This window comes from Acomys minous (genome assembly GCF_964271855.1).
Source record: "Acomys minous genome assembly, chromosome: 6".
Classification (NCBI taxonomy): Eukaryota; Metazoa; Chordata; class Mammalia; order Rodentia; family Muridae; genus Acomys; species Acomys minous.
In genome coordinates this window covers 58,800,421-58,944,599 of record NC_140487.1, presented here as the reverse complement: position 1 = coordinate 58,944,599, position 144,179 = coordinate 58,800,421, and the positions used below count along the sequence as shown (strand labels likewise).

General features: G+C 41.9%; 1 protein-coding gene and 1 pseudogene across 9 annotated transcripts; one reads left to right on the top strand and one right to left on the bottom strand.

Annotated features, from left to right (window-relative positions):
- Positions 1-25,853: 25,853 nt before the first annotated feature.
- Positions 25,854-118,230, bottom strand: PALS2 (protein associated with LIN7 2, MAGUK p55 family member). Of its 8 annotated transcripts, none has more exons than XM_084787343.1 (13): positions 117,982-118,118; positions 75,622-75,740; positions 59,172-59,324; positions 56,362-56,514; positions 55,526-55,753; positions 44,901-44,942; positions 43,264-43,395; positions 41,541-41,640; positions 41,178-41,246; positions 38,483-38,644; positions 29,190-29,392; positions 27,460-27,588; positions 25,854-26,297 (listed from the first exon to the last, which is right to left on the bottom strand). In XM_084787343.1, the coding sequence occupies exons 2-13, from the start codon at positions 75,736-75,738 to the stop codon at positions 26,121-26,123; spliced, it is 1,665 nt and encodes a 554-aa protein (XP_084643469.1). In that variant the 5' UTR covers positions 75,739-75,740; positions 117,982-118,118; the 3' UTR covers positions 25,854-26,120. The 8 variants fall into 8 exon arrangements, with proteins under 8 accessions (XP_084643469.1, XP_084643467.1, XP_084643470.1 ...); XM_084787341.1 differs by having other exon boundaries at positions 117,972-118,105; XM_084787344.1 differs by lacking the exon at positions 117,982-118,118 and adding an exon at positions 117,563-117,585.
- Positions 61,866-70,931, top strand: LOC311599045 (tRNA N(3)-cytidine methyltransferase METTL6-like; annotated as a pseudogene). The gene is made up of 2 exons: positions 61,866-61,883; positions 69,950-70,931. The product of its transcript is annotated as a tRNA N(3)-cytidine methyltransferase METTL6-like (transcript).
- Positions 118,231-144,179: the final 25,949 nt, after the last annotated feature.

The window sequence follows — 144,179 nt, the reverse complement described above, 5'->3', positions numbered from 1 at the left end:
CTTCAAAGTATTTTTAAAGGAGAAATGTTTGATAGGATGTAAGTGAAAATGGACTTCCCATGAGGTAGAGTGGGCCATGGTGAAAGGTCTTGGTATTTGTGCACAAGTTGAAGAAATATCTTTCCCTAAGGGGTTTGGAGTTGGAGATGAAGAGGGATGGGACAAGGACACACACGGGGTCTCCGATGCTCTACAGAGAAGTCTGCACAGCGAGCTCAGGGTCACACAGAGGGTGAGCGACCCACACGATCTCTACCCGGCTCTTCTGTGGTTACCATGTTCCTAGAGACACTGGCTGGGAAGACTTCCTTCCGTTCAGAGACAGGCGTTTTGCACAAGTCCCTCGTGAATCTCACCCCTCCCTCCTCCATCTCACTTGCTGCCACATCTACAGCGTGCTTTCAGATCTTCCCAGATATTATGCACATTAACATTTTGATATTTATTTGCTTTTCCAGCCTTAAGCATCCTGATTCATTTTCATCTGCTACTGGCTCCATTTATGGCAGTCATCCGGTGACTTCATATCACAATTGCTGTGACAAGCCACCTAGGAGAGGTATGGGCACAGTCATGGTCACGGTGCTGGAACTTGCCTGAGTCACAGCTTGCATCATCAGCTGTGATCCAGTTTGTGATTCACAATATTATTTCCACTGCATCTTTCCTAACCCTGCCTAAGCTTTGACCATGGTGACAAATATGGAATGGCACTTGGGTTTAGTAGAAAACCTAGGTAACTTCCTGTAAGCCGCTACGAAATGTTCTGAAAACCTTAAACAATAATCTTTATCTGCATCGATAAAATCACTGTTTGTCCTGTTTTATAACTTGTTTAAAGGTATGCTTGGAGGGTTTATCAAATTGATTACTAAGTACTGATCTGAACAAAATTGTATTGGGTTTTTACAAGTTGGGAAAGGGTGTGGTTTATAGCATGGGGATCTGACCTGAGTGGCCACATGTAGCTTTAACCCATCAAGCGACACCTGGCCCTGGTACAATCATTGATTTCAAAGCGCACTCCAGGGGCTCGGGATATGCTCAGTGGTAGAATGTTGGCCTAGGATGTTTAAAGAACTGGGTTTGGTCCACCTACCCGAAAGCCCAGCAATAAGCAAAGTAAAAGCAAACGTACCTCTGCTTATCCACTTAAAGACTCTTAAAATTGGAACATGGTATCCATCCACACAGTTGAGGGTTACATTATGGTAATCTGATACATGTATGCAGTCCATAATAATCAAATAGAGCAAGCAGCAGTTTTGTCACGTTAAGCCAGACACAGGCAAGTATGGGATGCTTTCTCTTCTATATAGGGCCAGAGCTATGTACACGTGTACGTGTGCATATAAATAACTACTTATACAAGTGTATAAGACATGAAATTAGGGGTAGAAAGTGATCTTAAGGGAGAATGGAAAAGAGGCTGATACACCCCACACACATACAAAACACACACACACACACACACACACACACACACACACACACACGAAGAAAGAGAAGATAACCAGCCAGAGGGGGCGGGGCACTGGGTGGCGGATGTGACTGGGACTTCTATGAAGACATTGTACCTTACTTACACTGAACCTTCGACAAGGCTATTGAACACATTAGAACTGTAATGGTGGTGGAGGGGTTTGGAACGCTGCAGATTCACAGCCCAGTTACAATGTATCTGGGTTCTCTTCAGCCCCCTTAACAGCATTCCTGCCCACCTCTGTCTGAGTAACGTTCCCAGGGACTGCTGAGCAAAACCTTTTGGGATGTATTAACTTACCAGAGCCCTGACTTCCACCAAGCAAAGGCTGAGCATGCTGGACAGCTTCGGAGGCCTCTGCAGAGGCTTCCCTCCTTTGCTGGAGTCTGCTATTGAGGTATTGAAAATTGCTTTGAGTTATGGCTTTCTTTGTTCTGTCACTGTAAACAGATGTGTAGGAACCCTGAGTCTGTGCTCCTGCTCCGTGGCCACTCATGTTTGATTATAGAATAGACTATCTCTTATTCCCTTGTGTGTGTGTGTATGTGTGTGTGTATGAATGTGTGTCAACAGAAACAATGACAAGAAAGCATAATGACACATACGTATGAAAAGGCCACAATGATACCCATTTCTTTGTTTGCTAACCTATAAAAATAGCAAAAAAAATTGTAACTACATGTGATGGTTTGAATAAGTTTTCCCCCATAGACTTATGTTATTTGAATGCTTGGCCCACAGGGAGGGGCACTATTAGGAGGTGTGGCCTTGTTGGAGGAAGTGTGTCACTGTGGGGTGGGCTTTGAGGTCTCAGATGCTCAACTACACCCTGTGTGGCACCCAGTCCCCTCTGCTGCCTGCAGGTCAGGATGTAGATATCTAGATCCTTCTCCAGCACCATGTCCGCAACACACTCATGCTTGCTGCCATGACGATAACGGACTAAACTTCTGAACTGTAGGCCAGCTCCAGCTAAATGTTTTTCTTTATGATAGTTGCCCTGGTCATAGTGTGTAGGAACCAGGCCCGACTGGGCTGCCTGCCTGTTTTGCTGTTTCATGTTCTGTTTCTAGCAGCTTCCATGTCTGTGTTTATCTTGGTTAGCTAGTCAGGTTTACTGCTCTGAGAACGCACCCCTCCCTTCCTTGAGACTTGTCCTCCTGTGTGCAATCACCTCTTGAGGGATTTCACCAGGGAGGAGGATTCCTGTTTTGCTGCCTATAAGAAGGCTCTTTGGAACTCTGGGAGAGAGAATAATAAACCGGTGCTGCGGCTGCTGCTCTCTTAGCACGGAGGACCCGCTGTGTTATTGTGTGTGTGCGCGTGCGTGGGTGCATGAGTTAAATCCGCAGCCCCTCGCCCTCGACTTGGTACTGCAGTGGTGTGGGCACCACAAGTGGAGGTTCCAACGAGATCAGGGGAGGAAGGGAGGAAGCTGACGGATCGCCCAGGGAAGCTGGCCAGCGCCTCAGGGAGGTAGGAAATGGGTGTGTTGGAAATAGGGGCCGTAGGTTTGTCCACGGTTCTGGTGGGCTAGTGATTAAGGTACCGGGATTAAGCATGAGAGTGTTAAAGATTTCATAAAACAATAGAGTTGAGTAGTCCTTGGTTTATGGTATCAGGAGAGCTAAATATCCAAGATTGGGATCAGGTGAAGTCTGATCTCCACAGGACTTTACGAAGTGAAGGGTCCAACAGTGTTCCTATCGCTACCTTTTTGTTATGGCGTCTTGTTAGAGATGCGCTTAGGAGCGAGGATGAGAAAATAAGAGAGCAGCTAGGAAGTTTGGAACTTGCCCTAAATGATGTGCAGGAGGAGCAATCTGTAAAATCTTTGGCCCCATCTGAGATTGCCTCTGATATATCTTCTAATTCTGAGGAGGAAGAGGCAACTTTAACCTCTGAGATACGGGCCCTAAAGAAGTTGTTGAGGGAGTGTAAGATTGAAGGAAAGAAACTAGAGGAGAGCGGCCCCCGGTGTATAACCCAGATTATCAAAGTCAGTTATCTTTGGTAAAGCCTTCTGCACCCCCTCAGGGAGTAGTCTTTCCAGTAGTCGAAGTGCCTCACCCAACTAACCCAGGGCAAATGCAGAGACAGCATGAAGCTCTCCAGTTTAAAGACATAAACAGCTTAAGGAGGCAGTTATGGCCCATGGTCCACATGCCCCTTTTACGATTGCCATTTTTGAATCCTTCACAGACAATTCTTAATACCTAGCGATTGGCAACAAATGTGTAGAGCAGTCCTCAGTGGGGGTGATTATTTGCTTTGGTGCAGTGATTATCAAGAACAGTGTGTTCAGACCGCCGCAAGTAATACGGCAACTGGGGTTCCACAGAGAAACGTGGATATGCTAGCAGGCATGGGTTTGTATACTGAACTTAGTGCCCAGATACAATATGACCCAGCTGTGTATGCACAGATTGCAACTTGCACCACGAGGGCTTGGAAGTCCTTGCCTAATAAGGGGGCAGAACAGCTTTCTAAAGTGGTCCAGGGACCCTTGGAGCCCTTCCAGGAATTTGTTGATCGCCTTATGCAATTGGCAGGAAGGATTTTTGGAGTGGGGAAGGAGCCATGCCTATTATTAAACAATTGGCCTTTGAAAATGCTAATAAGTATTGTCAGGAAGCCCTTCGGCCTTGTAAATATAAAAGTGTGAATGACTATCTGAAAATTTGCCGAAGTATAGATACTACTCACATAATGGGACAAGTATCAGCTTCTGCTGTTCAGGGATGGTCACCTTCTGGGGGAGTCTGGCCGAAAACATGTTTCAGATGTGGCCAGATAGGACACCTTAAGAGGGAGTGTACTTGAAGGGAGACTGGACAAGCTCGAGATAGAGTTGATCATACTAAGCCAGGTTTATGTCCTTGTTGCCAACTGGGCTGCCTGCCTGTCTTGCTGTTTCATGTCCTGTTTCTAGCTGCTTCCATGTCTGTGTTTATCTTGGTTAGCTAGTCATGTTTACTGTTCTGAGAACGCGCCCCTCACTTCCTCGAGACTTTTTCTCCTGTGTGCAATCACCTCTTGAGGGATTTCACCTGGGAGGAAGATTCCTGTTTTGCTGCCTATAAGAGGGCTCTTTGGAACTCTGGGAGAGAGAATAATAAACCGCTGCCATGGGTGCTGCTGCGGCTGCTGCTCTCTTAGTATGAAGGACCCTCTGTGTTATTGTGTGTGCATGAGTTAAATCCACAGCCCCTTGCCCTCGACTTGGTACTGTGGTGGCGTGGGCGCCACAATAGTGTATCGTCACAGCATTGACATTTTTACTATAATATCTTTTGGTCCATTTTGGTTGAATTGGTCCTTTACGCATCTTACATCTAATGTGCATGTGTATTTGGAGTTCTAGAACATTCGAGTGTTAGTGCATGAAGATAGTCTCTCAGTGTCTTTTCACTTTTGCGTCTCCTCTGGAATTTCTGCAGTGAAAGTATCAGTTTGGTCCATGATGGTTCCTAAGTCTCTGGCTTCCTCCATCTTTCCTCTTCTCTTCCTTTAGTCTCACGCACTGATGACGTAAAAGGCTCAACTTCAGGCTCAGATTTTTTTTCTCTTTTTGCTGTAGTCTGTTTTGGAGACGTTCCTTTATACTTCCTATTTCATTCATTGTAGTTTAGCTCTAAGAATTCTGATTAATTTTTCAAAAAGATGACTTTTTGGGTGGGTTTCCCACTCATCTTTTGAATTGTTTTCATCGTTTTTTGTATTGTCTTTCTATATTCTCTTGTGTTTGTAGGGCCACTATTTTTTATTCTGTTTCAGAAATTTCATAGATTTCCTTCAAGTTTATCTCTTCATAGGGAATGATTGTTTTCCTTTGGGAGTGCCATAGTTCGTATGTCTTGTGTCCCTATATTGATGTCTACATAGTCTGTGCAACATTCAACTTTTACAATTTGGGGCAATAGCTTTGGTAGGAACAAGTTTTGTCATTGTTTACATAAGATATAGTGTCATTTAGGTAGGTGCTTTGGTTTTGGTTAAAGGGAAATTCAAAAGTGTAGTCTTTGATGCTTTCAAAAAACCTTTAATTGATGTCAGCAGTGTTTATAAGTCAGCAGTCTCAAGTGTCTAGACTGAGCTGGGTGTGGTGGCACATGCCTTTAATCCCAGCACTCAGGAGGCAGATATAGGCAGATCTCTGTGAGTTCAAGGCCAGCCTGGTCTACAAAGGGATTCCAGAACAGCTAAGGCTACACAGAGAAACCCTGTCTCTAAAAACAAACAAAAAACAAAACAAAACAACAACAACAAAAAAAACTGAACCAAACCAAACCAAACCAAAAAAAAAAAAGGAAAAAAAAAAAAAGAAAAAAAAAAGGATCTAGACTGTTGGGGTTCTTGACGATGGTCTATGAACTTTCAAAGATACATGCACTCAGGGTCCACAGAGTTCTGGATGGATGGCATTGGGGCTATGACAGCAGGTGCCATCACATTGGTAGAAGATAGTGTTTCCAGGTCTTTTAAGTCATACATAGTTGACGTCAAGTACCGGCAGTCAGGCTCTCTGAGCCACAGAGTGTGAGAAAACCTTCACTGGAACCCCCAGGATGGATGCTGCAGACCCCTGCACCAGTGGAACCAGAATCCGTAGTTCAGCAGCCACAGGGTGGATTCAGACCTTTTCATGAGCCCATGGATGAGCACAGGTGACACTCAATCTGTGATGTCATTAATTATGAACTCTTAAGATAGCATAATGTAGGAACAAACACAGAGATGGTTCTAGACTTTGGCTTTTGTTGACCCCTGGAAACCCCTCTCCCAGATCTGTGGTCTCCAGATGGTACCTTTCCAGTCTCCAGTGGTTCAAACAAGTGGAGCAAGGCTTTTGGCATCAGTAGTTGTTGGATCGCGGAGGAACCTTCCCCATGTCCCTCATGACACGTGCAGGTAGGACCTGCAATTATGGAGCTGAAATGACCACTCCAGGAGGTGGAGGACATGCAGACGTGGGAAGGGTCTTTGTATTGGGTGGTGCTGTGTCTTGTGTCTTTGGTACCCGACCTTGAGATTTTAAGATGTGGATGGGAATGTGCAGGGAAGAAAGTGCTGATGGTGCTGAAGCTTGCAGTGTTGGTGGTCACAGTCCTAGAGCTGTAGGATGCAATTGGGACTTTCTCTTCTCCTGATGCACAGGTATGAGTGAAACTGGTAGTTGTACTAGGAGCTACAGTTCCAGCTGTGGCTTGTGGATGCTACTTAGTTTCTAATGATCAGGGACAGGCATGACTCAGGCTTATGGCTGTGGGAGCCTTTGTTCCAGAAGCTGAAGGGTACGGGTATCTTTGGCATGGTGAGGCAATACTGGCCCAAAGGCTTCTGGTGACACAAGCTACCAGGCCCTAGAGAAATAACTTCTATCAGTGGATGTTGCTGCAGTTTAGATTCTTGGCTTTGGGAGTGGTACAGTAAGAATTCCTTTTGGCAGCAGAGTATCATTCTTAGACCAGAGAGTTTCCCAAAGTGGAGGTAAGGCCTGTGAGGAATTCGCCCAGGTACTGCTACTTGCATGGGGGTTCCTGGTGGCCTCTTCTCTTTGCTTTTCCTGACAGGATGGATCGCTGAGGGGGCTGGCAGACACCCCCTGTCTCGGCTGCCTTTCTGCTTCTCCATGCTGTCTCCCTTCACGGGCTGGTTGGCAGCATTCCTCCCAGCACTCTTGCTGGAGGTCAGCTTTGCTTGTTGCTCTGCTTTCTGTCTGTGGCAGAGTCAAGGACAGGGCACTCTGTTCAGATGTCTCTACCTAGTCTCCTGCCTTCCGCATGAGAGTGTCATGAAGTCCATAGATGCTCTCCATTTTCCAGTGAAGGCTACATAGAATTGAGTGTCACAGTATACAAGATGGGATGGATACCACGCTTTCCTTGCAGTGTCATCTAATTTTCACAAAAACTCAGAAATCTGTGACTGTTATTCATCTTTTACATGGAGAAAGAAGAGTGAGGCATGAGATACAAGATTCATGATTTATTTTTTTCTATGTATAAGTGCTTTGTCTCATTGGATGTGTGTGCAGCGCATACATCAGGCAAGAGGGCATCAAATCCTCTAGAACTGGAGTTAGAGATGGTTGTGAACCACCATGTATATGCTAGAAACTTGGGTCCTCTGCAAGAGCAGGAAGTGACCTTAACTGCAGAGCCATTTTTCCAGCCCTGAGATATGAAAATCTTGGCAGGGATTGCATTTGTTATGTTGGAAATTATGCACATAATTAAATGTATATATAAGAAATCCTCATTAGTGGCTTATAGTTGTAACTCTAGTTCCAGGGGATCTGACTTTCTTCATGGGCACTTGCGCACACACACACACACACACACACACACACACACACACACACACAGACATACACTTCTCAGACCTTGCTTACCACAATTAAAATATCTGCCATTTTTGTTGTTCCTAAGAGTTTTAGAAATTACTTCTCCTGAGATTAGCATCATAACTTTTGGACCCAATATGATCCATATCTCTAATCAATTCTTCTATCGGTGCTGATCTTACCTTTGAAGATCTACCCATTCTTTTGGGTTATGAACTAGCATTTTCAAAGGCCAAAATTTCTATTAGTATTTTTCTGATGTATGAATCTCATGTTACTCTATTTACAGCTGAAGTCAGTTTTTGAAAAAAAGAAAAAAAAGAAAAAAGAAAAAGAAAATCAATGAAGGCTTTTTTGAGTGGAGGGGTGCTTGTATAATGTTAGTAAATGATTCAGACCTCTTGTTTGATTCTTCAACCTTATCCCAAGCATTGAAAGCTACTAAATGACATAGTGCCAAGGTGTGATCATCAATTCAAGCTGCCTTTGTAAATCAGCATGTTAACCTTCACCTAGCAACTGATCCTGGGAAATATCAATACCTTTGGCCTGATTTCATTGTTCTGTGGCCATAGCTTACTCTTTCCACCATGTTTGTCAATGTAAGTAAGGACCAGCTTCTAATATTCGTATTACCAATTCTTTCCAGTCTTGGGAGATAATTCTGTTCTGAGTTGCCCATGAATTTATAATCTGCTGCACTAGGATAGATGCACATCATAGGAAATGATTGCTTCCTTAACTTTCTTCAAATATGTCTATAGGATTCCATTTAGTTTCTCTGTAATCTTGGCGTTACTTACTGTCTCCTGATATGTCTTGTATAGTAACCGGATAAACTGAACTTGGTTTTCTAACAACCTTACACCTCCTCCTTTTAGTTTAATTATATAGAGCCCTGATAGGCTTTTGTCTAAAATCCTCTATGTCTGAGAATTTTCTTTATTCTCATTTATAGGTCTTTCTAAGGTTTTTCTAAATTCATCTACCTGTGTATTTTTCCTCACTTTTATTTACAAATCTCTCTAATTTTCCTTCTAAGACTTGTATCTTATCAATCCACTTTTCATATTTTTTCTTTGTCCTGTGTCTATAGAACTTTATTCTTTGAGAGGGTACAGAAAGCCTTTATGCCTATCAAGGATAGAATACCAAAATGATAATAGTCATAATCAGTATTTGAGCCCATTTCAGTTAAGTTATTTAGCTTTCTGTTTTCTGATTCTTTTTGCAAGCCATCTAGAATAGCAATACACAGGGTCCTAATGCCTTCTTTTATGATATTTCTCATCATTAACTCTCTCCTTGAGGACTTTTCATATGACTTAACCAAATATGATGGCTTCTCAGTTTATTCACAGCTAGAGTGATCTCTGGCTGTGGGGTTGTGCCCCCACATTGGGCGCCAAAATGTTGTTGTAAACACAAAATCCCAATGGCTGATTTTAGCAATGGGGTGAAAACCTACTAGCTTAGAGAGGCAGAGAAAGCACTCAGATGATCTTCCTATTCAGCTGCCTTTCCACTCACATCTCATCCCAGAAACAAAAATACAAAAGCTCCTTCTCTATGCTGTCTTAAATAGAGTTCAACTCAATGTTTTCTCCCTTCTGTTTAATCTCAGTCAGATGGTTGCCTGCTCTGCCTCTTAACCTTTGGTCAACTTTATATAATTCTATTAACAAAAATCTCTTGTGTTAAAGGTGTGTGTTAGGGCTGTGCCACACCAAGAAACGGTCTTTTACAGTTCACAATCACAGGGGTCACAATGGGATCAATTATCCTGCAACACCCCGCTTAAAGATTAAAAAATATTTTAAAAGATAACTTATAGAGTAAGAATGGATGTTGAAGATCCTAGACTTCACAGATCTTCCTCCTGGAAAGCCTTCCATATGATGTTAGGCGAGGCTCATCTGTAGGAGAAACAAGACCAGAATTGCTTTCTAGGTGCTGTTTGTGTCCAAGCAGCATCTCTCAGAAGACATGAGTGGTTTAGAGTGAGCAAACCTCCTTTAAGCTTTCTTGGTTGAGAAACAAGTGCACAGTGAAGTGCAACTGCACTATTTCTGTATAAGGCTGTTTACTATTAGGATGAAAATGTAGAGTTTCCCCAAGTTTTGAAGTGGTCTGGAAGGCTCTGTATGCCACACAGATTGTCCCTATTTCAGCTCTCAGACATTCAGCTGTGTTGGCAAATGAGACACTTGCTATTTTTAGTTGTGAAGATGGTTTTCTTGAATCACTGGCATATTCACCATACATTCGAGAATATAAATGCTAATTCTGTGCATGTTTAATTTTCATAAAATTAAAATAGTGCACTTAGGAGATATGGTCCTTTTAATAAGAGTAGTTTGTATAAGTTAGTTTTTCGGACCAAAGCCATTGCTAGGCACATTTCTATAGAGCTAGTAAGTAAATTTAATGTGGAACACAGAATTTCTAGTTTTGGCTTAAGAGACTGAAGTGAGCCAATTAACTCCTGTACTAATTTAAGGGAAAGCAGGAACTGCAATTATGTTCATTAGATTTCTCTTTCACTCTCCGTTATCAGAGTTGAGTGAAAGGGAAGGGCAGAAGCATCATTACAATGCAAGGTTCTCACCCTGTGTTAACCACTTCTTCATGTTTGTTATAAACTTTTGAAAAGAGAAAAAAAATTAACAACATTTGAATGACTGATGGATGTAATTTTTTTTTAGTACAAGTTTTCAAATATGGTCCGGGAGAGATGGACTTGGTGGCTAAGCGCATGGCTGTTCTTTCAGAGGATCAGAGTTCAGTCCCCAGCACCTATTTTGAGCAGCTCACAACTTCCTGTAAATCCTGTTTCTGGGGACCTCATGCTCTCTTCTGGTCTTTGTTGGCATATGCACTTACACACACACACACACACACACACACACACACACACACACACAAAACACAAAAACAAATGTGTACCATAGTTACCATAGTCCTCACCGATACCATTGGGACTGTTGGCGGGTTTGTCTACATCACACGTATTTGTGTCTACGTACATGAAAACGTTGTCATCATGTAGCCTAGGAAATTAAGGGTTTCTACTTTTGTTACTGGAAAGCCACATCATCACTTTTTCCACATCATATTTATAGCAAGCTGTATCCTTTTTTAAATTCATTTTTCAAAGAAGTCACCAGTCTAATGTCTTATTCTAACATCGTATTCATATGTACCTGGAGGGAAAATAAATTTGTATGTATGTCTGCTCAGCTATGAGAGGATTTGGGGCACTAATGATTTGTGCCCTTTGTTAAAACAATCCAGCATCATGAGAGTGAAGAGCCTTGTTGGTATCGAGAAAGAAAACCAGGGACAACTGACCCCCCATGATGCAAGAAGCTGAGCCTTTGGAGACCATCATAGCCTAGAAGTAGAGAGTGAACTTCGGTAATGTTAGGCTTCTGACAGTCAACAAAGGAAGATCTGATCATTTATATATTGCATTAAAACTGACAAACAAGAGGTATTAAGTTATGCTAGACAGGTTTCCTTGTTGGTTTCTCATATATGAATGTATGTGTGTGTAATATGTTTGAACTATGTGTTTATGTGTAATGTGTTTTTACTGTGTGTAGTTGTGTATAGTGTGTATGTGTGTAGTGTGCATAGAGATGTATAGTGTGTTTGTATTGTGTGTGTAGTATATATATGTAGTATTGCATGTGTGTGTAGTATGTGTGTGTAGTGTTTGTGTGTATGTGTGTGTGTGTGTGTGTGTGTGTGTGTGTGTGTATCAGAAAACTGAGCACTCAGGAGCCTAAGGCAATAAGATTATCTCATTTATCAAGATGCATAAGTGATGTCTGCTCTACAGAGCTATCACCAGGTCATCCACGGCAAGACCCTCAAGAGAACCAACTGAACAAATACATACGCACTAGGTCACTCAGTGTCATACGTACTGTCTTTTTGTTTATTAGTCACTTTGGAAGATAGGAAAACACGTTTGAAGGAAATCCGCAAGAAGATATATATCCATGAAATGTAAATTTGCCTTGGTGAAAGTTGTTGCATTAAATAATAGGAAAAGAGTAAAAGGCTAAGATAGAATGTAAGGAGAGTCTAGTCTGTGTTATCATTAATATATTTATAAAGGTTGGGATGATATGATGGTCATACTTCACTCAGGAAGTTAAAAAATGAGCCAGGAAACGCTCTGTGTGTGTCTGTGTGTGTGTGTGTGTGTGTGTGTGTGTGTGTGTGTGTGTGTGTGTGTGTTGGGACTGAGGTTGGCTACCATAAGGTATAAAACTCAAAGCTAAAACAAAAGTTTCCATTCTCACATGACAATCTGATTGTGAATATCGTTTAGAGCTGCAGAGACGTTCCTGGTGTCAGGTCTTCAGGTTAGCTCAGGATTCTCAGTCATTTGTGGGCTGTGCTTACCTGTGCATTGCATGATGCTTAGTGACCCGATGGTCACAGCTGAGAAAAGGAGGAAGAAAGAAGACGTACATGTTTTTTTTTTGAGAGTGAGATTGAGTTCTTCTGAAAAATATTCATTTTATTACTTTCTTGAGAATTTCATAATGCATACAATGTATTTTGATCATAACCATCTCTACTTCTTCCCCTAATTTCTCCTATATCCATGACAATCCATCCACTTCCAACCCACCGAATAAAGTCTGTCCTGGGTATGAAGCTGTGTGGTCATACCTGGATTAAGCCATTTTTTTTTTAACCTGGATGTCCCATGTCTAGCTTAAGCAGAGCAAGAAATCAGATCCACATCAAATATATGGTTAATTGTGTTTAAAATTATCACAAGGCTCACTCCCTTCCCTCAGCATCTCACATGAAGGTAGGGAACATGGCATGGCGCCCTTACAGATAATGGTGGTCCTGGTGAAGGGTGAAGGGTGGCATCCTCTTGAAAAGCCAGGAAGGAAGTAGAAAGATGCCAGCCTGAGTCTTTACAAGAGAGTGCCCCAAAAGACCTTCACCTTCCTTCCCAGAATGTTTCAGAAGACATCCTAAAAATTGTACTTAGAAGTTAAGTGATGATTGGAAGAAAATTAAATTGATTTTGTAAACCGTAAAACACCAGGCATAACAAACCTCCAAAATGGCTATAATAAAAAAGGCAGGTGTTGAAAAGAACCCTCATGTTTTTGTTTTGCTTTGTTTTTGTGGTGAAAATGAAGATAAACAGTATTGGAAAATAGTCTGGCAGTGAAGCTACATGTCCAAGAGAAATTAAATAGCCATAGGGGGAAAGGTATATTAATGTTCACATCAGCACAAATCACAGTAGGTAAACAGTGGAAATCCCCAAGTATTCATCAATTGATTAACAAATAAATGTAGCATATCTATAAATAAGATTTAAGTTGGCTATAAAAAGAAATTAAAGGCCCATGCTTACAACAACATGGACTAATTTCGAAACTATGTTAACTGAAAGAACTGAATAATTCACTTTACATGACATATCTATGATACGGAGATCTACAGAGACAGGGAGTAGATTAGTGCTTTCCAGGAGCTCAGTGTGTCTCAGAGGGGTGGTGTAGAAGGGACTTTCTTTTGGAGTGGAAGAGAATCTTCTAGACCTGGTTGAGGTGGTGGCTTTATGACTCTAAATATGCTGAAAACCAGTAAGTCACAACTTTAATGGATAAGCTTTGTGAATTCATGTATTAAATTACATATAAAATTATTAAAATAACTAATGGTTCAACAATTTACAAAGATACGTGTTTTCACTAAGATAAAAAGTGCTTACAAAGAAAAACCATAGCCAGGTGTGGTGGTACACGCCTATAATCCCAGCACTCAGGAGGCAGGCAGGTGGATCGCTGTGAGTTTGAGGCCAGCCTGGTCTATAAAGTGAGTCCAGGACAACCAAAGCTACACAGAGAAACCATGTCTCAAAAAACAAACAAAAACAAAAACAAAAAAAGGAAAGAAAGACCCTGAGTGCTAGGGGTAGTTGGTCAAAGACAGTAATGAGCAAGGCATGCTGGGAAGAGAATGTATTAAAAGCCAAATTTTCAAAAGAGTAAATCATGATTTTCATGCAGCTATAATGAGTATGTAGTGAAGATGGTATTTAACATACACAGGGAGGGAAATTGGCAGATATTCTAAGAATTCGAAGAGTAGACATACTAACACATGTTCTGCATCAATTCAAGGATAATGATCAGAGCTGGAAATAGAGAGTGTGCCATATGCAGACAGTGCTTAGCAAGGAAAGGCGGGAATCAGATGGCGTTGGGGTATCCTCTAGACAGCACAGTGTTATATTGAATGTACAGTTTCCCTCAATGCAATTATTTGTCCTAAATAGCTCACGACATAGAAGCAGGTTAGGACAGAGCCAGGGTGAGAAGCAGGCACAGCAGAGGCTCATGAATATTCAGTATTTGTGCCCTTAGCCATAGACTTGACAGGAGTGATGAAGACAGAGCTGAGGGAGAGGAGATTTGTTCAGACAGGAGACCATAGCTGGAGGGGGCGAGGGGCAGGGAGGAAAGAGAAGGGCCACCTTGGTGGGCACGAGGGCAACTTAAATAGATGGACTTTGACACATCCTGACTTGAAGGATTCAGGCACAGAGGGAGTCCAATCAAGTTTCAGCTGTCACTCAAGGAGGCTTTCAAAACAATGTTACCAACTTGCCAATAACCAGTTCGCTCACATCCTTTTACCAAATTCACCAGTTTGTTTCAGTTCATCCTAACATTGGCAAATTGATCATGGAGTCAAACCACTTTGTAAAGAAAATCTTCATTTCCAGTTTCTGATTCCCTCAGCAAATAGGTTTGCCAAAGTTGAGTGCCTCTTTTTGTACATTCTACATTCACTAATTTACACGTTTGTTTCTTGCCACGTTTTCGTATTTCCTGTGTGTCTGGCCCTGTCCTGCAGCGGAAGCTTCTGCCAAGAGCAGTGGAAGAAAACGCGCTCGTCCATTTCATATAACACAATTGACAAAGACGCCTGTATTCGTAAGGATCTACCCAACATGGGAGTCTACAGGGTTAGTAGTAAGATAGCATGGTACTTTGAATGGCCTCATAGGCTCATATATTTGAATGCTTGGTCAGTAGGGAGTGGGGCTATTTAAGGGCTGTGGCTCTAATTGTTGGAGTAGCTGTGGCTCTAATTGTTGGAGGAAGTGTGTCCGTGGGGCGGGCTCTGAGGTTTCAGATGCTCGAGGCAGGTTCTTCTCTTCCTGCTGCGTGCAGATCTGCATGTACAACTCTCATCTACCTCTCCAGCACATGTCTGCCTGGGGGCCGCCATGCTACCCACCATGCCTCCCCCAGAATGACAACAGACTCAGCCTCTGAACTATAAGCCAGCCCCCAATTAAACTCCTTTTAAAATAAGTGGTAAAGGTGTCTCTTCACAGCAATAGAACACTGGCCAACATGACAGTTCACTGCATAGTAACAAGACACAGAGATGGGCTTAACGTCCAGCAAATATTTACCAAATCCTTCCTTTTAATTTGCACAATGTTCGGTGGGTTTTAAGATGTAGGAAAGGGCTAGCGGTGTTGCTAGAGCACCTGTGTAGCACGCGCAAGGCCGTAGGTTCAATCCTCAGCACTGCTAAAACCAGAAAAGGCATAGAGATCGCAGATTTATAAAAGGAAGAACCGATTGGATTTTACAGATGCTGACGTAAGATATTCAACACAGGTCACTTATCCCTGCAGAAATGGGGCTAAAGCAGGAGCTAGGTTCCTGGCTCAGTGCTCAGCAGTTTAATAGCAGTGTAGCTGTGAGTGCGGCAGGAGAAAGAATGTGCGTTCTGGTCTAAGAAACCGGGGCTGTTGGCATCCTTCAGGTCCGACTTTGGTTAGCTGTTGTCCTGGACACACAGCTGAAGCTCTCTGATCCTCAAATCTGACACGAGGAAATGAAAATGCCCACCCAAAAGATGGCTAATTCAGTGAGATGGTATGAAGCATCCTGCATCCCCACCTGCCTCTCACAGGCTGTATGTGTCCCATGATACCTATGATGTAGCTCTATGCACTTGTAGATCACAACAGCAGGTTGCAGCACCCAAAATTCCCAAGGTCTGTAGACATCAGGATTTCCTGGGGCCAGGGAACCGAGGCAGGAGGATTGTGAGTTCCAGGCTAGCCCGGGCTACAGAGTGAGACCCTGTTTCAAAGAACAAATCAGACCACTTTTGTTGTTACTTCTCTCTACCTTCCTGGAAAGAATAGAGCAAGTCTATGCTGCTGTTTCAGGACTCTGATCCCTCAGCCACCCCCCCCCCCACCCATGTTGTCATATAGTGAGTGGCACCCTCGGGGACATTTCACTTGCCTGAGGCCAGTCCTGTTATAGTAAATGGTCTTTGAGTTGCTTGTGTTTTTATAGTTTGGATGCATTGGAGGCTGACTGTAGTTTTTATTACATGTTAGGCATACATTTCTGGGGTGGGGAGTACCCAGGGATGCTACTCATTCAATTCAGTTGTAACCGACTTGTACCAGGCTCTGAGAACACGAGCCCTCTCCAAGGAGATGGAGGGTCTTTCTTGTTATAGAAACTCCTTTACCCACATAAGCGAAGTCATGTACGTTCTGAGGCCTCCCTCAGCAGACAGAGGACAAGAGCAAGGAAGGAGTACGCAGTAACTCAGGGTCACCACTTCAGTGTGTTGGCATTTTTTAACCTGGTTTTGAAGCTGTACGCGAGCATTGGGGCCCTCAGCACGCTTCCTCTGTGCAAACCAGAATGCTGCTGACAGCGTGGCTTACGGTGGGTTGAAAGCAAGGGGGGAAACAGTGACATGACAAGGGAATGGCTCAAGGGGAGAACTGGTTGCTGGTTGGAAATTCTTTGAGAGCCAAAGGGCATGTAACACACTAAAAGCATCCTTGTGCAGTGGATGGTAAGTACTACTAAACCGTAGAAGATGTCACTGAAGCCGTTTGTAATAGCAAAGTCCTTCAAACAATTTACTGTAACTGTTTAAGAGGACTGACTGGTAAACAATCACAAGAAAGCCATGCATTGAGAACTGTGGGCAGCTGAAAGGAGGAGACTATTCTTCCTGACTGACTTGGAGTGGGCTCACGTTACGTTGTGAAGGAAAATGAACTTAAGCTGCAGATGTGCACTTACGGGAAGATGACCAGGACCACATGCTATGTACACATGTGCTTCTGAGGAAGCTCTCTCCACCCCACCCCACCCCCGAGAACCAGGCAGCAGTGCTTGTAGTCAGGGAGGGGAGCTGAGAGGGGAAGAGTATGAGGAGATAGTTTTTCCTTTATATGCCTTTTACATCCTTATTATTTCCTCTCTATGGCCGCTCAAATAATAAATATTATTGAGAAATCTGGAAAAGATGAAAGAACTTAAGCTGTGGGCAGAGATCAATATCTTGGCTGAATGAGAAGGTGGGATTTTGTGGAGCAGTGTAGATGATCAATATGTAAATGTTTGCTCAGGCTTTCCCCTCAGGCTCTGTACAGTCACAGCCTGTTGGGTGCACACTCCTGTCACACCGAGAGCCATCATGGCCCAGGTGCTTCAGTCTATGTTTGTAGAGTAAGATGAAGTTGTCTCTGCAAAGTTTCTGGCTTCTGATGAAGCAGGTTCAGTTCAGTAGTAAGGAGGCGGACAGTGCTTCTACTCCCATCTTTTTACTCCTTGATTCACTCGGAGAATATCAAGAGGCTATCATCCCCACAACACCCTCTAAAGCACAAGGACTGAAAAAGTGAACAAAAACATTTCCTGGTCACACAGAGCTTATATTCTATTTGGGAAATAGGCAATACATGCATAATTTTAAACCAGAAATTTACATATACCATTAAGAGAATAAAGCAGGAAAGGAGGATGATGTTTGTCTTAGTGGGAGAGTTGGGAGCCATTTCCGGGTACCTAGAGAAGTCTTGAGGGCTAACAAAAGAGAAAAGACCTAAATCAGGACAAGGAGCAAACACGTGAAGGTCTTGGAGGGACAGTGTTCTAAGTAGGAGGAACACAGAGTGGTAACTGCTTGACCACATCACGGCCCAGCTAAGATGGCGCACACCTGACGTGAGACAACCGGGGACAAGCCTGGGGAGGAAGACAGAGGAGGCTTGTACGGATGCTTTTCAGCTTCCTTGTGTGCATCATCTTGAGTTCTTGGAAAGATGCAGATTCTGACTCACTAAATGTGTGGTGCCGCCTGAGAGGATGTCCTTCTAAGCAGCTCCCTACAACGCTGTCCTTACTATACTTTGTGTAGCAAGTGCGTAGATGAAGGAGCAGCCCCCGTGGTTACATAAAGAGGTTTAAATTTTATTCTCAGTGTGGCAGGGAGACATTGAAAAGTTTTAAATACAACAGTGACAAAATCTTGTCTGACTTCAAAGACTGAAAGGACTCTCCCCACAGAACCCCAACATCACTGGAGTTCTTATTGAAGGGGCCTCCAACCACTGCACCAGGGTCCACCCCTGGGAACGGTCTTGACACCCCAACCTGGTAACAGCACACCAGCGCCGCATGGTGCTCAAGCCACCACAGAAAACGCTGCCTGCCTTGTCTGGGCTGAGATGACCTCAGCCATGTCTAGCGTGGGGAACTCTTTGGATGTGTACATCATCCCACCAAGGCTCAGCAGACATCACTGAACAGGGGGTGGAAAGGATGTAAGAACCGAAGAAAGGAGTGGAGTGAGGTGGGATGCTGTCTCGGAGGCTTGGCAGAGCCGCTGCTTTCTTGACAGTACTTGGGCCTGTTTATTAGCATACCGTAGGTATGTCAGTATCCTGACATGGGGAGGGGCTGGGGCTGGCAATGGAGAAAGGGGCCCACGAGGCCTGGCCTCCTCCCTGAGACATTCTAAGTTGATAAGGGAAGCTAGGCAGGAAGGGCTTGTGAAGCCCCTCCCCTCCCTACCAATGGGCAGTTACTGGTTGCTAGGGAGGGAGAGACAAATTCTTTAACAGCATAACCATCCACAGAGGGCTTATGCCTTTGTACATAATCCCTCACCCAGGATTTTAGAAAAAACCGTAACAAAACACAATGGGGAGGGGTGTCCGGGGAGGTGGCTCAGTGGAAAAAGTACCTGCTATCCAAGTGTGAAGCCTCTCCAGAACCCACAGAAGTAAAAGTTGGGGAAATGTGGTGGCCACCTGGAGGTAGAGGCAAACGGAATCACTGGGGATAAGCTGGGACTAGCCAGGAATCGCCAAGCTCTGGGTTTGGGAGAGGGACCCTGCGTCAGTAAAAGCAGAGAACAACGGAGGACATCTGACATCGACTGTGAGCATCGCTGTAGGTATAAGTTATTGTGTAATCCAAACACTGATTTCTGTGCACCTCCCCCCCCCTGTTGAAAACCTTGTTCTAAGAATCTCCTGTCTCAATGGTATGTAAACGTGGCTCCCCCAAATGACACCTGATATGCCAGTTGCTGAGCAGGGGAGAGAATAGGGCTGGACTTCCTGCCAGCCAGGGGATTCAGCTACAGGAGAGATCCAGGAGCCATCAGAAGGAACTGGAGCAGGAAAGCCACAAAGCGCAAGAATCTCTGGGATGTTTGCTGGAGGAAACCTAATTAGCTTAGAGGGTTGAGAATAGAGTAATAACCGCTCAGTTATTGTGTTGTGAAGCTTGTTAAAATATAATAGACTCTGAATTACTTGTGGATAGTGGGTTAAGAGAGAAATTAAGGAAAAAACACTGTTTTGTAAAAATAATATTAACACGGCCCTGCACACATGTGAACATGAATACACTGGTGCACATATGCCTTACACACACACAAACACACACACAGACACACACCCACACCCTATTCATGGTTTAACTACAATAAAGACGATTTCCCAGACCCAGAAAGACACACATGGTATGCACTCACTTGTAAGTGGATGTTAGCTGTATAGCACAGTGTGACCATACAACAATTCACACATCTCCAAGAAGCGATGTAACAAGGGAGGATGCTCGGATCTCACTCAGAAGGGGAAACAGAACAGACAGTAGAAGCGAGGAGATGGAACAGGGTAGAGGGAATGCTGAGGAAATGAGTGTGGGGATCAGATGTGGGGGGAGAGTGGGAGGGAGGCTCAAGGTCTTGGAGAGAGAAATGGGCGGGAGAAAAAACAGCAACACAGAGACAAGCTGGAGACCTAGACAGGGTAGGCTCCTGGCAAGATTTCAAGACTCCTTCCTGTAGGGGGCATCATGGAGACTGGAGAGGCCACCTTCTAGCCAGACAGACCTGCTAGTGGAGGCAGGGGAACACTATCCCACCCACAATAATTTCAACCCAAAATTTACTCTGTCTGTAAGATGTGCAGGGATAAAGTTAGAGCAGAGATTGAGGGAATATGCAACCAATGCCTGGCCCAACCTGAGACCCACCCCATGGCAGAGAGCCAACCTGACACTATTAAGGATACTCTGCTATGCTTGCAGACAGGAGCCTAACATGGTTGTCCTCTGAGAGGCTTCACCCATCAGTAGGCTGAAACAGATGCTGAGCTGCACAGCTAACCATTAGGAGGAGCACAGGGAGCCTTGTGGGAAAGTAGGGGTAAGGACAGAAAGACCCAGGGAGGACAAGAACTCCACAAGGAGACCAACAGAGTTGACTAAGCAGGGCTGGGGTGGTGGGGGTAGTGTGCATAGGGCTGAAGCACCGGTCAAGGTCCATGCATGGCCTGGACACAGGCCCTCTACACAGATGCAGCCGATGGACAGCTTAGTCCTCATGTGGGTCCCCCAGTAAGCTGAGCAGGGCATTATCTCTGACATGGACACTGCTGCCCGCTTTTCGATCACTTCCTCTGGTGGAGCTGCCTTTCCCAGCCTCAGTGGAAGAGGATGCTCTCAGTCCTGATGCGAACTGATGTGCAGGGATGGGCTGTTGGGGGGTGGGCTCCCCTTTTCTGAGGAGGGGAAGAGGGAGGGAGGGTGGGACCAGGAGGAAAGGAGGGAAGAGGCTACTATTGGGATAATAATAATAATAATAATAACAACAACAACAACAACAACAATAATAAAGACAACTGTCTCTGGCTTCTGAAATGAAAGCTGGACTACTGCTCAGTAGTGGAGCATGCTGGGCATATGCAAAGACCTGGGCTTAAGCATCTATGCCCTGTGGTAGTAAGAATATTTATTTCAGGAGACTGAAAAAGCAGTAGTTTTATATATAAGAAATGGTCAGCTTCCAAGTTACAAGCCGAATTTTCCTAACTTCTGATGTGTTAATTCAGCTTGTGTCAGTGATTGAGAGACAGCCAAATAGGAAAACAAAAGCCATCCAGACCTGTGTCCTGAGGATGTCTGTTATCACAGCACCATGCTACCAATCACAAGCCAATAAACAATTAGAAAGAGAAAGAAGTATTGTTTGGATTTTGGAGGTACTAATTGTCCCTGTGAGTATTTTTTTAAAATAAAGATGTGGGTGCCTATAAAACCTCACAGTGTGTAAGAACCAGGCTGCAGTGCCAGCAGTAGGCACAAGGATCAAGTAGGGCAGCTTCAGAGTGCTAACATCAGTCTACACTGACGTGACCACGCCAGAGGATTTCAATTTCCTTTGATTAGCGAATGGCCTGCTTAGCAGCAAGGCGCTTGGAATGAGTTTCCAATGGGACTCCTGGGTTAGCAGTCCTGAAGGACAGAGCAGACCGTGTTCCAGATTCCAGCTGCACCATGGGGCTCTTTTAACTCTGGACATGTGCTCCTCGACAGCTTGCCACCTGCTCTTTCACCTTAGAATGAGGTACCTCTACCGGGACTGAAGGAGAAGCAAGCTCAGGTAAGAGAGAACATTTAATAAAGCATCTCACAGGCTCACCACACCACAGTTACGGTCACTCCTTAGAGGCTAAGACGAAGACCAGCATTGCCTTCGCCCTACTTAACATGTAGACGGTAAAGGGCCACTACATGTTATCCAGACCTCGCGCTCAGAAGTAGGGTCTTAGCCGTTAGAAGCAGCACAACTCTTTTTACTTTTATCACACGAGATTATTTTTTAAGACAATCTTGTAGTGTTTTGCCCAAGCGGTGCAAACCAACCGTGCTTACCTTAGAAAATAAAGAATTACCATCCTCTCACTTTTTAGTTCACTAAAGATGTGTGGTTCTTTGCATTTTTCCGAAGTCACTCCAGGATACAAAGTAACAAGATGAAATATGAGAAACAGTTTTAAAAGAATATAACTTTAAAAGCTAAAACAAAAGTACAATTTAAAAATAACCTTACCTTAAAAAACTAGAGGATTATCATCAGCTTCATGTGTATCACACATACTTACAAAAGAACAATCATGCTGAATTATTCATCAAATGTATTCTTAGAAATCTGCGTATATTCAGTTATATACAATAATCTCATTATTTAAAATACTGAATTTCTACCAAGAACTCCAAATACATTACAGATGTTGAAAGAATTCTCACAGCAAATCCCTTTGAACAGGAGGAGGGCAGGCACAATTTCATTGGAAAGTTTAAGTCAATATTTCCCAAGAGGTCTCCATGCAGAAATCTGTTGGTTTTTTTCTTAAGAAAATTAAATTCTAATAACAAATGACAATTTTCTGAGCTTAGTTTCTCTAATAAATTCGTCAGAAAGGGGATTAGTGTCAGCTCCAAGGTGGAGACTAAGCCTCTTTTAAGAGAACCTCAAAGAGGGTCAGAATGTCTAGGAATCTTAAAGTAATTAAAGATCTTAGAACACTAGCTGTAACATGTGGGTGAATATATTTAGCTTTATTATTCATGAATTTTGGGAGATTGTTACATATTATACACATAGCTTTGTGTGTGTATATGGATATATATATATATGTACATGTTTTTTTTAAAATGAACTATTTATGTACACAGATCTTCAGGATTGCCTTTTCTTTATTTAGTATAAAGATTAGTTACTATGGAGGTAGGGCCCTGCACTCTGTAATTCTGTATAATGGAGGACTATTTCAGTATGCATAAAAATAAGTAGATTGTTAATTTTTCATACTATTTTCAAACGTTTTACAAGTTGAGTTTGTCCGTTTAAAATAAATTGTAACTAATTTGTGACCTTGACAATCAACTTCAGTCACTGAGTCATGATACTTCTCTCCTCTCACACACACAAAAACATTGTTTTAGTCAATTTTTGAAGTTAGGATAATTTCTGTGGTGTTGTGGACCTCACACATGTTAGTTAGGCACACTCTCCACTAATTATAGCCCTGGGCCCTTTTTTGTTTTCTTTTGTATTTTATTGTTGTTGTTTTGTTCTGTTTTTGAGACAGGGTCTTGCTATCCACTCAGCCTGATTCCAGCATGCAGTCCTCCTACTTTGGCCTCCTAAGTGCTTGTATTACTAGGTCTGGCATAATCATCTTTTCCGGTCAGAGTAGAACCTGGCCATAATCACTGTCCTGCTACTGGACTTTACTGCTAACTTGAGCTATTTTCTAAATATGTATTAATAACCAATTAGCCATTTTAAAAGAAACTTTTTACAGTTCATGATAAATTACTCTACTAGGCTCCAGAATCTAGGGTTTAGTTCCAATTTGTTTTACGATAATTTCTATTTTAGAAAGCTATGGTCAGCAATTGTGTCGTCAGCCAAAACAGACACTCCTGCTGTATCCGACATCTGCTATTATCTAAAAAAACAGAAATGGAGACTGTACAATACAAGCACAGTAGTAATAAAGGTGAAAATTCTACTGTAGAGCATTAAATATATTCAACTAGCAATCAATGTTCAGAGACATTTCTACAGGCATTTGTACATTGGAAACAAAAAAACACATATAACCATTAGTTGTAAAGAAATAACCACATCCTGAATGCTGGATGCAGACACTCATCTCCTGTAGCACATTCATGAACATTAGTTTTCCCAAAGCATGTGTGTGTGCGCGTGTGTGTGTATTTTACCTATTACCAATTATTGAACAGCACTGTAAGCCTTCATCTTTGGAAAAACTATTATGTCTGTTATGTTAGACTCTTCCTATGAGAGAATTATACATTTCGGTGATCCTATTGCCTAGGAAGAATCCTCATGTGAGGCCTGATGGTTTCTACACACTCAGGTGGGCACTTGAGATTCAAGTTCAGTGATTCTTCACTGAGAAACAGTTGTATTTTCTTAATATTGGCATCTATATTATCGTGAACTAAACTATTATTTCATTGGAAAAAATCTAATGTGATTAAGTTATCAATCACGAGTACCATTAATAACAGAAACAATGGTAAATATAGATGATACTCCAGACAATGTCCATTTTATATCACATGAGGAGGATATAAATACATATGTCACTATTGTTTCTGTTGTACCAGGATGGTAGAAATACTGTGTGGATAGACTGCTGTGCCGATATAATTTTCCCAAAGCTGCTTAGAAAGGCTTCATGAGCAGTGTGAAGGTACACTGAGGAATACAGTACATTTCCTGAGAATGCAGAATTGAAATTCCTCTCCCAACTTACATTACAGTGTGTTGAGACAATAAGTCACAAAGTATCATAGTAAATACTGTGCTCATGTTGCTTTGAGAATCCATGATTTCAGCAAGTACATGTGGTTTAAAAGTTATTGAGTATATGATCCATTTTGGTAACAATTTTGTGTTCACCCCCCCCCCAATTGTATTTGGGCTATAATGTTCTAGAATTAAAATTGAAAAGTCCACAGATTCTTATTTTAACAATATGGTAACTTAGGTGTCTATTATGAAAATAATTTAAAGCAATGTACGAATGTTGCTTACTACCATAAATATGTACGTACATACGTATGTATGTATGTATGCATGTATGTGTATAGCTATATTAATCTTTATATAGATGGATATGTACCTTTAATGTACATATCAAAATCCGAAGTCAGGTGTCTGGATCCTGTCACCAACGATAATCATCAGTATTTAAGCACCAAACCCTTAAAGTGTAACTATTCTGGCTGCGAAAAGCTAGCAGCATATAACTAAGGGTAACTTAGTGATGAGCTGCATCACTAAACGCAAATGTTTATGGAAAATCTGTACCATTCAAGAATCCTAAAGGAGGATATCAGCCAAGGTGAATGTGGAAGCTGGTACACTCTGGCAATGCAGTTAAAAGACTTGATTCCCAATCATTAAATAACAACAAAAAAGTGTTTTTCCTAACATAAATCTAGAGTATAGAACATTATTTAGTATATATTATATAGTGGATATTATATGTGTACGTATGTATGAATACATGGCAATTATCTCCAAATTTTGTAAACTGCTCAATGGATTTGGTTTTCAACAGGACAGAGAACAAATACCCTAAACAAATCACTTCCTGTTTCAGAAATCACATTTGATGATTAACAAATAGCTTGCAGCTTAGAGACGTCTTTAAATATCACACGCATTTGCAGAGGCATGTTTTTGCTGACTATATCCTTTTAAAAACAAACTGACTGAAGTAAAAGGTTTGAAATTTTATATTAAAAACAGGACGCGTTCTCTAAGTTGAGTAAAGTTTTGCAGGATAAGGCACTCTCTGTCTGCATGACCTTGCTTTCAGCCCGAGCTCCTGTCATAACTAACATGCCACACTAGTCAGCATCAGCACGTCCCTGTGACGAGTGAGAAGAACATGCCCATACACAGTGCAAGCTGTTGCTCTTCACTGTACTCGCTAGACAGAGACGAGGGGGAAAGCGGGTTTTCCTGTGCAAATAAGGATGAGCAGCCATACTCTGGGATAAGAGGTGGCATTGAGAAGACTGGGTGTCAGGTTAATATAGTAGTGAACTAGTTGCAGCACTGATATTTAAATTCTGCTTCTCTAAGAAGTTTGATTAACAAGGTCAATAACTTCTATTTTTTTTTTCTAGTAAGAGAATAATTGACGCTTAAGAGAATGACAACTTTAGCTTTTACAAAACTATTTCAAGTATTCATTATCACAGTGAAAATGTGAGAGCAACGCTGGAGAGAATGATCTGGAAAGTCCTTGATGAAAAAGGTAAGGGCACTAAATCAAAACATACAAAATGCTTGAACGCATTTCTTTATGCGGTATGAATAGAAAGGTTTTATCCATAAAAAGTTAGAAAAATTAAGAGAAAGGATATATCAGTATACCTTCCCAACCACAGTCATATAAAACGTCCACCTAGTGCACGGTTACGTCAGCCTACACAATAGAAACACCTACATGTGGCAGGCGCCGTCTACCTCTGCACGTGTTCTCCCAGGAGAAGGTTTACTTTTTGAGTCACTTTTTAAGAGTTTTATTTAATTGTTAGCCTTATTGAATCGTCAGTACACCCAGCTAATGGGGACCCACTGTGGCTCCATTCTCAGCTTCTCAATGGCAGTTTGTAATTTCTCGAAGGCTTTGTCTAGATTGTCATTTACGATGATCAAGTCAAAGTAGTGGTTGTATGCTCTCTGGATCCGTGCACTTTCATCCACTGTTTTCTTCAAGTCAGAGTCCTGTGAATGTTAAAAAAAAAAAATAAAGTTTGCATGGTAATATGTACTGAGAGTTAAGAAATGAGGGTTGGGTATTTGCTGGAATTCAGATGATCTTCTCAAAATCTCCCCTCTCCAGTGCTGAAGAAGGTGTTGCCAGGGTCTGTTCACGCTGCAGTCTTCCCACCTACCTCCATGGTTTGTGAGCACTGTGTTGTGCACACTCTGTTCTGCCGGCATTAGAATGAAGTCCCTAACACCGTTAGGGTGAGTCTGAGATGATGCAAGAATTACTATAGGAGGTTGATTCCAGCTGACTTCTATATAATCCCTTCCAAAAGGGCATCATCTCATGGCCTGTGTAGACCTAGGAGCCCAGCTTGCAGTGGCTATTCAACTCAAAGCCAAAATGCTTCCTGTCACTTAGAAAGGCAGAGGATTTTAAAGGTGTGATGATTCCAAGCTACGCTAAAACACACAGCCATAGCCTTTAGCTTTATTTCTGTGAGACTGTTGTTTGCATCCATCAGGTCGCTGGGTGGTTTGGAACAACACAGGGAGAGGAGGGTCTGAGTAATGGGCTCTGCATGAGCAAGGAAAGCGTTCCATCAACTCCCACTACTTCATATGTAATTCTACAAATTTGGATCCTATTAATGTCTGTAAAGTTTTGGAATCAGTAGATAACAGTGAAACAGAAAAAGGTCTGGTGTTTTGGTAAAAAAAAAAAAAAAAAAAAAAAAAAAGGCAAATGAATGACAAACAGAAAAACTGCAACTTGTAAGTACTTTAGAAGACAGCACAGGTACAAAGACTTTTAAAAGACCTACTTTAGATAGTGATTAGAAGACTGAAAAAATGACACTTAAGGAAGCAAGAAAGCTCCAGGATCACACAGGATGTAGATGGGAAGATGTATGTATGTATGTAAGTATGTGTGTGTGTGTATATATATATTCCAATATGATCCAATTTAATTTTATAAGAGAAAACTTATTCTGTTTTAAAGGGACATGGAACAATATAATAGCAATATCATTTCAAGTCCTAATCTCATCAAGTTGCTTTTTATTCTATAGAACTTCACACAGTGCACAGCCTTCCTAAGTGTGAGTCAGTGGGATTAAACATTATGAAAAGAAAAGGGAAGACAAAAAAGGGTTAACTTGGAAAGAGCCCCTACCGTCAAAAGCTTGGTGGTGATTCCTGCATCCACTACAGCCTTGTGCATGGCACGTAAGGTCTCTAGCTCTGGAGCAGCAATAAATACCACGTAAGGCATGAACTCAGATGTCCTCAACACTTTCAGTGCCTGTACAAAGAGTGATTACAAACCAATTTATAGCATATTAGAACTTGGAATGTGCTGGCCGTTAGGATAAATCAAAGTCTATCTGCTTTTTTCTTAAGGTTAAGGACAACCTACTGCCTGTGCCCCGGGCATAACTCTATACAGCACTTCCCTAAAACGCCAACCCATTTACTTTGTTGTAAAATCAAGTGTTATTACTAGTCCTTTACTCTTAAAGGAAAGTATATAACTTAGTGATCCAGATACGTAATCTTTTGTTAATTGTAGAATTCTTCCAGTATTGAATATTCATCCATAGTACAAAATACTGTGCAACACCTACAAATAAAAAATAATTCAACAGAAAGTGATGACAAGATTTTAAGAAACATTAATAAAAAAGCTAAATCAACACACCATTAAATTGCTTTCTAGCTCTTTATAGATATACCAATAGATAAATGCCACTCGTGGCCTTAATCAGAGAAGCCTTTTTTCTAGTGAACAGTGGTGAATACGAAGTCATGGCTGTACAAGGTGCCGAGAATAAGTGATGGGTGAGTGTTCAGCCCTAACCGAGAGACTTATATACCAACTGCTCTGAGACTCAGGGAACACTGCAGAAGGAGGGGCAGAACGCCAGGACCAGAAGGTAAAGAGAAGGGCTTTGAAATGCATCTTCTGAGCAAGACGCAGCCACTGCACTCAGGCCGGGCTGGGTCCGCACAGGAATGGGCTCCGCAACAGGCAGGCATGGGTGGTGCGAGGGCTCAGGCGCTCATGCCTGAACTGCATCCTCCTGATAGATTAGGGAGAAGGGGAGCCATTGCCTTTAATTGTGCCCCTACTTGCTCCCACTGGACTCTAGTGAATAGTCCTAACCGTATGTTCATACAGATGGCCCATGTTAGACTAAAAGAGTTATAGAACCAAGGCAAAAGTCATGAACCTGGGAACGCTACTACTTGTGGGAATGAGGGGTGGGAAAGCTGGTGGGGATGGACGGAAAGAGAGGGTGCAGGAGAGAAGGTTAATCAATACATTATTCACATGTAGGAAACTGTCACAGAGCAAAATTAATCAATAAAAGCTCAAGAAGCTACATAAAACCATTTTACCTATGCTGAAAGCCACAAAAATAGAAACTTACATTATACACATGTGTACTTAAGGCATACTGACATGACTAAAAAGACATATACCAAATTATTACAACCTATCTCTGAGTAGAAAAGGGAAGTTGAAGTTGGGCTGAGTGTAAAGGATGGGAAGAGATGAGCAGAACAAAGTAAGAAGTGAGTGTAAAATGAATGTTTTGCTTCCATGCGTCTGGGGAAGTAAAGGGGGAATGACTTCATTGTGTTGTCATCTTGTAGCCTTGAGTTTTAAGTATAAAATTCCCAACATTGAGACTTGGACATCACTTTGCAGGTTCAAGCACACGGCTTTACCCAAGCCTTGGTTGTCTGGTTGACATTTACTTAAGTATCTAGCTATGGACTCGTAATTTAGTTAAGAACCACATTCTACCTTGATTAAACGCATTTCCTGCATCCTACATACACAGATAACTCTCTAGGAAAATAAAAATTAATAACAGCTTTGGAATTCATGCAACTCACTTGTGGATTGACATCCAGAATGCAAGTCCGTCCAGTCTGGACAACTTCGAGAATAGAGCCGATCTTCGTTCCATAGAGATTTCCTTCATACTCCCCGTGCTCCAGATACTTTCCAGCCTTAATGTCTGCTTCCATCTCTGACCGGGACACAAATTTATATGCCTGTCCATCCTTTTCATCTTCTCTTGGCTTCCGAGAAGTAACTAGAATGAAATAAGGTTGAAAACTTGCACAAAGGGGCGTGGTGGCACACGCCTTAATCCCAGCACTTGGGAGGCAGAGGCAGGCAGATCGCTGTGAGTTCAAGGCCAGCCTGGTCTACAAAGCGAGTCCAGGACAGCCAAGGCTACACAGAGAGAAACCTAGTCTCAAAAAACAAACAAAACCAACCAACCAACCTACCTACCTACCTACCTTGCACAAAGAAATTGTAAATTGTAAAAAATAGACTCAAAGACACAGGGATGAGTTTGCATGGTTCACTCATCCTGGCTTTGGGCCACAGCCATGTGTACTTGTTTATCCACTGTCCATGTTTCCTTTCCATTAAAATAGTAGCTACGACACAGACTGCATGGCCCTTGAACACATTTCTAATTTACAAGAACGTTTAAAGGGGTGGTTCCCAACATAAACTTTGTGTCAAAATGTGGTTTTTAATTCATCTGGAAACTTTAAACATACTTATTTAGAAGTTCTCCTTGTGTTGCCGTTTATGAATGGTGCACTCTTTTCTCTTGAAGATTCCATTACAGCCCGCCTTTCCAGCTAAACGTTTCTTTCTTCCTTTTCTGTTTTTGGTTTTTAGAGACAGGGTTTCTTTGTGTAACAGCCTTGGCTGTCCTAGAACTCAGAGATCTGCCTGCCTCTGCCTCCTGAGTGCTGGGAGTAAAGGCGTGCACTACCACTGTCTGGCCAACTAAATAGTTCTTAATTGGTTACCCAAAGGTGAGCAAAATTCACCCATTCTTAGTTAGTAATAACTATTTTCTGGAGCAATTCTACCTACAAATTAGGATATCTATTCTTTGTTTTTCCTCAAGAATTAAGCTTTCTTTTGGCTTCTTGCTTTCTGATATTCCCAAATGCCAAATATTTGATTTTTATAAGCAACATTAGGTCTCTATTCTGACCTATGGTTTCTAAATCAGAGTGAAAACCCCAATTCCAAATCCAGCGGTGGGCACCCCTTTTATGTGCACTCAGATCTATGGATGCTTTCATGCATGCCATGCTGACAACTCTGTCTGTGCTGGGCATGAATTCCACCTTTCAGGTCTCTACAAAGTCACTCTGCCAAACTGAACAGTAGCTTTGAGGAAGAGAAATAATTTTTGCAGTATTTCAGGTTAGCCTGAATCAAAGCTTGACTGAAGTCTACCTTTGTTAAGTAAATGGAGAATATCTGAGAAATCATTAACTATCTAAAATTACAATGAGGGACATAAATAAAAATGACAGAATTTTAAATTATGGATAATGAGCATAAGACACCAAAACAACTTTTAGAAGAAAATGAAAACAAACTTTAAACTCAAGGTAAAGATCTAATTTCCACTGAGGCCGTTATGTACATGCTGTCTTCTGCTGGTTTAACTAATTTCAAGAATCTTCAGGATGGTTTGATGATTTTCCACATTAAAAACTAAATCATGTTTCTGGAATTTCACCAAAGATCGATCTCATATGACAAAAGCTCCAAAAGAATTTTAAATCTCCCAGGTATGCACATACAAAGACCTGGTTAAGGATGTAACTCCAATTTAAAAGCCATGTTTTCTGGTGAAGCCCTGTTTCGAAACCATCAATCTGTTGCTTGAAATGAGTATGTAGACGCACGTACACACACACCACTTCCCAGTTCAGTCAGAGAATCCCAGTTCATAGCAAGATGCTTCCAAGTGATTTTGGACTATAACTCCACCCCCTACTGGACATGCCAAAAAGAAAAGAGAGAAAAAGGCAGGGAGGACTAGAAAACCTAGAGCCACTGCCACTCACGCGGTTCAACTCTTGTTTCCTTTTCAGGAGAAAGCGAGCAGAACAGCTGCACTAACTCTCCAGGCTTCTTACAGCGCAGCTGCACTGCCCGTGACTTCTCACGCTGCCCGTGACTTCTCACAAGTGAATCTTTTTCTTTCTTCTTTTTTTGGTTTTTCCTAGACAGGGCTTCTCTTGTATCCCTGGCTGTCCTGTACTCGCTTTGTAGACATGGCTGGCCTCGAACTAACAGAGATCTGCCTGCCTCTGTCTCCCAAATGCTGAGATTAAAGGTGTGTACCACCGTGCCTGGCACAAACGGAATTTTAAGACTGACAAAATTCTAAATTTCAGCAGTAAAGAGTCAACAAAGAAACACTTCATGTGTTAACCAAGCCAAAGGCCTCGATACTAAAAGCAAAATAAAGCAAAGCAAAACAAAGCAAAACAGGATTTATAGTTTATCTTCCTGACAACAGTTTTTCTATCTTGTTTCCATAATATACTTAAAAATTATAATAAATCACTACAATGCCATCAACCTCACCTGACAGTGTGCACTATAGTAGTGCCCAGGAACAACTATGTAATCTCACTCTGTGGCCGAGAGCCACTTTTACTGCCAGGTTCACTGCAGCCTCCCCCAAAGTCCCCAAGGTAGGGACAGAGCTTCAAGTGCCCATCACTGAGCAACAGATTTTTAAAATATGGAACTTTAATATATTTACATTCTATCTATATAAATAGAAACTACTGATCACATTAAAATTTTCATCATGGTAAACTCTCTACAAAAGTTATCATTTAGACATGTTGAAGTGTATCACTCAATAGCATGAAGTGCATCCACACTGCAACCAGTAACTCAGCACACTACCTACTTGCAGAGTTTTCCCATCATCCCAAATTCCGTGTTCCTTAAATAATTCCTCCTCCCCATTATAGTGCCCCCACCACCACCTGAATGGTTATGAACTGGTACATTGTGGTTTTAAATTTCTCCAGTGATTAATGATGTTCAGCATGTTTTCATGTGCTTGTTGTCCGTTTTGAATTGGGACTTTTGTTTAAGATTATGTTTATGCAGAAACTCTAAATGATCTGAGGGGATTCATTCATCGTTACATGTTTATTGGGCATCCTGTTACTACAGAAACCTGTTCTAGGTAGTAGGTCAGAGAACAGAAGACAAACAAGACCTGGTTCCTTGTGATGTACACTTCAAGAAGCAGACAGTGAGAACTGAGAAGCAACAACTCAGGTGCCGTGCCACAGCCACTAGGTAACTGGAGGAGCTACGGTAAACTGGATGGTCAGGTGGGGCGTCTGCGGGTTTCCGTGAATAAAAAGTCCACTTCAAACACATGAAAATACGAAAGGTGGGTATTCCAGCAGCTGGACAAGTGAAGGGCCAAAGGCATGAACAGTGAATTAGAGGATCATGAAGAAAGGACTAGTGCACTAAGCGGGAAGTGGCACGCAGAGTGATCTGGGATGCTGTAAGCACACAGTCAGTATTAGGAACTTTGAATGCTTTCCTTAAGCATGTAAATAGAGCACTGAATGGAATTTTAACTTGAGTCTCAGACTTCACCTGAATCCTAAACAGATGCTAACATACTAAGGATGTAGTCTATCTTTTGCAGTTTGCCAAAACATAGTCATCCTGGTCTTGGGGTCATCTACTAAACACTGCTGTCTTCTGTATATCCAAAAAGGAGTCAATGAGTCATCAATCATAGGTTTAAGGAGAAATGCATTGTTTTCTCTTTTCTTCCCACACAGTAAAATTATTTTCTCAGAATGCTCAAGGCCTATGGTGACATGTCACAGCAGTCAGGTGATCTGTATGCTAGGCTAATGCGTGTTTATATATGCATGTCCAAAAGAAAGCCCACCTTCCTGAATTGTTCTGAAGGTGCTCTGCACAAAAAGACAGTAAGAGGAAGCACACTAGCTGCCCCTCTGTATCATGAGCTCTATGCCTGTAGAGTCAGCTAACCACAGACGGGGCAACTCAGGAAAAACAAAACTCATCTGTACTGACTATAAACAAATTTTTATCCCTGTCACTGTTCCTTAAGCAATACAGCTTAACGGCTATTTATAAACCATTTAACATTTTATATATAGAAATCCTAATAATTCACATGACTTAAACATACTTAGAAGGCTTTGTGTGGGTTATATGCAAAATTCTATGGAACTTGCCATATTTATGGGTTTTAGTATTTTTGGGAGTAGAGTGGGGTGTGCGCGTGGTCTCCTGGAACCAGTTCAGGGATGATTGCAGAAGCTATGGTATAAAAGTTCGGGGCAAGGCTCCAAGGGAATAATTAGAAACTCAAATGCCCTTGGCCAGAACAACTTGTATATGGAAATCTCCAGCAACTCTAGAAAGTTCTCTGAAGATTCACTGTTTGACCAATCAAGACAAAGAACTCCAGCAAGCAAGATCGTATGCAACACTACTTTCTCTTTCCTTCTGGCACTCACTTCTAACAATACAGCCCACAAGGCACTAAAGCAGCAGAGGAGGATGCAAACCAAGTAATAAAACAAGCCACACCTCAACTTTCCCAGTGCAGCTCAAGAGAGTTGTGAGAAAGGTGGGAGTTGTGAACTAGAGTCATGGCTTCAGTTTTGATGGGGACTAGCCCTTTTTAATACCTAAAAATGAGATTTGTTTAGCAAAATGACACAATTATGAAAATGGAAGTAACTAGAAAGTTATGGACTCTCTGAGATGCCTGAAAGTAAAGAAGGGAAAAGGAACACAGAGCCCCGGAGGCTTGATAAAAACCTAGTTCTTTCCTTTCTGAGCTCAGTCATTCAACAAAGCAGTTTTTACCAGCTTGCAGAAATAACGTGAGTCAGGACACTAGGAAATAATGCTTAGCTGTGTACTCAAAGTGAGAGCAGTCAGATGTTCCTCCAAACTGAGGCAACGCTCATAAAGTGTTCAGTTAGGGGCAGAAGCTTAAATCATGGATGAAAGTTTGCTGAGAGCAGCTGCACTGTTTAAAAGTATCCCTCAACAGGCTGTTCAAGTTACACTACCGATTTGCAGTAGAAACATCTACTAAATGCCACAGTAACTAAATCAATGACCAACATTAGCATCAACAATAGGACACAAAGACAAGATGCATCTCTCCTGATGGATGCCTGAAGGACAAGAAACTGATTTATGTATTTCCAATAATGCAGATCTGAACTTGGGAGGAAACAATCAGGAAATTCACAGAGGGACATTTATAGTATTAGTAATTATATTAAGTGAATAAAACTCTAACTAAAAGGAAGAGATTAGCACAATAGATTTAAAAAGGTGATCGAACTATATGCCGTTTATGAAAGACATTTTATTCTTGAAGACACAGGTATGTTGGAAGTCAAGGATGGAAATGCGACCCAGAGACACAATCACACCAGACAAAACAAACATGGAGACAAAGGTACTGCTGCAGACAATGAAGAACACTTACAATGACCAAAGGATCAACTCATCCAGAAGTAAGATGTTTATAAGCATAGAAGCACCAGACAGTAGACTCTCCAAATACACGAAGAAAAACAGAGATGAAGGAAAAGTGAGAAACAGACAAGTCAGCGAAAGAGCAGGAGGCGTCAGGGCTTCAGTGATGGTGAAAACGAGCAGAAGGTCATAGAGGAAACAGAGACCTGAACAGCTGCACAGAACATATCGACATAGCGCCCCAGTCACCAAGAGAGTACAAGAGCAAGGGACACTCTCCAGGACAGATTATATCTGAGGCCACAGGAAATCCCAAGGAGTTTATGGGGAGTAAAAGTGATGCGTGTTCTCTGGACACAGTGAATGAAATTATCATCACTAACAGGGAAATCTGGGAAAACAAAAATGTGTGAGATTATATAATATAGGTCAAATAAGAAGTCACAAGTAAGATCAGCAAATACTTTGAAGTGAAGATGGAGCCGCTGGAGAGTAACAGTCACTGGTGGAGCCGAATCTGGGTGTGGGGACAGAATATTCTGGTCCCTGCCATCATAGCTGTGGAGGACTCTGAACCCCCCCTTAGAAAAGTGTCTCAGCAGGGAAAAACTGTGAGCACCGTGGTAAGCTTCAGAGGTAAAGATGCTGCCTGAAGCCTACTAACAGCTTCCATGGAAAGGCTTCTTAATAAGCCAGGTTGGGTGTGGTGGCGCACGCCTTTAATCCCAGCACTCTGGAAGCAGAGGCAGGCAGATTGCTGTGAGTTCAAGGCCAGCCTGGTCTACAAAGTGAGTCCAGGACAGCCAGGGCTACACAGAGAAACCCTGTCTCGAAAAACGAAAAACCAACCAAACAAAAAAACAAAACAAAACAAAACTGAGCCGAGGAAGCAGCAGAGAGAAGGCACCCAACTCCGTGGACTGCTTTTGCTCTTTCTCCTGTCACTTTCACTTTTGTCCAAAAAGGATAAGTTTCTAGCTCAGTCCAGAGACTGATTCCATGTATGCTCAGGAAGGAAGACAGTTTTAGATGTGGCTAGTTGACCTGTGTTGTATAACTGGAGCACCAGTGTGAAGAGAAAAAAACCATTTATCTGTGTCTAGAACTAAAAAACAAGTCTGAGATGAATGCAAACAAAAACATAGAACACAACAAAGTCACAAGCTGTAATAGAGCAACAATTAGTGAGAAATTTCTAACATAAATGTGTGTGTTAAAAGGAAATGTCCAGTGAATAACTTAATTTTCTGCCTAGGATAACTGGAGAAAAGAGCATCCTAATTCCAAGGAGCAGAAACAGAAAAGAGAAAGTAAGATTAAATTGAAATTGATAAAATGTATGACAGGAAAAAGCAGAAAATTAATACAGAAATATTTCTGTAAAGAGCATCCTATGGTTCACTGTTGGTGAGTGTGCAAACTGGTGCAACGATATGGAAATTAGTATGGAGGCTCTGTAAGAAGCTTAAGGGCAGGGAGATGGTTCAGTTGACACGGTGCTCATCAGACAAGTTTGGTTCCTTAGCACCCACAAAAGCTAAGAGCACTAGCCACTCCTCCAGAAGACCCGGGCTCAATTCCCAGCACCACATCATGCCTCATAACCATCCAGGGATGTCTCTAGTTCCAGGGAATCTGATACCCTCATCTCTTCTGGCCTCTGTGGGCACCAGGCAAGCATGTGGTACACAGACATACATAAACACAAGGGGAAAGGTGGGGCCTGTCCGGAGACATAGTGGGGGTGGGGTGTGAACCAGCTGGGTCTTTGCAGCTCACTGGCCTTCAGTCTGTTCAAACCATGAGCTGCAGGTGTGGTGAGTACCACCTCAAAAAGAATGGAAGGAGGACAATGGAAGAAGATGTGCACCATCAGCCTCTGTCCTCTGCATGGACACACACGTATATGAAGACACATGTCCCATACACACCACCACCACTAGTCTAAGAGCAGAACTGGCACGTGACCCAGGCACACCATGCACTCACAGGCATGTACCCAAAGGACTCTACCACTAATGCTTAGTGGTGTTCTATTCAAATTACAAGGAAATGGTATCAACTTGGCTATCCATCAACTGATGAATGGATGATGATACGCGCACTAGAATTTTATTTGGTTATACAGAAAAATGAAATTGTGAAATTTGTAAGAAACTGGATAGAGCTGGAAAAGCTAAATGAGGTAGCTCATCAGCAACACACTGCATGCTCCTTATCTGCAGATCCTACTTGTGTGGTTGTGTGCATGTGTATGCATAATTTCTGTGGAAATGTGTGAGGATAGAGGTTATTCAACTAGAAAGGGGACACTAATTTTTTTTAAAATAAAGGATGTAAAGCAGGAAATGGAGAGGGTGATAGAGCCCACATGGCAAGAGAGGAGAGAGAGCCCTGGGGAGAGGGGAGCGTGCAGAGCGGGGCGGGGGGCAGGGAGATGGGACAGGTGAAGGGGCAAGGCAACCCAAACCAAACGGATAGAATAATGCCAAAAGGAAGCCTGTTACTGAGTATAAAATAAAATGTTTAAGACTAAAATGAGGTTAGGGACTGGAGAGACGGCTCAGCAGTTAAGAGCACTTTCTGCTCTTCTGCAGGATCAGGGTTCGGTTCCCAGCACCCACACCAGGCAGCTCACAACTGTCTATAACTTCAGCAGGGGTGGGGGTGTGCGACACTGGTCCTCTGTCTTGGGTCTCTGTAGCACCTACACTCACATGCACACAGCCAATGCAGACACACTATTACACCCAATTAAAAATAATAGAAGAATATCTCTTAAAAAGCCAAAATAAACTATTCTAAAGAAAAGCAAGTACTAAGACACTAAGCCATAGCACATTAAAACTAGCTTTAGGCAACATGATTCTGTAGGACTAAAGAGGGCAGAAACCTAAGTTCTGAATATGAATTGTCCCTAACTGGGAAGTTTTAGGAACTGGGCCTTAGGAGAAAGCTGATGACTGGGGGCGTGCCTTGAAAGTCATTCCTGGTTCTGGAAACGCCCTCACTCTCTGCTTCCTGTCTACCACAAACCCCTCCCACACGCTGCTGCTACCATATTGTTCCATCCTGCTATGAGTTCAAATACAAATAAGTGGGTAAGCAGCTGCACAAGAAAATATCAAGAACATCTTGGACATCAGGAACATCTCGGAAAGACACGAACTAAAGTGAATCCCTTTCTTCCCTGACATTGTTCCATTTGCTCACGCTCTCAGAGGATTCAGGTGTGCGGCAGGCGTTATAACATCCGCGGTTATCTGAACTCTCCACCTACTCCATTTCTGACGTCACTGAAGGTTTCTATGTCGACATGCAGAAGATAGGGGAAATGAAGCCCACGAAGTGAATGTCTGGCCCTCAGTGACGCTCAGCAGCGTCACTCTACACATAGGCCCAGTGAGTCTCCTCAAGAGGGTCGCCCACAGAGGATCAGGCTTGATCCTGCAGGGGCCAGGGCTGGAACGTAAACCAGACCACCTAAACTCACAAAGTTACTGTTGTACTGAGTGTTTGAGCATCTTGTAGGCTTTCTCCTTTTAAATATACTACATGGGGCAAAAATACAAATAAAATGGACAGTTACACAAGAAAATACCAAACAATGTAATTTGTCACAACTCATAAATGTGTGCATCTGCCTTTAGCACGTTTCGGTACAAAGAGTGCACAGATGCAACTACTGCTGAGCAGCAAACAAGCTGGCAGGACCACCTACTCTTCCATGCTCATTGGCATAGCCAAATTTCATCTGGAATTAATGTTAATTAGTAATAATCCATTTATCCACACCCCCACTCTCTTTCTGGACAACAAATGGAAACAGACTTACACGGCACTGTGGTTCCAAATCTGGCGGGACTCAGTACTATGAACCTGTTCTTGAGGCTTCTTCTGCCCACACCCTGAGCTCCTATCAGCACTAAGGTTTTTCGCTGGAAGGGTGGCATTTTTGCTACTTCCTCATAGATCTGAATTTCATGACGATCAAACTCTAAATGCAAAAGGAATGGGACAACATTACCCTCAGTTATACTTCATACACACAGACACACTCCCTGGTACTCGTATGCTAATCCCTGGAATTACACAGGACTGACATAGGCTTGTATTTACAAATTTGGTAGGGCAGAAAAAAGTACTTTATATCTTGATTTAAATGCTTATTCATCTCATTTGCCCTCAGACATTCAATTAATGTGCTAGAAAACCCCCAAGTTTATGCGTATTTATCAATATTCTATATATTTTAAAGCGGTGTTTCTCAACCTTCCAAATGCTCATGACTCATGTGTCCCTCAATCACAAAATATATGAGACACAAGCTTAGCTGTTGTACTTGTGCAGATAAGAGTTTGCCACCTCCAGTGATAACACACTCATGTCTAAGTACCAAAATTCTGAAATGTATACATAAAATAATACGCTGGATAAAAAAGCATTTGCAGTAGACTATAGCCTCAAATATAAACTAAGTCACCAAAAAATTACAAGTCTTGTCAAAAAAATTAAGAGATATAAATTTAATGAATAATCAAACCAAAGTGATTATGAAACACAGCACCTCTCATCGTTGCTTTACTCCATCTGCAGTAACAACACTTCAACCTTACACTATTATACGCAACAAAGCCTTCTTTGCAGAATTTCTTCAGAATAAATTAGGCCAATACTGCAGAGTAAAAACACCTTTTTCTCCTGTGTGACTTTCTTCACACCGTGTTCTCTAACACTAGTGTAGAGGTAGCTTTGAAGTCAAGGGAAACAAATCTTCATATTCAGCTTCCTTTTTAAATTTTTTATTAGGATGGGTCACATGCGGCCCTTTTTATGCAGACACACTTTGGGGTGCACTTTGAGTGCATGTTCCTGTAACCTCTGCCACTCTTCCTTCCCTTATTCTTTCTTCCCTATATATTTCCCTTCTCCTTTAATGTCAACTGTACATATATGACTTTGTGTATCTGTATAAAGTCTAGGGTCCACAGGTGGGATAAATGCTTGTATTTTAAAGACTGATTTAGTTTGTTAAACATGGTTATCTCAAGTTGTATATATTTTTCTGCAAAAGAAACTATTCATTGTATTTCTCCTGTCGATGGTTCCTTAGACTAGTTCTAGAACTTAGCTCTTGTGAGCCGCGGTGCAGTAGCAAAGGCATGGAGTAGTTCTGTGCTGAGGTAACCTGAGTCCCTCAGGTAAACACCCAGGAGCAGGGATGGCTGAGGAATGTCGCTTATTCTAGAGGACTCACACTGGGTTCTACAACAGTGGTGCTGTCAGAGCAGAAGGGCTCCTTTCTGTCCACACATTTGCCAGAATGTTAGTGTTTCTTAATGAATGCCTGTCTATACCGGCTGAGACAGAATCTCTATGTAGCTTTAATCTGCATTTCTCTCATGGCTAGTGGGGTGGAAGTTTTTTAGCTTAAATCTGTAATGCCCCAAACTGGAGCATTTATTTCATTTTCCTTTTGAGGGTGATTCATTTAATATTCCTTTTGACCTCTACGGGTTGAACTCAGGACCTTTTACATGCTAGGCAATGGCTGCCCCAGGCCTTTGACTTGAGGATTTTTTTTCTTTTTCTTTTTTTTTTCTTTTTGTCTTTTGAGGCATAAGTAACAAATAAGATTTTTTCCCCCCAAGACAGGGTTTCTTTGTGTAGCCTTGACTGTCCTGGACTCATTTTTGTAGACGATGCTGGCCTTGAACTCACAGCAATCCACCTGCCTCTGCTTCCCCAAGTGCTGGGATTAAAGGTGTGCGCCACTACTGCCCAGCCGGTATATAATTAAAGTATACATCTTGGTGATTTGCTATGTTTAACTGTAAAATGATCGTATAATGAAGCTAATAAATCTACTTTTACCACAATGTTTTCTTTAAAAAAAAATCATTTAAGATGAAAGATTTAGGGAAAGGCAGAAGGATTTAGTTTGAGGCCAGCCTGGCGACTAATTAAAGTATAGGATAATATGATAATGAAGTGTTTGAGGCCAGCTTGTAATAACTATTGAGTTCCATGCCAACCTAAACATATAGAAAGACCCCCTCTCTCTCCCTCTGAAAAATAAAATAAAATAAATCAAACCCTAAGAGATCTGAAAAAGACCATTAGAAGGCTCCCACTAGACCAGCTGAGCTATCTAGCCCAGTGCCATTTTTCCACAATGCATCTGATAATGTTACGGCATACAGCTTTCCATCCTAATGCTAACACTGTCATGAAGGTGTTCTGCCTCTTAGAAATGACACGTTTCTATGTCAGAATCCCTAAGTAAGTATTGTCAGTAACATTGCTCCTGCATAAGTTCAAATACAAATCCTAACAACTTCATCCTGTTGCAAATTATGTTCACAAATTGAGACTTAAACAATTTCTTTATAATTTATCATGTGTACATGCCAGACACTGCAGTTGGCACTAATACGAACTACACTCATTTTAAATTACATATTCCGAGATTAAAACATGTTAACATTAAAGCTATGTACTTAGATCTTTCTAAGGGATATGGAACGCACCTGCATTCCTGGTTGTGAGGTACATCATCTTTTTCTTTTTCTTGTTGCTTATAGTTCCACAAAAGGGTCCTGGAGGATGACAAGACCAGCATGACTTAGGTGATACGTCAGGATACGACCTTAAGTTGCCTAGTCATGTTTTATGAGGAAGTAGGAGAATTGCATTCCTGAGGGAAGGGCTGAATCTGTCACTGAATTTTGGTACTCTACCACTAGGTGGCAGAAAAGAATAAAAAATTACTATAGCGAGGAAAAAGCAGATGTGCAGGAAAAGCTAATTCTCCTGAAAAAAGAGGCAAAGGAAGGTGAGCCCAGCCCCCCCCCCCCCCCCCCCCGCCTGTCAACTTGTATGAAGCTCTTCACCTGAATTGTCCCAGTCTCTGCGAACAAATGCCTTTCTCTTCTCTTCCAGGAACTGGCTTGGAATCAGACCAGCACTTCCTCCCTCCTTCACATGGCTAGCCTAGAACCAAAGTAATATTTCAGTGATTAAAGTTTTAGTAAGAAGGACAAGTGTTGGTCAGTTAAAGTTAGTTTGCTATGGAAAACAACTTTCAACGCATGGAAAGCACTTAGATACCGCCATAGTAAGGGACCAGCTAGTAGCTAAGACTCAGGCATGTTTGCCAACTGGTAATGACGTTCTGAACCTCCCATTAACAACAATGTACAGGCTCCTCAAATACTACAGTGTGTGTGTGCGTGTGTATAAGAGACGGGGGGAGAGAGAGAGGACAGAGAGAAAAAAAATCAAAGAAAGGAAAGAGGAATGCTATCTGTCTAAAGAAGTGTTAGGGGACATCTCATCTAGTGTCCTTTATAAAAGCCATTTCTAATGACCTCAATCTTAGAATATTATTTCTTGAGTCAACATCAATAGAAAGACGTCCCAATACTGAGAATACAGAGCAGAAACTTTAATTCACACTAACAAGAATCTGAATGTGCCAAGGTAATAAGTTTAAAATAGGTAAAACTTCATTTAGTACAAAAAAAAAATAAAAACCTTCAAGTCAAAGCAAGAAATTTAAGAGGCCAGAGAGGAGACTGGAGCTCCTGAAACCGCACGTCCAGGAGGCCCTGGGCAGCCAACATGGGCACAGGGAATCTGGGTCCTCCTCAAGGTGACCAAGGCTCTTAGCAAGCTCAGCCATCTCTCTGGCCCCAGAACAAATGATATGGCAATGATTCACAGCACAGTGTTAGTGTGTTCCTCCTTATCACTGGGACACAAATCTGCTTATCAGTTTTTAGTAATCCTGAGACAATTGGAATTAAAGTAAAGCTACCAAAATGAAGAAAGAGACTCAAATTATAGTGAGAAGATTCACAGAAAATAAAACAGAGTGAGCCTGGGAGGTCTGTGGTCAGCCACAGGAAGTGAGTGAGCAGCTGTCTGTAAAGCTTCGAAGTATTTCAGCGAGGAGCTCTCGAAATCATGAACTGTTTACTGAACCCATTTCTTAGTTTCCTCAGCATGGTGCACTTATTGATACAAATGTCGTCATTTACATGTGTAGCACACTGTCCCCATGCTGTTCTTACTCTGTAGATGGTCTCCGTGGCAGTCATTTGATTTGTCGCTTTTAACACCTATTACTAGTAACTGCACCTTTATGTTTGGTACTGGGCCCTGGAGCCTTCCTCCTGTCTCCCTGCCTGCCAATGAGGCCACGATCAGCTCTGAGAGGTGGGAAGATTCTAGGTTTCTTACTTGTCATTTCCTTCAACTTTGAATAGCGTATCAGCTGATATAAACAATTGCTAGAACAATCTAAGAAGTACTGACAGTGACTCCAAGGTTCGTCCTGGCCTACAACACAGTCCAAGCGACAGCCCCTGTGAAAGAACTGCTGCACCTAATCCAGGCCAGGTGACAGTCATGCAGGTGGGTCCTGTCTGCCTTACTGACAGCTGCTCACAAGTTCTCTCTCATTGGTCTTCTGCCCACAAAGGTAGCCGACTTAAGGCAGGAGCTATTCATGCAGGATATCACGGGAACGAACGCTTCCTGCACGTTTAGATACTGGCCGGATCCCAGATTAAACAGAACAGCAGCTGCGAGATTTCTGAGACTCACACTAACCTGCCACCAGTTGGGGTCTTCTCTGTTTACAATCTGAAGAATTTCTCCTTTGGAAAACTTCAGTCCTGCTTCTTTGCAGGGTATCAGGTTGTCATTGAAAGGATTATAATCAAAATGACACTTGACAAAGACCTAAAAACACAGCACAGTGAAAAAGACTGTAATTGTATCATTAAGCACTGGAATATTGAAATCAAACCACTGATACTAAATTGTAATCGACACTAAGTAAATCAGATAAGAAACTTATTCTCCTAATTTAAGAAAGGATTATCAGACTACTCATATAATGATCTGGTATTACAGAAAACAAACATTTATGCTAGATCAAAATTTTGTTCATTTTTTAAACTCCTGTTTCTTTTTTTGGGATGTGGGGGTTTAAACTCAGGGCTTTGCATCTGGGTGAGTGTTCTACCACTGAGCTGTATCTTATCCTTTTCCTAACACCTAGTCTTCAGTCAGCAAGTGTGTAGCAATCACTCCACTCCACTCTTCTCCCATCTTCAATGTTTTCACTTGATTTCCCAACAAACACTGCACACTTTTAATTTAAGTAAATGTGATTTTGCAGTTAATATCCTGAAATAAAGTATGAAGTTAGTTTGAGGTATATATTTCCAGTGTATCAGGACTGACAGTGTACATACACCTTGAAAGCAAAATTAAACAAAAAAGGTCATCTTGAAGTGAGACCTGAAATATATTTAGTAACCTTAAAACACAATTTTATCTCTAGTAGTATATTTTAATCAGACAGTTACACTGGGTAAAACTAGTAAGGAAAATACTTAATTGATCATCTTACTGTCGTTTATATGTTTAAATTTAAATCAGTATTAAATTATTTATGAGATAAAGTACTAGAAAGGTCAACTATTTTCCAATATAAATTCAAACATACTCATTTCTCTTAAATTTGCTTTACTAATAAAAGCATGCCAGCTACACTGTTACTTAAGAGCTTCAGTGCTTGCAGCATACTGCTTATTTATTTTAATTTGAATTCTAATTAATCATCTTTAATATTTGATGGCCAAGTTTAGATCAACTATTTTCTTAAAATAGACATGCTTCATACATATTTATGGAAATTCAAATTTTATCTTCTACCAAAAAGCCTTAGCATTAATCAGCAGATAAACTTTAATAAGCAGAAAACCATACCATTAGTCAAATTAACAATGTTATTTTTCTATGTGCATCATACTTCTACAACTAGAAACAAATAAAAATTCCAAATAGTACAAGTACATACACTGTATTATTAGTATGCTTAAAAACACACCCAGTGTGAAAGATGTCTAGGAAGATATTTGTGAACACTGGGTGCGTGTGGTCTTGATAGAAAGATCTAGGCCATTTGGAACAACTTCGCAAAGCCTGGGAATCGATGGCTAACCCAACCAGGAAGCCACTTTTTCCTCAGGCATAATTTTAGAAGTATCTAATAAGCAGGCATGCACACAATATTAAGACGGCTAAACTGTGACGGGTGGCTAACCTGAGTTTGGCATGCATCTCAAGGCTCTGGCAATGAACAACTCAAGATGATAAAGTTTAATCAAGGTAAATTTAGTTGACTGCTGAGACAGAACAGCAGGAACACCAGAGAATGTTTTCACATGATATCATACCTGACGGACGTGGGCTGGATGCCTCTCCACATTGACGTAACTCTAAAAATATATTTTTCAATTGCATAAATAAAGCCAGACTTTTAATTGATAACTTAACAAATATAAGTAAGCTACTGGCTCACATTATTACTTCACTCATTGGCCAAACAACTTCCTCTCTAATTAATTGTTCACAAGTTATAATACCTGTAAATTATAAATGATACAAGCAAAAAGCCGCAGACATTTGACATGAGGCAGAGAAGAGACTGTGTGAGTAGTTACAGAACTAGCAGTATATTCCTTACTTCCGGAGAAAGGCCCACCCTATGAAAAGCCCCATGCCACCTAAGCAAGGGTGTGATATCATCCTTGGGCATGGGAGAATACTTTGTAAAGTTACAAGCATCTTCCTAATTTCAAACAGTAGTTCCCCTGTGTGGAGATACCAACACCCAACTCAGATGTAAAGGATTACAAAAAGGAACATTTCTCTGGCTTTTTCAACTACTTTTGGAACATTACCCTCATGCTCAAAAGCTCAGATTAATCTAGTTTTACTTTGGTAAACTTTGTCTGAAAAATCAGCTATCCTGGCTTTTGGTCTAGGAGTTTAATAATCTTTAAAATCATTAAGTAGCTGACTTAGCTGTATTTTAGGAGCTGCACTAATGATAGTTTATGAATGTCAACTGGTCAATCTTAACTTAGTAAACACCACTTAACAAAACATTTCAATTCTGTTCTGTCACCATTAAAAGAAAAACTGAATAGCCAACAATTTAAAATAGACACTACAGAAAGGGACTTAAATTGCTTTTAAGTATAGATGTTTAAACTATTCTGAGTAGAAATGAAAATTAAAACTCTACTAGGGTAACACCTTCTTCCTATTAAATACCTGACATTCTGCAGACAGGACAAAGGGCTAGTAGGGATTTTCCTAACAGGCTTGTGGAAGAATGCCCCAACCTCTTGGGAGGACAATTTGGCAATAATTACCAGGATCACAAACATAAGAACCCTCTGACCTAGTAATCCACTTCTGGGAATGGACTCAGAAGTCACATTATTCAGATATGTGTGAGGTGACTTGTATACAACACTGGTACCTACTGAAGCACTCATTATAGCAAAAGACCAGGGCGCAGTGTGCTTAGCAATGAACAGTCGCCTAACCAAGCCTGCATAAAGAGAGCATACCACGCCACATGCCAATGATAAGAGAGGGGAGCATCTCACGGTCCCATTCTTATACAAAAAGCTGCCGACAGTTAATGGCTGCTACAGGGAGACAGCCAGTCACCTCCAGGGTCAAGTGCCCAGTGATGTGTTGCTGAATCCCAAATGGTCAGGCCTGAATGTATGTACATAAAAGCTGTTCACGCAATGAGTTGGGCATGTTGTTTAACAATGATTACAGATGAGTACGTCATCTATTTGAGAGGGTGGATGCAGGGAAGGACACAGGAGGCTGCTGTGGAAGAAAGAAGGGCAGAAATAATTTAAAATATAGTTTTCATAAATTCTAAAAAACAAAACAAAACAAAAAGAGCAGGAATGTGAATAAGTAGGAACAGATATCCTGGAGGAGAAAAGACAAGAACAGTCAGGAATACCTAGCAGTCACTGTATGCACTGTAATCCCAGCATCTGGGAAGTAGAGACAGAAGGATCAGTTCAAAGTCAGTTTTAACGGCACAGTGAATGGGAGGGAGACTATGTGATAATGTGTCTCAAAAATGAAAGCAACTAACCAAGTGAAAACCCCTAAAAGTTTAAAAAAAAAAAAAGACCAGAAATGTCAAATATGAAGCAATTAATAAACACGACTTAGTACAACCAATTGTGATAATTTGCACCTAGTATCCTAACACTTGGGAGGTGAAGGTAGGAGGATTACCCACAACTTCAAGGCCAGCCTGGGCTACAGAGTGAGAACCTGTCTCAACAAAACTAGTAAAATAAATACTTAAAATTTACATATTATATTCTTATTTTCAAGAAACCATAAGAGGAATTCAAATTGTTAAGTAGATCACAGTACTCAACCCAGAGTTGAGCATGATGGTACATGACTGTAACCCCAACACTCAGGAGATAAGGAAAAAATAATCCTAAATTTGAAAACTGGATGAAAATCTCTGCAAATAAATACCTACACAATTTTTAAAAGATATTGAAAGTTCAATTCTGAACTTCATATGGAAAAACAAAAAACCCAGAATAGCTAAAACAATCTTGTACAATAAAAGGTGCTCCGGAGGAGTCTCCATACCTGATCTCAAACTGTACTATAAAGCAATAGTAATTACAACAGCATGGTACTGGCACAGCAACAGGCTGGTTGATCAGTGTAATTGAATCGAAGACCCAGATATGAATCCACACACATATGGTCCCTTGATTTTTGACAAAGAAGCCAAATCCATTCAATGGAAAAAGGATAGCATCTTCAACAAATGGTGCTGGTCTAACTGGATGTCTATGTGTAAAAAAATGCAACTGGACCCATATTTGTCACCTTGTACAAAACTCAAATCCAAGTGGATTAAAGACCTCAACATAAAATCAGAAACACTAAGTCACTTAGAAGAAAAAGTGGGGAAGAGCCTGGAACATATTGGCACAGGAGACAACTTCCTGAACAGAACACCAACAGCCCAGGCCTTAAGGTCAACAATTAATAAATGGGACCTCATGAGGCTGAGAAGCTTCTGTAAGGCAGGAGACACTGTCAAGAAAACAAAGCGACAACCTACAGACTGGGAAAAGATCTTCACCAACCCTTCATCTGACAAAGGTCTAATATCCAAAATATATAAAGAACTCAAGAAATTAAACACCACCAAACCAAATAACCCAATTGAGAAATGGGGCTTGAACTAAACAGAGAATTCTCTCAACAGAGGATATCAAATGGCTGAGAAACACTTAAAGAAATGCTCAACTTCCTTAGTCATCAGGGAAATGCAAATCAAAACAACTCTGAGATTCCATCTTACACCCATCATCAGAATGGCTAAGATAAAAAATTCAAGCGACACCACATGCTGGCGAGGATGTGGGGAGAGAGGAACACTCCTTCATTGCTGGTGGGAATGCAAACTAGTACAACCACTTTGGAAATCTATCTGGTGCTATCTCAGAAAACTGGGAATAGGGCTTCCTCAAGACCCAGCTATTCCACTCCTTGGAATATACCCAGAAGATGCTCCAGCACACAACAAGAAAATTTGCTCAACTATGTCCATAGCAACCTTATTTATAATAGCCAGAACATGGGAACAGCCTAAGTGTCCCTCAGTAGAAGAATGGATAAAGAAACTGTGGTACATATACATTACGGAATACTACTCAGCTATTAAAAACAAGGAATTCCCGAAATTTGTGGATAAATGGATTGAGCTAGAAATGATCATAATGAGTGAGTTAACCCAGAAGCAGAAAGGCTCAAATGGTATATACTCACTCAATCTCTGCAAATTATAATTTTGATGAAACATTTGTATCCATGTGTCTTAGGGTTAATATTGCTGTGATGAAACATCATAATCAAGCAACCTGGGCAGGAAAGGGCTTATTCAATGGCTTGCACATCCTGAGACGCAGTCTACTAAGGGAAGCCAACGCCGGAACTCAAACCAGGTACGCGTCTGGAAGGACAGGCTGACGCTGGAGCCGCAGAGGAGTGCTACTTCCTGGCTCACTCCACCTGCTTTCTTTTTTTTTTTTTTTATTAATTTATTCTTGTTACATCTCAATGGTTATCCCATCCTTGTATCCTCCCCTTCTTCCCTCCCTCCCATTTTCCCCTTATTCCCCTCCCCTATGACTGTTCCTGAGGGGGATTACCTCCCCCTGTATATGCTCATAGGGTATCAAGTCTCTTCTTGGTAACCTGCTGTCCTTCCTCTGAGTGCCACCAGGTCTCCCCCTCCAGGGGACATGGTCAAATGTAAGGCACCAGAGTACGTGAGAAAGTCATATCCCACTCTCCACTCAACTGTGGAGAATGTTCTGACTATTGGCCAGAAGCAGAAAGACTCAAATGGTATATACTCACTTATATCTGCATACTAGCCCAAGGGGCATGTCCCCACGAAAGCCTTCACTAACCAGGAAACTGGGACAGAGGGGAGGACATCCTAATGGGACTCTAGATGAGAGAAGCATGGGAGAATAGCAAAGTAGAAGGATCCAGACGGTCCTAGAAGCCTACAAGTAGAACATTATGATAGGCAGATTTGGGCCCAGGGGTCCCGCTTAAACTAAGGCACCAGCCAAGGACAATACAGGCGGTAAACCTTAAACCCCTACCCAGATCTAGCCAATGGGCAGAACACTCTCCACCTGGGCTCTTACAGAACCCAGGACCTCCAGCCCGGGGTGACTTCACCTACAGTGGGATGCCTCTTACCCCCAATCAATCACTAATTAAGGAAATGCCCTACAGACTTGACTGCCTACAGCCTGGTCTTTTTCTCAATTGGGGTTCCCTCCTCTTAAATGACTTTAACGTGCGTCAAGTTGACATAAAACTAGTCAGCACACCAGAATACAAAAGAATGTCAAACCAAACAGAGCAATACAGAATAGACAAAGGCATGAAGACTTCACTGAACTGAGCTGAATAAAAGCATGGAAAATAAGCACATAAAAAATGTCCAATCTTATTATTAGTAGTGATGTGCAAATTAAAACCACTGTCAGCTACTACTATATACTATTATATTGACTAAAACTAAAGACTGGTCACACCAGATACAGCAAGGACACTGAGGAAAAGCAATGCTTGTGACACTGTAAGTGGGTACATTCATTTCTGAAAAGGTTTTTTTTCTCTAAAATGTCAATATGCATCTACCACATGACCAACTCTCAATCCTTAGGATTTATGTCCCTAGTTGTTTTATCTGTCATAGCCCCAAACTGACAATAACAAAAGTATTCACCAGGCAGCTTTTAACGAACAAGTTGGTATGCCCATGCAATGAAATACTAGATCAATAAAAAAGCATGAACTTACCAATACAAGTACACAAAATGGATACATCACATGCAAATTTATGCTGAAAGAATTTAGGTAAAAACTGAAATTCATTTCTACTTTCCTAGATTCTAGAAGCTCTTCAAGATTTATGATTGAGAACATGCAACTTCTGTCATTCTGGGTCTGAGCTAACTCACTCAGTATACGGCTAGGGAGCTCATATGCTAAATAGACACAGTATGAAAATACCTTATAGAGTCAAGTCTCTGTCAGCACAGATTAGTGAGGCTCTCAGACTCAACTAGAGAAGGTGTGTGTGTGTGTGTGTGTGTGTGTGTGTGTGTGTGTGTGGCGCACAGTGGTGAAAGGAGAAACTCACAATTGGTCAAAGTACAAAGATTAAAGTGCCTACGGGGTGCTCAGCAACAGATGGCCATCTGTATTGTGTCCCTTCCCTGCAAGGCTACTGGAGCACACCAAGGATGAGGGAGGCAGGCAGACTAAGAGCTGGAGGTTAGGGAGGGAAAGAACGCAACAGCACCTTCTAGACAGGACAGAGCTGCTGAACTCACGGGAGCTGTGGCCGCCTGTACAAGACCTGCACGTCATCAAGCCAGGCAGCCGTCCAGCATTAAAGTGACTCTATTGTAAATGGTGTCTTAAGTTTCATTTTTAGTTGCCACTAAGACAAAACCAAAACCAAAACCCCCCCCAAAACTACAGTATACTAATCTGATTAAGTACTCTACTATTTCTATATTTGTAGTTTCTTGCGGGGTGGGTTCTAAGCATAAGAATTATATTAATTGTAAATTTACAGTTTTATTTCTTCCTCTGCAGCTCCTTTGTCTATTATTTTTGTCACATTATGTTTACTGAACCCTCAAAAATACTGACAGAAGCTAATACTAGTGAACACCTTTCTCTCCTTCCATTTTGTTTTTAAACTTCAATGAGGCAAAATCTTTATCTTTAGACTTTGTGGCTTCTTTGGATTAAGCAATAGCAAACAAATACTTGAGTATAAGCAATAATTAACTGAAAGTTTCAGTGCCCAAAAGTCTTGGCATTTAAAGTATTAAGGATTTATGTTTCATTCTATCCCAAATGAAAGTTATTAAAGCAATCAAATCATTGCTATTTTATCCTTGAAGTTGAGTCAGTTCAGTTTGTTCCACTGTTTGAAGCCTCATCAGAATTTTGAACAAACTTCCCCACCCTCCTCCTCCTCCAGAGTAAGCTGTGCTTTTCCATCACATGTGCCAGGGCCCTGAAGTGTGTCAGTGCCAAGCTGGGCTAAGATCCTGGGTGGCACTTCTGTTAGCTGCTCTGTCCCACAGCGGCTGGGAGTGGTGAAGTGAGAGAGCTCTGATGTTAGTGGATACCTTTGCTTGGCGGGCAAACGTACTAAACTTCAGCACGAGATAAGGAACACTAGAGCTGTAGTGTTGTTTGCTATGACAGACTCTTTGGAGGACATTTCTTTCCCCCATGCACAACTGTGTATGCTATGGTGGGTTTCCTTGGTTTATGATGAGCACTTTCACTCTGGTGGAGGTGAGACGCCATGGGGGCTAGGGTTGGTCACAGTGAAGTGTCAGGTAGATCAGAGGAGCTCAGGGTCCAGCTTTTGATGCTGATGCTGACAGATCCAAGAGAAACCTAGGACGCACGGCTATCCCTGGTGCCTAGCAGCATACCACAGCTACGCTGGGCTCCAGGCACCTCAGTACTGGGGCCTTCTCGGCTGTCTCACCCTGCCTCCTGCGCTACACTTCCCCAGCTCTTGGGCTTCCTTTCTCAGCTTCTCACTCCTATCTAACCCTGCCATTCAGCCATGCTCTCTCTTCTTTTCCTCCCTCACTGCACGCGCATGCACACACACACACTTCTTGCCATGGCCTGGCCCATTCTACTGGCCATTTTCTGTCTACTACTTTCTCTCCCTGCTCTGGACTCTTTAGATGCCTCTTGCTGATCTACCCCTCATCTCTACAATTAAAAACCTTCATCTCAACTATATTTTAGAGCAGTCATGGCCCTACTTTCCAGAAGTCAGACTTCCAATGGTTAGGACCTTCCTCTTCCTATGTTATTACAAAAGACACATGATTCTGAACTAAATTTAATCACACCTCTAATGAGGTTATTCTCTCTTGATTTGTTAATATACTCAGTTATACATATATTTTTCTTGTAAGAAACTATACTAGCATACTTTGAATAACAGACAAACTAGTAATCTTTTCAGAAAATTAACTTTGATTTCTATTTTTTTGGTGAATAAAATAGATTTATAACTTATTTTCCTATAATACATTTGGTGTTCAAGTCATGCTGGTCATAAGGATTAAGTAAAGGAGTATTGCTATCAGTTTGTCCTTGTTACGATTTATATATAGTCTCCTTAAAATCTCATGTTGAATTCCTGGGCCCCAGATGGCCCCAATCACTGAGAGGCGGGTGGACTATAATAGTACTAACTCCACTAGTGGGTCCAGTCTGCCGAGGAACTCATACTGAGCAGGCAATTAGGAGCTGAGGCCTGGTTGGAGGTAACAGGTCCCTGAGAAGCATGTCTGCAGGATGCACACACTTTGCCCGGGCCCCTTCCTATGTTTCTCTGGTTTCAGCCCTACTGTGGAGTAACTTTGCTCTGCCATGCCTTTCCACAATTATACTCCGCCATAACAGCCCAAAAATGTAGTTAAGTATCCTTAGACTGAACTTCCTAAAACTATGAGCCAAATAGCTCCCAATTCACCTACCATAGGGTCAAAAACTAACTATAGGTTTTATATGTAGATTTATTTACACCTTCCAGAAAACTAACTCATATAAGTTGAAGAACTTCCAAACTAGCTACAACGTCTAGCTTACACTGGTTCTTAAGCTACAAACTATGTATTACATGTTTCATAGAAGAGTTGAGGCTCCAAGTCAGCAGCTCAAGTGTTTCTGACGAGGATCTACTGTCATGCCTTAAAAATCCACCCCCTAAGCAGGAGAGCCTCTGGTTTCCCTCTACTCTCACAACAATCTACACAACTACAACAGGCTCCCCACTTCTCCGTGGAAGACACATTCCAAGCCGTGCAATGAATGCTAAACTTAAGAAAACACTGAGCTTTATAACCACTGTTAACTAAGCACCTGACACACGCGGTAGCCATGGCTAACTGCTTCAGGCTGACAGACAACTTCTTTTCCTCACAATTTCATGGAGAGAAGACCTGTTGTTGTTACCACAGATCTTCAGCATCAGTCTTTTTCTTTCTTGCTAGATTGAGAGCTGCCACCACTGCACGTACAGGAAGTCCTCCCCGGCTTCCGAGTTGGCACGTCTGAATTGCCAGTCCTTATGCTGTCAGGCTGTCACTTGAGCCCAAACACGGGCACATCAGCACATCGCTCTGCTCACTGAGGGAGCACTAATGAGAGGGCACTACGTGCAACACTCTGAGCTAAGGGACGGGGCCCAGGCTCTGGGCGGGGCTGAGGCATGAAGAACAACAGTTCCTCACACTGCTCACAATAATGCACTTTAGAGTTTGAGTCATTCAGGAAATTTCCACTTACGATTTTTAGGTTTTCCCACAGAAAACAACATAGTTGGTTGGGAAAGGGGTGGGGGTGGGAGCCAGCATACTAGCTGAGGAAGCTCCTAAGTGAGAGAGTCAGGTGTAAGGGCAAATGCCCTTCTTTATCTACAGCATCTCTCAGATGCCCAGTTTGTCCAGAACAGTCTTGGTTCATGCTTACTGCTTTCACATCATCATTTTCTGTTCATTAAAAAGAAAATCCCAATTTGAGTACAACTGGAGGCTTCTTGTTACGACGCCTCTTCTTTTTCAGAGAGGGATGTGCCGGAGAGTGCTGCACGGGCTCCTGTGACCACTTCTCCCACTGCACACTCAACCCTCACTCCTAGTTCGAAAGGCTAGGAAAAACCCAGACATTATAGAATGGGGGAATGTAAGCCTAAACCAAAGGTCAAGATCCATACACTGAAGCCAGCTATTGAATTAACCAAATACAAAATTTACACAAAGAGTAACAAAGAGTGCCTTGCCTGTAAAGTCCATTATACACACGTATGACCATCATCAACCAGACAGGATTAAGCGTCAGCATGGAAGCGCAGCTGTGGCAGCAGCTCGGAAGCCTTGCCACAGTAAACGTGAACGGCACCACCCCACAGGCTGGGGTCCTGGGCTGAACAGCAAAGGGAACGTGAGCTGAGCCCAGCACTCACTTCTACCTGCTGCCTGACTGTGGACACTGAACTCCTGCTGCCACGGTCCTCCCAGCATCACGGGCTGTTTTGTCAAACAGTAAGTCTCGTTGGGACCACGGAGGAAAATATTATTTTCCCATTATAATCAACAGGTAATAAAATAACAAATCTTATTCTTCCAATACAATCAGGTTCAAATAGGTCTCATTTCGCCATAAGTAGAAATATGCGAATGAGGGTAACGGCAGCCTGAGAAGAGCAGAGACAGTCTAAGTTCTGATGTTGTCTTCCTTCGCGATTGTTTTCTTTGTAAAGTAAGGTAATAGAGTTAGCTTTAACTGTCAATTTGACGCACCTAGGATCAACTGGAAAAAAAGGCTCTCAACGAGAGAGACTGCCTATACTGGGCTGACTTGCAGGCACGCCTGTGGGCCTGTCCTAAGTTACCAGGTGTAGAAGACCCAGCCTAGTGGGGTGGCCACAGGCGCTGGGCAGCAGCTCCGGGGCTGTGTGAAGATGAAGACGGGGAACCTGGCTGAGCGAACACAGACGTGCTGACCTGCACTCTGGCTTGGTTTACCTGCTCCTCACTGTAGCTGTGCTGGGACGTAAGCTGAAATAACCCCTCCTTTTCACTAGTTTGCTTTTGTTATTTTATGACAGCAACAGGAATGAAACTAAAGCAGACAGCTGCCTTTATTTCAAACAAAGTTCACTATTTCCAGAGGTCTAATTTACATGTAAAAGCAGTATATCCTGTCTTCTAAAGAACAGCTCAAAACCAGAATGCTACCTATCTCCCTCTTTTCTTTTTGGGGGTATTTCACTATGTACCCCAAGCTAAGCCCCAAAACTTAGGGTCCTTTTGTTTCAACCTCCCGAGTACTAGGATTATGTCATGACCATTACAAGAGCAGCCATTATAGGAGACCAAAATAATCTCTATCATTAGCACATTCTCCTGTTCACTTATTCATGTTACCGAAAATATACATGAAATGTTTAAAAAGTAGGTGTCCAAGAGCATCTTTAGTACAACCTATCAGACATCGCTTGTAAAGTACCGTATCACTAAAGCATTAACCCGGGAGTCATCCAGACTATGGTCTCAAAGACCCTAACACAATGTTTGGAAAAAAAAAAAGAGAGAGAGAGAGAGATGTCAAAAAACGTTTTCAACGATAGAAATTTTAAGAAAAGGCTTTATGACTTTTCTGATACCTACCTGTAGACTATACAAATAACAGGGTTCACAAGTAAATGTGATATCATTTCTTTTATGATACTAAGATAGCATATAAAAATTACCAAGACAAACTGTCTTTAGCAAAATAGTAACAATTAAGTATCTACCTAATAGAGTGATTAAAAAAGTAAAGTATTCTTAATATCACCCAGAAAATTATCACTAACCTGTTGAGGAGTAATAGTATCTCTATAACTTGGTAAAATTTTTAGGGTGACACTTCCACTAATGTTTTTCAGTAATTCTTGTAATTCCTTTGGGTTGTTTCCAACCTCGTGGCCATTGACTTCCTTGATGATATCCCCCACGTGAAGCAGGCCTTGGCGGTCTATCATCCCTCCGTGAAGGATTCGGGCAATTACTAGATCATTATTTTCAACCCTAAACGTTACACCCTATAGGAAATTAAAAAAGAAATTATTTTTTCATTAAACATATGTAAACACCCATGAATACAAATAAAATAACTCTGAAACCAGATTGGTAAATTCTGTTCCCAAGTAAGTGTAACTGTGGCATCAGAGGAACACTCGTGTAACTGGGCTAACCTTTACAATCTAGTTGTATTCCACAGACAAAGGCAGCTCAAGGGAGCAACAAAGATTGCTGACTTGTTATGCTTCCCACATCACTGTGTTTAGGAACTACAAATAAAAACCTTAAGAGGAAGTAGTTAACTTCGATACTTACAGAACTCCATTAAAAACTTTAAATTTTAATAACACCATTTTTTTCTTATTTTGGTGTTATCATTAGTAAGCAGACAGATGAGTTCTGAAAGGCTGGGAAGAACTAAAGCCGTTCTCCTGTTCCCCAGTGGCATATTTATAGCTTCCAAGTCACTTTAAGGTTTCGTTTTGATTACGCTTCATAAGCTACATGATTGACAGGTGATCTGCTGTGTACTTATACAAACGCTAAGGACTGATAAAGAAAGAATGAGCAGTTCCCACAGTGTATCAAGAGCAGAGCCTAGGCAGCGCTGCATTCCAGATCTACTCACCAGCGGCTCTCCAGCTTTTTTGTGAATACCGAGAATGCGGATGGCATCTACTGGCAATAACTGATTATTGAGAGAAGAATTATTCATTTCTGGGCTTGAGGGAGGCGAGTCATAACACTTTGACGCCACGATATCATGGGCCTCCAGGAGCGACTGTAAGGAGTCAAAACAGCCTGTTGTTATTAGCTACTGATGGAACAAGTTGCTAAAAATAATTTATTAGTTCATTAACACTGTAGAGTACTAAAAGTTTCTAAAGACACACTATTAAATTCCCAACATGAATCATATCAAATAATTCAATTTTTTACAAAGTAAAACTAGATCATTTTATTATCACCAAACAATGTCATATTCAGGTTTTCAGATTTGAAGAGACTGGTAGAATTTAGTCACATGTTTTTAAAGTGTCATGTTCACGGGACACCAAACCTGGGTTTCTAAGTCTGGTAGAGGGAGGTTACAAATTTCCTGTCAACAGTGTCAGCATCTTCTTCAGTCTTTACCACTAACCCCTATCCGTAAGATACAGAAAAAAAAAAGTTGAGTGATAAAAACTCTAATTTTTATTATATTAATATATTAGTAATATGATATACTTTTGACATATACTAAGAAAAAATAAATATCAGCAAATTCTATCGCTTGTAGGAAATTGCATATTACCAAATATGATTTTAGTTTATAAAATATACATTTTGAAGGAAAAAAGAATCAGAAATGGTTCTGGATGTAATGTCCAGTTTGCTATCTATGTTTACTCTGTGTATGCTACTCTGGAGGATTTTTGAGTTAGTTGTCCAGAAATTTCATTTTTATAGTAAACAGTTTTAAAATTTCTTATCCAAAAGAAGTTTTAATTCAATACTTGCCATAACACTAAGTTTAAGAGTTTCTGAGTATGCATAACACAAGCTCAGACATGACAAGTCAAAACAGAAGAGGAGGGCAAGTATCAACACATTCAAGGCAGAAATAATCTGAGTTTCAGCTTAGTTGGCAATTCCTGATAATTTCATGAAATCATTTGCAAGACACTGAAAAAAATTAAGTGTGAAAACAGGGTTAGGAAGACGGTCCAGTCAGTAAAGTGCTTGCCCCACGCACTGTCCTGTGTGCAGATTCCTAGTATGCATATATATAAAAGTTGGGTACAGAGATGTACGTCTGCAACTCCAACTCTGTGAAACGGGCACTAGAGCATCTCTGGGCTTCCTGGCCACTTGGTGAGCTCGAAGTCTAGTGATAAACTGTCTCAAACAAGAAACAAGGGAAGAAAGGGAAAACGGAGGGAGGGACACTGAAGACAATAGCTTTGTCTCTTCAACTAAATACCATGTTTAAGATGCAACAGGAACCCACAGACGTGGATTGTAAATTTGTATGTATAATAAACTGGCCCCTAGATTTGCCACTGCCCTTAAAAGAAAATTCAAATACTGCCTTACATGAACTCAACCTTTAGCTCCTCAAAGGGGTCTTTAAAAAGTAAAGGACCCTGACCCAGATCTAGCCAATGGACAGGACATTCTCCACAGTTGAGTGGAGAGTGGGGTCTGACTTTCACATGAACTCTGGTGCCCCATATTTGACCACATCCCCTGGATGGGGAGGCCTGGTGGCACTCAGAGGAAGGATAGCAGGCTACCAAGAAGAGACTTGATACCCTATGAGCATATAAAAGGGGAGGAGGTCCCCCTCAGTCACAGTCATAGGGGAGGGGAATAAGGGGAAAATGGGAGGGAGGGAAGAATGGGAGGATACAAGGGAGGGGATAACCATTGAGATGTAATATGAATAAATTAATAAAAAAGATGGAAAAAATAAAATAAAAAATAAAAAGTAAAAGAGTGTTACTAGCTCATTCTGAGGATAAAGGTTATATAGAAAACAGTGACACTTTTCTCACCTATGGTAGCAAATCTTTTTTCTATTAACATGTAATGGCTCTGTCATACAAAGAGTAACTATATAAGGCTGGATGTATTTATGTTGTTCCAATTCACCTGTTACTTTCCTAATATTCTCTATTACCTTATACTCTTAATTGTTACAAGTTTAAAATAAAAATGCCCCAATTGTTTCTGTTTTGAAGTGAATTTTTCTTTGTGAAACTGCTGAACTCGCTCACAGGCCAGTTTCTTCTTGTTGCTGTTTTTATCTATAGAACAAAGTATGTTATGTAATAGTTTCTATCCCTAGACAAACCTTCTGTCGTCTTTTTATCATGGGTTTCACTGAATTCAGCCTGGTCCTGAAGCAATACTAAAAATGGTCCACATGAGGCCAAAGGAGGAAGGACACACAGTGGTATTCATGAGGGAAAAATGGCTGTCAAGATGTCTCGGAGGATAAAGGCTCTTGTCACCAACCCTGGTGACTTAAGTTCAACTTCGGGGATCCACATGGTAAAAAGAGGTAACAGTCTCCCGCCGGGTATCCTACGACCCCCAGATGTCTGCCGTGGCACATATCCCTCGCCCAATAATAAAAAGAAACAACAACAAAAATGCCAAACAAACCAAGCAACACTGTCAACGTGAGAATTTTTCCTAGGATGTGGTCTGATGGTGAGTCAGGGTTAATTGATAGCACAAAGGAAAAGCCAAGGTTATTTTCTTCTGTGACAAACACAGCATTTTTCTTTGCTGTGCACAGCCACGCATGTGCGTGTTTATATCCCTTTACCCTCAGGATATGAGGAAACCTAAGCGAGATCGTACGGACTTCTGGAACACGTCCTACACCAATACTGAGTTACTTCAGTGCAGAAGTTAATTTCTCGAGGAGAAGACAGGGGAGCAGGTTACCTGGAAGTGAGGCTCCTTGAGTATGCCAACCAGTTCTGCTACATTTTCATCCACACTTATTAGAGGAGTGATATCTTCAAGAATTTCGTTCACTAATTCTAAGTTATTGTCACTGACAGCTTCTAATTTTGAATCTTCAAGCCTCTCGTGAGCCTGAAAAAACAATATTGGGTTAAAGTAATATTGCTGGTGTTTTGTTCTGATATTTCACTGGTTTGTACTTTCTTAGTTTTAAAAGTTATTCCTTAGAGGGTAGGTGAGGTGGTCAGTGGAGTAAAGGCACTGGCTGCCAAGCCTGACACCTAAGTGCTCTCATGGGGATCAACACGGCAAGGGACCTGACTCCGGACAGGTGTCCTCTGACCTCCACATGAGTACTGTGGCATGCATGCTCGTGCGTACACACACACACACACACACACACACACACACACACACACACACACACACACACACACACAAATAAAAGAAAAACATATTAGAGGTCTAATTTACTGAAGCCATATTTCATATTTTAATCACAGGCAATAGATGAATTTTATAAATATACCATAAAAATAGTGACTTTGGTCTCTATTCTTCCCCTAAACATTGTGAAATACTCATTTTATAATTACTGCAAAAAAGAAAAAGAAAAAGAAAAAAAGAAAAACTGAATGAGCCAGATGATATATACGGCTCATGTGAGACCCTCTATTCACCAACTAGATGTCTAATAGAGGCTTCAACTCTGGATATTGTTATGTTCATTAAAGCAAATGATTAAGTATGCATGTTAATATTTTTAAATGATTTTTATAAAGAAATGTGTCTGGTATAGTAGCATATGTTTGTAAGCCTAATCCTGAGGAATCTGCTAGGGCAGGCTGGTCGTTTTAGGCCAGTGCCTGGGCTACAAAGAGATTCCATCTTGAAAACAAAATCCAGACACACAGATGGACAGATGGACACTCTGGTACCTGGTGCTCCTCCACGGCTTCAGAACTCAGCCTTGGTCCTCTGATGACCTGCATGCTTTTGTTCTTAGGAAGAGTTGTAAAGAACTTTCTCTAAGACACATGATGACTGGCTTCCTACTTTCAGGTACCACATCAACAGGCTGTTTGCCTGTGCTAGTCACATGGTTAACATGTGTAAGGTTGTATGTAGGCTGGGGCAATTCAGGCCTTCAGCACAGAAATGACTGCTGACTTGAATATTCGTAATACATCTGCCTCCCTCGCTGCGTGTGTTTATTACAAATTAGGTGACACTAAGTGGGCACGTGATGAAAAGCAAAGGCAGACACAGAGTGTCTCCGGTGAGCGTGGAACGCGAAGACAACCCAAATGTACCCAAAGTTCCCTCAGCACAGACTGGTTTTGTGGATGAAGACTCTCAATATAAAATACAGAAAGTGTTTTGTTGAAATTATGGCTACAGTTATTTTAATATGGAGAACCCATTTCTGAAATATATTTGAGATCAATTTCACAGCTAGGCATGGTGGCACACGCCTGTAATCAAAACACTTGAGAGGCAGAAACAAGAAGAGGAGGAGTCCGGGGCCATTCTTAGCTACACAGTGAGTCAACTTTATTTTTTTCCTAGAACAGAAATGAAAGCTCTGAAGCATTGTGAAAAAATGAAGCCTCTGATTTACTTTAGTAATGAAACTTACTTAGTGATTTTTCAGGAGGCAAGTGCCCACTTGAACTTCTTATTTTATCAAACTAACAGGGTCACAGGAAACTTTAAAAACCAGTTAAGAGTAGGTCACAGTGGGGCACTCCGCCATGGTCCTCTGGGAGTCTAAGGCCAGCCTGGTCTACACAGCAAATTCCAGGTAAGCAACAAGGGCTATAGTGTATAGAGCCTGTTTAAACATAAACATTGCAAGGTATTTGATCTCAATGTGATCCATGAGATTGTGACCTGTGAAAGTGTCTTTGATCCCATGTGATCCCTGAGACTGAACTGTAAATCCCTGTTTCTTGTGGTTGAGTCCCAACACACCTTTAATCCAAGAACTTTCTGCTTATTGTAAACAGGTGATTAAGGTGTGGTTCAGGTCCCACACCAAGAGCTATCTGTAGACAGGATTTAATAAAATAACCCTAGGTCAAGAGGCAGAGCAAGAAACCAGCTGTCAGGGATTAAAGAGTAGGAAGGACTTTGAGTTGAGGGTATTTAAGACTGTGCAGAAGTACAGAGGGTCTTTGAGTCCTTGGCGCTTCTTGGGATTTTTAGCTTGGCTCTTAGGTCTCCAGCTCTTGAGCTCCTCAGCTCCTTGGCCTTTGGCGTTTTGGGCCTTGAGCTAGCAATACCAAGCCTTTGTTTGGCCCTGGGTTTTTTGGCCTCTTCCTCCTGGGCTGTCAGCTGAGCTAGGGAGCCTTTTGGGCCTTCTCCATTGGGACATGAGCTGAGCAGGAAGTTCAGCTGGGTGCCTTCTCTGCCTCTCTGAGCTGGCAGGTTTTTACCACAGCATCTGGCTCTTGAGGCTTTATTGATAAAATAGAATGATCTGGGATTTTTGATTAAAACAATAAATGAATGAATGAATGGGTAAATGAGTCATTGATTAACTGAGCCTTTTCCTTTAAGAAAAAGCAGTATTAGAAAGTGAGGATAACTCAGTAAGAATGCATTTCACCTGTCCTGAGTAGGAAGAGCATCCCATGGCTGACGCTGTAGAGGTGCGGGATCTGATACAACATGGCTGACGCTGCAGAGGTGTGGGATCTGATACAAATATAGCCTAGCTTCCTCATATGCCCACTTCTGGGGATCCTACTCCCATGTGTACCTTAGGAGAATGCGCTGAGGATTTCTTCTACAACTTCTGGCTATTTTACTCAAGTATTGTTCTTGTAAACTTGTAAACCAAAAAAATTAGATAGCCAATATAGTTACTACTAATAATAGCATTAGTAAGGTAGCAATGTTACTGTGACTCTGCCTTTTCTTTTAGAAAGCATGGCTAATACATAAACTTTGATTCTATTTTCTTACAACAGGGCTAAGTATGTAACCGTCCCTTATTAAATATTTTGTGGAAAAGGTATATAAATGGGAAATGAATTTAGCTGGGGTAAAATTAACTTTCTTTAAGGATCTAAAATCCCAAATGCCAGACAGCTCTACAAAGGTTCTAGAACAGTAACTTGAATGAGAGTGGAATAAAGGAAAGAACATAGAGTTGCAATGCCATCACACAGGAAGAGGCTGGGTCCTATCAAAAGAGGGCACACCAGCTAGAACGCAACTCTCCAAGAAGGAGACTTTTCAGAAACCATTTCGCTATGCAAATGGAGCTCAGATTTTATTAGGTAAGTTATATCACAAAGCATCTTGGTACCACTGCTAAGAGAGCTGCAGGGTCAGAGCCACACAGATGCCAGGAATCACAACAGAGTATTTGCCTTTTTCTTTCCTTTTCTTTCTTTCTTCTTTTTCCTTTTAAAAGAAGCAAGATTGCTCTTAAAAGTTTGGTTGTAATAGCATCCAGGGAAAACATTAAGTATCATTTTATATTAGAGTTAGAAATGTTTCTACGTAGAACAAAAAATCAAAGAGCTGCAAGTCACATACAAAGATGTCTAATTTAATGGAACTATGTGAACATTTAAGCACTTCTCATTAAGAGTCAACAATGTCAAGACACAAAAACCAAAGTCAAGTCACAAGCTATATCACAGGCAAAAGGCTAATTTCTTTTTACATAAAGACCTTGTACAAACCAACTAATTAAGAATATGAACCAAAATTCACAGGAAAATTTAACTTCCAAACAAATGAAAAAAATACATAATTACTCTAGATACAGTGGTATAGAATTCAAATGTAAGTTAATTTTCCCACAGTATATATGTGTGTGTATGTACGTATATATTATATATGTATGTATGTGTATACTCACTCTCTCTCTCTTTCTCTCCCCCTCCCTCCCTCCCTCCCTCTCTCTAATATGAGGTACTGTACCCATATAACTCAATTATAATGCAAGGGTTACTTCCAAATCTTTGAAAGTGCTACTGCAGGCTGCTTAGGATAAATAAGTTATACAAGTTGATTATTAGCTGATCAGATCATGGTCACATCAATTGCTGGTATTTTTATCAAAAGAATATACATTTTAGGTGGGACAAATAGATATGATTCTATAGAAAAATAAGGTAGGATAGTTAGATAAGGTCTTCAAAAACCTCAGAGACATGCAAAATATGGTATTTAAAAATGTTTTTTATTATTTTAAAGATTCGCTGACAATGACGTAGGTTAACTCCTGGCAACACCCAACCTAACTCAAAGAGGATGATGAGCATCAAAGAGCCTCCTTATGGAGATGGGCTCAAATGTGGCAAACAAGCCACTGGGCAAAATGTCCTCCTCTCTACCACAGACAGAACTGCCTATAAAAGGGCAAACTTGGATACAGGCAGAGTCGACAGCCAAACTCTGCTAAGACAGGGTAAGAAAGTCCTCAATAGTTCCTGCCTCACAAATATGTCTGTCAGATATATTGGGCCAGAAGGCTGAAGAAGATGCTCCAACATAATAGAGAGTTTTGGGCAACTATTCAGGTAGTAAACTGTCTCTGCCATCTTCTCATTTGGAAAGCTACTAACTTGCACTCACCGCATACTCAGGTCATCAATTTTATTTCTTCTTAAGTCTCTGATGGAGTTGAAGACCAGGTAGGTAGCTCAGTTTTACAATGAAGCTTAGTTGTTTAGGGGTTAAGATGTTTTTAGGTCTAGATAGTTTTAAGTTGATAGTGACAGGATGTGATAGAGATTGATTTACATTCAGAATTTTAGACGCACCAAGATAGGAAAGATGTTGCTTGCGTGTTTACCTGCAGGCCAGAAGAAGGCACCAGGTTACATTATAGACGGTTGTGAGCCACCATGTGGTTGCTAGGAATTGAACTCAGGACCTTTGGAAGAGCAGGAGGTGCTCTTAACCACTGAGCCGTATCTCCAGTCCCAGGGGGGGATTTTCTTAATTAGTGGTTAATGGGGGAGAACCCAGCCCATTGTGAGTGGTACCATCCCTGAGCTGGTGATACTTACTGGGTTCTCTAAGAAAGCAGGCTAAGCAAGCCAGAGAGCAAACCAGTAAGCAGCACCCCTCCATGGCCTCTGCAACAGCTCCTGTCTCCAGGTTCCTGCCCTCTGTGAGTTCTTGCCTTGTCTTCTCTCAAAAGATTATGACTTAGGGTATATATGTAAAAGAAGCCCTCTCCTCCTCAAGTTGCTTTTGGTCATGGTGGTTCATCACAGCAATAGTAACCCTAACTAATACACCATTTAACATGCTAAAACTTATAATCTGATTTACATTTATTTGAATCTTTTTGTTTCTTTTTATAAATGTTTTATAGATTTGTAGTTTTCCATTTGTTTTTTTGGAAATTATTCAAATATTTTATTTTTGGTGCTATTATGAATGTTTTCTTAAATTTCATTTTCAGATTTTCTTCCTAGCATGTAGAAATACTGATCTATTCTTCAATCTGGTTTAACTTGCTGGTTTGGTTCTAATAGTTTTTACTGTTCCCCCCTGCCCACTTGGGGGTTTCTAAATATGAGACCATGTCATCTGTGAATTAAAATAGCTTTGGCTCTTTTTTTTCCCCATTCTGAACATGTCTTCCTTGTCTTACTGTCCTGACTAAAGCACCCCAGCACGCACACTGAACAGAAGGGTGCTACTGTCTGCTGCTGGGTCTTAGCTGGAAACATCAAGTCTCACTAACAAACATAAGAGCACTGTGGGCCTGTGCTGCGTGTGATTCTGTATCACAACCTCAAGACACCTGTATTCTGTGTAAGGTTAATGTCACGGTCCTCTGCATGAACATAGGATTTTTCTTGGTCAGGCTTCTGATAGATTTTTATATGGCCTTTGTGTTATAAATTATGCTATTAATATATAATCTTGCTATGTTTCATTTTGTATGTATTTATATATGTACAAGAATTTTTCTAAGAAAAATTCTTAGAAAAAAATCAAGTTTGTAGGATTTGATTAAATTGTTCACATGTGTGTTTTCACTAGAAAAATGTGTGAAAAAGCCTTTTAATAATAAAATAAATCTTTAAAAAGAAAGAAAGAAAACCCCCTATACAGGCCTGTCTACAGTCTGATCTTACAGACGCATTTTCTCATTTGAGGTTACCTCCCCTCAAATGACCCCAGCTTGTGCCAAGTTGACAGAAAACTTGCTAATATAGATGACAGTAACTCTTAGCTTGAAGTCTGCAGATGATCTAAAGATGTACTTACAGCTTAACGTAGCCTAGTTCAGGTCAGGTATCTCTAGTACTGGCCCAATTAAGGAAGGCCAGAAACCAGAAAAGACCTTTGACAAAATCCAAGATGCTTTAATGATTAAAAAAAAAAAAAAAAGTCCTAGAGAGAGCAGGACTGGAGGGAACATTGCTCAACATAACAAAAGCTATATGGCAGACCTTCAGCAAACATTATCCCCACTTCTTTTCAATACAGTGTTGGAAGAAACAGCCAGAGCAGTATGGCAAGAGAAATTAAAAGGTTATGAATAGGAAAATAAGTCAAATTATCCCTATTTGCCTTTGAATGACACCATACATTAAGAAATTCCCAAAATTGCACCAGAACATTTCTGGAAACCATTAACAATTTAAGTAATGTGGCAGGGGACAAAAACAACTTATAAAAATCAGTAGCTTTTCTACACCAAAAATAAACACACTGAAAAAGAGAGCATAGATACACTCTCATTTACAAAAGCATCAAAACAAATAAAATATCTAGGAATAAAGCTAACTAGGGAGGTTAACGGCCTCTAAATGTAAATTCCAACTCTCTGAGGAAAGAGACGGAGAAAGACACTGGAAGATGAGAAGCCATCCTATGCTCACGAATGGCAGAACTAACGTTGTAAAAATGACCGTTCTACCAAAAGCCATTTACAGATTCAATGCAATACCCAACCAGAACACCCACAACGGTTTTCACAGAAACAGGAAAAACAAAACAAACTAAACTAAAATTTGCATGAAACCACGAAAGACCCCACAGATCCAAAGCAATGCTGAGCATAGAGAATGCTGGAGGGAACATAAAACCAGGGACACTAAGTCAGAGAGAAGAAAAAGTGGGGAAGAGCCTGGAACACACTGGCACAGGAGACGACTTCCTGAACAGAACACCAACAGCCCAGGCCTTAAGGTCAACAATTAATAAATGGGACCTCATGAGGCTGAGAAGCTTCTGTAAGGCAGGAGACACTGTCAAGAAAACAAAGCGACAACCTACAGACTGGGAAGAAGATCTTCACCAACCCTACATCTGACAAAGGTCTAATATCCAAAATATATAAAGAACTCAAGAAATTAAACACCACCAAACCAAATAACCCAATTGAGAAATGGGGCTTGGAACTAAACAGAGAATACTCTCAACAGAGGATATCAAATGGCTGAGAAACACTTAAAGAAATGCTCAACTTCCTTAGTCATCAGGGAAATGCAAATCAAAACAACTCTGAGATTCCATCTTACACCCATCAGAATGGCTAAGATTAAAAATTCAAGTGACACCACATGCTGGCGAGGATGTGGGGAGAGAGGAACACTCCTTCATTGCTGGTGGGAATGCAAACTAGTACAGCCACTTTGGAAATCTATCTGGTGCTATATCAGAAAACTGGGAATAGGGCTTCCCCAAACCCAGCTATTCCACTTCTTGGAACATACCCAGAAGATGCTCCAGTACACAACAAGGACATGTGCTCTACCATGTTCATAGCAGCCTTATTCATAACAGCCAGAACATGGAAACAGCCTAAGTGTCCCTCAGTAGAAGAACGGATAAAGAAAATGTGGTACATTTACACTAGGGAATACTATTCAGTTATTAAAAACAAGGAATTCCCGAAATTTGTGGACAAATGGTTTGAACTAGAAATGATCATAATGAGTGCGTTAACCTAGAAGCAGAAAGACTCAAATGGTATATACTCACTTATATCTGCATACTAGCCCAAGGGGCATGTCCCACGAAAGTCTTCACTTACCAGGAAAGTGGGACAGAGGGGAGGACAACCTATTGGAACTCTAGGTGAGAGAAGCATGGGAAAATGGGGAAATAGAAGGATCCAGAGGGTCCTAGAAACCTACAAGAAGAACATTATGATGGGCAGATCTGGGCCCTGCTCAAACTATGGCACCAGCCAAAGGACAATACATGCAGTAAACTTCGAACCCCTATCCAGATCTAGGCAATGGACAGGACGTTCTCCACAGCTGAGTGGAGAGTGGGGTCTGACTTTCACACGAACTCTGGTGCCCCATATTTGACCATGACCCCTGGAAAGGGAAGCCTGGTGGCACTCAGAGGAAGGATAGCAGGCTACCAAGAAGAGACTTGATACCCTATGAGCATATACAGGGGGAGGAGGTCCTGCTCAGTCACAGTCATAGGGGAGGGGAGTAAGGGGGAAATGGGAGGAAGGGAGGAATGGGAGGATACAAGGGATGGGATAACAAGTGAGATGTAATATGAATAAATTAATAAAATATATTTAAAAAAAGAATGCTGGAGGGATTGCTATTCCAGATATATTTAAGATAGAGTGTAGAACTACGGTAATAAAAACAATGGCACTGGCACTAAATCATACATGTAGACCAACGGAATGAAGATAGAAAACCCAACATGAGTTCTCATAACTACAGCCATCTGATATTTGGCAATAAGGCAAAAACCATGCAATTGAGAAAAGGCAGCTTCTTCAACAAATGGTGCTGGAAAAAGCAAGTGTCTGCATGCAAAACAAAGAAAAAAGAACCACATCTATATTCTCGCACAAAAATTAGACCCAAGACCTCAATTTGAAACCTGAAACACTAAAAACAGTACAGGAAAACACAGGCAGTACCTGTAAGCTACAGGCATAGGAAAGGACTTTCTGAATAGGATCCCTTTTGCCCAGGAGTGGAGGCCAATAATCAACTGGGATCTCATAAAACCTAAAGAGTGTGTATACAACAAAGCAACTATCGACTGAATGAACAAGAAAACCCACAGAACGGGAAGAACCCCCTGCCACCTTTACATAGGAGAGAGAATATTCAGAATATACAACAACAACAACAACAAAAGCCCCCAAAGAGTCAAGGGAAAAAAAGTGACTCAATATAAACAAGTTAGAAATCTATACAGAGTTTTCAATAGGAAGAACAAAACTGGCTAAGAAATGCTTCAGAAAGTATTCATCATCCTTCGAAATTAAGGAAATGCAGATTAAAACAACTTTGAGATTCCATCTCACTCCAGTCAGAATGGTTAAGTACAACTAAAGAACTGACAACAAATACTAGAAACATTGTAGGAAAAGAGAAACCCTCTGTCACTGCTGGGAGAATTGCAAATTGGTGCAGCCACTCTGGAAATCAGTATGGAGAAACCTCAAAAAACTAAAGAACCCACCACATGAGCCAGCTAGAACACCCTGGTGTCCGCCCAAAAAACACTCATCATCCTGAAACTTGCTCAGCTGTGCTTACTGCTGCCCTACTCATAATATCCAGAAAATGGAAACAACCTAAATGTACTTCAGCAGATAGATAATGAAATATAATGTAATACTATTCAGCATCAAAGAAAAATAAAATCATAAAATTTGTCAGAAAAGATTACACTGAGCGAGGTAGCCCAGACCCAGAAAGACAAATGCTGCATGCTCTCGCTCTTCCGAGGCTCCTAGATGCAAACCTTCAGACACCCGAGCACAACGTGCAGTAGCCACAGGAACCAGGAAAGCACAAAGGGAAAGCAGAAAGTATTCATCTCAACTTAAAAAAAAAAAAACAACAAAACAGCTGGATAATGAGTTATTACTATTTTTGTCTGTTATAACTGTTAAGATTTTAAGAATTTAAAAGCTGGAACAAGAGAGAAGGCTCAGGAGTTAAGGACAATATTTGCTTTCCCAGTGGGCTTAGGTGTAGAGAGAATATCTTGTCTATAGTATGGATGCAACACCTGTTGATAAAAACAAAAACAACAACAAAAAAATACCTACGGCCTATAGAAAAGGATAAAAGGTGGGACATCCAGTAGGTGGAAAGGATTCTGGGATAGAGCAAGGCAGGAGAGATTCGGCTGGCAAGATGTAAGAAGGACAGATGAATGGTACCCGAGCAGAGGTATTCTCCACGTGGCAGAATGTAGATTAGTATAAATGGGTTAAGGTATGAGCTAGTCAGAGAAGAGCCTAGCTATATGGCCTACGTATTTGTAAATATATTTTGAGTCTCATGAGTCATTATTCCAGGAGTTTGGGGCTCGGAGAGAAAACACACACCCCTACTACACCTAGGTTCAGTTTCCAGCACCTACATGGCAGTTCACAGACATCTGTGACTGCAGGTTCCAGGGCATTCAAAGCCCTCTTCTGGCCTCCTTCAGCACGAGGCATGCATGTGATGTACAGACATACATGCAGGCAGAACAGTCACATAAAACAAAAGACATTTGAAAATGATGTTTTAGGGAAATAGTGGGGGCAGTGCCATGGAGAGAGAACGGGATGGGCAGTCCTGGGCTGTATGTGGCTTAACCTCGGGAGGTTTACACCTCAGCCAGGAGATTCTATCCCCAACCGCTGGGCCTGACTGACAGCACTGCATGCTTGGAAGACCCCTGGGAAAATGCACCAGAGGAAACCCTGTGTCTGCAGTATCTGTGCTGATTGTTCAGCCGGTTAAAGAACAGAGAATCTTTAGCAGCCTTGAGTGTGTTACCAGCAACTGCAAACAAGGATTCCTAGCTCTGAAGAAGAAGAGACACTGCAAAGAGACCAAGCTTTGGTGTCTGATATTTTTAATAGCAAAAACCGGAGAAAAGAGGCTAAGAAAACTGGGACTTAAAAAAAAAAAGAAACAGTACCAATTTTTTCCGGGACAGACTGGACTACCAGAATGTTGGAAGAGCTAAGGTCACGTAGGGAGTATGAAGGTCAAAAACTGACTTTGCTGGAGGCTGGATGTGGGGTTGGAAACTGTTTATTACCCCTTTTAGAAGAAGATGTGAATACCTTTGCCTACGCCTGGGATTATTCTCCAAGGGCAGTTGACTAGGTTAAACAAAGTCCTTTACATAACACAGAGCGATGCAAAGTACTTCAGTGTGACGTCACTAGAGATGACCTTCTTGGCCGAGTCTGTGGATGCCGTCACACTGACTTTTGTGCTCTCAGCTGTTCACGCTGAGAAGATTCACCTTGTTTTACTAAGTGTGTACAAGGTATCAACACCGGGCAGAAGGGCCTCGCCCCCTCACTATGGACTCCATGATCGATCATGCCACGCTTAGATTTAGAGCTGGAAGCAAACTCGGAGAAAATTTTTATGTCAGACAGGATGGAAGAAGCTGATGAATTCCCAGCGCAGCTCCCGTGGATGCAGGCTGTGAAGAAGTGCTGGACGAGTATGTGTTTCGAGAGACAGTAAATAAAAAAGAAGGCCTGTCTGTGCCACGAGTTCTCCTTCAGAGCAAGTTCCGGAAGCCTCCAGACGGCCCCGCCCCTTCCACCAACTCTGCTTCGATTTGAAGAGAAGATTCTTAAACTACTTTATATTTTTTTATATTCTGATTTTTAAAATTTACATGTGCTATTTTTGTACTAAAAACAAGTGAAGATCTGGGAGATGGCTCAGCAGGGAAAGATGTTGGCCACGCAAGCTCAACAGCCTGAGTTTGACCCCAGGAATATATGTCTAGGGGGGGAAAAAGGCATGGGGGCTGGAGAGGTGACTCTGTGGTTAAGAGCACTGGCTGCCCTTGCAGAGGACTGTTTGATTCCCAGCACCATACGGCAGCTCACAGCCTTCTGTAACTCCATGTCCTTGTCTGGCCTCTGTAGGTGGCAAAACACCCAAAATAGGAAAAAAAAAAAATCCAGGTTCGGCAATTCGAATCTGTAATCCTAGTAGTCCTGCCTCAAGCTGAGCAGCAGAGAGGGTAGAATCATCTGTGCAGCCGACACAAGAAACCTGGCTTCAGGGCAGGGCGTGAGAACCAACTCCTGAGGACTGTTCTCTGACCTCCACGTGTGCACGCGAGTAAATAAAGTGAACGTGTGTACACACTGTAGAAAGACCCAACTGTTAAGTCCTGACAGTAACGACTCTCTGTCTCCACAAAGGGAGGCACCAGAGCTGAGCGCAGCGGGGGAAGAAACAAGTGCACAAAGAAGTGTCTCCTGATAAAAAATAAATTTAAGACAGCACTTTGGTAGACATGCCATCTTTCTCATTTATTAAAGATAAAGGCAGATTCGCATGCTAAAAAAAATAATGTTTTAAAAATCTATGTTTTTCAGGAACACAACCCTGTAGTTATACCAAAATATTTTTTATATTCAATATAACACTAATGTTTTCTTCCTTTCCCCTTTTCTGGTAGAAAAATACTGTAAAATTAGTATTATTTCTTCATTAAATGTAGAACTTACAGTAAAGAGATCTGGAGCTTCTTTTGCACAATGGTTTTAAACTTCAAACACCCAATTTTGAAAACTAGATAGAGCTACTGAAGTCATTTCTTACACGAGGCTTCTCCTGCAAGAAATTAAGTGTCACTTAAGTCGTCCCAGTCATCGTCACAAAACTGTTCACAATTTTCACAGCGTTTCCTTTATATGGATGGGTATTTGGCCTGTGTACCACATGCATGCATCAGGCCCAGGGAGTGCAGAAGAGAGCAGCGGATCCCCTGGAACTGGGGTCACAGAACCTTGTGAGCCAGCATCTATGTGCTGGGTATCAATCCCAGGTCTCCTAGAAGAGCAGTCAGTGCTCTCAACTGCTGAGCCACGTCTCCGGCCCCAGGTCAGAAATGTCTTCTATACTACACTTGCAACCCTGTCTGTGGCTTTGAAGTGGTGTCCTCCCTCCCCAGCCAGGCAGTGATTTGTATTTAGTTGGAGGTATGTTGACTTTACTAACATACCATCATACATTGTGTTATTTTTGTTCCTCTTTTTTGCCATATTTTTATTACCACCTCTGTATATTTTGCATTACATCTGCTCTCTTGGGCTTTGCTATTCTCTAACATACACATTCCTTTCATTTCCGTTTTGTCATACACTTTCGTTTCTTCACTCAGCTGAAAATACTTTATGATGTTTTTTTCCCCTTCATTCATTCATGGTTCTTTTTGTTGTTGTTGTTGTCAACTTGACACACACGCGTCATCTGGGAGGAAGGAATCTTAATTGAGAAAGTGCCTCCATAAGACTGGCAAGCAGGCAAGCTTGTGGGGGCATTTCCTTGATTTGGGAAATGGTATAGGAAATTGATACGGGAGGGCCCAGCCCGTATTGGGTGGGGCTACTCCTGGGCGAGTGGTGCTAAATTAAGAAAGCTAGGTGGAACAGGGCGGTGAGGACCAGTCCTCCACGGCTCCGGCTTCAGTTCCTGCTTCTCGGTTCCGGTCCTGAGTCCCTTCAGTGATGGACTGTTGCTTGACGTGTAAGATGAAACACACCCTTTCCTCTCCAGTTACTTTTAATCAGTGTCTTATCACGTAAATTCTAGAGGCTTTATATTACACGCTGAATGAAAAAAACGAGGACATGGCTGCGCTAAGGAGTGGTTGAGGAGAAGGTGTATTGTCGATTTGAGGGAGAGGACAGCTAGAAGCATCTGCAAGGGTCCAGACTGAACTGAGCCAGGAGACTAAACCACGCCATAAAAGGAGTGTGTGTATGTGAGGGAAGAGAGCAAGAGAGGAAGAGAAGGGAGACAAGAAAGGGGACCAGCAGCCACGATAGTCAGGAGACCAAGAGGCCAAAAGGCCAAGGGGCCATGTAGCCAGACGGCTGAGTTCCACAGAGAAGAGAAGCTGGGGAAGGGAGGGAACCTCAGGTCTGGGAGAGGTTTCGGGTACCAGCCAGAATGACTCTGAAACAGGTGCTTGTGATGCTGAGAGGCTGCTGGGAAACCTGGTGGCCAGCGTCCACTCGGATGTGTTAAATAGGCACCTCAGTAACACATATGTCCTGGGTCACTTTGCTGCCTAACGTTACCTGTTTTCAAGTTCTGGTTAGCCCATTTTAAACCATTTCTACTTTCTCTCCCAGTCCTTCCCTGGGATAGGAAGCAAACGTGTATCAGAGCTTATATGTGCATCTCACATCTCTGTTCTGTATTTTGATTTACTTTCTATGAGTTCCTCCTGGGATTTTTCTGTTCATCTATTTTCAGATTGGCTGATTCTATCCTTCTGTATTTAGCCTTCTCATACTTAAATCTATCAAATAAATTAATTTTGTATTTGAGTGTTAAAATGTCAATTAGATTTGCTTTTCTTTCCAGTTTCTTTCTTTTTTTTATTTTTTATTTTTCTGGTTTTTCAAGACAGGGTTTCTCTGTGTAGACTCACTCTATAGACCAGGCTGGTCTCGAACTCACAGCGATCCACCTGCCTCTCCCTCCCAAGTGCTGGGATTAAAGGTGTGCACCATCATGTCTGGCTTTCTTTCCAGTTTCTTCCTTGTTGTAATGAGAACTAGATTGCTGTAACTTACCTACATAGAGGCAGAAGTTCCCCCTCTTACCCTCCAATTTCTTTATGCTGTAGCAGTATTTAATTACCACTCCCTTTATTTATTTAAAATCTGCTTACCAAACCTGAAGGGGGAGGTAAGTGCAGGTACATACACCCACTGTGCCATAGGACAAGTGTGGAGACCATCAGTCCTGACCTTCTTTCTAACGGTCTCTCTGGTTTTTGCTGGTTCTTTGCCACGCTAGTAGGCCAACATGCTTTGAGGATTCACTTGTCTTTACTACCTGTCTCTCCACAGAAGCACTTGAAACACACACACACACACACACACACACACACACACACACACACACACACACACACTTCCCTCCTCCCCCTTCCTCTCCCTCTCTGCCAGGCTAATGTGGCTTCTGGGAGTTTGAATTCAGGCCCTCACATCTGCCCAGCCTTTATTTTTAATAAAAAAGAATACAGTTCTCTTTACCTGTTTCAGAGTAAAGCAACCATTTCAGGTGCTGAGGGCAGACCTGGTGATCACTGAAAGTCTCATCATTGGTGACACAAACTAACCCATTCCTCATTCTCAGAAGTTGCTGAGAATAAATACGCATCAATACCCTCCCCCTACATTCAAATAACTAAAGCAGGAACTTAAAAGACATTAGCCTACCTGCTCCAACCCTTCTATTATTTACTCTAGTGTATTTTAAAGAACTTTGGAAACTACACCCATACTGTAAAATGTCTTACACGGTATTAAAATGTCTAAATCTACATAAATGCCTTAACTTTAACATGAGAACAAGGAGAAAAATGATTCAGGGACAATAGAAGGTATCCTAAGAGGTAGTATAAGAAAACCAAGGAAAGAGTAAAAATTGTGCCAACAGGAGCCCAAGCCCAAACATTTTTAGTAAGGGCTCAAGTTGCTCCTAGCTACTTCAACAGTCACATAAGGAGTTAGAATGTGAGAGCAAATACTATCCTGTATGTTATGATAAATGCAGCAATATTGAGTATTTACATTATGAAAATGACTTTTTACCACATGACCTCATGAGTCACATGAACTCATTTTTGCCAGTTAAAAAGGTATGGTTTTCAGAAGTCTTAAAACACACACACACACACACACACACACACACACACACACACACATTCTAAAAGAAAAACCAAAACTAACAATAACACATAGAAGGTGAGACCAGCATTCTAACAGTACAAAGCAAAAAAGGAAAGATGGCTCCATGAAGGAGTAAGGCTGGAGGATCATCAGAATGGATTTTGGAAAGCAAAAACCACCTAGAGCAGTTCTGAAGACTGGGCTAGCAGGATGTGAAACAGGCAGTAAATATACCGAGTTTCCTTGATGTCAAAACAAGATCATCAAGAAACTGTAAGTGAAATAAAACAGAACCACAAATATGGTTATTTAAAAAAGGTGTACATTAAGTGAGCTACTAGGTTTGCTCTAGAGTTGATTTAAGGAAATAAATCTATAATACCAGGGCTATGCAAGAAAAATCTAAAATTCAAAATAAATAAATTAAAGAACTAAGTAAAAGCAGTTAAGATTTTAAATGATAAACAGGTGTATGTTACAATATAAAACCAACACCTTGCTATTTGAAAGTGAAGACAGAACCCAAATCGCTTTCCCACGCTTCAGTTCACCTCCTGTGCGGTTCTGCCTTGTCAGAGTCACCCTACTCTCTGCAGGTGAGTAAAAAGGCGGCAGACCTTACTGATGTTGGCATGCACTAACAGTTCATTACGTGACAAGTGTCATTTGCTAACTCTGCGGAATGGTGCATCAACTAATTCCAAAAGGTGGTCACTGAAAATATCTCCATAAAGACAATTTTCAAAGTCGTCCAGTAATCTTATGAATAAACTAGTATACCTTAGCAAGTGATTTCACAATTGGATTCTCCATAATACCCTTCAGAAAGATTAGGTCTATTTCTTCTGCTCCTGTAGATGAGGGCAGGTCTGTAAGGTTTTCCAAAACTTGCTGCATTTCTGATGGGATAAAAATGAGAAGTTAGTGAATACGCAAGTAAAGGAAGACTCAGATTCCAGGCAGTTATGGAGTAAGACTATAGAGCCATGCAAACAAGAAGACATTAGCAAAACTTTTGAGAGGAAAATCCTATTTTAAAAAAATAAATAAACTCTGAGTTTCATATTAATTACTGTCCCATGAACTGGATGAATTTTTTATTTTGTTTTGTTTTGGTTTTTTTGAAGCAGGATTTCTCTGTGTAATAGCCCTGGCTACCCTGGAACTCTCTTTGTAGACCAGGCTGGCCTCGAACTCACAGAGATCCGCCTGCCTCTGCTTCCCAAATGCTGGGATTACACAGACATGTGCCACCATGCCTGGCTGAACTGGATGAATTTCTATATACAGTTTTGATTTTATAAGACTAGACTTAATGTATACATACTTAAAACTTATTTGCTTTTTATCTTTCAAATTTACAAACACTATCCAAGAGGAAATAAAATTTCTGAAGACTTATATAAGGTATAGAGATTAAATTAACAATAATAAAAAAATCTTTCCATAAGTCCAAAAATCAGACTTCATTGGTAAAGTCCACCAAACACTTAAAAATAGAATTAAAATTAAAACTTGACAAACTTTCAAATTAATATAAGAAGACTTTTCTTTTGTGGGTACAGGAGTTGAGAAAGGTTTTCACTGTGTAGCTCTGGCTGGTCTGAAACTCAAAAAATGCACCTGTCCCTGCCTCCAGAGTGCTGAGATTAAAGCTGTGCGACACCATGTCAGGCCAGAACGCTGTTGTTAATTCATTCTGTGAAGCTAGGTACTTAGATCTGAAGTGCAGACAAAGATACTCTTAAGAAAGGAATAGCTAATATCTTATATATACAGATGTAAAAATAAAACAATAGCTAAGTACTAGAAGCAGAATGGATTATATACAAATGCCAAATACAAGTTATTCCAGGAGCAAAATATATGAAAATCAATCAGTTATAGGATAGAACTCAAGGGCATCTCAAACAAGAAAGTGTTTGACAAAATCCAAAACATTTTAAATACTTTTTAACATTTCATTTGTTAACAATCAAAAGCTCCCAAATTTCCCTCTCCTCCCCCTAAAAACACTAACAAAACTTATAAAGTAAATTTCCTCATCTAGGTTAGGACATCTATAAAAAATAGGAAGCTAAGATCATACTTAATGGCAAAACAGTACACGCTACATAGGAAACAAGGCAAGCTGGTGTCCCCATTACTGTAAAACTAGTGGAGGTTTTAACCAGGCAATTAAGCAAAAACAAAACAAAGCAAGCCCAGAACATGCGGAAAAAGCGTTAAATAAGACTATTTCTATTTAAAATGATAAGATCTTACATATGGAAATCCTAAAATTCTAATACATAACAACAACAAAAAAAACACTTATAGAATTAGTGAGTGAGAGTCCTTTAGAAGGCTTGGCAAGTAAAGGCACTGGCTACCAAGCCTGGCGACCAGAGTTCAATGCCTGCTACATACATCCCTGGTGGTTGCCCTCTGCCCTCCACACATGCACACGCATGTACACATACACACGTACACACACACTATTTTAAAAACTCACAAAATATTACTTAAAAGATGAATGAAGTCCTAAATAAATGGAAAGACATCCTGTGCTTAAGGCCTTTCATTCAATCAAAACCTACTAAAAAGCTGCAGTACTCACAGCTGTGTGGCACAAGCAGACAGAGAGCAGCTAAGCTCCAGAAGTTAAGTCTGCAGGTTATTAGCCAGTGTAACAAGGCTTTCAACTAAAAACAGCACCCCCTACCTCAATAACAGGACAACTGGTTACACTTCAAATGGCACACATTAAACACATATAAACACATATAAAATGCAAGCCCACACCCTTGCTCTCAATAGATACCACACTCTTAATCAGTGTTAGCTCATTTTGATGTTTCTGTAAAAATAACTAATACTACAGTTGTTTAAAATTCATACTATTTTCACTATGACAGACACAAATGACCATTATCAAAAGTTAGACTGTACCATTGAGAGGTTGGTAATGAAACGCAGTCCCCTCTGTTCTGCTTGCCCAGCTAACTATCCTGCTCCATACTAGAACCTTCTGTTCAGATTTGTTGATCATTTCTCCTAGTCAGATGTGTAAATAGGTTTTTGCTTTATGTGGGGGAGAAGATATTAATAACACTGTCTTGATTGGTCTGTGGGCTATCAACTGCTGAGATAGTGGCGGGTGAGGCTCTTCCTTCCCCCTTCTACATTCTCAACCAATGTTTTTCACGCAACTCTTCAAAGTTCTGGGGTCCCCCCACCAAACGCCGCAGCATACTTCTCTCCTGCCACTGTTTGTCCACAGGCTCAGACCCTCCCCTGTCTTCTGTCCTCTTTCTCCCTAGCAGAGCGGCGTTCTCTGCACTCCCATGGATGGCGGCGCTCTCCTCCTGGGCGGGAGTGGGTGACCAACAACCTGAGTCCTGGGGTCCTCCTCAAACTAAGGCACCAGCCAAGGAGAATATAGGCAGTAAACTTCGAACCCCTACCCAGACCTAGCCGACGACAGGATATTCTCCACCACTGAGTGGAGAGTGAGATCTGACTCTCACAAGAACTCTGGTGCCCCTTTTCTGACCGCGTCCTCTGGATGGGGAGGCCTGGCGGCACCCAGAGGAAGGATAGCAAGTTACCAAGAAGAGCATCCCTCAATCCCAGACATAAGGGAGGGGAGAAGGGGGAAGTGGGAGGGAGGGAGGAATAGGAAGAAACAAGGGAAGGGCTAACAATCGAGATGTAATATGAATAAATTAATTAAAAAAAAAAAAGATCACCGGAAGTGAAGAGGAACACAGCGCCTGGAGTACACTACACCGAAAGGAAGGAGTAAGGCATGAGGAAAGAAAGACATTTTAAACTCTTGGCTATTTGGCTAAAATCAAGAATGTAAATAAATAGCTACTTCACAATTTTGCTTATAGCCTAAATTTTTCTCTAAATGGGCAGAGAGTGACTGGATCAGCCTCGTATCTCTGCCCTGTGTCTATCAAGGTAGTTAGCTCGACTTCTTGTCGTTACTTTCTGAGGGGAAGTGTAAGTGCAGTTTCCAGGGCTCTAACCTGGGCCGGGCAAGTGACCCTGCTGCTCAGGTGCTCTCACTTCCAGTTTGCTTTTTTTTTTTTTTGAGACAGAATCTCTCTACATGTCCCTGACTGTCCTGGAACTTATTGTGTAGTCCAACCTGGCCTTAAACTCACAGAGATCCATCTACTCTAGGTAGAAAAACAGAGAATACGAGACACATCCTTGACTATTTTTAAGAACCTCATACATTGCTACTGCTTTTGATATATGGAATAAGATTAGAACATTAATAAAGTACCAATCCCTCGGGTTCTAAGAGGGGAATCCTCCCCCATTTAAAAGCTCAATTTTAAATTTATTTATTTTAGTTTTTAGTTTTTTGAGACATGGTTTCTCTGTTTAGCCTTGGCTGTCCTAGACTCGCTTTGTAGACCAGGCCAGCCTCAAACTCACAGTGGTCCGCCTGCCTCTGCCTCCCTAGTGCTGGGATTAAAGACGCGTGCCACCATGCCTGGCTTAAAAGCTCAATTTTTATTTATATATCTTCATTAATTCTTTTATATTTTTGAGATTATTATAATTACATTTTGATAGTATAAAGCTTCCAATTATCCTTAACTAATTTTTATCTCTTTTTGTGTTTTCTTTTTCCTCTCTCCTTTCCTTTATGAGTCAAGGTCTCACTATCCTGAAACTCACTAAGTTGACCAGGCTGGTCTTGATTTTTGTTTTTGCCTGGAGTACAGAAATACAGGTCTGTGTCAGCAGCTTAGCTTTCCACTTGATCACTTGATCCTTCTCTCTCTCTCTCTCTCTCTCTCTCTCTCTCTCTCTCTCTCTCTCTCTCTGTGTGTGTGTATGTGTGCACGCGCGTGTGCTTAACTATGAGACAGGGTTTCTCTGTGTAGCCCTGGCTGTTCTGGAACTATCTCTGTAGCCCAGGCTGGCTTTGAACTCAAGAGCTCAGCCTGCCTCTGCCTCCTGAGGTCTGGGATTAAACGCCACTGCTCAGCTGCTTGATCCATTTCCAAATAAAAACCAAAACCACAGTTCTTTCCAGCTACGTTGTTGTAAAGACACAGTAACAGGGCATGTACAGAAGGCTAACAGCAGCCTGGCCACACCTGACTCAACAAGGGATTCTCCCACTTTCTCCCACTACCACAAGCAACGAAGTCTGGATTATTTCTTACAGCTGTGCCTTCTGCTTTTTTAGGGGTTTAAACAGAAACAGGGTGATTTTTTTTTAATCAAAGCACTTTCATCCCCAAACTTCTAATAAAGTACTTTGTGTTTTAAAACAAAGCAAAAACAAAACAAAACAAACAAACAAAAAACCCCTTAAACAGAAGAGAGAAAACACTCCAATCATTAAAGCATGATGTGAGTACGACACAGGTAACCAGAGGGGAACGGAATGCTAGCGTAGTCAGAGCTTCCCGTAGGGAATAAGCTGTGCTATGGGGCAGCCTTGAACATCAGCGAAGCAAGGATTTACTCAGATTTCAGGAAGAGAGTAAAGTCTCAAAGTTCGGCAGTAAACTACCTGCAAATCCCACCCCTCTGTAATCCCTGAAGGAGAGACTTTAACCAGGAGGAGAAAGGAGATTTTCATCTGAGTAGGAGAAAAGCTGGACCGTCACCTAGTCCTCCTGTCTCACATATGAACAAACTGAGAGCTAACACTCAGGAAACCCACCTGCATGAACCGAAGGCAGCAAATTCAACAAGCAGGAGCACTAAGCATCAGAGAACCCCTAAGGCAGGGTGGGAGGAAGGAGGAAGGGCAGTTGGGAGAGGGAAACGCTAACACAGGGAGCTGGGGTGCGAACCAAAAACACAGCAAAACAGTGGTGAGGGGAGACGCTTCAAAAGAGCCAAGGGCCTGAGGCAGCGCAGGGCGGAGTGCTCTTGCTGCTCTTAGGTCCTGGCTTTGCTTCTTACCAAATAAGGGGTGGGGGCAGGAGGGGAAGGTGGAGCAAGGGAGATAGAAAATGCAAGGAAACAGAAAACCCCTGTGAATCAGGTAAAAGCCCCTAAGGGACAGAGGGCCTGGAAGGAGAAGGGAGGGTGAAGACCCGGGAGGCAAGGAGTGTAAGGAAAGTCAGCAGATGTGTGCAAAAGCTTAAAAAGCAAATCCAAAAATCTTTCTAAAAGGACCAAAGACTGAACTTCGCAAAATAGAAAATCGGGAATGCAAAGAGTAGCAAATAAGAGGGGAAGCAGAAGTCATGTAGTTACCTTACAGTTAAAATATGCTAATAAACAGCTATTTCTGAGAATTTTCAGAGTGGCTAGACATCAGAAAAACAGAATAATCAATACTTTGCCTAAGTAGTAGTAATAGCCATTTAAAGGTAAAATAAGATATTCATATAAGAAAAATAATAATATTATACTATATATAAATAATTTCAAATATATTGAGGACAGTTTCTGTAAGAATCACTAATATAAAAGACAATTCTTTTCAAATTATTCTTTAAGAAAGAAAGGAATGAAACATAATAGATATCCCAATAGGATTTTTTTTTTAATTATAAAATTTACCTGAAATAGAAAAGCCTGGCATGGTGGCATATGCCTCTCAGCACACGGGAGGCAGAGGCAGGTGAGTCTGTGAGCTTGAGGCCAGACAGGACTACAAGAAAAATCCTGTATTGAAACCTCCTCACTCACCCCGCCAAAAAGAAAAAGTATAGAAACTAGGCAATACATTTTAAAAAGCATAACTATATGGGATTTCCTGAGCTGTCAACCGCAAAACGCTGGAAAGTGAGAAGCACTGTTACAGCAACATATAGATAGCTTAACTACCTAAATAAAATTCAGTACACAGAAAGATGGCAGAACACAGCAGACCAATTACTTAATTTTATTACTGTATCTATTCCCTTCAAGATTCTTATTAAAATACCAGGAAAGTACTGTAAGAATCGTTTCAAAATGAAGACAAAAAATGGCTAGGGAGAAAACATCAGACCAACACAACCACATGGAAGCTTCCAAGTGGTAGAAGAAGAGACTTAGAAAAAAGAACAAGACAACCCATCTCACATTATTTCTGGAATCTTCCCATTCTTTCCGCACTACCTGGCAGTGAGTCCTAGCTATAATCCTACCTTGCCCAGACTATCACTGCAGCCTGTCTGTAACTGTTGGCTTCCTCTCATTGCCATAAATATCCGAGACAAGCAACTTAAAAGAGAAAATGGTTATTTGGCTCACAGTTTTGAAGTTTTAATATAGAACCAAGTGCCCCAGATGGCACATCATAGTAGAAGCCCATGACAGGGCAGAGCTGTTTACCTCATAGCCAGGACAGGAGAGAAAGAGACCAAGGCACTGGAACTTTTTAGGGCATGCCTCAGTAAAGATCCCCCACGAGGCCCCAATTCTTAAAGGCTTTGCCACCTCCCAATAGTATCAGAGGCTGTGAGCCTTTGGGGGGCATTCCAGATCCAAAGTATGACAATGACCCATAAGGAAGTGATTTAAATGTAAAATTTGAGGCTTTTAAGCCTTTTAATACATTGTTAGATTCAATCTACACCAACCTTTATAGCTTTAACCACTCCTGGCCTTGAAACAAAATCCTCTCCTCTTTACTGCCATTTATATAAAACCACCTTTGTACAACTAATTCACAGTCATCTTTCAGAAGCAAATTTCAACCTTACTGGCTGCTCCAATTAGGATTTCTCCACATGTATGTGTGTGTGTGTGTGTGTGTGTGTGTGTGTGTGTATGTATGTATGTATGTATATTTATTACTCTATAATTCTGACAAGCCCGTATCATTAATACTGTGATTTTGCTCAAAACATGGTTTGTTGTCAAATTCTGAGAAGTGCAGAAGTCATACCTGTCTTGCTCCTACCTGAATCTTAAGGAAGAAGAATGCAGTTTGGTACATCATAGATTCTCAATAAGTATTTTCACAAAAACAGAGCATTTCAATGTATTTAACAACCATAGTTTTCAAACTAAATATTCACTCCCATTAATTATTTTACAAGGTTATGACAGAAGTTGTGTGTTTACAGCAATATTTTCTACTATTATACTTCTAGGCTTTCTAGAATATCACATAAAGCAATTTTAATTAAATTGATGGTACTTTACCATCTACATTGTTTTCTAAAAGTTTCCCAACAGAACTGTCTTACAGATGTGCTTCTTTTGGAAATATAAGTAAACAAGTCAACTATTCTAAGTATTCAATTAGGACTAGATTCTAATTTAATATTTAAAATTCTTTTGTTGTCACATTTAATGTTATGTTCACATACATTTAATTCAATAAACTGAATTTCCCAAATGAAAACAGGACAACTCATGTATTAAATCAAGATGTTAAAATTATTTATTTGTATTTTACACATAAAACAATCACATGCCTGATACCTGTTGTCTACTTTACAAAGCCCATGAAATGCCATATAAAAGTCTTACTACTTATTTGAAAAAACTTTAAGAAACTATCCGAAAGTCATTCAGATACTTTTCATGTGCTTATAGTATAGCAGCAAAATTCTTTTAGGAAACACAAATCCAAGAAAAGACATAAGAAAAGAACCCAATTGGGATGTTTTCTTAGATCAACTTTTGAAAAACATGCTGATCACGGTTGGGGGCTAGGTAGGGCCAGAGGCCCTGTGTGTATAACAAAGAATGCTGTGCTTTTGTTTGCTGCCACCAGGGTCGTGCTTGGCAAGGCTAACAATGCTCTGCCACCAGGGCTCCAGGGGACCTGAGGCCAGGGCCGTGAGCTGCACAGTTTCCCTGTAAAGTTGTGGTCAAAAGCCCCAGACACCGAGGCGTGAAGCGCTCTTCTTACCAGAGGGACTGACTCCTGAGCTCCCTTAACTCTGCGCTCAGATGCTCTTTATTGACTTGTGCCTGCTTCCCCACTAGTATACTGACTATCTTGGTGGCTTGGGTCGTCAGCCTCTGTATCCCTGCTGACCCCAGCTTTTGACTATTTATTTTTCTCATCTCCTGTTCTCCCACTCTGAGTCCCAACATGAAACCAGGAAGAACTGCTGGTCTAGTTCAGATCTTGAGAGCTATGATCACAAAATACTGGATAAGTCAATAAAAAGAAAACCATCATCTTATAAAAGGACAATACACTGTCAGGATCCTAGCTCTCACGCGAGTACCTTGAGATTCCCACTTAATTATACTGAACCAAAGGAAAGGACACACCTTCAAATATGCACAGTATATTTCATCACCTATTCAGAGCTTAACAGGTGTCTACTACATGGCAAGATGAAGAAAACAGAGACACCATTTCTCCTCTGAAAATTCAACTTGGCAAAAAGCATGTGTGTGAGACGCAGGAATTTAAGTGAACAGGCTATGGAACTTGCCTCTACTCTGCAACTTGACTGGTCCTGAAAGCTTGGGTTCATGACTTAGCCTTCTCTTATCTGTTAAGCAGGGGGCCAGAAGGTTGCCATTCCTAAGTGATACACGGAACCTCTTGGGTAGCACCTCATGGTATTTATAATCCTGGTGCCAAGGAGGCAGAGGCAGGAGGATCTCTGGGGCTTGCTAGCCAATCAGCCCAGCCTATTACACAAACCATCACAGAAACAGGTGGATGGTTCTTCAGCAATGGCTCCGGAGGTTGAACTCTGACCTCTAGATATGCACACACATGTATTCCACACTCATAGAAAAAAATCAGAGGGGGGGGGAGTCTAATATATAAAGCGTAGCAGTTTGCTTACAAGGTTTCTGAAATTTAAAACAAAATTTTAAGCCTAAGTAGTGGGGTTTCCCTCTGCGATGATAATTTCAGGAAAAGCATACTCCATTTTAGGGGACCCATTCAACACTCCTGTCATAAACAAAGACTAGTATAATAGAGACTTTTAACAGAGACTAGTATTAACTTTCTGGCGCTTTTTTAAAAAAGACATAGTTTCATGAAGTCTAGGCTGACCTTGAATTTCTGACCTTCCTGCCTCCACCTCAAGTTCTGGGGCTATAAAAATGCCACCACCCCAGCTTCAACCTTGTTCTCAGAAACAATTCCATGATATGCTACACTTTCAGAAAGATGTCCTCTCAAACTGAAAGAAATAGATTTCATAAAAGAAAATTTTAAAATAATAAATTCTAGCCAGACACAGTGACACACGTCAGTAATTCTAGCACTTGGAAGGAAGGCTAAAGCAGTTAAGATCACAATTCTAAGGTCAGCCTAGGCACACGGGGAAGTCCAGGTCAGCCTTGGCTACCGAGTAAGAAACTGCCCACCCCCACCCCACTTACAACAAGCAGCAGCATAATAAACAACAACGGAAGGTTCTGACTTGAATGATTAAAAACATTAAAATGTAACACCAGGAGACCAAAATATAAAATTTAAATTTTCTTTGAACACCCTCAGACTTTCTGCTATCCTCTATAAATAGTTATTAAAGAAAAATTTGCATTTTTCCCTACAGAGAGACAAAGATGAGAGGCAGCCACACACAGTCTTCCAGTGTTAAGTCTCCTGGCAGTCCACGTTTCCAGGTTCTGCAAACCGTCACAGTGCTAATGTTTAACTCCTTACTAACTGGGTGGTTTGTCTGTGAGGGTCCTAAGATCTCCTCACAGAGTTCTTCCTGAACGTTTAAGTGTCTTGTGCTACTGTGAAGAAGAGCTCTTACATTTTAGTTTTGATTGACTAAGATTCAGTTGGATTTTCTACATATTATAATGGCTATCTTCTACCAAATGAAGCCAACTAAGTAACTTTATGGAAAAAATTGGAAGGTTTTCTTTCTCTTCAAGACACAGAAATAACTTTCTTCCTGGTAACAGCTTAATAACTTTATGTTCGTTTAGGAAATTTGTTAAGTTTTATTAGCATACAATTATTTTTATCCTATAAATAAAATCTTGCAGATAAACTGAGTGTGGAAATGTCTAGATATCACCATCTGCGATTTCCATCATTTAACTATTTTAGTCAGATTTACCAATATGTTTAGCTTAGTAATCATTTTTCCTTGTAGATATGGTCAATCATTAGTTGTTCTTTTCTATAAGAAAACATGACAGTACATTAAATTAACTGTAGCAAAAATTTAGAATATTCACAATTAAGAGGCTAAAGATTAAAAAACAAAACCAGAAAACCCTCATGTCAGCTTAGTAAGCAATTAAGTTGTACAAAGCTGCCGTATGGGGCTGTTTGAAACTGTGGGCTGGTACTCCCTCCCTTTCAGCCTCTTCCTTCCCCTAAGAACACTGAAGTAAGTCTGCACCTGTGCTGCTGTGTGTGTCTTATGTGCCTGAGGGAGAGCATCACCGTATACTTTCCTAATCACCACGTATCCTCCAGTAGTAACACACTTACATTTTTTAAAAAGTTACTTATTGTGTATGTATGAATGCTTTCCTGTGTGTGTGTGTGTGTGTGTGTGTGTGTGTGTGTGTGTGTGTGTGTGTGTGAGTGCCTGGTACCCACTGAGGTCAGAAGGCAACCGAGAGCTATGGATGGTTTGGAGGCTCCATGGAGGTGCTGGAACTCATCCCTTTCCAGGAGCAATGAGCACTTGTGAACACTGGGTACCCTCTGCAGGCCCATACACTTCCCTTTTATAGAGCTGCTTAAGAGTTTGATTTGCATGTGTAAAGTACTTTAATGTATAGATTATCTAACACCGTTTACCCAATTTATATAAAACACTTAGGTTGTTTCAACTATTTTTGTTATTATGATTGTTGTGTAGTTTTATGGGAATGTCTATAGGTTAAATTTCCAGACGTGGGGTTTCTATATCAGAGACTATGTTTATCAGTATGGTTATGAATTGGCATTTCAAGAAATAATACCAACTTACAATATGCTTTTGCAGTCATTTATTTTGTAAAGTTCTTTGAAATTTAAGTGTAATTACATATAGAAAGTATATATTTTAACAGATGATTTTAATATATCAAACTGCAAGACTACAAGCACTATTAAGATAGTGAAAATATTCACCTTTTAGAAGGACTCTTTATGATCCTTCCTGCCTCTGCCGCCTTACATCTCTTTCCCCAGAGTACCTAAGCATCCACTGCTCTCTACTACAGACAAGCTTGCTTACTTTAGAATTCTGATATATGCCAGCACGCAACAACGAATATTCTCCGCTAATTATAAAGATTCAAAACCCACCACATAGTTACTGAGATCTATTTGTGATTGAGTTTAGCTCTTCCAGCCCCTCGCCTATTACTGCTCAGTGAACCTACTCTGGTAGATCACATGGTTTAGTGAAGTCCCTGGATGCTCCTCTACACTTGATGACATTTCGTTGTGTCCCCTGTGGTTCTGTGTCACGAGGTGGCTGACAGGTCACTTGGTACACAGCTATGTTATGCTGTATGAAAAGATGTCCCTTTTCATGTCTCTTTCTTTTGGGTGGGGGGTGAGTTTGGGGCGAGGTGCATTTTGTTTGTCTCTCTGTAATGCAAACTGCTATCTACCCAAGGATGCTCTGTAAGTCTGTAAAGCCGGACTCCTCAGCCTCTGCCCGAGTGCTGGGATCACAGGTGTATACCGCCGTGCCCAGCTTCTCCTTTGTCACTCCTAGCACTTAGGAACTCGGTGCTCTGCTCTGCCGCGATGCATGCCCTACCCTCAGTGCTCTGCTCTGCTGCGGTGCATGCCCTACCCTCGGGGCTCTGCTCTGCCTCGATGCATGCCCTACCCATGCCCTCTGCCTTGCCTCTTACCTTGTTAGCTCTTCACTGTAACCATCCCAGGGAGTTGCTTTAGATAAGCTGTTACCTACAACATACTTTGTGCAGGAAGGGTTTTCTTATTTGATAAATTAAAAATATTTCTTTCAAAAATGACTAATCTCATCCAGATCTATAATTATTAATGTTGTTTTGTGATATTTGATAGTTTCTTCTGAAAATTGTATTCTTGCTTATTAAAGTTGTTTGAATTTAGAATTCTCTGTGTTCTAGTATTTACTTTTATAACAGATCTTCCCACATAATGCCCTTACTTTTTTTGTTTTGTTTTAACTGTTTGCTATACTGGTTATTAGGACCTTTAAAAAAAAACAACAAAACAAACAAACAAACAAAACAGTAAGCTCTTTATTTTCCCCTGACTCTCCTCTCTTTTTGTTTCATTATTTCTAACTTCTCACATTTATTTATACTTCTGCTTGTGAGCTTAAATTGTATTTCAGCCAAGTAAATAACCAAAGAGTAGCACTGGTGTACATTTAGCATCATAAGAAATTACTAAGTTCTTCAAAATATTCACACTGCCATTTAAATCTGTACTACAGATATGTCACTCACTGGCCTTAAGTAGTGGTCTACCAGTATTTTAGTACACAGCATCTTATAAAGTATGTGTAAAATGAACTTTAAAGGGTCTCTTCCAGATCTCCTCCTTTTCTAAACCTCAAACAAAAAGGTGGGGCTTTACTCATCCCACTGTGACACCTATTTCCTACAAGCAGACTCATGTCCAAGTTCAAGCAGTGAGACAACACAGGAAAGCAAAATATAATGGCATTGGCCGTATCCTCATGGGAATTCTCTCCAAATAAAGCTGGAAAAGCCTTCTTCCCTTCGGAGTGTCAAGCTTTAGGAGCTGTGTAACCACATCAGCACTACTACCCAAAGGCTTCCTGAGGACTGGGGAACAAGACATCACCAGAAATGAGGTGCAGAGGAGGGAGAGTGAGAATGGGAAGAAATGGGGGAGGGAGGGAGGGAGGGAGGGAGGGAGGGAGGGAAGGAGGGAGGGAGGGAGGGAGGGAGGGAGGGAAGGAGGGAGGGAGGGAGGGAGGGAGGGAAGGAGGGAGGAAGGGAGGGGGGGAGGGAGGGAGGGAGGGAAGGAGGGAGGGAGGGAGGGAGGGAAGAAGCAGGGAGGGGAGGAGATTCTTGCACTCCTGCTGGCGGAAGAGGTATGCCTCATGGTGGACAGGAGACAGAGAAAACCCAGAAGGGGCCAGAGATGAGGCACAACCGTCAAGAGCAGGCCCCTAGTGGCGTACTTCCTCTAGCTAGGTCCAACCTCCTGAAGTTTATACTGAATTTTAAAACACCACCCCCAGCAGGGGACCAAGCTTTCAAAACCATGAGCCAAGGGAGACATTTCATATTCCACCTGATCACAGGAATGTCCATCCCGTATGATACTGGAATGTTACACCCTGCCCCGCAGGCTTCCCAAGCTCTTTCCCTAACCCTTACAATTTCTCTTCCTCTCTACTGAAGCAATATTGATCTCCACATGTATTCCGTCCCCTCACATCTGCTACTGAACCTATCCACTGCACCTGCTGTTTCGGATACAGTTACTTTTCCCATCTAAACTTTACATTTGGTTCTCCTAGCCTCTTTATTGACTCTTTACATCCTTTCACTGTATTAAAACAGCCAATTTAATGCTTGCGGCAGACCTAACCTCATGCCTAGTTAATTTCTATTGGCTGCTTTACGGAGGATAACTTCAATTACTCTGGGTTATTGTTTGTTTGTTCTGCACTCATCATGGCACTTTTGCTGGAGCGTCGAACTTTTAATACACTGCAGTAACTGGGCTTGCTTTTTCTATCTTACGGTGCCAAAAGCTATACCCTTCAGTGAAACCCAGGCAGGGCACACCTCAGCTCAGTGCAGCCAGCCCGCCCCCTTAGGACTACGCAGAGGTCTTTGCGGCTTAACGATCAGCCAATGACTTGGGCAAAGGCTGTGCTCACACACCGTGAGCCTGTCTATGTGGGTTTGCAAATCCAAGTCCCTTAGCTTCTGTTTTTTGCTAAACTCTGTAGAAAGTTCTTTCTAGAATTTACCTGGTAAACTTATGTTCACCAAAACCAAATCTATAATCTTAAACTAACAAAGCAGCAGGCTTTCTCTGTATTTCCCCGAAAATTCATCACTATCAGTAGCAAAATAGTAGGTTTTTGCTCCTCATAGCTCTTTCCCAGCTTGGATCAAGCCACGCCAACTTCCAGACAGCGGAGCCAGTTCGTTCATGCTCCTTTATCAAAACGCCCTCACTGCGCCCTCACTCTTCTCCTCATAAAGGCTCTACTCTTGTGGACTGATCCAATCCCAACCAACGCCAAAGGACCCACCTAGCAATGCTACCCAACAGGGGCCTGGGATCTCACACTGAGAATCTGGAAGGACACAGACCTTCTGCCACGGGCTAGATAAAGCAGTCCTCAGCAACTTACCTAGGTGAAGAGCCTCAGGTAAAAAGGTCACAAATTCACACTGTTCTTACACCAAGCGCCATTCCTTCTACAATAATAAATGGTCCTCAAGATTTTAACTCCTCTTGGTCAATTCCCAGTATCTTTAAATGGCCATTTTTAACTTGTTTGTTTTTACATTTGTTTTTGTTTGTTTGTTTCTCCAGAAGGAAACTACCAACCTCTTCATGGCAGCATTGCTAAAATCTGAGTGCTGTTTCTAATGACAAGAATTTCAAAGCTTTAATTTTATTGATCCTTCAGAGATACAACTTCCTATCAAGTAAAAGAAATCACCATGTCACATAGGTGCTATTTCAATATTACACCAATATACTATAGCCAGGTATTACTAATACAATAAGATGTTACATTTTGTGTATTTGTTTGTGGAAGATGATTCATAGAGCCAGGCCTAACGATAAAGACCTGTAGTCATAGCTATTCAGGAGTCTGAAACAGGAGAATCACAAGTTCAAGGCCAGAGTATACAACTTAATGATACTCTGTCCCAAAATAAAAAGTAAAAGGAGGGCTAGGGATATAGGAAAGAGGCAGAGCCCTTGCTTGCTATGGATGAAGCCTCAGGTGCCACGGCTCCCTCTTCCCCTCGTCCCCATCTCTTTCTCACATGCACATAAGCATGTATGCACTAAAAAGAAAGAGAAATGAAGCAACCAAAGTTTAGGTTTTCTACAGGTACAACACATAAATAAATGCATAGATATACATCTAGAAAGATATGAAATAAAATAAAGTAAGTACTACTTCTGAGGAAGGAGCAGAGACTGAGTTCCTCCTTCTGAGGAAGGCACAGGCACAGTTAAAAGGCTCTCAGCTTTACCTACTGCTACCTCAGTTCCTACACAAACTGTCTATGTGTGTCAATCTATGCAACGAAACAGTAATCTAACAAAGGGCTTATCTCACCTATGGACTACTACTTGAAGAGTCAACAACATGAGGAGCTGTATACAGATCCAGAAGGATGAAGAGAACACTTTAACATTACGAATTAAAAAAAAAAAAAAAAAGCCTAGGTACAGGAGCTCACGCCTGCAAGCTCAGTCCTAGGGAGGATGAAGCAAGATCTCCAGGCTGTGACCTCCACGCTGTGACCTCCAGCCTGGCCTGGCCTATGAGTAAAACTGTCTCAAAGCAAAAGAACAGAACCCTGAACCAAACTAATCAAACCACCCCCTAGCCCCCAAAACAAACCCCAAACTAAACTCTATTGGTATCATTTCCAAGGTCAGATTTTTCTCTCTGGAGTTAATCTCCTTATTTATCCCTTAACATGTCCCATGCCATAAGTATTAATTTGTACTTTTAGTCATGAGTTATTTTCTAAATAAGCCATTCCAGGCTGTCATATTAACTAAATAATGTCATTAAATAAGTCTAACGGGTACACTTAAGTTATAAAATCTCTTTAAGGCTGTTAAAAAATTAATTGTAAGTATTTTCAATTATTATTAATTTTTATTCTGCAGATAAAATTTGACAAAAAATTATTTTACCCTAACCACAATCTTTCAGATCTCCAAAAGAAAGCAAACTTTGGGACAATGGAAATAAATACTAATGACTTGTCTTCCTCTTTTAGCTATACATACATAAGACATGAACACAAGAGTGTTCCTACATGCAGCTCCAACGCAGCTGGTTTGAGACTACTAAGTTGAATTCTATACTGACTCTTCTTTCTTTCACTTTTTGGTTTTTCGAGACAAGGTTTCTCTGTGTAGCCCTGGCTATCCTGGAACTCACTCTATAGACTAGGCTAGCCTAGAACTCATAGAGGCCCGCTTTGCTTCCCAAGTGCTGGGATTAAAGGTGTGCTCTACCACCGCCCAGCTCTATACTGATTCTTAAATCCTATTAGGTCAGATGATTGGTTCTAACTCTTCTTAAATGCTCTGCAACTCTCTCACAATTATAAAATGATATTTTGTTTATCGTAATTGAATGTGGAAGAATTACTACTGCTGCCCTTTTATAACTTGTTGTCTGCTAATATAAGCACCCATCTACAGAAGGAAGGCAAGTTATTAATCAAAGCCATCAAGTGACATCAGCAGCGGAAGCCTTTATAATCTCCTATTGGTTTAGCTGCACCATGACTGAGTCATGCTTGCCTTACTCTGTGGTGCCAGATAACATGGGTTAATTTTGTGTTTAGGGAAGTTGTTCCTAAATGCTGCTCTAAGGTTAAGCTGCTCAATATACAGTTCTTTTCCTATATTTTCTATCCATTTGTCTTAAAAAAAAATCCCTGTAATAAGATAATATCATACTTTCTATCACTCTAAGTGACAAAATGAGGACCAAAGAAGTGCAAAGAGGTCAATTAATGGAGTATTTCCAGACTGCACCATCTTCTACAACTGGACCATAGCGTGTAAGTAGCAGCCCCTGTGTGATTCCCTTAATAGGATGAGGGAAAACACCCAGAAGACTAGAAGGACAGTAGAGACACTTTGCAAGGGAACTTGTTTTAATATGTGGGGGAGAAACTCATGAGACAATATGATTGGCTGGGGAAGAGAGAGATAGTATGAGGAAATATAGTTTCAGTCACGTGGCTTGTCCTGATGGAGCCAAGACACCAACTTAGTCAACACCAACTATCTGCCATTTGTATTGTTATGCCAACTCAGAGAAGGAAATGAAGGGATCAGAAATCTTCCTGTGGAACTTCGAACTGGTTGCAAAGCTTAAAAAGGTAATAGAAACTTGCTCAGGATAGCACAAGGTAGAAGTGAGTAGTTGCAAGTTAGTGAGAAAGGGGACCACTTAGAAGCTACTCGCAGTCAGGAGGGCTGAAGATGCTGGATGGCGCAGATTAACAGTTACAATGACTTTCACTATTCTCCTTCATTGTCTCCCAGAGCTGTGAAAATTAACTAGACAATTACTGTTAGCTGGTATTTTCCATCCATTAAACTGTGAAGTGGAATACAAAAGAAAGAAAAACTATTACTGAGGGCTATAAATTCTACAAATACGTATCTATGCTAAAGCTTATAAATTAGGCACAGTACAGACTGATTAATAATACAATTATAACAATAAAAATACCCTTTCATTCAACTATGCTATAATTTTCAGGTGGCAGTTGGTCACAAGTAACTCAAACTACAGACTATACCACTGCTGATAAAAAGGAACTCCCATACCACAGCCTTGTTTGTTTCCTACAGTTATGGAGGGCAGAATTATGATACAAGGTGTCAATGTGGTTTAATGGAGGCACTTTCCGAAGCTGCAGACTGCTGACTTCTCCTTGCTATCCTCAGAGTAGACGATGAGGCTGAGAGCTTTCTTGAGTCACCTTCAGAGATATATTAATCCTATTCATGAAGCTCCACACCCATTGGCATTACTTCCTAAAAATATCACCTTGGAGTTAGGACTTCAACATTTGAGTTGTAGGCCACACTTAGCCCATAATAATGATTCATAAATAAAGCCAAGTTCCAAAATGATTCCATATACTGAAATGGACTTATTTTCTCAGCTGTTTTAAATAAAAATACCTGGCCAGACAAGGAAAAAGAATGGTTTTCCATCACGTACTATAGGACTCCTCTCTAGTCATGGTTTTACTCCCCTCAATCAACTGTGGTCTGAGAGTATCAAATGGAAAACCCTGGGGGAAACGGCCTTCAAACTAAAACTGATACTAGTTGCACTGAGTGTTGAGTTATTTCACCATCCTGCTCAGTTTTATCAGGGACATGAACTGTTTATCTACTGTACACACACTATATACACTTCCTGGATACACACACACACACACACACACACACACACACACACACACACACACACACACGACTGCCAGGCCAAATGTGTATTCAGAAAATCGTTTTTTTTTTTTTAAAGTAATAATGGCTCTAAACTGCAAGAGAAAAATGATAGAAGTACCAACAAGACGCTATGAAGTATTTTAAGTGAAAAACTGAACATTTTGGTTTCCTAAGGAAAGGAAAACATTTTGTGATAAAGTTGCTAAGATCTATGGTTAAAACAAAGAGCCAGGAATCAAGAGTCACAAAACTGTAATAGTTTTGTGAAAGTAACTACAAAACGAACAACCATAATGAATGACAAACGCTTAGGGTGGGAAGGCGTTAAATCTGTGCATGCCGTTTCTTGTTGTTGCTGTTGTTTTTAGATTTATTTATTTAATGTATCTGAGTGCTCTGTTTGCATGTACACCTACATGCCAGAAGAGGGCATCAGATCACATTATAGACGTGAGCCACCATGTGATAGCTGGGAATTGAATTCAGGCCCCCTGGAAGAGCAGGCAGTGCTCTTAACCACTTAGCCATCGCTCCAGTGCCCGCATGTAGTTTTTAAACAAAACAAGACAAAACAAAAAACAAACAGTATATACACAGCTCTAGATCTACCAGGGGCTTAGAGTGAAACTAGATGGGAAGGGGGCACCGCGGCACCGGTCTCCTGAAGGCTCTGTTTCCCTCCTTCAAGTTACACCTCCCGAAGAACAGGAGTTTACACCCTTCTTAGAGGTCTCAAAATAGAGTCTTACATAGCACAGATAACCAGCAAATTATTAATAGAAAGACGCATGGTGCCATGAAAGATTATTGATACAGTGCGTTATTTTTTCATTACTAGCTATAAGCTCTGCCTGGAAAGAAAAATTTGGATAATCAACAGACACATATCATGGAATACAATATGTCTTTGGGATTAGTTTGAGTTCACAATAATATCAGAATCCGCAAGAGGCCAGAGGGAACTCTTCATCAAAGTTGCCCTCACCCAAAGCATAATTAATGGAACATTAAGAGTTTTCTAGTAGAGACTCCTTAATTTTGTTGTGCTTGAGTTTGACAAATTGAATTTATCTAATTTTTGTCCAAACTAAAATGCAATAAAATACACACACTAGGTAGAAACATAGAAACTTGGGGATCTGACCATCGGGCATCTAAAAAAGATGGCGTTCTGGAGAGAAAGAGAAAACACAAAATGGGGGAGAGGAAAGGATGAATGAGAGCCTGGGTATTTTCCACAACTAACAACTGTGAAGCCGCTGAACAAACGCAACACTGAGCACCTAGCAAAACAGATTCAAACTAACACACTTGCCTGTGAAATGTCTCATCACTGGGGGACAGAATGGAGAGAAGAGAAGTTCATGACAAGATTTAGGAATCAAAATTGCCCACATCAAAGACAGAGGATAAAGAACAATGCCTTTAAAATTTTACAGCTGAAAACTCCTTACCTTATCAAATCAAGGCAGTTAAATATAATTTTATGACTTGATGATAGAAAGTTTCACAAATTCAACTTACCGCAAATGCTTCCTAAGGTTATAAAGCATGAAACAAAGAACAAAAGAGAAAGGCAGGTGACCCAGGGCCTACTGCTCAACACAGAGGGAGGTAGGGTAATCCAAGACAGGACAACCTGGGCACAGAGAACTTCAGTGTGTCCAGCAAGAGGCTCAGGAATGACATCTTTAGGAAAATAAAGTTGACAGATTTAAATAAGCATCCTTAAAAGTTGATGAAGATAATTAGTAAGGACTCAATATTGAACAGTAATGTATTTGGAAAACTAAGCAAATAATTATTAATGCCAAGAAAAAATACAGGAAAGGAAAATGGTAACTATAGTTTATGAATATAGATTACAAATATATATACTAATAAATACCAATCTGAGCAAAATTCCCAATGTGGAGATGTTGGGGTATACATACATATATACATATATATGTATTAATATATATACACCTATATGTCTAAGGGCAGAATTTAAAAAGGCTAAACTGTCACCTTGCATAATGATTTAAAAATTTTTTTTAAAAAATCCAGCACCAGTAATACAAACCAGTCCACTTACTTGATAATGGAAATAAAAACAAAAGAACCCACCAAAAAAGAAACAAGAAGAAGAAAACAAAAACAGTTCAAACTCAACAGAAATAGAAGTTGAGGAGCACAGTGTTTTTATCTATATGTGCATTAACAGTCTTAAGTTAAAAGCCAAAATAACAAGTGCAGCTATCATGTATAAACAGTACCCAGTATGATTATAGAAAAATCAGAAAATTACAACCAACTTCTGAAATTCAAAAGTTCACTGTCAATCTGGGAATGTAGCTCAGCGGCAGAAGGGCCTTGGTTTCATTCCCAATACTGTCCAAAACAACAAAGATGACAGAAAACAAACTTTTTTTTTTAAAAAAAGAAAACCTAGAGACAAAGTTATCTCATTAAGGAATATACTTTAGCATGAAGTATATTTCATAAAACATTCAACTAAGATATAACATAAAATATTTCTGAAACCATACCATAAAGAATATTTCCAACTTTGAAAAGATATGACTATTCTCAACATTTGTAAATATGAAAATTTAACACAAGTAGAGAGTTTTCGGTCAACTTATTTCATTTAAGCCCCCATAAAACTATTTGTACTTACAGCCATATTTGTCTAGGGTTGGATCTAAGTCCCTTACCTAACTGGCACACAAGCAATATCATCTAATAAGGAACTGAGGCTCAGAAATCACTGACCTACAATTAAGTACAATTCACAGCAGGGCGTGGTGTCATGTTGTACTGAAATGACAGATTTCATAAGGGAGGAGAATAACCCCATACACCTAAGAACATTTCACTCTGGCTCCAACGGCCAGGCTGCTGCTTACTTCGGCTTATAGCACTCCTTAAGAACAGCACTGACAAAGTGTAAATATGAAGTGCTCCATTAGAAACTGGGAAACAAACTTTCCCCCAAAGTTCCCAAGCTACTCAATCACCCCTTCTGGACACAACTGCTCAGTAAGAACTCCGGCCAGCGTCCAGAGACTGCTCACATGGACACTGAAAGTCAAATATTAAAAAACAACGAAAAGGAACCACAAAAGGCCAAAACAAACAAACAAAACTTTTATTCTATGTCTCCTGGTGAGATCATATACATAACAGTTGTACTAATTATTTAACAAGGTTTTGGAAATTTAAGGCATCAAAGAGATCTTGTGCTGGTGAAAACTCAAATTATATCATATTCAAAATAAACACATTCTTTTAGGTTTTAAGAACATATTTATCTGAAAGAGTTTCTGGCCGTAAAACTAACGCAATGTGCAATCTCTTCAAAGCACCGAGAGAGCACCCTGACAAGTCAACTCTAGTAATATTTTACTTCTTCCTGCTGCACACGTCCCTACGCCAGACAACTGCATGTCTTTGCCAGCCCTCATTTCCAGCAGTTACAAAACTGTACTGGGGTGTCATTTTGTCAAAAATACTTAGAACCACATAAATTAAAAATATAATTTGTAGTTTTTATACATTTTAAAAGCTTAGATATACTTTTTCAAATACTGCAGATGTTCCACAAGTTAGCTTCCAAAGGGACATTCTTCTGGTTTTTTTGTTTTGTTTTGTTTTTTAAGGTTTGTTTGTTTTTTTTTAAAAGATTTATTTATTGATTGTTTATGAGTGCCTTATCTGCAGAAGAGGGCATCAGATCTCATTATAGATGGTTGTGAGTCACCACGTGGTTGCTGGGAATTGAACTCAGGACCTCTGGAAGAGCAAGCAGTGCTCTTAACCACTGAGCTATAACAAAGCTTCCTTTACATACGTGGGTTGGACAAGACAGCAGTTCACACTTACTTGGTGACGTGCCGGAGCTTGCACGCACACATATGACGTCCTGACCAAATCACGAGGCAACCTTCCTCCTCAGCAGCCTTTTCCTCCTCTGCCTCCTATTCCTAGACCCACGTTTTTCAATATTATTAAACTGCTCTGAACCCACTTAATTGTTCCTGCGCAATTTCGCATTCCCGTTCTAGAAGACTTACCACTACACTGTCAACAGGTTTTTGTGAAAAGAGAAAGGTGAAGAAAATACAGGGTAATTGCCTTTGTTTCCCTGACGTTTACCTCTACTTCTTACCTCTTTTCCTGAAACCTCAGGAGGAAACACAGGCTTCTTGCTTCTGTCTGTGCAGTGCTTACACCACCTGTCCACCATGGGGCCACGACCCCTGGGCTATTCCTGTATTTCCACTTTGTTTTATACTTCTGAATGTATAAATGCTAGCATCTTCCCTAGCCACAAGCAATTATTTTAAAAAATCATTTCCCCTTTAAGCACTCTTCACCGCCTCCCTGTCTCTCAGCAGCCTCCATGGATGGTCAGCCTGCACTGGGCACTGTCTCTTCAGTTCTCCCTCGGTTACTGCTCTCTTCAAATTTCCTCAGTGAAATTTGGAACAAGACTAACGGACAAACTAATCAAAAACGCCACTGAGAGACGGACTACCACTGTCTGTTCTGTTTTTGTGACACGACACAACCCTAGACATATCTGGGAAGAGAGAGCCTCAGCTGAGAAAACGCTCTGTAAGATCAGCCTAGAGACAAGCCTGTGGGGCATGTTCTCGACTGACTTTGTGGGCAGGGCCATCCCTGGGCAGGGGGCCCTGAGTGTAGAAGGCAGGACAAACAAGCTAAGAAGAGCAAGGCAGTCAGCAGCCTCAGAAGCCCTGGCTTCCCCTGATCATGGGCTGTAATCTACATGCCAAATAAACCCGTCCCTCCCCTAGTAACTTGCGGTCATGGTATTTTATCACAGCAATAAAAGCCTAGCACACGGCTGCCAGTACCCTTGGCAATCTCGTTCAGACCTCATTTACTTCTGGGCTTCGAGCGCATTATCTGGTGACTTCAAATCCCAGTCATAGCATGCACCTCACCAACTGCCTCTTGATGTCCTCCATCTGGAAGTAACAACTGTCAACTATGTTTTTAATTTACCATTTTAAAAACTATTTGCCCACTTTATTAGGCTGAGTCCTCCTACTATAAGTTCAACCTTTCATGCATACTATGATGTCACTATCTGTCCATTCTCTTCAAAAATTAAGTCTCAAAAATTTCAATTTTTCTCTTTTCTCTAGTCCCCAAATCCTTAACTTTCTGCATTAAAAAAAAAAAAAAGTTCAATGGATTTATAATTCCCGCTTTGTCCTTTGCTTTAGAGTCCCCACGTGCTCTATTCAGAGTGACTCGTAAGTGGTCGACCAGCCCATGGTCCTGGTCCATGTTGCCCGTGTCCACTCTATGACTGACCCATGGGAAACAGAGCTGTCAGAAAGAAAGTTAAACCTACATATTAAAACAAAACAAAGCTCAATTAAATGTTGTTATTCTGAATGTTTTTCACCCTGTAGTCACCCTCCTTTGAAAAAAACGTTTTTTTCTTATCTTTTTGGTTTTTCCAGACAGGGCTTCTCTGTATAGCCTTGGCTGTCCTGGACTCACATTGTAGACCAGGCTGGCCTCGAACTCACAGAGGTCCACCTGCCTCTGCCTCCGGAGTCCTGGGATTACAGGTGAGCACCAGCCCAGCGTGCCCAGCTTGAAAAAAAAACTTTTGACCTGAGCTCCAATTAACAAAACTAGTCAAAACTTAGCATAAGAAAATATAAAGTATTATTAAATCAATACCGTCTCAAAGTATTTTTATACATCTAATAAACACTAGGGAAAAAAGAGAAACATGGCTACAGGATCAATGCTACATTTTAGTAAATCTCAACATTCGAGTCATTAAAAATGAGTATCTCATGAATTTTATCGGTAGACTATTTCCAAGTATCACAGTTTACATATTTACTTAGAAAAATAAGGAGACTTCGTACAGACCCCGTGACAACTTTGTTTTGCGGTGAGGAAGGTCGAACTCTCAGCCTAGCACACACTAGCCAAATGCTTTACCACTGAGCTACATCCTCCAGTTCTATTCAGTCAGAAAAGAGGTGACTGAAGAAAGTCACCTGCCTCCCTACTCGCCTACCTCTGTGGCACTACTTAAGGCACTGTCACCTGTGCTGCACAAGTCCCCGACTTCCAATTTAGCTCTCTACAGAGTAGCTACGACTGTCACTTAAAACATAAAACGATCCTACTGCTTTTTACTGAAATTGTCCAAAGGCTTCCCAGTCCCAATAGAGGCACATCACACTGTGGCCCGCAGCACGCCACAGCGCCTGCTTGACCCTCTCTGAGTTCATTTCCTGTAGCTCCCTGCCCCTTGTCCTCTAACCTCCCGTCACACTGGCCTCCTCTCCTATAAACGAGCCCGGTCCGTTGTGTCTTTCACGTGCCTACCATCCTTCCCACTTCTTACCACTCCATTTGAAGTGACCCTCGCAGAGATCCCATGAATTGCCCCCACCCCACCCTTCTGATACACGGTTCTGCTGTAGCTTTGGCTGTCGTGGAGTTTGCTCTGCAGAACAGGCTGGCCTTGAACTCACAGAGATCCGCCTGGCCTTGCTTCCCGAGTACTGGGATTATAGGAGTGCACCACCGCTGCCTTGGTGACCTCTCGATTCTTTATTTTCTTAATTTACTTAGTGTAGTTGTCACCTCCTCAGCAAATGACCCCGAATACCTCGGCCACAGCAGCACCTAGCCTGTCCCTCCCCGTCATCATCACACTCACCCAAACCACCTCTGCCCGCGTCTGTGGCGGCTGGGCGGCTCACTCACGGCCCCGCTTCCCCTGGCAGTCAGTCAGTCAGTCAGTCAGTGCCTTTATACACAGCAGGCACTCAGTGTCCAACGTCTTTCAAGGCTTTACCTTCTAAGCTTTAGACTCAGTATTTCCCGTAAAAATGCTCCAAGTAACCACAAAACTCCAAATTTCCAAAGCTTACCATGGTCCCACCTAAACCTGGCCTGTCCCTACACTTCCTCTCCCTTAACTAACATTAGCACGGGGAGCAATTCAGTCTCTCTTGCGTCCTCCGTCACAAAGGTCTTTCAAATTCAGAAGTTTGCATATTTCACTATTCCGCTGCCACCACACCTTATTATCTCTCACTTCAAAATCTAACCCTAGTTTACTTCACCTACCCCTGCGCCTTAGTTTACCGTTACGTGGCTGTGACCAAACACCCTGACAAGAGCAGCTCTGTGGAGGTGTCTTCTCACAGCTCGCAGCGCAGTCTATCATGGTGAGGAGCTCAGAGGAGGCGAGGAAGAACGCATGCGGTAACTCAGCTCCCTTCCCCACTTACACAGTCCTAGGGGAATGGCTGCTCTGGCAAGAGATCACACCTACAGACCCTCTAGCTCTGTGTGATCCTACTGGAATACAAACACGCCTTTAATCCAGGAAACAGAGGCAAAGAGATCTGAATTCAAGGCCGCCTGATATAGAGCAAGTATCAGGTAAAGAAAAACATGCCTTTAATCTCAAGTAAAGGAAAAGTTAGTTTGTAGAAGGATACACCCAGGTTTGAAAGTAATGTCTAAGTGAGTGGCAGAAAAGGTGACAGATCAGAGAAGATCTGACAAAATGGGATACACCCAACAGGAGAAGAGAGAGGGAAGAGAAGCTACTGAAGAGGCAGTTTTACAGAGAGAGGAGGTAGTTTTACCAGGACAGTAATAGAGAGATGGGTTTCAGAGAGAGAACTCAGGTGAAGATGGAATGAGCCAGAAAATGAGAAGAAGCCAGAAGATTAGAGCAAGTTGCTGAGTTAGTTCGAGGCCAAGCAGAGCAATTCTGGGCCCAGAGAAGCCAGATTAAATAAGTTGAGTGGAGAAGACTTTGAGCCAGAACAGCTGAGTTGAACCAGCCAGCCCAGAGCTCAGGAAGAACAAGTAAGGATGAGCTTACTAAACCGTAAGTCTCAGAGTCTGAAAATGTTCTAGGCCTAGGTTAGATTGCCCAGAGGCTAGAAGCTTCTAGGACTAGGCCTAGCTTAGCAGAAGGAGGCAGTAATAAGCCTCCTAGACAGCAACTGAGACAGGAGAATAAAATTACTTTTACAAGCCCCCCCCAACTTAAATTAATGAAATCAAAATACCTCTGACTGGGCATCCCCAGAGGTCTACCTCCCAGATGACTCTAGACCCTGTCAAGTGGATAACTAGCAGTAACCAACACACACTGCTATGATTTCAACATGGTTCCTCTCATCTGAAACCCATATTGGTGTTTTTAACATCGGGAAGCTGAGAGAAGGAAATGTAATCTGACTACAGCACTGACAGGCTGGGGCTCTGGAGTGTACTGAGATTAAAATAATCTTAGTAGAGGGAGAGGAAAAAGCACACACATGACACATGCTTCCTACCAACATGGAGACCATGGCAGATGTGGACCTCAAACCTGTACCTCCATACCCAGGGGCCAAATAAACCTCTTTTCCTTAATTTACCCAATCTGTGATACTGTGTTATCACTAACATTAAAATAAACAAGACAATCTCTAACATCACCCTTAGAATGAGCTTTCCTGAACACAAATGTCTTTCTCTCCTGGAAAGTTAATTTATTTACTAGTTTACCATCACCTTTTCACAGTTCTGCCCTCACACCCTGTTAAACTGCCCAGTCCAAACCCCCTCTCTTACCCTTCCTTACAGGGAGTGCTCACAGTCTCCACTCAAGGATTTAAGGCTCAAACACAGCTACCCGGTTCAGAAAACTCTGAGCAGAAAGTTAAAGTGAGCCAGACTTAGGAGCTCCCTCTGCACCAAAGATAAGCCTTGGTAAATGTCTGGAGGAGGATCATTGCCCCCCCCCCATCAGGCCACATGGGATTACCATGAATAGAAGCCCAGGCAGCAGGAGCACACAAGTGAAAAAATAAGTAACTGAAAACACAACAAAAAGGAAGGCTGCTTTGGATGAAAACAGTTAACACTGAGCAATCTCCTACTGTAGACTTCAGAGGTGCACACAAGCTGGCCCCAAGATTCTCTCTGCGTCTCCCTTGAGAATGTGTGAATACAAATATTCTTCCTTTATAGGACAGTCAATAGCTGCCATGTACAGTTGAAAACACGGACATTTTCTGGGACACAGCAGTGCCTGCCACTCCTCTTCTAAGGCGGCACTTGGAAATGTGCCAGAACATTGTGCTGTGCCACCCAGGATCTGGCCAAAAATGCTAGTCACTGACTCCTGGGAAGCACCACTAGTCTAACTAGCTCTGAAACTACTGGTCACCGACTAGTGGGAGACATCTCTAGGGTAACTAACTCTGAAACTGTAGCAATGATTAACCTCATGAAAAAGCAAGGGAGAGGAACTTTATTTTATTTTTACATAGCTCAGGCTGGCCTGGAACTCAGATATCCACCTGCCTCTGCCTGCAGAGATTAAAGGTATGTGCCATCAAACCCAGACCCGTTACCTACTTATGATACATTTACTCTAAATTAAAATTTAAGAGCTACTGTTGCATGGTGTGGTGGTTTGAATGAGAATGTCTCCTCCCCACAGGCTCATATATTTCAGTGGCTTAGTCACCGAGGAGTGGAACTGTTTGAGAAGGATTAGAAACTATGAGTTCAAGGCTAGTCCTGTCTACAGAGTGAGTTCCCAGCAAACCAGAACCACAAAGTAAGACTCTTGTCTCAAAAAAATCAAAATAAAGGCAGGCGAGGTGGTGCATACCTGTAATCCCAGCACTTGGGAGACAGAGTCAGGCAGATCTCTGTGAGTTCAAGGCCAGCCTGATCTACAAAAGCGAGTCCAGAATAGCCAAGATAACACAGAGAAACCCTGTCTCCAAAATCTAAACTAATAAATAAATAAATAAATAAATAAATAAATAAATGGACTGGTTAAATCCCTCCCTCAAGATATCCTGGGTTTGCTGGGTGGAATGGTGCACGTTTTAATCCCAGCACTCAGGAGACAGAGGCAGGCGGATTGCCATGAGTTCGAGGCCAGCCTGTTCTACAAAGTGAGTCCAGGACAGCCAAGGCTACCCAGAGAAACCCTGTCTTGGGGGTGGGGGCAGAGATGCTGGGTTTTTCAAAGCACCAGGGTCAGAGCAACACAACTGATTACCCTGGAATTCTTAGGCTCCTAAGAGGAGTGTCTTCAAATAACTCTTAGCTAAAACATCTCAAGCATTAAAGCAGGTGTACTCAGGCTAGCTGTGTGCTCCTGCGGTAAGTATGAGACACCTGACGCAGCAGCTGTCACAGCAGTGTTCCCCACAGCTTACAAGAAGCCCTAGGAAGGAGTCAAGGGTCAAACAATAACCACCCCACCCCCGAAGCTCACAGGGCAGAGTGGGATGGCCTGTGAAATAACACCGAATAAGTTAACAAAGGTCTCTGCTACTGGTAGATTAGTGGGGAATCACATGGTTTAGATTTGATAAGACGCCAAAACAAGAAATACCTGACTGGATGAAAATGGAAGATAAAAACATAATCTATGCATGTGAGAAGTAGACAGGAAACAGCTACTGGAAAAAAAAAACCAACACAACACATGCACTTAACTTCAGTACTTTGTCTCCTAAAGACAACCACAGATCCTGTATATACACTTACCATGAGGTGGCTACCCAGCTCAGTTGGTAAGCTACTGCCATGTAAGCATGAGACCTGGACTTGGCTCCTCAGCACCGTTGGGAAGGTCAGATGCAGCAATGCATCTTGCAATCCCATCCTGAGGAGGCAGAGCCAGGAGGATCATGGGGCCTTGCTGTCTAGCCAGCTTAGCCAAACAGCAAGCTCCAGCTGCAGAGAGTTTGAGAGACCTGTCTCAAAAAAATGAGGTGGAGAAGTGACATCAGATGTTGATTCATGACATGAACACACACGCGTGCGCGCGCGCGCGCACACACACACACACACACACACACACACACACACAGTGGTTTGAATGTGAAATGTCTTCATAGGCTCATGTGTCTGACACTTCACCTGCAGGTGGTGGCACTGCAGACAAGTTGCAGAACCTTTTGGGAGGTACAGCTCAAGAGCGAGTGCACAAGCCTTCAGCATTTCTACAAGCTTCCCGCTTTAGTGCCTGCCTTGGCTGCCCTTCATGTTGGACTGTAACATTAAAGCTAAAATGAAACCCTTCTTGCTCGTGTTGCCTCTGCTCAGTGTTTTAGAAAGTGCACTAACTAGAAGCACTGACACAGGGCTGCAGAGATGGCTCTGTAGTAAAGAGAACACGGTTCCACTCCCAGCACCCACATGGAGGCACACAACTGTCTGTAACAACAGTTCTAGTGATCCAATAGCCTCTTTCAGTCTCCTCAGACACCAGGCACACACAGGGTACACAAGACACATAGGCAAACATTCATATACATAAAGTAATACCTTAAAAATATTAACTGCACTACTGCAAAAGAGTAAAAAAACAAAAAAATACTCAGAATCTGAACACAAAAGTGATCTCTCCAGAGCTAAACTTGTAAAAGTGTATATGAGGTTAACTAAGATTAGCAGAAAAATCCACTGTCAGAGAAGAGGGTTTAAAAAAGAAAATCAGAAATAATTATCTATCCCAAATGCCTTAAGATAAGCCCTTAGACAGCTGGCAAGAGGACTCAGTTGGCAACAAGTATGATGGTTTGAGTTCAATCACCCAGCGTCCACTTAAAGCAGGGGGGAGGGCGGAGGGGAAGCTGGGCCGGGCAATGTGGGCAGTAACTCCAACATGAGTGATGAGTAGCCCTGAGGACGTCTCAGGCCTGCCCGAAGCCCTTCAGCAGGGCCAGTGAGCTCTAGGTGCAGCAGGTGGCAAGCACTAGTGGACCTCTAGCCTCCACACACACAGGAATTTGCACACCACCACGAAGATGAACCTGCAGGATAGAAACACGATAAAGAAAGTCCTAGGAAAGTCCAACATATGGCCAAGCCTAGAGAGAAGTAAGGGATTAAGTGAGATCTCCAACAACACCCAGAAACAGCCTGCCAGTAAGTAAGATACTGCCTTAGGGTGCTGCGCAGGCTGGCTTCAATCTTGTAATCCTCCTGCCTCCATTTCCTGAATTACAGATGAACTCAATGTTCCAATTTTGGCAGCACTGCCCCTGGGGCTGGGTAGCTGTGTGAGATGCTACCCCATGAATTATTTAGTAACAATCCTGGCCTCCACTCACTAGGCAAGAGAACTACCCTTCATTTAAAGCTGGAAAAACCAAAAGTGTTTTCAGATAGCACAGGATGTCCCAGCGGGGAAAACTGTACCTGTAACGAGTTAACCCCTAACTCGCCCACCCAATGCAAAGACTCACTGAGCTAGCAAGCATCAGTGTTACTTTAATCCAAGATCATTGTACTTTCCATGTGTGCTTCGTAAATACCTGGCAGTAATTTGGCATTAAAAACACGGTATGACAGCAAAACACACTTGCTACGCTGTTCTAAAGATGTCAGAGAGGAAGACCTACGACCAAAGTTTAAAACCCGCTAATACCAAACACTGGAATACACATGCCACTTCTATGGCTTTTAAATCTTGTTTTTAATATTCTGTGATCAATAGTATCACATTCCTTGCTACCATTAGTATTTTGATGTTTCAGGAGCGATGGAGGAGAAGGACAGCGGGGTTGAAACAGGGCTTCATTCTGCAGCGTGGGCCGCTCTGGAATCCTCTACGTAGCACAGGCTGGCCTAAAACTTGCAGTCTACTGCTTCTACTTCCTGAGTGTCAGCTACATCTGCTCTGTACCTTGATTTTGGTTTTTTTTTCCCTAACTCCCGTGGTTCTTCCACATCTTTGCTCGTGCCTTACGTGACAAACCCGTAACGCTCATCCATCACAATTACTGTCTTGCCACTGAGATTAACAGTGTGTCATGCAGAGATAAACGAAATCCTGCTTAGCACCTTTTACCTAAGTAGATGGTTTCAAATGAACTTTTTTCATTCTTTAATTAAACTGTCAAATAATACAGTTAAGAATCTACTAAAACGTAGGAAATATAAGAACTTGTTTTTTAAGGAGGACAAGGGCAGAGGGTGTAGATAAATGGTGAACCATGTGTCCAGCGTGTGCGTGGCCCTGTGTTTGCTCCCCAACATATACTTTAAATATTAAAATAACTTTAAATACAAGATCAGGGCTTATCTGAAGAAAAAGGCAAGCTCTTTGGGAAATCTCAAACCTGAACATACAGAGACAGACTGTGTAGGAGTTCCTTGAAAAGTTGAAAATGTGTAACCTAAACCGCTTGCTTTGCTGTGGTGGGCTCGCAGCAGCCTTGACTTAGTTCCTTACTCTCACCTCGGCCACCACTGTCTTTCAGCCTCCTTATTTCACCTTCCAGCTTCTTTATGACTGCAACCATCGAGGCAGACGATTATCACACAGCTCACGTGGCAGTATTAGGGGCCATGCTGCTTTTCTGTCTTTGGGAATGTTAAAATTTCCTTCCTGATAATTCCCTTTCTTTAACATACAAACCTGTTCTAACCATCTTGATCTCTTCTATCTTATTTGCAGGACCACATACCTTACTCCTTAATTACTTCACTCATGTTACTCCATTGAAGGCCTTTCCCCCCTCGGTTATCAATTTCTCACCAATTTATGGCTACCTCTTGAACAGGCTGAATCAATTTTATAGTCTTCAGAATTGTCTCAAAATTAATTCGACCAAACAAAGAGCAAGTTTCTACCCACAGTTAAAATTTCTGTTTTTGTTTTTAACTTTATTTTTGAATAATTGAAATATTTATTTTTCAGGGCTGAGTATGTGGCCGTCAAAGGACAACTTATTAAAAGTCAGTTCTCTCCTTCCAGCTGTGGGTTCCAGGCATCAAAGTTAAGTGGTCAGGCTTGGAGGCAGGTGTTTTTACTAGCTGGCTGTTCTAGTCTGACTTTCTGTTGAGCTGATTTAAAAATGAAAAAACAAAACAAAACAACAACAACAAAACAGAAAAACAAAAAAACCTGGCCAAAACTAACTTGAGGAAGAAAACATTTGCATCATTCTACAACTTGCAGGTCACAATCGATCCCTAAGGGAAGTTGAGGCAAAACCTCAAGGCGGGCACCTGAGGGCAGGAAGTGAAGCAGAAAGCATGGAGGAGTGCTGGCTACTGGCTTGTTCTCCACGGCTTGCTCAGTTTGCCCCCTCACACAACTCAGGCCCATCCACGCGAGCGCGGCCCCAGTGGGCTGCACCTTTTCGTATCAGTCACTAAGCAAGAAAATGTCCTCCTGACTTGCCCACAGGCCAATGTGACGGGGGCACTTTCTCATTTTAGGTTCCCTCTTCCTAGATGATTCTAACATCTGTCAAGTTGACAAAACAAAAACAAAAACCAAACCACCACCACCACCACCACACTGCCCTCTCAATCATTTTAAACTTACAGTGTTATTCATGGTTGCCAACGCTACTTGTTAGCTAACTTTCCAGTTATCCTTTTTTAAAAGTAGAAGCATAGCCTATGTTCATGGAATGATGCTTGCCTCGAAAAAACATTTATCTCCTTAAACTATATAATGGAAGTTTCCAGAATATTCATATTCAGATTTACTTTCAGTGAAAGAGTATGAATTGCCTCTTTTGGAAACATATAAGAATGCGAAGTACAGATTTAGATGATAAAGATATGAAACAAAATAGCAGGGTAGGAATAGAAAACATCGGCAGTGCACACTCTGGAGAGAGAGCAGAAGCAAAGACAGCGGGCAGGTGAGAGGGAAAGGAGGAGAAGGCAGACCAGCGACTGCTATACTCATGTGTTCTTACTGATACTGGCGTTGACGTTATGAGTGGACACGCTCTGTAAGTACCTGCCAGGCTACAGCAGGCTGAACAAGAGAAAAGGTTGCTAAAAGCTTTTCCCACCTTGAACACCCGAGTTGTACTATCTGTAAGGCAGTATCAGCAACTTTTAAGAGAAAATAAGAACATTTCCACATAACTCAAAAGTTTCTCTCAAGAAAGCAGTGCTTAAGCAATTAATGGTGTATTAGCTTGAAACTTCAAACTATGTATCATAAACTGTTGACAATATGTTCTATAAATAGAATGTCCTAAGGACTTTTATGAGTTCATTCACAAGCTTAACCTTATTTACCCTACAAAGTCCAATTCTGTCATTTAAAAAAATGTATCTGCTTTGAGGTTCTTTGAGAACTCAATGCTGACAATTTGTGAAGCGATGGTACAACTAGGTTACCCAAGAAAGCTCAACCATTTTAAATGTTTTTTTTTAATTTATTTTCATTCCAAAAGAGTACTGATTTTAAAAAGAAAATAAAAACTATTTGAATAAATTTGTATGCAAAATAGGTACCTGCAATTCTTTAAACATTTACTCAACTACTCTAAGAGCCACAAACCAAAATGCCAGATAGAATATTAAAAGATGAAGAGACAAATTTACTTTAAAAACCAAAGTTGAAATGTCCAAAAAAACATATGTGCATATGGCTATAGATAATAACTTCATTTGAAGATGACCACACTCTTTGAGATGCTAAAAAATTCTCTTTATATGTCAATGATCTATTAGAAGTATATATTGCTTTATTCAAAATAAGATGCCACATCATTAAATACTGTTTATACTCTACAGATTTTAGTAGAAAAATGAGAAAAAATGGGGATTATGTCAATGCTATAAATCTTCAGGTTGGAAAGAACTTAGGTTCACCTATTCCACTCTGTCACTTAACATTTGATTGATCTTTGTAAACACATGGAAAAGTCAGGTGAAAATTAGACATTAACTAGTCAACAGTACATAATTTAAAATAAAACTCATTTAAAATTTCTTACTTAAACGTATATTCTGGAAGAAATAAAATTATGAATCAAAGCGAACTTAACTAAATATCTTTAAGTGCCAGACTCTGTGCAACCACACTGTACCATATAGTAAGAGAAAGACTTTCCTGAATTGCATTTACAAAATACCTAAATGTTATAGTTTATTTATATTAACCAATTGAAATCATAGCCTGTATGGCAGTGCACACCTACAATTCAAGCACTGAGGCAGGATGATCTTATGATCCACACCAGCTTGGGGTTACAGAGAGATACCCGTTCTCCAAACAACTCTTTGAAACACTTCTAACAGCAAACTTAGTGTTTTGGCTAACTAGAACACCATAACCTGAACAACATAAAAGAGCAACCGAAAAGCTGAGGCTACTACCCAGTGCTGACACCCTTGCCATGCTGAGAAAGAATATGGGAAAAGAAAGAGAAAGAAAATTCTGCCACTGTGGTATTGGGTATTGCTATAGCTGGCTTCAGTTGTCTACTTAACACAAACCTAAAGTCACCTATGTAGCAGGCACCACTACTGAAGAACCTGCCTAAATCAGACTGGACTGTGGCCCTGTCTTCAAGTCCTTTTACAATTATTAAGACTTGGTACTTTTCCTTCTCTGTGGCTGCCCTTCCTTTCTTTCTCCCAGAGTCCCTCTCTCTCCCAGAAGTTCCGCCCTCCACTTTCTGCCCAGGTATTGGCCCTCAGATATTAAGATATAGGAAGGCCCAGCCCAGCGTGGGAGACAACATCTATGGTAGGTAGGTCTAGGCTGAGAAAGCTAGTGGAGCAAGCCAGAGGGAACATGCTGTAAGCAGCACTCCGCCATGGGTTCTGCTTCAAGCTTCTGCACGGCTACGTTTGATGATGAACTATAAACCGTAAGCCTAAAAGGAACCCTTCGGGTCTTGGTCATGTTGTTTATTACAGCAATAGGAAGCCAATTAGGACAAGTACTAAACAAAATTTCCTAAAACATCCAAGAATTTCAGGCAGATCTTGGTATTGTTACTTCTGTGAACCATCACAAGACTCATGTTTTGTAAACATTCCTCCTGCCTCACTTACCTACTGGGTGTAATAAAGATCTGAGGGCCAATTCCTGGGCAGAAAGTGGAGGGCGGAACTTCCGGGAGAGAGAGGGACTCTGGGAGAAAGAAAGCAAGGGCGGGAAATTTTCCAGCAGCCACAGAGAAGGAAAAGTACCAAGGCTGAGCAGAGAGATAAAAGAACTAGGCACATACTGGGCCGTGGGCTAGAGCAGTTGACGTAAGTCAGGTGAGCTGGCTGAGGGTCTGCCCAGCAGAAGTCCTAATTCTGAAACATTGATAAATGCCTGGTGTTGTTATCTAAACCACTGGTGGGTCTGAGAAGCCCCACTACAGCATGGCAGCAGCCATCGGCGTTATCACTTGGTTAGAAGCTGTGAAAATAAATGGTATTTGGAAACAGGATCTCCAAACACACAACCTTCTTTAGGCATTGCCATATTGTACTTGATATAGACATGGTACTACAGGCATCGTGTTCATATGGAACCCAAGTTCAAAGGCTTGGAAAGACCCAAAGACACTAAGTGACCAAAAAAAAAAAAAAATTACTATAGTCAAGGGTGGGCAAAACAGGTGCAAATGGCTGTGGCGTCACCACCCTCAGGATCACTAACTACACTACCAAGCCAACTTCTCAGGGACCATGTACCACAAGAGCGGTGTCAGAACTCCTGACAAAGGACACAGTCCTAAGGTCAACATGTTAACATGAATTTATGCTGTAAGTAGCAACAGCTACTAGTGAATCATTTTTTGTAACTTAAATCAGTGAATGAACACACACACACAAACACACACACACACACACACACACACTCACACACACACACACACGGTATCTCTACACAGCCTTGGCTGTACTGGAATTCCAGGTGTGTGCTCACACATCCGGTCAATAGATGCCCTATGACTGGTGTTCACTGATCCCAGTGCTCCTGACACTCTGGGTTACCGTTTCTTTCTTCCCAGCGCCACGCTGGGCACTCTGCAATACCCCTCACTTAGAAGCCACACCGCCAGTAGGAGCTCCTCTCCCCTGCGTCATGAAATACTCCTGAGGACAGAGTGTCAGCAAAGCCATCCCTGGTTGAGGTACTACTTTACACAGAAGAACGAGAATGTAGCAAAAAGCCACTTCTTTGCCAGAACAATTTTGTGCACAAGTCCCTTTTATGAACCAACTAAACAGTCATCTAGAGGCTCCCCAAGGACAGAGGCCTCCCCAAGGAATCTGTCTTAACCCCTGGAAACTGAACACTACCTTACCAAGAAAAAAATTTTAATATTGTGTTTAAGTTAAATACGTATCTTTCAAGGGGAGATGGAAGTCTGGGAGAGGACAGCCAGGTAGAAATGGAGGGAACAGAGCTGAGAGATTTGAAAGGCTGGCATTCGAGGTGAGAATAATGCAGCCACAAGCCAAGGAATGCCCACGAGAAACTACAGAAGAAGCAACAAGGGAATTCTCTAGATCCTCCAACAGGCAAAGCCTTATGACACCTTGATCTAGGCCCAATACTATTGATTTCAGGCAGCTGTGGGGAATAAATTTCTGATCTTTGTTTAAAAGTCAGTACATGTGTGTGCCAATTTGTTGCAGCAGCCAAGGGAATCTGGAAGGATTTTATTTAGATTTTTAAAATCTGATGTTAAATCTGTAAATCAGTAAATGAGATCATATACAGTGAGCATTTAGCATAGTTCCTGAATCCTACTAAGCTGGGGAAAAGATTCAAGGCTCCCAAGAATGAAAACACATAATGAATGTTAGACACGTTATGTGTTACAATTTGTCTTGAATGGAAAGAAAAATTGTAGATGAGCTCAACCCAATGACCGTTTCCTCAGTAAGGAAAGCCCAAACCCTTATTATTAGAGATTGAGAAAAGCAAAGAGGGAAAGACATGACCCTGAGGAAAGCAAGGGGAACCAGCGAGACGCCTGCTGCAGTGTGGACCTGGCCAAGGTGGTGGAGGGCAGACCATGCGCTGATGTTAATATAAACAACACAGAAGGCATCACCTATGCCCCCCCTCAAAAAAAAAATCAAACCCCTGTTAAATGACTTGGTGGTAAAGAGAATATTCCACAGGGCGTATTAATTTATACTCAAGCTGGACTCAATATGAACATGCTAGAGTTAAGATCCTCTACTGTTGGGTAACTACAGAGACAGGAACTTAGACAAAGAGCACACTGTACCAGTCACTCCACAGCAAAAGTACCTATGAAACCTCATGAAGCAAATAGTCTTTAAACATTTAACTAAATTTACTTATAATTCCCAAAGCCAATACTCCTCCCAAGATGAAGACCCTCTGAATCCAACATGTCTGTAAACCTCTCGTTTTTACTTTCCTTTTCCTAAGCATATGGCCCATAGCAAGTCATTTCCTCACGCTCTCACAAACTTCCTACACATTTTCCCTATCTCCAGCTGTCCGTCCCACCCTTTAATCACGTCTCTCCTACTCAACTAAGATCTATATGGGACAGAACAAAGCTCCACAGAATAATGAACATAAACTTACTGTTTCTGAAACTGCTTTGTTGTTCACTTGTTTTGTTGTTTTGGGTTTTTTTACTTTGTTTGATTTTAGAGACAGGGTTTCTCTGTGTAGCCCTGGCTGTCCTGGAACTCACAGGGATCCACCTGCCTCTGCCTCCCGAGTGGCGGGATTAAAGGCGTGCGCCATTACGCCTGGCTTTCATCGTGCTATTTTTATTATTTCATGGTATATTGATTCTTTCACACATAGACCTTTCTTAAACAAACTGTAAATTCTTCTCATTATGTGTAACTATTTTGTATATTCCTAGACAATTGCTTTTCAGATCTTCAGAACTAAAGATCAAATTAAAAGGTAAAGATAAAACTGCTTTTGGAATGACTGAGCACAGATCTTCGCGTGGGGTGCCTCCTGGGACTGTACGTGGTTACCGTAAGTACAACCAACTTCCAGTAATGTAAGCTAGTCTGCCAAACAGGGAAGAAGTCAATATTGATTTCTGTCTCTAGTCGTCTGGGCGGGACTGTAGAAACACAGAAGCTGCTGGCGAGCACATCTTCTAGTGGGAGCAACAGGAAGGGACCCTCTGCCCACAGCAGCAACAGAGCCCGCAGTGTCAGTGGGTTCCAGCAACACGGACAGATGTAAGGAAACTATCAAGGTTGTTCCTAACAAGGAGTCTAAAGGAAAAGGCTGAGGATGACAAGGTGTCAGGGTCAGGTCACATGCAGGAGCTAGCAAATAGTGGAAAAAAATCTGAAAAGCTAAAACACAAAACACACAAACAGAAACGCACTCACTGTCCCGTCTTCGACTGTCACTCTGCCTTCATCTATGATGACTCCAACGGGTAGTACCGTTTGAAGTTACCCATCTCCAGGTATGTTAAACGACACTCAAGTGCCAGTGGAACCTTGCAACAAATAAACATTTTTCAATAAGCAGAAAATGTCTCTTCTGGTATGTTACACTTAAAAGAGAAAAGAAGGGCTGAAGAGATGGCTCAGTACTTAAGAGCACTTGTTTCTCTTCCAGGACTGGAGTGTAGTTCTCAGCACCCACGAGGAGCAGCTCACAACTATCTGTAAATCCACTTTCGGGGAATCCAATGGCCTCTCCTAGCCTCCATGGGCAACACATATATGAGGTACACAGACATACATTCAGGTACACCCACACACATACAAAATAAATGCATCTTTTTTAAAAGGAAAGGAAAAAGGAATTTTAGGACAAAAGCAGAATCATCTTACAGGGGAAAAGGGGCAATTTATTTATTTATATTTTTAAAATATATTTTATTAATTTATTCATATTACATCTCAATTGTTATCCTATCCCTTGTATCCTCCCATTCCTCCCAAAGGGGCAATTTAAAGACGGGAACTACTCCAAATTGTTAGTCATTATGTGAATGAATGTACCATGAAAAAGATTTGAGGAAGGTCTCGGAGTTATTTTACCATAATTAAGGAAGGTCATAAAAGTTAACTTCTTTCTAAACTATTAAAAATGTGTTTTACTTTGTTTAACTGAGCTCACGTTCTGAGATGGCCATAACAAGGTTAAATATTATCAGAAAGGAGCATGTAAAAGTCTGACTCTATTATTATACTGGATAAGAAAAGCCACAATTTAATGGTCAAAAGGTATAGATTTTTAAATTAATCTCCATGACTGCCAGAAGACCACCTTTTCTCCTGTAGGGCAATGAACACAAATTTAGCTACAAGGGATGCTTTGATATCTCCTCCTCTAAAAGTTCTTTAAAAAGAGACCAATTTGCTTTAAAAGGGTGATGCTCTTTCTGGATCCCTCAAGACGACCAAGATCTGTGTACGTTAACAAAGTAATTCGAAGATCAACACCAGTAAAGTCCGATCTCTGAAATCTGTAATGCATTCATGAATCTTAGGGCTCACAGTTGGTTAGCCCATTTAACAGCAGCCCAGAAAGTACACTGTTAACAGCAGTCTGTGAGGAGAGGTACTTGGCGAGCGGGGCGCGAGTTAAAGGGGAAGTCATTGGTTCTGAACGCACCCTCCTTAGCACGGTCTCCAGCAGTCTGGCCAAGCGCCCAGGATGATTAGCAGCCAGTACATGCAGAGCAGGGATCCGGTTAAGATGAACTGCAAAGGCTCCCCCCAGTGGTCACAAACAAAAAAACAGCCAAGTGTTGGATAACCGCTGACGCTGCTTTTAATCTAACCAAAAATACTCTAGGCAAAGCTGATGCCTAATTAGAGAAAAACGTAATCAAATACTAGTATCACAAAAGTAGAGAGATCGTCCATGATTTAAGATTTGATTATTATAACCAGTGAACTACTTTTGGAAGAAAAAAAAAAGAACGGAACAGTAAAACAAAACTACAATAATTTTTCTCTATAAAATTTTCTGGGGATTTATTGTATCAAAATAGTTGAGAACTTTCAAATCTGTTCACCTGCCCCTGAGTATCAGCATATTCTTAGTGAGTAACTACATTTACTTGAAGACAAGTTTTTTGTTGTTGTTTTTTGGTTTATCGAGACAGGGTTTCTCTGTGTAGCCTTGGCTGTTCTGGACTCACTTTGTGGACCAGGCTGGCCTCGAGCTCACAGGAACCTCCTGCCCTGCCTCCCCAGTGCTGGGATTAAAGGCACACGCCCAGCTGAAGGCAAGTTTTGATACTAATTTAGTTACATATCAAATAAAATACATTGGAAAAGAGAATTTATCAGTGTTATTACATACCTAATTTTTTAAATCACTAGCAATCTGCATTGACTATAAACCACATAAACAATACAAACTGATCTTCCTATCTTTTTCAGTATTTATTTTCTTGGTGTTTTAATTCCCTGTGTCTCCCACTAACATGAGCCCTATACTGTTTGCAACTGTCTCAGTGGTGATTTGCTTGCTGATGTTACCCACTTGTGATAAAGCTCAGATGTCCAAAATGTGGAAAGCATTTAATTAAAACATCTGTTGTCTTCTCCTAATCACCGGTTATTCAGTGTTGAAGCCAACATAGGGACAGTATACATTCAAACGAGCAACACAATTTTAAAGCATTATAAAACAGCTACCTGCAGTCGCATGACTTAGTATCCTCTTTTGTTTTTAATCTCAAACCTAAAGGTGAAGGATAGAGAAGCGCGTAGCCTTCTGACACAATTTCAGCCTGAAGGCAGTGTCAGGAAAAGAGCAAACTGCTCCCTTAAATACTTGAGAAAAATCATAAAATTCTAACAGTTTTCCTGAAGAAGAAAAAAAGGACTGTCTTATATAGAGCTATCCGATTTAACTCCAACAGCTTAATATTTTTACCTCCAAACTTAATATATATATATATATATATATATATATATATATATGTATGTATTTCAAGGTAGAAATGGGATTCACTAAAATAATTTACAAAAGACACACACCCTCCTACTTAGCCTGTAGCCTCCATAGGACAAAACAGAGCAATTCAAAGTGTTAACATTTGTGCATTATGTAACCCTAGTTTAGAATAAAAGAAACATGAGCCTTTAAGAGCAATATATGTATTTAAGCAATAATTGATATGACATAGCTTTAACAAAATAATAACCTCAACATAAAAACAACTCCCCAAAGTTATTTATTACAGAGTCATAAGGCCTCTGAACACAAAACTACAATCAGGCCTAGTAGTTTATCATAACTGCACAGCCCAGCCCATGTCGGGTGCCTTGTTTGATCCACGAATCAAAACTACCTCAGCCTTGCTAACGATGAATTACCTCGCCTACCACATGAGACATATGTAAGTTTACCCAAAAAATTAATAATAATAAAATAATCAGAAAGTCTACACGGTAAGAAATGGCTGCTAAGTCATATTCCAAGTGAAGAGCAATTTAATGCACCCGGAATGTTGTCAGCTCTATTACAAGGAACCCCATTCATGAAGGCTAAAGTAAAATTCCAAGAATTCCCAGAGGCGTAGGAAAAGAGTAAAAAGCATGGCTAGCCTGACCTTAACCGGCTGCTTTTTGAGTAATGCGGAGAATTTTCTGAGCCTTGCCGACAGCCTTGAGTCTCTTCCTCACCCCCTCCTCTCCACCTACACAAATGCTCGCCCCAGAAAAAGGGAGTTTAATGAATGTTATCTCGAGCTGCGATCCCAGGAAGTGGTAGCTGGTAGCTTTAAGAATAAACTCCCAATAAAAGTGTTAATAAAAAAAAAAGTCCCCCCGCAAGAAAAAAATAAAATAAAAACAAAAACAAAATACACCCCAACCAATCCACAAGCTGTCACCGCGCAGTCGGATCTTCCGTCTACTCCCCCTTAAGGCCTGCCGTCCGGCCAAAACAGAAGGGAAGAGAAGGCAAGGCACCTTTCTGCTTCCAGCCAAATGTGCCCAGGCTCGGAGAGCACGCGCTCAGCGGCGACCGCCCCCGCAGAGGCGTGTGCTCGCCCACGGCCACTTTGGCCAAACAACTGGAACCTCGTGGCTCGGAAGTGGCAGCAGGAGTTGCAGCAAGCAGCCTCCCCGGGAATCTCGGAGCTCCCCAAAAGGTGTCAGTCAGAGCCGCCCGCCCGCTCCGCTCCCCGCACCGCAGAGGGAGGCGGCCGGCCCCGCCCGGAAGGGGGCGGCCCGCGTGGGGCGCGCGTGGGGCGAGGGGCGCGGGGAGGGACACACCGTGGCTCCCGCGCCCAGGTGCCAGGGGCGGGGCCCGCGTGGCGCCGCCGAGCTTGGGGCGCCCCAGCCGCCCGTTACCGCACCGCGTGGGGCCGCCACTCACCGGCTCGCACCTCGGCCGCCTCCGCGCCGCCGCTCCTCTTCTCAGCCGCGGGCGCCGAGCAGCCCCATCTACCGACTCGGGGCACGCGGTCGGGCGGGCTGCTCCCGCCGTCCCCGCCGGCCTCGCCCTCCGCCCGGCTTCAGGCGCCGCCGCTGCCCGCCGGCCCGCGCGGCCAGCCTCCCTCCGCCGCTCGGCTCCCGCCGCCACCGCCGGGGCGCGCTCCTCCTGGCCTCGCGCGTGCGCCGGACGTCGCGGCGCGCGCGGACTAGTGCGCGCGGAGGTTTCCCCCCCTACACCTCCCCCGCTGCCCGCCCCCCAGCCCCTGCCCCGCCCCGTCCCGCCCCTCGGCCGTGGCCGGGCCGCCAGGTGCTACCGCCAGAGGGCTCCGCGGGCGGGTCCCTTAGGGTAGCCCTCCCTGGCCTGGCTCGGCGTCCGCTGCGATCTGTAGGAGAGGAACGGGAACCGGCCGAGAAGGGCTATGGCACAAAGGAGACACGCGGGCGTCCTGGAGTCCGCGCCCGCCCCGCTCTTATACCCTTGACTCGGAGGTGGACCTGGAGGGGGACTGAATTTTCTCCCAAAGCCTCAACCGGAGAGTATGGGTCACACCCGACAAATGAAAGGACACTAGCTCCTTTCATAGCGCCAGGGCTCGGGCAGGATCCTGAAGCGGGCATAGCTTAGACCCTCCCAAACATCTGGCCTTCCCAGACCTGGAAGGAGGCGGAGTGCGGTGCCTCCAGCCGCGACCCTGCGCGGAGTCGGGTGATGGTTGATGGGTACCCTATTAAAAGTGTCGTTTTGACAAGGGGTGTAGCTTTAATTTTTCAGCTGAAAGGAACTGAGCAGTGAGTGCAGTGTAGCCGACTCTTCTGGCTAAGAACACAGCAGGGCTGTGCAAGAGCTTCCAATCCGCTCGGAGATCTCTGCGAGCTCTCAGACCTGTGCTATGTGCTCTTGAACGTGCTGTCATGTTCTCCCTAAAACTGAAGCAAGTATTACCTGTTCTTTCAATGGAACAACGTCGCCTTAGGGGATGTAGAAAGTGCCAGTAAAACTTCTCCTGTGACCACACATCTGGTGGCACCCCTATGTAGCATCCCTTGGCTTCTGAGCACCTAGCACAGCCCCTCCACAAAACCCGCAACAAGATTCAGAGATGGACATCCGAAATGATACATTGCCTCCTCCGTGGATGTAGCAGGCATGGAAGGGAAGGGGGGGGGGCAACCACACTGATTCGGTGTATTAAGAGGGCCCCAGTGAGTTTTGTCTTTAGCGTCAACCAAGCATCAAAGATTAATTTGCTCTGCCATGAGGATCATTAATTTTGCAAACCAACATGTAGAGGGACTTTGTAGAGCGTTAATTTAGAACCTTCTTTCCCGGAACAACAAACCTGAGAAAAGGAAATTGGGAGCAATTAAGAGAAGTGGAATGTGCCAAGGAGCATGGAGTAATTTCGGGTAGGTATTGTGGCCCCCTGTAACCAAGCCTGCCAGAGGAAAAGAGATGGGGCGGGCTAGGAGCCCGGTGGTGTGGTAAGGCATAGGCAGAAGGAAAGCGCACTTAGACCTCTGAGGATGACATGGACTCTGGGTTTTTCTTATTTTTCTGGATACTCAGCGGCCCCTTCCTGCAGCACCCTAACCCCCTCATCACCCCCAAGATCTGTAAACTCTTACATAGTCAGCCTTCCGATTCCCACTTCACCACAGCCTTTTCAACCCAGTATTGTACCTGCCCTGAGCTGCTCTCTATGGGGGAGGCAGTGATGTCATTTCTGGGTATCTTGCTGCTCCCTTTATGGTACCTTTATTTTCTCAAAGGTCTCGTGGAAACAGTGTACGAACCCACCACACTCTACTTTCAGTCCCTACAAACATGATAAAATCAGCTGAGGGCGTTTTGGGGAGGAAGCAGAGAGTCTACCTGTCAAATCACGCAACATATAGACCTCCAAGACCAGCCCTGGCCAGGACGCCTGTCCTTGTGTGTCTGACCCAGCGTCTAAGAACAGGAATAAGTTACATTTCATTTCACTCCTTGTTCCAAATCGTTTCTCTAAACACTGACAGCAGTTATAGAGAAGAGGCTGATCGCTGTTGTAAGCTCATCCCTAGGATCAGAGAAATGATTTCACTTCAATAACTGTCTTCAATCACTTCTTTTCCTGGGAGCCCTTGACAGTGAAGTTTCTGTCAGGGTCTGAGTATCATCAAACACTCCTATACCGGTTTTACTATGAAGCAGAACTTCTTATTATAAATAATAGCACACCTCATAGCATTCTGCCCTTCCTCTAAACTTTAAAAGTGAGACATGCCAGAGTCAATCGGAAATGATCTGATTTGAACAGCGAAACCCCACACTTGCTTGTCAGCTCAGCTTTCTGAAAGACTATCGTTCCTGAAACACCACGCATCTGCTTCCCACACCTGTTACAAAGCTTCATCCCAGAGAGGGAGGCGGTTATGATGGAACATGGCGTGGAACCTTTCTCGTCAGTGTCTTGATGGCCTGACTTCCATCTTTCTTCAAGGTTAACCTAAAATTTTAACCGCTAAATGGATTACAATTTCGCTAACAGCCTAGTTGCAACTCAACCAAAAAAAAAAAAATCAGAATTTAAAAAGTTCTAGTTAGCTTTGCTTCTTGTACCTCAAATACAGATAAAAGCTGAGGTTGGAGAGATAGCTCAGTGATAGACAGCAACCCTCGCTGCTGTTCCACGGGGCTGGGCTTGGGTTCCCACCACCCTCATTTATCTCCAGTTCTGGGTGATCCTTTTCTGGCCTCTGGGGCACCAGGAATATACGTGACACTCATACATACAATGCAGGCAAACCCCCCGCCCCCCTTATACGGAAATGTAAAATAAGAATTTTTAAGTATGTAAGTAAAAGGTTATATGATAACGCGGTTCCCTTTGACCAAATAGGCTATTACAGAAACAGAGAATTTCGCTGACAGCCAGAACCCCCAAATTTTTAGCAAAGAACATCCTCTTTGCTCCTTTTCCAAGTGATCCAGCATGGGAACTGTAGTGTTCCTAGAAGATAGCTTTGTGAAAAATTGCAAGTGACAAGCATCACACGGTCCAAGCAAGGCTCCCTCAGGAATGCTTTCACCTCACTCTTTCATCTCTGTACACAAAGCTAGGCCAGACTCCCCACTTCCAGCCTTCTTGCTAACCTTTCTAATTCTAGCCTGTTTCATACCTGCTTACAGGTCGCCCTACACCCAGAGATATTTGCCCTGCATTCCATTTTGACTGCACTGCTAATGCCTGGGCCCCACCCAACCCCCACCCCTACCCCTGCTCCTTGAGTTGGACTGGCCTAGGGTACATCCTTGATAACAGGGTGTTTCAGAGCTGTCCAGGGACTTACAGGGTACAGCAGAGGGAGGAGCTATGGAAATGACTCATCTTCCAGGGAACATTTACAACCATCTTGTCTTTTTACAATGCTGGGCTAGCTCCAAATTATCACAAGTAATCAAATTAAAATACCTAATCCCGTCCTGTAAGACTCTTTGTCAATTGACTAGAATAGTCTCCTTTCAAAACAGCTTAAATTTATCTCCTTTCTAAAGCTTCTCCAGATTAGTCTCACCTGGCTGCCTGGAGATCTCCAGGTTCCTAAATCTCTGAGCATTCTGACAGCCCTGGTTTACAAAGCCTGGGACCACAGTTGACTGTGAATAATATAATAATATTGTTTTAATCTTACTTTCATAGATAGCTGTAGGGGCCTTTCCTTGCCATCTTAATCTCTCTGAAGTCTCACTGACCAACCAACAATCCAAAATCAACAGCTATTTTCTTAGCAGAATTTTGTCCTCTAAACTATCTAAAGATCATAATAGCAATTCGTTTTTAAAAATCATTACAATTAAAGCCGTCAACTGTAAGAATTTCAATGCTTTCTTTTTCCTTCCACAAGAATGTGTGTCTGTGTGATTATTCATGTGTTTCAGATGTTGGAATTTGGTTTCTACGCCGCCCACCTCTCCACTGAAACTACTCTTTACCTCATCACCATTGACAATTTCATTCACATATTTGTTTATATATTCACACATTTATTGGTGGAAAATGCTGGGAATAAAACATTAGCATCGGCGACTCCCCGAGGATGCAGAATACTATGCTATTAAAATAGCACCTGACTGCCACGTCAGTCAGACATCTTAGCAGGAGACAGTAGGATTATAGAGGCACCAGAAGGTCTCTGCTTAGACGGTAGTGTTCTTTCCTTGCACCTCCGCAGGGTTTACCAGGTCAAGGGGGTTGCTCCCAACCCTGCTTTTGTGAGCCTCTCTCTTCCTTCACCTTCACTGACACTACACAACTGGCCAACTCCTATGCTTCTGACTGTTCTGTGTATGAGCTTCTCCCATTTCTTAAAGAGACATGTACCACTAAGAACAGGGAGGATTTCTGAGGGGGAAATGTAGACTGAGAAGGCAGGACGACCCTTTGGGATGCTAGAGGCTGCTGCTCTAGGGCTCCCACGCCTCTTATCTGTCTACTCTCCTTTCAGGCTTGTTTTCTACTCCATATTGAGATTTGAGTATCTCCATCTGGGCAAGCCAATCAGAGTTCCAATTAACGTGACTAAAATACATCTGCTGCTTCTTGCCACCGTGGTTCACCCCCCCCCCCTTGGCTGGCGTCCCTGCCCTGCACCTCCTTCATGGCCTCCCACAGGCTGCCCTAACAAGCACACATGCAGCCTGCTCCAGAAAGGATGCTTTATGTCCATCTCTTCTGGCTCTCAACTCTTGCCTCAAGGTCTCCATGCCCTAAATCCATCTGTGTACTTCACCAAGGGGGTCAGCCATTTTATCCCCATCTCTTTACTGCCTATGGGACTCCACTCCTAAAGCCACTGGCAATGGTCAAGGTTCCCCGTCCATACATTAGTCGCTACAAGCATGCAGCACTGTCTTTGACGCTCGTATTTTGTAGGTCTTACCTTATCTCTGCTGACGCCAAACTCCTGACGTGTATGCTCACCTCTTCCCCTCTTCTTCTTTGATATCTTTTTGTATCACCCCCAAACAGAGGTAACTCACTTCCTTTGAATTTCTGCAATGCTTTGATTGCCTCTTCTAGCCCCGTTTCCACTCTGCTTTATAAAAAGCATCCATTATGTTCAAATATTTACCTACACTTTTTCCTCACCTCCATCCAGGCTCTGCTCCAACCCTATCTTGTCTAAAGCTAAGAGTCCAGGGTGCCTTGCACAGGAAGGCCTGCCTGCAGCATTTGGCAAAGTGCAATAGATAGTAGGTAATCATTTATTGGAAGGAAGCCGTTAATTGGTGGACTACAAAATTAAAAATATTAAGTGGAAAGGGAAATTGTTGCTTATATTTGATACTTATTCCTGACTATGCAGGGCACAGTTGAAAAGCTCTTCTGAGGGCAATGAGACTTGAGGTAGGGAGCCTAACAAAGCTGCTTGAATGTCCTGCAATAGCATGGACATCTAATTAACCCTTTGGAGTTCTCCTTTCAAGTTAGCTTTCTTTTTATTTATTTATTTTATTAATTTACTCATATTACATCTCAATGGTTATCCCATCCCTTGTATCCTCCCATTCCTCCCTCCCTCCCATTTTCCCCTTACTCCCCTCCCCTATGACTGTGACTGAGGGAGACTTCCTCCCTCTGTATATGCTCATAGGGTATCAAGTCTCGAGTTAGCTTTCGAGTTAACTACTCCCATTTATCTATGGACCATGTAAGAAGAAAACAATTATCCTACTCAGGTATAAAGATATTGTTAACTGACATGAAAATGGAAATTAAAACAAAAACCCGTGAGCATCAAAAGGCATCTATATAGTGTCCTGACCTCGCTGGAGAAGCCTAGAGACTTACAGTCCTGCAGTGCAGAGGAGGTCCTTTTGAAGAGAATTATGGCATGGTAGACAAAAACAGTCTTAATAGTGTCCAAGCACCACAGCACAAGGCCACGCTGTGGAGCGGACATGCTCCTCCAGAGACTCTTGGAGGAGTCCGGAGGGAGAAACCAGGTCCTGGAGAAGCGCTGTACAGATTTAAGGCATTTGTCAAAAAACTGACTGATGATCTGGATTGGGGAATAGAAACAAAGGTGGAAGTGCTGTGTGTGTGTGTGTGTGTGTGTGTGTGTGTGTGTGTGTGTGTACAGTAGTAGTAAGGTATGGCCAGGGCAAGCTGTGTTGGCTGTTCAAAATCCTGAAAGTTAATGGCCCATTTTAAAGACATGCTGCTACCATAGCAGGAAGTACAGGGCCTTAGCACCTCTTTAAGATAGCAATACTTTTTTTTTTTTTAACATATATGGAAGACCTGCTTGTGTAATAATACCGAATGACTCTGCCTGTGAGTTCACACAACAGGCGCAGCAGTCTCCTGCTTCTCAGATCATGCCTTCTGAGTGGGATGTCACATACCTAAAACACAGGCACGCACGCGGGAAGCTGATATGGAAGGCCTCTGTTTCTCACTCAGCCTCAACTACCTAGTGAGTACCAGGCAAACTTGGGCTACATAGTGAGACCTCATCTCAGCCAAATAAAAACAAAACAAAACAACAATAACAACGCAGGTGGAGTGCCCTATTGGCCCACTGACGTCATTATTATGCCCCCCTGTGTTGTGTCCTTCCCCCTCCCCCTCCACGGGTTCCAGGTTCCAGCCAGCCCTGCTCGCTCTCACAATGCATATGCAGGGTGCTTTGCAAGTCTCAGGCCAGTTCAACCGGAATGAATTACAGTGCGACCACATGATGAGGGGCTCTCTGTAACATGTTATTTAACTCAGATTCAGCATCATGATCTGCGCACTTACCGGGTGCTCGGATTTGAAGTGTGTGGAGCCTGGGTAAACCCCTCCGGGTTTGTTGCTGCATTAGAACTACATGATACCAACGTGCAATTTTTTCTAAGCTGTTCTTTTTCAAAAAATAAAAAGGAATAGAAACGTTAAATACCTCCAGGCATGGTGGCACACATCTTTAATCTCAGCACTCGGAGGCAGAGGCAGGCAGGTTGCTGTGAGTTCAAGGCCAGCCTGGTTTACAAGGGAAGTCCAGAACAGCCAGGGCTACACAGAGAAACCCTGTCTTGAAAAACAAGGAAAGAAATAAAGAAAGGAAGAAAGGAAGAAAGAAAGAAAGAAAGAAAGAAAGAAAGAATCCCCCCAAAACAACAACCACAACAACAAAAAACCCAAAACAAAAAAACAAAAAAACCCAAAAAATTAAATAATTTTAAATAATAATAAACATAATTTTAGGGTTTTGTGGGTTTTTTAATTGAGGTTTTGGGGACTGAAGCCAGGGTCTTGAGTATCGTCTTTCAGTGTGCTGTACACCCTCACCCTCAAATGGGTCTTAAACCCTAAAAAAATAAAATCAGCCTGTGTGTGTGTGTGTGTGTGTGTGTGTGTGTGCGCGCGCGCGCGTGTGTGTTTTCCGGCACATGCCAAGACAAGTATGTCGAGGCAGAGAACAACTTCATGGAGTAGGTTCTCTCTCCTTTCACCTTTATGGAACTCAGATCGGCTTGCTTAGCAAGCACTTTTGCCTGCTGGACCTTCTTGCTGCTTCCTCAAACCAGAAGGCTTCAAAGTTTCTGTTACTCAGTAGGATGTAGCCAGTGTTTGAGGGTCAGCACATTGAGCTAAAGATAGTCTTGTACCTCACTAACATAGCAGGCACCCAAGTAACAGCTGAGAGTGTCACTCAGGCCTGCCCTGCCATTGACTGCTTCTTCTGCCCACCTCTGTCCACTCCTGGCTCCTTTCTTACACTGGTGTCCATTCAAGGCCACTTACTAATGGACACCCCAAACTGCCTTACAATCAGTTGCCCAGAGACCCTGGCAGATTCAAAGAAAACGGCTCCTTTTGATTCATGCAGCAATCTTTTCTCTCTCTTAGGGAGGACACATAATTAACACCACAGTTTAATTGTCTTAGGGAGGTTTATGACTAACCATCTATTTAACTATGTGTTATATAATTTCTATTTTTGTTGATGCATTAGTTGAATGTCTCCTATATGAATAGATGTTCACGTTACTTGTCACTCTGAGGAATTGGAATTCCTAGGAAACAGCTATCTCAGAACAGGAAACCTGCGTTAGTCCCTTTGCTCAGTAGGTTAGGTGATTTATAGTTGTTGTTGTTTTTTCCGAGACAGGGTTTCTCTGTGTAGCCTTGGCTGTCCTGGACTCACTTTGTAGACTAGGCTGGCCTCGAACTCACAGCGATCCACCTGCCTCTGCCTCCCAAGTGCTGGGATTAAAGGTGTGTGCCACCACCTCCCGGTAGTTAGGTGATTTATAAACAGAAGTCTTTCTCAAGTTTCTGGGAACTGGAAAGCCCAAGATAAATCAGTCCATCCTTTGATTTAGTGTCTAGAAATGACTCTTTACTGCATGGATGACACCTTGTCACTGTGCCTTTACACAGAAGAGAAGACCAAAGACTTCCTCCAGCCTTTTACAAGTGGCTAATCCCATTCACATGGACCCACAAATCCCAGTCATTTTGTTTTGCACACACCTCCAAACCACATTACCTTGGGGTTAGTTTTTCACAGGACCTTTGCAGGGACACAAACATTTAAATAGCAAAGAGCTTGTAGCCAGTAACAAACAGCCATGATTTTTTTTTTTTTAATTGAGACAGTTGTAACCCATCTCATCCTTTGGAAGAATATTTTTCATCACTTTTTACATAAGATTCTACCTGGGATGCTAATGACTATGTTTTTTTCTTAAATCATTGGCGTGACCATGTGACTCAGGTCTGTCTGGCCAGTCAGAACACTGGGCCACTAGACCACCTTCAGCCGCAGAGATGTTGGTATGTTAGTAAATCAAGATCAGTTTAGTATTTATTTATTTATTTATAGTTTTTCCAGACAGAATTTTTCTGTGTAGCCTTGACTGTCTTGGACTCACTTTGTAGACCAGGCTGACCTTGAACTCACAGAGATCCACCTGTCTCTGCCTCCCAAGTGCTGGAATTAACAGCCTGCACCACCACACCTGTCTAACATTTTTGGTTTTCTGGTAGAGAAAAGAGAAATGGAGAAGGGAGGGGGAAGAGAGAGAGGGTAGAGAGGAGTGTTCTCTTGTGTCTATGTTTGTATTCTCTTTTCTTGAACACTTGGAAAAATTTACACACACACAAAGTCTTCTTTTGGAATTATTCTAAGTCATAGAATCCTTTTAAAACTAAGCTAATTTGAGCTGAGAATTTAAGCCACTTTTTCAGCAGACTAGTCTAACTTGAGAACAGTTGATTTGGTTAAGTTATACATTTATGAAATGTTGCAGTATACTCAGTATATAATTGCATGATATAGTTAGGTAAATAATTATAAGGCTTAAAAAGTTAATATTTGTTTGATTCATTCCAATTTTTAAATTAGGAAATAGTGATTATAATTCATCCTATTCTAAGTCAATATACAATTCTAACATGTCGAATAGTTATTCAAGGAGTATTAAAGTGTCTAACTGCACCCATACACCAACTGTATAATCCAAGATAAATATACAACTACCATCATCAAACCATCGTAGCATTTATAAGTCAGGTAACAGTGGAGGAAGAGAACGGTTCGGAATCAGCAAGCTCTAACTTCCACTCTGCAAACTCTCTTGTGGCCTGAGAATTTTTTTTAATGAGAAAAAATTTTTCTGTTCTTTGTTGTACCTTGCAGGGTATTTTAAGGATTACAAATTAAGCTTATTAGACACCCAATACTGTTGCTTTCTCTAAGAAGAGGTCAGCTATCGACTGTTTTTGTTTTCACCACACCTGTAGAAAGGCAAGTGCTCGTTCACTTATTCTCCTTAGTTATACACTGAGAATGCTCTCAGTTAGGTCCTGTTTTCTTCCAAAGAAGAGAAAGCTCGATTTTAAATGCTGTTTTTAAGCACTGATCTAGAAGCACTAGCCAGTTCAATAAGACAAGAAAGAAATACATAAGAGAAACATTATTAGTGTGAAAGAGAGAGAAGGCATTTACTAGTAATGCGATTAGCTCTTTGGATGAGTCATGATCACCTAAAAGAGCTAAAGAGGGAGACTTGAAAAGCCAGGTACATCTAATCAAAGTCCATAAAACGCGATTTGTTTTCCATACATGTAACGAGTCCATATAAATAGATACATGTTGTAAAAAAGATATATGCCATTCACAATTACAACTATGTCCTCGGTTGAACTGAAATATAAAGCTAACATGAGTTTATATACAGCATTAGTGGAAGTATAGCCAGCTTATTAAAAAGAATAGCTAGTGGGGCTGAAAAGATGGTTCAGTTAGTAAGGTACTTGTTGGGCAGGCAGGGGGACCTGTTGCCCAGGTGTCTAGACATCTGGCACGTATGTAAAAAGCCTGGCGTTGCAGCATGTGCCTGTAATTTGGGTGCTTGGGAGTCAGAGAGCAGAGTATTTCTGGAGCATGCTGGTGGCCCAGTCTAGCCACATCACCGAGACCCAGGTTCAGAGACAGACCCTGCCTCAAAAAATAAGGTAAACAATGATTGAAGAAGACACTTCTATTCTCCAGGAGCATTCTCACACACCTGCACACACAAATGTGTACACACATAGACACACAAAATAGCTAAGAAGTGGGCTATGCACATAAAGAGGTTTGAGGATGCAAACATTATTTCTAATAAGCAGAGACAGTTTGGTACACTCGGTAAATCGGAATCCCAAACATAAATTGTAGACAGCATGAGATTTACATACAAAACAACCCCCTATAAGGAATTAAAAATAATATTGCATTGCACCAAGGCAGAGCTGGTTATTCTGTAGGTGAGGGAATGAGACTCTGACAACTTCAGGCTCTTTCTCATACGCAGAGCCCAGCGTTGGGTTTGTATACACACGTGCGTTTATGGGTGTGAGTGTGGGCATCGGCTGTAAAACCAGAAAGGGGACCATAAGAGGGAGGAAAGAGGCTTGAAGAGCAAGCGGGAGGCAGCAGAGCACACACATGGCATGAAAGCGGGAAGAGGACTGCTTGGGGTGGAAGGGTCCAGGAAAAGGGGCAAGAGGATAAAAGAGGAAAGCAGAGAGCAGGAGAAACCACAACGAAGTGCACAAAGTCTGGAAGAGAAACCATAACAAAACCTATTATTTTGTATGCTAATTAAGGCAAACCCGCTCCCTCCCCCCCCCCAAGTCTAAAACTTGTGACTCCATGATGAAGTCTTTGGTAAAAAGAAAGATACCGTAGACAATTAAAAAAATCAAACAACACATTTAGAAATAAAATGGAAATCTGTGGTGGAGTGTTGAGTCACATATCACGAATATATTGAAATCAGTATAAATAGCTAAATCTGGTTACGTTTAAAAGGGACGAATGTAAGCCTGGCAGAATCAATCAACGTTCTCTGGGATTTGTCTTTTGCACTTGATGGCTTACGGTGATTAGTGTCAATAAAACAGGAATGGATGATTGAATTTAAATTTACAACTTAAAATATCAGAATATTTTTTTTAATATTTAAAAGGAGTTTATTTGAGTGAAGTGATTTGCAAACTATGGGGATTGTACTTGTTTTAATTAAAATCCTTCGCATGGTACCTAGCGGGGTACCGCACACCGACGGGTGTTTAACGATGATGCTGTACCCTACAGAGCTGCTTGCACAGTGTGTGAAATAGGTTATGATCATGGACTCCTTCGTGACAGCAAACATGACTGATGAGATCAATATCATTTGCATATCATTATGGGTCTGATGCTTTCTGCTCTCTTACATCTTAATCACTGCTCAGTATGCTAAGAGAATATTAGCAAAACTATGGAAACTTTTTTCCACATTCCATCTTTTATGGGATTCTCCAGATGGACAAAGTAGTCAGGTCTGGTGCGAGATGCTGTGAAGCTAACTTGATGATATATTGCTTGAGGGGTATCTGATTCTTTGATTCTAACTGGAGCGTAGGCTACTTGTTGATAAATGTATTGTATTTCTGTTCTTTTCCTGGCTCGGTCAGCGATACCAGGTGGCGCTAGTGATCTCAGCAGCTCACCTAATAATATTTCTTTTAAGCACCTAATGCGTGTGCCAGACAGTATACTGGGAACTAGAGTAACTAGGATGGGTATGATTTGACTTCATGGAATTTACAGCCCAGATGGGGAAATCAATGACACTAGTGTGTTAGGTTCAAGCAGGCATGACTCAAAGAAAGTTCGGCAGCTGTCAGAGCACAGCAAGGAAGTAACAGGTTCACCCCCTTGTTACCCCAGCCCCGGGCAAGTATTTTCAACCTTTAATAAAGCACTCAAATTTTATTTTTAGATATTGACTGTACTCCAAGCACTGTGGTAGGCACTTTGTAGATCTTGAGAAATATATAATTATCTCATTTATGAGTGAGGAGGCTGCCAGAGTGTTTAATAACAAACTGCGCGTTGCATGATGGTGAGATATGGACTTAAGGTCAGACAGCCTGGCGAATCTTGGCTGTACTGTCAATTTACTGGGTGAACAGTTTCCTTTATACCCTGAAGCATCAGGTTTTTCTACCTATAAAAATAGAAACAAAACCAGGCAAGTTGATGCAAGCATTTGCAACAGGAAAGGAGATAAGTTCGATTATGAAACCCACTCAGAGGAAACTGCTTAGCCCTGCGAAAGCTTCAGGCAGGACTCCAGACTGGGTAAAAAGGTGCTGTTTGTTAGAGAGACTGGGGAAAGGGAAGAAGGTCTGAGCTATGAACAGGAGCCAGGAAGTCAGACAGACTTGATACAGTTTGCTGCAGGGGGCAAGAAGCATCTAGAAGAGGGAGCAGTGGCTAAAGGCAGCCTTGTCAAGAGGCTTTGTCCTCTGACAAGATTTCTGATGTAGAAAGGCTATTCTGGTGGTCATGTAGATGCTTTTCTAGAGACCAGACAACTTATTAGAACCAAAACAAACAAACAAAAACCCAAACCAAACAAAACAAAAACAAAGAACAGGACAAAACAAAAAAACGAGTACGGGAAAATAATTGGTATTTGTGGAGACAGGATGTGGAAAACTTTCATTGTGAGATAGATAGGGCTCCTGCTTTAAAGAGAAATTAGGCTTGGAAATGCCGAGTTATTGTTTCCGAGGCTGGCTGTCGAAGCAATACATGGAATCCATGCACAGTCTGATACCAAACCAAATGTGCATTTCTTTCCACAGTTTTGCTGCCTTTCCAGGAGGCAAGCCAGGCGTGCTGGGGTTGAGGCAAAAGCAATGGTGATCAAAAGCCGAAAAATTGCACGGCCTCCTACGTTCGATGTCTCAGTGCGGAGAGTGAAGACGAGGTCTGGATGGCTCGGACAAGAGGAAAGCACGGAGGATTACAGAGGGACTTACGCGGCGTAGAACACCAGGGTTCACAATGTTGTGGGGGAAGAAAAGTGGTCTCTGGGCACACAGAACAGTGTGTACTGGCGCAGCTTTTTAAAACAAATATGGACTTCAGAAGTGAGCTTTGTTTGATACTTTAATAAAAGAACTGCTTCCTCACACAGGGCGGCGGGTTTCAACCTGTGTATAACTAGAGGTTATTCAGAGTATGAGGAACAAGGCTGGAAAGACCGCGTCCTCTCTCAGCGCTCAACCAGACCCACAGCTGCCCTCTGGGCTCAGGAGCAGCTCAGGCCCTGTGGAGACCTTCTGGCCGCTTAGCATCTCAGCGGAGATGTCCTTGCTTTTGGTGAGCGCTGAGTGTTCGCTGTTAAGAAGGAATACCAGCTTGTGCAGCTTGCTTAGGCTTTCAAAACCGATCAGGGGTTGGGTGTGGTGGCTCACGCCTTTAATCCCAGCACTCAGCAGGCAGAGGTAGGCAGGTCACTGGATTCCAGGCTAGTCTGCTCTTCAGAGCAAGTTCTAGGACAGCCAGGGCTACACAGGGAACCCATGTCTCAAAAAACAAAAACAAAAACAAAAACAAAAAAACCAACAGCCACAACAAAAACTTGAACCAAAGTAGAGAAAGCCATTGAATTAGGAAATATAAACTTAGGTTGACTGTCACACTGAAGACCTCCAGCACTGTCATCTATCAAGAAAAGGACCCAGAGTAACCTTGAGCCTCACCTTGAAACTTGTTAGAAGGAAAAATTCTTAGGCTTTACCAGTGAGTGACAGCTGGGTAGTAACCTGCCCGAGTCAGGGAAGAAAATCTGGTAATATCTACATATCAAATTGCTTTCTACCCTCAGTTCCTGCTCCTGTGTCTATCTCTGCCCCGCTCCGTGCCTGCACACTACCCTAACCACCCTGGCTCCTTCTGAAAACTGAAAGGGACATACTGCTTCTCTCAAACGTAGAGACACTCAGAGTGTGTCTGACACGTTTTGTGACATGTGCCTTCAGCCTTAGAATCACACGCCAAGACTAGACGGTTGAGGACTTTCAAAGCTCCAAACCAGAAACAGGAATTACAAAATGAAAATGTTGATCAATGTGGCGGAAGAAAATACAATCCTCAGGAAATAAATAAAGTAACAAGTCACAGGCTGTGAAAAATCGCTGAATCATATGCGACAGATAACAACATCACTCTGAGGTTTATTTTTTTTAAAGACCTGTTCAAATGGGAGAAGGAAAGCTAAGCATAGCAGTAGAAAAAATGGCCAAGGTATAGACAGGAAAAGACAACCTCGGGAGATGAGCTCCCGACTCACAGGGGACGACAAAGGCATATTAAAACAAGAAATCAATTTACACCTACAAATTGGCTTAAAATATCTAATAGTAGGTGCCTGGTGCTGTTGGGTTGTGGGAAAATAGACTTTATCACATGATGCATATGAAAATATAAGCTGATATAACTACTCCTGGGTCACAATTCAACGATGTTTCAAAAGTCTTTCACGTGTGCATGTCCTTGGACCCCGAAAGAGGAATATATTGATTTCAAAGTATTTCATCTGAAGGCAGTAAGTAGAGATTGACATAAAAATTTGCCAGTAAAAATATTCACCTTAGTATCATTATAAGAATAAGAAATTAAAAAGAACCTAAATCTCCAGCTTTATTAGATAATATATGTCATGTTCCTCAAGTAAATTGTTATTCAGGTTTTAACATTTATGAAATAGATAAAATATAATAAGATGCTTACAACATACTACTACTACTAATATAAAAATAAGCTAATTAAAACTAAGTATGATGATATCAAAATCTTATAAAAATATATACATATATTTATATATCCATATTTATATCAACATTTGCAAGAGTGAAAATCTGGAATATCTTTTTAGGCAAAGAGTTTTGCTGTCTAACTCATGGATTAGGCCCAAAGTTTCCACACATGTGGCAGGATATTAATTGTATGCCTGATTGACAAGTTTAATGAAGTCAATTGGTTTTTTTCCCCCTTTGTTTCTCTAGCTTAAAAAAAGTCCCACATAAGTTTGAATTCTTTTTTTTACTCAGAGAAAGAGAATAAATTCTCATTTTGAAAGTGCACTAGTGAACAAAATTTACTACAGACAGAACTGAAAAGTGACCTGTCAATATGGGGCTCATGAAACTGAACCACCCAGTTCAATGCAAGAGGAAGAGGAAGTGCCATAGGAAATTAAACAAATACATATGTTATCCCAGAAACCTGGGCCTCACCTCCGCAGCTATTTTGTGTCATCGTTATGTGACAGCACAAATGATTTTTAAAGCTCTTCTAAAAAGGAGCTCTTAAGATGCCATTCAAGTGTGAAATTTCTTCCAGGTTTATCTCTTAATGTCTATTTGAATTTTGCATTTGTGTTTCATAGTAAGACTACCTAATTTCATATAAAATCCCTTGAGTTTGTTTGCTATTAAGCCATGTTGATTCTTTGGAAAATGTTCTATTGTGCGTGCTTGGTGCCACTCATGGAGGACCTTTCAGAGAATGCTTAGTCACAGACGGGACCGAGCAGGAGTAGCGCAGCCTGGGACATTAGGAGTCAAGTTGAGAATTTGTTAGCATGGGTTCTGGAAGGGGAATGGGCTGACTAATTTCATCAATATGCCATCTGCTTGGCAGGTATAGCTCTGCAGTGAGAGAAGATCTCATGGGGCAAGGATTAAATTAGATACGATGCGCTGAGCACTGCCTGATGTGCAGTGAGCTCTCAATAAATGTTAGCTGTTATTACCATCAGCATAGAGAGTGTTCACACTCGAATGTCACTGTCACTTGTATTATCAGGTAATTACTGTTACTCTGATTCGATGTAAATCAAGCCATATTCACCTGTGACTTGACTCCTCAAGGAAATTTTTTTCTCATAAAAGTGAATGATCACAGTAGCTATGTGTGGCCATATTGCTCTTTGGGAATTAACAAATGAATCGATCCTAAAACAAAGGCCGTCTCTTTGTGAACTGCATAATCAAATGAAATGGTGGTGATTTTTTTTTTTAATCAAGATAATGCTGCTATGTGAGAAGTACCAGGACTGTGATTCTTTTTAAAATATATTTATTTTCAAATTAACAATATCATTATTAAGTATTATATAATAATATAAATCATCATCATCATCATCATCACCATTATCACATGTGTATGGGTGTTTTTTCTGCATGTATGTCTGTGTACCACATGCACACCTGGTGCCTGTGGAATCCAGAAAGGGTGTCAGATCCCCTGGAGCTGGAGTTACAGTTGGTTCTAAGCTGCCACAAGTGTGCTAGGAATTGAACCCAGAAACTCTGGAAAAGCAGCCAGTGCTCTTAACCTCTGCCGTGTCTTCAGCATTCTGTTCTTTTTTGCGTGCGCAGAAGTTTGACTCCATTGAGGGTTAAACTTTCCCACAGATAAAACCCAAACTTCTGCGTATACGTGCGACGGTATGCTTTTCCCCTAGAACCAAAGACAAAGACCCTAGACGGCTCATTATCTTCCAACTTCTGCCAGTTTAGGACCATTTGGGAAACACTTGGACATTAAATAGTTGGAAGAGGAAACTGCGCTTTGTAATAAAAACATCCGTGAGCCATTTGCTTGTCCCTTCCGCGAGCACGTTGCGTGGCTCCGCAGCGGTCAGTGAGAAAGTTGAGGCTGAGCTGGTGGAACTCCATCTGAACACGTAGTTACTGCTCGGCTCACTGCGCTGCCTGCATGGGTGTAATAGCTTCCCAGGCAGTTTCGTGAATTCCAGAAGGCTGTTAGGTTCCTGCACGCCTAACCATGGTGCATCTGTTTGTTTGGATAATAATGAGCCCTTCTCCAGCTGTGCAGTTTTCTACCTTCCTTCTTTGTTTCCCTGGGGTTTCTTGAGCATTAACATTCCTGGTTTTTTTTTTTTTTTAAGCTGTTAAATTGAATCCAGAAATTTAACTATAGTATTTCAGGGGATCAGACTTTATGTTAAGTCCTAAAAATACATATGTGTGTATACACACATATGATTACACACGCACACATATATCTCTGTTGGAATTTAACTCCTGGGAAAATGTTAAGATGATTTCCATTTGATGTACTCATACGTGTTTTTTTCCTTTTACTGAATTTATGTCTTTGCATACATAAAGCATACATTTGAATGCAAAACTGAACCTTTATAGCAACATGGATTCCGAGCATTGCTTTCCAGCCCATTCTCTTCCCGCTGCTCCCTCCCCACTTTCAGATGTAGTGACTCGAATGTTTTCTAAACATTTCAAAAAGCAGAGTACACTCAGTGAAGCATTCACATTGTAAGCATGCTGCATGGTGATTTCTCATAGACTAAACACGCTCACGAGCCCACCCCCACGTGCACACATGGGATCCCACCAGCGCTCAAGAGACTCACCCTGGGCCCGTCTGGTCTCTGCATCCCAGAGGCAGCTGCTTTCCCGTGGACTGGCCTTACCAGACGTTGGAGTAGGAGCGGGACAGCAACAGCATGTCACGCTTCTTAGTCAACAACGTCTGATGAGCTCCCTCCAGGCTGCGCGCAGTGGAATGTCCCCTCTCTTCCGTTTGTTAGTGTATTGGATCGCAGTGTACTACTACAGTGTAACCACTTTGTTGGTGGTGGAGACAGATGTCTAGCTCAGAATTTGAATCCAAACTAGTTCCTTTTCATTAATATGTTAAGTTAGTATCAATTTTTAAAAAATATTTTAAAGTTAACATACATAGTGATGGGATTCTTTGGGACATTTTCATATAAATGTGTCATTACAGTTTGTTTTAATTCATTCCCCACCCCCCACTACACTCTGTTTGCTCCATGACACACCATGCTGACCCCATTGTCAGGCCTTCTTCCGCTTTTACACCACTGGCATTCCATCGCACCCGCTTTCGCCCCGTATGTTCCTTCTTCAATATCTCTTTCTCTCTCCTGGTTGCTTTTACTTTCATCACAAACACACATGTGCAGGACCACACACACACACACAATGTGGCACATCTGTGTGCAAACACACACACATATGCAAGAGCACACACACAATGCACATACACACACATGTGCACAGGCACACACACATATATGTACAAGTACCTATACTCATGTACACACACATACATATTCCACGTAAAGAGTAACATGCAATATTTGTCTTACTAAGGCTGGCTTTTTATACTTAACATTATAAGCCAGGTGTGAGAGCACATGCCTGTAATCCCAGCACTTGGGGAGGCAGAGGCAGACAGATCTCTGTGAGTTACAAAGCAAGTCCAGGACAGCCAAGGGTACACAGAAAAGCTCTGTCTCAAAACACAAGAAACAAAACTACACACACACACACACACACACACACACACACACACACACACACATATACATATGTATATATATATTTCCATGTTCTGAAAAGAGAGATAATTTGATGTCTTCCCTTCCTATTTATATACTTTTTATTTATTTTTCTTCTTGTTAAGATTTGAGCACTTTGTCAAATAAGAAAATGTGAAGGTGGGTGCCTTGGACTTATTGCCGATTCTAGAGGAGGTGAGCTCAGTTTTCCCTGGTCTTACGTGATGGTTACATGATCCATATAGAGACTGGAGATCTGCCAGCTGCAGCCTTCGCTTTGTTGAGGTGTGTGCCTTCAGCTCCTAGTTCCTTCTGAGTTTTCATCAGGAAGGGAAGCTGAACTTTTGAAAGGCCGTCTCTGGGTCGGTTGCACTGGCAATGTGATCCCGTTACTGGTTTATTTGTGTGGTGCTTCTGTGGGTCTCTTGACACACATGCGTTTCTAGTGGCTATTTTGTGAGGAACAGAAGTGCTGTGTCTTCAGGCTTTCACAAACAGTGCAGTTTCCAGAAGTGACTGCTCTGATTAATACTTTCAGCAGAGGTAAGTGTTTCATTAGTTCCTCACACTTACCAACACTTGATAACTTTGTCCTGTTACTTCGTTCCTTTTAAAATTATCTTGCTTTTCCCTTGTTTGTATCAATTTTGACTTAATATCCCACTAGGTATTCATGCAAAATAAATACACGTGTGTGCTCTTCTGTTTACAGAAAAGGCAGCCTTCTCCGTGTTGTTTTTTGTCTTGCACATTGGTTTTTATTTTTGTTGCTGCTGCTGGTGGTGGTTGGTGGGCTTTAAATTTCAGCAATGTGTCCAAAGACTCGTGTATAGTTTAGGATGTCTTATTTCTATTTACGGCTACGTAGTATATGACTATGTAGATATACTTTGCTTTTTCCATCATTTTCTATCAATGGGCACTTAGATTATTTTTAAAAATTCTATCACAAATGTGATTGTATAGGATTATGCATATATCTTTTCACATTTTTGCTATTGTGTCTTTGCTTTGCATCCTTAGAACTTGTATTGGTAGGACCAAGATAAATGTACTTTCTAGTACATTGATAAATTTCCCTTTTCTTTCATGGAGATTATTCATTTTTTATTCCTTCAAGTGATCTGTGAGGCATATACTAATATATTTCATGCAATAAAGTTTTTTGCAATATTATAAAGCTAGGTAATTAAGACACTAATTAATACTCTTTTTAAAAATGAAGTCTTTTCAAAAGTTAAACATTTGATTTTCTAAAGTATAATTTAATGTACTACTTTAATATTCCTTACATATATATGCAAATTTAAAATATAATATATATTCAAATAGAAGATGGGTTTTGTTTTGTTGTGTTTTTTTTTTGAGACAGGTTTTTTGTTTTGTTTTGTTTTGTTTAATAGCCCTGGCTTTCCTGGAACTCACTTTGTAGACCAGGCTGCCCTGGAACTCAGAGATCCATCTGCCTTTGCCTCCCAAGTGCTGGGACTAAAGGTGTGCACCACCATGCTCAACTAGAGTATATTTTTAACTCTTTTGATTGTGAAGTTAAGGAAAAAGCAAAGCGTTTATAGATTCATGTAGCTGAGATCCCAAAGGCAAAGACAGTCAGTGTTCTAGCTTCAGGGAAAATAGGATCAACAGGCTTGGTCTTTTGCCTGCTTTCTCCTAACCTCTCTCTCTCCCTCTCCTCTCTCCCTCCCTCCTGCCCACTCAGGAGACTGAGCTTAGTATTTCATCTGAGCTACGCAGATACTGGACCACTGGTCACACCCCCTTCCCCACCCCCTTCCCCACCCCGCCTCACCCCCGTGTGGCTTCTATGTTTCCATTGCCTTTACAACCTGCAACCGCAGGCGGCAGGAGGCTGCCCTTTGTCCTGGATATGCAACTATCTCCACACATGGCTCTGGCCCTGACTAAGGTGCTCAGAAAAGATGCTTTGGATCAGCCCCCAAATTTATATTTTTTTAAAGTTGAAAATCTCTTGTTTGGTGCACTGAAATGAACTTAGCTCCTCACTGGTCTCCAACTGCACATGTAGAGTATTTTCAGGTTTTATTGCATACTAACAGAATTATTAACAATATTACTTTACTGTTTTACACTTTTATATTATACACTTTATATATTTACTATGTTTCTATATGTAAGATTAGTAGGTAAAAGAATATGAATGTTTTATAGGTAGGGAAAAAAATCTTCCAAGTGCATTTTGAATGCTATGTAGTCTCAGAAGCCATTGTCAATACTGTTATTCTACCCTACCATGAGGAGTATTATGGATTTTAATTTGATAAGGCTTTTATGGTTACTTTACGTTAAAGAGTATCTGTTCTGTTTATAGTAAACATTCAACATACAGCTTGTGACTTGGTGAGCACTTCCTATTTTCCCATATTCTTTTTCTGGATGGCTTACACTCTCTCCTGGTTTAAAGAGAAAAGAATTATAAAATAAAAGACTGCTAAGGGCAAAAACGTCAAGTCCTTATGCTTTCCCACTTATACTTGGGACTTATCCAGTAGCCTGAGCAGTTAGTGGAGTGCCAAGGGGTGGCTTGGAGTGTGTGAAGCTGGCCATCACTTCTTCAGCTCTCTAGGAATGCTTCTCCAGGTGGACACAGAACTCCCACAGCATGCTCCCTAGGTTAACTAGCAAGGCAGGTCCCCATGGGCTTCTTCCAACCAGACTGTCAGCCCTGGGCGGGTTATGCAGAGTTTCTGGAAAGGCCTCTAAACGACACAGTGATTTTCAGAGCCTTAGTTCAAGATGATGTGGGAGCTGGTTGGAAGTTCACGTTCTCAGGCCTGGTCTCTGCTCCACTGCATCAGCAACACTGGGCACGGGGCCTGGCAACAGGCCTGTGTCTGTTTCAATTGTAGCAGAGTGTGTAGAGCATAAATGTTACCATCACAACCACTGGTAAATTTGTTATTCATTCTTGGGAAATCTACCTTTGGGATTTTTTTTTCATCTGGAAGTACTGAAATCCATTAAATGTCTCACAATCTCTACTCCTTTCAGGCCTGGCAAGCAGCATTTTCTTTTCTGTCTATGAGCTGACTGCTCCGAGGGCTTCAGGCAAACGGGATCACAAAGCCTCTTCTTTTCCACTGGCTTGTTTCCTTCGGCATATTATCCTCAAAATATATCCCTGTTGTAGCATTTGTCAGCATCACCTTCCTTTTAAGGAGCAAATAATACTCCCATAGCTAGGCATACCACATATAGTTTATCCAGCCATTCCTCGGAATGTTGGATGCTGGACTTCCTCCCTGGCAGTTTGCCTTTTTTTTTTTTATGCCTATTAGGTGGTTCATGCTAATGTTTAAATTTCAGAATTTCTGGGTACAAGGAATGAAGTGTGGTAACTGGCTGTCATCTGGGCAGATCTGGCATTGTTTTTAGAATGGTCTGAACTGTACCTGACACAGCGAGTTACTCTGTATTCTTCATGAGACAGGAGAGAGTATAGCACCTCTGCTCCCAGGGATTCCTACAAGGAAGCATGCAGCGTGGAGTAGCACAGTGCCAGATCAGAGGTATTTACCCGTGTCTGAAATGAAAACTGTCCAACCAAGCAGGAGTATGGATGCCGATAAAATGCCCTTCCCCAAGACACCAGGCTAAGCTGATCTTCATAACTGGGCTTATGTTAAAGCCTTCTAAGACAAAAAGAAGAAGACACAAGAAAAAGCAGAGACAACAAAGGGCCCATGCGTTAAGCAACGTCAAGACAAACAGAGCAGCTTGGGTGATGCTTGCCTCAGACGCAGTGAGCTGTCCCCAGAGTTGACAGGTAGAGCCATTTTGAATGAACTGGGTTCTCTTTCAGTTTCCAGGGAACATTTGAGGTTATGTAAACTGCCATAACAAGGATGCTCCAACTTCACAGAACGGAACACTAACTGACAGCTGAGGCAGTCAGTCATTGAGGACCTGAGGTGACATGCAGCTTTGTGAAAGGGCCTTTGAGCTGGGGGGTGGGGGGGATTCAGTTTTCCCAAAGATCCCAAGCCATAGCACTCTGCTGAGGCAGAAGGCAATGTTAGACAGGCTAATGATAGGGTATGATCAGATGTAAGGTCATTAATTCTTACTAAGAAATAAATGCACATATTTGATTTTATGCATTTTATTTGGAAAGAGCAAATTATCCAACTGATGATATCCGTAAAGGCTGGAATGAATATGTATCTAGATATGGTAAGTCTGAGTGACTAAATGTCATAACAAATGAGTTCATTTCAATTCTATTTATTGAGCACTTATACCACGGAGGCTAAAGAGAGAGTGCGCAATGACACTTCAGTCAAAGAGCCGCATTGTTGTATGCGGAGGTGATTATGTAAGAATGCAACAGAACTGGAAAATTCCTATTTCTAATGATGTCATAGCAGTTACAGTATCCTAGCACAGCATGTGGCTCATACTTGTTTGTGGTGATGCTCCAAGGGGCAAACCCACCGTGCTGCCGGTTGCCCACACGTATAGCACGTACAGCTCCGTGGAACATGCAGCAGTGCTTGTTAAGGATCACACATGATTACGCTGCTGCTTTCTTCGGTATGATCTACTCTAGTCTGCTCTTGTACTTGTGAAAACAGCTTACTGCTGAACAATAGCGGCCGGCTCTTGTCTGCGGGAGCCTCGCCCATCTCGTGCTTACCGCTTTTCTTACTTGAATCACGCGCGCGTCAGCGTTTCATTTAATCTCTTGTCCACTGTGGCACCAGGAGCAGTAGACTGTGTCACGGCATTCAACCATGGAGCAGCCGGTGCCGTCCCGGTGTGTGTAGGGAGGCGTCACAGTGTGAACACTGTGACATAACCCAAGACTACGAATGGGTAGTCATAGTCTCCAGACACGGAGAGAAATCAACGGGCAGTGCCCTTTCATTCATGTAGATCTCAGGTTCTCGTACCAGGCCAGGCGCATGACCTGGAACAACTTATTTAACCTCCCTGGGCCTCAGCTTACCAATCTCTACAGCAGGGTGGATGTGAGACTCCAAGATAAACAACCCTGCAGTTCTCTGATTCTGTCTCATATTTTTTTGGGGGGTGGGGTGGGGTGGGGGAGGAAGCAGAACTTACATTTACTAATTCATTCAGCAGTATTTGAGAGAGCACGTAAAGCAACGTGTTACAATCTCCCCGTGACTTATTAGTCACTTTCCTTTCCCATCACTACAAACCAGCTCTGCTAAATGTCAACAACAAAATCTCCATAAATGAAATCACTATAAAACTCATCCCCAAAATAGCAAGCACTCACTCTGCCTCCTGGCACACCTCCCACCAGGAGTTAGCATCTCTCAAGGCCCAAAAGAGCTGGTACTCGAACATCTGACGTAGGTGCTAGTCCATCCTGGTGCCCTTTACTGTCTGCTGGCCTCAGCTTCATAGAGGTCTCAAGGCCTTTCCATCAATCAGCAATACCATGGGGAAGTTTTGCCTTAAAAAAAAGCCATTTCAGAGACATTTGGTTATTTAAAGATCCGAGGCTTCATAAACACATTTATCCTATGTGAAGGAAACATGGGACTAGCAGATGTTACCTGTTTTTTTTGTTTTGTTTTGTTTTACCTTGGGATTTCATGGTATCTTCTTTTTCCTTCTAACTATTAAATGCTTGTAGAATTTATGTGGCTTGTTTAATTAAGCTTTAAAAATGTATTTAAGCTTTAGATCAGCCTAGATAATTCAAAAATAGAAACAACCAGAGCAGGTCTGCCAGGTCAGGCTTGAACTGGAGTGCACTCCATCCTAAATGACTTGAGCGATGGTAAGTACAGTATGCGTGGTCTCTGAGAGAGCAATGTCCAATTCCTGACTTTTTTTTTCCAGGGCTATATTTACATAAGTAAGGCTATTACATTCTATTTCTGCCTCCCATCATTTTAAAATTAGCCCGTTTTCTGGGTCTGAAGTAGGGGAGGAAAGAGTGCTTTAAAATTTGCAGGTGGAGTGCCACATCAGCGGTGCCATACACCCCGGGCCACATTTTCACTACAGCAGCAGAGCCCCCTGACAGCCACAATAAACATAGGCTGGAAACTTGCCTGCAAGTACCTTGCTCAAGCATCCTGCTACCTTCTGGGTTTAGGGGTTATCGTTCTGCTGCCTGATATATAATTGAACCTAGCAGTTTTGACTCTGCTCAATGAATAAAACCGATCATGTATTGTTTGTGGTACTGGGTGATACCTACAGACTAGAATGAGGGGAGCGGAAGGGAATGTGGCTACTCCACTGTCCCCATCATTGGCCTTCCACTGACATAATGAGAGTGATGTTTCTGACAGCAGACAGACTGACTTTGCAAAGCGCAGCAATTCCTCAATCATGAACATGCGTTCCAAACAATGTCCTTTAAAAAATGTGGGTAGTAATTTTATATTCTTTATAATAAAGCTAACTATAGTCAGGAATGTGTTCTGGAATTGGATTCCTTCCCTCTAGAGCCCAATTTGATGCATTCTTCCTTAGCTTTTGGAAAAAGGCAGGATGAGAAAGATTTTTTTTTCTTTGTATGGTTGCAGAGTCCACCAGCTGAGCAATTGCCCCAACTGGTCCTTTTTTAAGAAGAGGATTTTCTGAAAACATGCCCATTACTTTTCTCTACTGCTCCCACTCCTTTGCCCTCTTCCCTCCTCGCCTTGCGGAGTACCTACTCCCTTCCTGTCCCTTAGTCAACTAATGACTCCCTTGGCCTAGAACCTGTCCGGATTAGATCCATGCTCCATGAAAACACCAACTCTTCCAGACCTGCCAAATCTGACCATGTCCCAAGTCCACCTGAAACCCAGAGTGACTCCTGTCACATTCAGGACACAACCCAAAGGATTTCATCATTGTTACCGCCACCTCACCTCTGCTGCCCACTCCCCTAACCTCATTTGCTGCCACTCGGAGGCTCCTGTTCTCTCCTTTGGTCTTACTAGAACCACAGTTCTGTCTTTTCTGTTTGGAGCAAATTTCTCCAACTTCCTCACCTGACTGGGCGTGGGAGCCACCACTGATGCCTTGGCTCATTAGATACCTTTTCTCCCAGTGACCTGTGTTTAGCACAACATTCACCACACCTTTTTTCAAGTTCTCTTTGTCTCTTCATGAGATGGTAAGCCTATCTATCACGCCTGTAACCCTACCCATTAAAATTTCCCCCTTTACTTATTTTGTCTGCGTCATGCAATAGTAGTAGTCTTTGATGTGTAGTTTCTCAGTGAAGGTGGCATGCAGGAATGGCTTCACTCACTCATTTATTCCCAGTAGAGTCAACTTTATTTATGTTGAAGTTTGTTACCAGCTGATTGTCTATGTTAGCACTCCATTTAAGGCATCTTTATCCGTAATCTATTTTATATTTTTGGTATTAACCTGCCACATCACCTGCAGATAACGCACAGCAAAGCAGCTTATGGA

Excerpts from the sequence above, each read along its gene's own strand:
- PALS2 (XM_084787343.1), bottom strand. The coding sequence starts at position 75,738 with ATGCAGCAAGTTTTGGAAAACCTTACAGACCTGCCCTCATCTACAGGA. Across the intron at positions 44,943-55,525 it reads ATACTATTACTCCTCAACAG|AGTTACGTCAATGTGGAGAG; the intron begins GTTAGTGATAAT and ends ATATATTTTTAG. Across the intron at positions 43,396-44,900 it reads ATCCAGCCCACGTCCGTCAG|GTCTTTGTCAAGTGTCATTT; the intron begins GTATGATATCAT and ends CTGTGTTTTTAG.